This window comes from Adiantum capillus-veneris, chromosome 27 (assembly GCF_014529385.1).
Source record: "Adiantum capillus-veneris isolate H3 chromosome 27, ASM1452938v2, whole genome shotgun sequence".
Taxonomy (NCBI): Eukaryota; Viridiplantae; Streptophyta; class Polypodiopsida; order Polypodiales; family Pteridaceae; genus Adiantum; species Adiantum capillus-veneris.
The window spans coordinates 136,504,506-136,640,181 of record NC_140957.1 but is presented as its reverse complement, the minus strand read 5'-3'; the positions used below and the strand labels follow the sequence as shown (position 1 = coordinate 136,640,181).

General features: G+C 39.9%; 1 protein-coding gene across 2 annotated transcripts; it reads right to left on the bottom strand.

Moving 5' to 3' along the window:
* Nucleotides 1-40,071: 40,071 nt before the first annotated feature.
* Nucleotides 40,072-118,093, bottom strand: LOC147422807 (uncharacterized). Of its 2 annotated transcripts, XM_086503202.1 has the most exons (3): nt 117,789-118,093; nt 40,706-40,903; nt 40,072-40,625 (listed from the first exon to the last, which is right to left on the bottom strand). In XM_086503202.1, the coding sequence occupies exons 1-3, from the start codon at nt 118,046-118,048 to the stop codon at nt 40,205-40,207; spliced, it is 879 nt and encodes a 292-aa protein (XP_086359328.1). In that variant the 5' UTR covers nt 118,049-118,093; the 3' UTR covers nt 40,072-40,204. The 2 variants fall into 2 exon arrangements, 1 of the variants encoding a protein (XP_086359328.1); XR_015186802.1 differs by lacking the exons at nt 40,072-40,625; nt 40,706-40,903 and adding an exon at nt 74,073-74,439.
* Nucleotides 118,094-135,676: the final 17,583 nt, after the last annotated feature.

Sequence of the window (135,676 nt, the reverse complement as noted above, 5' to 3'; positions counted from 1 at the left end):
ACCCATGTGTGGCCTCCCTTGAGAAGACAATTCCTCCTTTGAAATCGGACCCAATGGCCATGACTTTGGCCACCAGCAACCGGCCATTGACTTCTGACCACCGTCCACCGGTCATTGACTACCGGCTAGGGACCAACCGGCCAAATGACGGGCCGTTTTTTGACCACTTTTTGAGGGTTGTTCGGCCATAATATTCCAGCAAAAAGGAATATTCCGGTGAAGCCAGTCTCGATGTATGTTCGAGACTGGCCATGAAAGTTTTGGTTTCTAGTGAGTGATTTTGTTTTTTGGCGAGTGATGTTTTTTCACGCACGATGACGATGACTTCTCCTCATAATGGGGGGCTTGCAAATGTGCATTTCTAATACAGAAAAATACAAGGGGTCAATCAAGATCCATACTTAACAATCTCCCACTTGGAGACTGATCTCCAAACCAAACCTATGACTACTTTCCTTCCTGGCTTCTTATCCTTGAATGCCAATTGAAGATGAGCAAAAGCTCAACTTCTCCTTGTTGACCACCTTTGTAAACATGTCTACAGAATTTTCACTTGTATGCACCTTTCCTAGCTTTGGTTATCGCTCTTCCAAAAGAGTGCGTATGAAGTGATATCTCACTTCAATGTGTTTTTTACTTGAATGAAAAGCTGAGTTCTTTGCAAGATGGATAGGCTTTGGCTATCATTGTACAAGACACAATTGTCTTGTCTGAATCCAAGCTCTTCTAAGAATATGTGAAGCCACAGAATTTCTTTGCTTGCCTCTGTCATTGCTACATACTCTGCTTCCGTGGTAGAAAGTGAGACCACTTTCTACAGCTTTGAATCCCAGCTTACTATTGTGCCCAAAGTCACCTTCTCCATAGCCAATGAAGAAACACTTTTTGGACTTTGCATCTAGCTTTGACCTTAGGCTTCTATCTATGTGCATGAAAGCCTCACACCCAAACACTTTGAGAAATGCCTAATTCACTAGTTTACCTGTCCATGCCTCTTCTGGAACTCCCCCATCCATACCGTTGAGGGTGACCAGTTGATTAAGTACACAGACGTACTTACAGCTTTTGCCCAAAGCGCAAGCGGTAGGCCTACATGTAGACGCATACTTCATGCTTGCTCCATGATTTTTTTGTTCATCATTTCAAAAATGCCATTTTGTTGAGGTGTCCTTGGGGTTGTCCTTTGCCTTCGAATGCCATTGCTAGCACAAAAGCTTTCAAAATCTTGGCTGCAATATTGGCCTCCATTGTCGGATCTGAGGCATTTAACCTTGGTACCTATTTCATTCTCCACAAAGTCTTTTCACCTTTGAAATATGGAAAACACATCGGAATTATTCTTCATGACATAAACCCATGTTTTTCTAGTTGCATCGTCTATGAATGTTACATATTACAATGAGCCACCAAGTGATGGTGTACTTGCAGGACCCCAAACATCAGAATGAACCAACTCAAGTTTTTTATTTTTTCTTTCATTTCTTGATTTTTGAAATTTTACCCTCTTTTGTTTACCATAAACACAATCTTCACAAAACTCTAACTCCACTTCTTTCAAACCTGGTAGAAGCTTATTTGTTTAAAGGGTTTGCATTCCTTTGGCATTCATATGCCCAAGCCGATAGTGCCACACCGCACTGTTGACTTCCATAGCTATTGCACAAGTTGAAGATTGCGTGCTAACAGTACACAAGTAAAGTGTACTGACCTTTTCTCCTTGGCAACCACCAAAGATCCCTTTGAGATCTTCCACCGTTTGCTTCCGAATGCAATGTTGTGAACTTCATCGTCCAATTGTCCTGTAGAGATCAAATTTTTCCGAAGAGAAGGAAAATGCCTAACATCTTTAAGCTTCCATTCATTTCTGTTAGCAGTTTTGACACAAGTTGTACGTTTGCCGACAATTTCACAAGCTTCATCATCTCCCAAGTATACATACCTAAAATTACCTTTGGTGTAATCTTGGAAATGTTGCTTGTGTGGTGTCGCATGGAATGAAGCCCCGGAATCGACTATCTAGGAATTACACACATTGTCCAATGAGAGAATTAGAGAATCTTGATCTACTTTACCTGCCACATTGGCCTCCGATGTTGGCTTGTTTTCTTGAAACTCTGACTCCTTCTTCTTCTTGGATTAGCAATCCTTCTTGACGTGGCCCTTCTTGACGTGGTTCCAACATTCAAGAACTGACTTTGTGCATGACTTGCTCCGCCCTGAGTGATCACAACCCTTTTGGTTTTTGAACCTCTCCTTAGGCCTTCCTCTTGTTTCCACTGACAATGCAGCACTTGATGATTCTCCTGTGCTTCTCCTTCGCATTTCCTCGCTTAGGAGAACACCCATACCATCATCAAACTTAAGAGTATTTGTGCCAGAAATAGAATCACTTACAGCCATCACAAGGCTGCCCCAACTATTTGGTAGAGATGATAGTATAAGGAGAGCTTGCACTTCGTCTCATCAAAATTGATTTTCACCGATCGAAGTTGACTTATGTTTGTGTTAAAGTCATTTAGGTGCTCAACAACTAAATCATTTTTTGCCATCTTTAGATTGAACCAGCGCTTCATAAGAAATACCTTATTGGATACCGATGGTTTCTTGTAGAAGGTGTCAAGTGACTTCATCAAGTCCTCCGTAGTCTTCATCTCCAAAACATTGAAGGGCACCGTTGATGCCAAGCTTAACCAGATTGTTTCCAGTGCCTTTCGATCAAGGACAATCCATGCTTCATCTGCCATCGTTGGGGGCTTCTTTGCAAGACATCCTAGTGACAAATAGAGATCCTTCTGGTAGACATAGTCTTCAATCTCCATCTTCCAATATTGGTAGTTTTTTCCATTGAACTTCTCAATCTTGCGCTTCCCTTCCTCCACCACCATTACTCCCACTCAATTCAAGGAATCCTTCCTTGAGATAATTTAGCTACGCGAAAACCTTGCTTGGATACCAGCTGTTAGGAAACATGACATAGCTAAGTAGATAATTGAGTAGATTACTTAATGGAGAGAGATAATTTTCACACATAAGAGATTATAGAGTAGAGAGAGAGAGAAAGAGAGAGAGAGAGAGTACACACGATATACGTGGTTCACCCAATGTGGGCTACGTTCACATTGGGTGAACGTAGAGAGAGATTATAGAGTAGAGAGAGAGAGAGAGAGAGAGTACACACGATATACGTGGTTCACCCAATGTGGGCTACGTCCACGAGAAAGCAGCCACTTAATGGCTTTAGTACTTCAAACAAGAAGTAGGTTACAAAGGGATTATACCCTTAATAGAGCTCCTACCTTACTTCACTCTCACCACCTCACACCCACCTGGTTGTATCAACTTCACACTATGAAATGTGTGTAGAAATGGCCTCCTTCTATAGGCCAAAAGAGCTGCCCTCTCTCATGAGAAGCAACCATGTGTAGCCGCCCTTGTGTAGATAAGTCCAAATCAGACCCTCCAATCTGCCCATGTGTGGCCGCCTTTGAGAAGACAAGTCCTCCTTTGAAATCGGCCACCGGCAACCGGCCATTGACTTCCAACCACCGGCAATCGGCCATTGACTTCCAACCACCGGCCATCGGCCATTGACTATCGGCCACCGACCAACCGGCCAAACGACCTGCCGATTTTCGACCACTTTTCGGCTGCTGTCCAGACATAATATTCCATCAAAAAGGAATATTCCGGCAAAGCTAGTCTCGATATTTGCTCGAGATTGGCCGCTGTGAAAACTTTGGTTTCCCGCGAGTGATTTTGTTTTCTGACGAGTGATTTTTCTTCATGCACAATGACTTTTCCTCATAATGGGGGCCTTACAAATGTGTGTTTTAAATGCAGAAAATTACAAGGGGTAAATCGGGCTCCCTACTTAACATTACATGCTTGATGATTTGATGCCGGCTGAGGAAATTCCACTATATCAAGCATCGGCCAACAAGGTGCTATCTCTCTTTCTGGTAGAGCAGTGGCATTATCACGTGTAATTACTTGGCCACACAATAGTTCTTCTCTGCATCAAGTCAATGCATAGCATAGCTTGTTATTGTCTGCAAACACACCACTTAGAGAATCAATAGAACAACAAAGGAAAAACTTCACACCATAGGAGAGGTGTAGTTTCTCGCCGAGAGCATTTGCAGTATTTCTTCCTTATGCCAGACTGCACAAGATGTGCTAAGTTATGACAATTCAGCCAAGAATGGGCATGTTCACAACTCTATATCATTAAGTGTCCCTCGGCCTCTCTTTGAAAGGCTCTGTAAAGTTCCCCAAAAAAATCAATCCCTTCAAACTAACATCTAGCACCCAAAAGTCAACCCCATACATGATGATTTTAGCCTTGAGAAACAAAACATTTTCTTTTTCCTGGTGAACTTTCTTTCTGGCCATAGTCATGCCTTCCACCCTCTACTTCTCATGCTCAATGTTCGTCTATTGTTCATGAGTTGCACCTCCAACCTACCCACCAAATAAATGATTTCTCGAAATGAGGGCTTGGGATCCTGCATCAAGTAACAACAAAGGACAAAAAAGTGAGCCTGTCACAACAAAGGCAATCTAAGTTCCCAATATTTCTTTAATGTATGGAAGTTGTTACTGTAGGAACTTAGTTTGGACCTTCCGAACATTTAGATGACACCTTAAACTCTAGAGATAGCCAGCTAACTCTTAGTGGATCTCTCATGCTCTAGAGTGGTAGCCTTCATTGGCTACATTGGAATATATGTTCGATAGCACTTTCAAATCCAAAGTTTTATCTCTGAGCAATATTGCATCTCTCATGTGTGAAAGTTATCAAACTCGGAAGGCTTTCACTTATGCTTAGATAACACTCTTAGATTCAACAGTTCAACAAAATCCACAATTTAAACAAGTTCAAAATTTTAGATCACTCAAACCACAATGAACAGATGTTAATTTGTACCGTCTTCAAAAGTTAGGGTTTTAGAGTATATTTCTTTTATGTGCCAACCCATCTTTGAGATATCCTAAATGTGAAGGTGCATTTATAGGAGACTTATATTAGGATTTGTCATGTCTTTGCCAAAGAACGGGTGATTTCATTAACGGTTGCATGCTCTTTGCACCCTTCCTTTGGTTTCCATTTCCTAATAAATGTTGGGGCCTATGCATCCCTTTGTGCATGTCTTATGAAAGGGCTTTCTTTGCTAACCATTTTATATTGATGAGTAAATCAATCGTTATAGAAAAAGAGAGCAACGTTGTTAGAGACACATAGGTATGTCTTTTGGACATGGTATCTTTTTCCAGCTCTATGGGTTAGGGTCGGCAGGCTCTTAAAGAAAGTTATACTGGACAATGGATGTATCATATGGGGAAATGTTGTCTTTTATGACGGTAGATTTTCTATATGATGTTGATGCTGCAAATTATGCTTTCTATGTCAGGATAGGTCTTGTGCATTAGGGCATGTTGATGGTACACCTCCGACGGCCTAGCTTGAGCAAAGAACGTAGCTAGAAAATAGAGGTGGGAATAACAAATTAAGAACTAGTCATGGATGTGTTCTGAATTCAAAAGGTGGTGCAATTGGCCACATTTACCTCAAATAGTTGGTATGTATTTTACTATCATCCAGATTCAAGGTGTGAAAGTTGTATGAGTCAGTATGACTAAGCTGTCTTTTATAGCATATGGCATAACATGCATCACTTCAACTTGTTTGATTGGAATCTAGAGGGTCTTTCTTTGTTTCTGAGGATGACCTGGGCTGTCGTTATTACAAGTTTTCATGCCCCACAAAAAAGGCTTGTTTTTTGGTTTAGGATTGCAACTACTTGCACAAATAGATGATGCCGATAGCTACATTTTTTTTCCCTTGCGCTTATCTTCTAATGTCATGTTGTTGTGGAGTTTTGGCTTCTATTTTAGTGTGGTTTTACATCTCACAGATTTCTTTTGCACATGATAGTGCTCACTTCACACATATAAAAGATTTTCACAAGAGATTGATATGATATGCACTTTGTTGTGTAAATCTCTTAGGTAGGTGACACGGAGTTGGCATCCAAGATGCAAACTGTGGAGCTACAAGTGATGGATCTTATCGCTTGGTCAAGCCTTATACTGCATAAAAATTTGGATTCTTCACATAATTTCTTGCCAAGTGGACTGCAAGGCACACAAAGCCTTGAAGTGCCCTTCAAGGATGAGATATCGAATTGTGCAGAGGTCTATGCCAACAACTTGCCCATGAAGGTTGTATGATAAAATGATGATGCCCAACCCCTTCTCTAAAGATGGGCTTTGTGTTGTTTCAAAAGCTTGCACGCAAACATCCGGAATGATGATGTGATCATGGTGGGTGGGACATGCTTTGCATGAATTGTGAATATGACTTGACCTGAAGAGGGCATACTACAGAAGCCAAGGCTGGAAGTCCTGATTGAGCCTCCATGAAGCTTTGTAACACCAACAATTGAGTTGCTTTAATACACCATTTATGAGCATGCGGCACTAAGGCATTGCAAGATATATATTCAACTTGATCGACATGATTTTTTTGATGAGCCTTGTATTTGTACAAAAGTTGTTTCTCCTCCTCATGAAGCCATATTAAGTAGAGCTTAGATGTGACAACATAAATGCCAAGTCTAATCGGATGCCAATGAGGTGAAAATTAGGCTATTATTTTTTCACGTGTTTCAAAACAAGATGGAACAATAATATTGAATGGTTCTTTCCTTTAAAAATTACTCTCCATTTGGTGCTCCTTAATGTGTACTTGAAAAAACTGTGTTGTGGTTCTTGAAGGGAGAGACTTGGCAATTCTAGATTGGGTGTATAAGAGTGTTAGCTGCAAATTTTGTAGATTTTTTCTACCTCATATTTTGTTCAACCACTGCAGATGATCCTTTTGCCCATCTTACACATTCTTCCATTTTTTTTGTGTTTTTGTGTTGTGGGAGGTAGTAAATAGGCTTCCGGCACGAGCATTGTGGTCCATCCACCTTCAGAGTCATCTAGCTTGAGCACTTGTTGCCATATTTTTCTTCTCTTCCTGCTTGATCATCCATATCTGCTCCTTGATAACTTTGAGTTCCTTTATCATTGATGGTTGGATTTCTCCTTCTTCAAGTCCACCGCATGCTGACTCTGAAGGTGGATGGACCACAATGCCCATGTCAAAAGCCTATTTACTACCTCTCACAACACAAAAACACACAGAAGAGAGAGAAAAGTATGGTAACACCTTGTTGGTGGATGCTTGGTATAGTGGAATTTCCTTACCCGGCATCAAATCATCCCAAGCGTGTAAAGAGTTAAAACAAGAAAGCTGATTTATGAACCCATTTTGTCCAAAGACTGTTGCAACCTCCATGAACATAGAAGAGATGATGAGTGCAAAAAGAATGACTTTGCATAATAAAAATCACCAAGAAGACAGTTGGCTTGCTGGTGAAATATGAAGGTCTTCAACATGAAAATAGAAGCACAAACTTCTATGATCTTACCAAATGTTCAATTAAGAAGAGACAAAAATGCATAAAGACTTGGAGGAAACTCAAACATTCCACCAAGAAGCCTTTGATATGGTCTTACCACATACAATTCATCTCACCTGGTGACCAAGGCCAAGTGGAACAACAACACCATTGAGAACAACGGTTTGGTTATTGTGTATGCTTTACAAAATTCCAACACTATTAAAATGCAATCCACTTTGCTTTTATCATAGATCATCATGCTCTCAAGTATTTACATAATAAACAACAATTGGTTGGTTGGGTTTATCGGTGGCTAGTACTTTTTCAAGGATTTGATTTTGAATCCTTTCTACGACCGGATAAGCATCATCTTATGGTTGACCATTTATCTTGAGTAGACCCACTACTAGTATCAAGGATGATATACTTAATAGCTCTCTCTTTATATTGACTGGTTTGCCACTCTTGATTGGTGCATGGATATTTAACATTTTCTCCCCCACAAGTTCCTATCCACCTGGTTAATCTCATTTGAGAAAGAGGTGGCCACTACTCCTCCTAAAGAGCACAACCTACACTCTAATAGGTGGAAGACTGTACCGAGCCTGCTCTAAGAATTGAGGGATTCTTTAGTTGAAAATGACAAAACTGAAATGATAGTACAAGACAGTGAGGATGGGCCAAAAGGAATCCCCTAAGTGGAGAAAGATTGGTCAAATCACTTATGGGAAAGAGTTAGAGAGGTAAACAATCAAAGCCGGACTCTAAAATCAGCTTCAATCGAAGAAATTTGGCTAGATTGACCACCCACGGAATTAGATGGGTCGCCACAAAGTGCTCAACATTCTTCAAGATGCTCATAGTGGTCCCTCAGGTTGACATTACCCCAAGCATATCACTGCACAGAGGGTTCTGCCCAGTGCTCTGTGGTGGACTTACATTTTAAATGACATACGTACCTATGACAAGAGCTGTGAGACATGCCAAAGGTGTGCACCCAAGTCCACCCTTCATGCTAACTGGCCAAAAATTCAGAAGAATTGCCAAAACTCTGGAAAAGAGCACTTTTGACTACTGACAAAGCTAGAGATAAAGCTTGCATGAGGACTTGCAATGGCTAGGAAGGGGGGAATGTTAATAGATGGACCCAACGAGCACCCTCCTAGCTGGCCACCTCTTCACAAAGCCATCATTTTTATACTCGTTTTTTTTTTTTTTGTGAAAGCCTTGTAACTAAGAGAAACTCACATTATTGAGCCGAATGATTACTAAGACATATCTGTGAAAAATTTGAGTTGTAATCTCCATCCTGAGTTTTGATCCTTGTAAGCCGGCCATTGGCCAAAAGAGCCCTAGGTATAAAGTTCAATTTTTTAAGTTTGAACAAACACATTGCATCATTATCTAAAGATTTGAGAGTTTTTGAGCGTATGACTGAGATTGTCTACTCTCTTGCACCTTCTAATTGATTTTTCTCAAGCTTTGGTAATCCAAATTTGGTTTTGAGAATTGCATTGTGTTTCTTGTCTTGTGCTCTTTAAGTGTAATCACTCTCAATTTCATTGTTGTTTGCAACTGCCTATTGGCAAGCTAATCCTATTATTTTGAGTGCAAAAATGGTTTTTTTTATGTTTTGATCATAGAAGAGTATTCCTAGACCATAGGGAGACCATTCTGGATAGCTCTATCGGAATTTTCATGACCTTGATCATGATGGATTGTAATTTTGGTACCTTGCTGGATTGCAACCACACTTGGTAGGATAGAGCCCCTAGACCTCTTAGAATTCCTCCTAAAGTTTAATAGCATTTTGACTTTGTTTGAGTGCCAAAATGGCTTGAGGATATAGAGAAGTGAGACAAGAAATAGGCAAATTTTCTGAATAGAGAGTGATAGAGTTTCTAGTTAGATAGATAGCTTCATTCCGTAGGTTCACTTCTTGAGGTTGACACTCTCAAAGAGTCTCCATGCCCCATCAAGGTCGCTTCACCTAAGTATTAAAATTAAGCTAGTGCCAGCAAACAACTATGTTGCAGACATCCTGATCATGGTGACCCGCTAACAAATTCCTTGTAGGTTAACTTGTGCCCTTGATGCTTGATGAAAGATTTGTCATTGTTGATGGCTTTCATCTTCAGCAATAGGTTGTGACTACCCACTAGTAAATGAAGTGTCTAGCATATCAGACCACTTGTAATCTTTACTCGCACTATCGCTCCATCTTTGTCTATTAAGATAGTGTATGTTGCTCATGAGTTCATGGGCTCTTTCGAAGTAAGTCCCCCATGGTGGTAATCTAAAAAGGCTGTATAACTGGAGATACATGGCACTATCTAGCATTTATGGTTTTTGATGTAATGTCTAGAGCTCGTTTGGAAAGATTATTGCTTTTACTTTCATACCATCAGCCACCTAAAATTTTTCTATGAAAATGTTAGGTGGAATTTTCTCCAATTTCTCATCTGTGACATGAGCTTTTTCATTTGATGAGATGTTGATAATCTCATAGGGGGCTACTTTTCACTCCTTTTGAGCATGTCTGTGAGGTATCTTTTTACCAAAATTATAGTTGACTAGTTCCTAGAAGTCGATCAAAATGTTGTTAAAGAAGTCGATACAATGCAAAGTTGACCATAAAATGAAAAATGAGCATAACTTTGGAAAATAAGTTCTTAATTTGACAAATCTTAACTAGTGTATCTAGGACAACTATGGCACAATGCAAACTGATTTAGGTCAATTTTGGGTCAGAGGTACATGGATCACGATCCATTTTGGAACACGTTTTGGAGTGATCTCTGCACCATCTGGTTTAGCATGCTTAAACAGATGCTATGGATGAAAACTTTTGTGATTTGGATCACTAGTTTGGACTCTAAGCCAAATTCTATAACTTTTTGGTAGACTTGGAGAATTTTGTATTCTCACAAGTATTTTGATGTTCAAATGTCTTGAAACTTCAAGGTTAATCTTTGAATAGCATGTCGGTCATGATGGATTGGTCTTCGTCCTGAAATTTGAAAACGGTACACGGATCAAATCCATATTTGGTAACATTTTGGGGTAAAACTTGGTAGGCTTGTTCCTATAGCCTATCCTAGCACGTTGGTCAAATATTTTTAAATTTAGAGATATATTTATTGAGTTACCCCAATTTCTCAATTTACGGACCTGTTTCCTCGACTTTGACCATATCTTTTTTTTGAATCCCTCTTTGGTTGATTCGTGTGGCTCGTAATTTGTGATTTTGATGATCAGAGACTAGCTATCACCCCCATGTATACTTGTCCACCAATTTCCACCGCCATCTGACTCTAATTGACCCTCTTGGCCTTGGTATCAAATTTTATACTTTTTGCATACATTTTTTGGCTTCTCTTTAACCTTTGAGCATTCAAAATTTTCCAACTTTACGACTTATAGTCTTTTTTTCCCAAAACTCTAAGTTTGGCATTCTAACTCTCTGAAGCTACTAATCTCTCAAAAGTTAAGCAAATGTGCATCAATTCATTCATCACTTGATGATTTTCACACTTGCATATACCTTGGACCCAAAACTCGAGGGATGCACTATGTAATCATGTTAACGTACCACATGAGTTCAACAGGAGGGATTTTGAAATGCAAAAACTTTAGGCAATTCAATAGAGATACATTACAGTAAGGGGGTTTTATATTCAATTTTAGAAAATTTCCTAAAATAGGGGGTCATTTTATTCATTGAAACATATTAAAAAAGGGTTTTTTTTAATTACCCCGCAAACGCGCATTATATAGGGACATACTAAATATTGCATCCCTTGAGACCCCTGGGGTACATGGATCCCAATCCATGTTTGGAGCATCTAGATATGTTTTCTATGCCCTTGGTCTCATAAACTTTTGGGATTTAGATCAATCTTTCCTAACTTGCATTAAGATGACATTTGCAGACAGAAATTTTATAAATTTAGGGTTTTTAGGTTTTGAGGTGGCCATTTTGGCTCAAACCTGAGGGGTGATTCTCCCACCTCTAATCTAACTATGTATTCTATGCACTCATATATACATACTCTCACTTTAGGCATCATGATTGTCAAAAATATGTCAATATGGCTCATTATTATGCATGATAGGAGATAAAAACCTAATAAAAGCAAATACAAGTGTGGGAATCAAGAAATACATGGCCAGTATGGCATTAAGCCCAAACACCATATTAAAAGGTGTCGTACCAATCGTTGTTTTGTAAGCAACTTGATATGCCTAAAGAGATGAGTGTAGCTTTTGGTATGGGTCTGATGGCCGGTTGGCGTGGGTGGAAGTATTTGGCTGATTGCCAAATTCAATGGCCGTCGGTCAATTTCTAGGCGGACTTGTCTTCTCAAGGACACATGGGTGCATGGGAGAATTCAACTCAGAATTTTCTACACAAGGGCGTCTACACACAGCTGCCACTCATGAGAGAAAGTATCCCTTTTGGCCTTTAAAATGATGCCTCTTCTACACACAAAAAGGAATTGTGAAGTTGATGAAACAAGGTGTATGTGAGGTGTTGATAGTGAAGCAAGGGTGGGAGATCCATTAAGGGTATGATCCCTTTGTAGCTTACTTCTAGTTTGAATCTCTCTCTCTCTCTCTCTCTCTCTCTCTCTCTCTCTCTCTCTCTCTCTCTCTACTCTATAATCTTTCATGTGTGAAAATCATCTCTCTCCATTAAGTAAACTACTATAATATCTACTTAGCTATGTCCTATTTCCTAACAATTGGTATCAAAGCAAGGTTTGCTTGTAGCTAAAGTATCTTAAGGAAAGGATTCTTTGAATTGAGTGGGAGTAATGGTGGAGGAAGTTAAGCTCAAGATCAAGAAGCTCAACAACAAAAACTACCAACATTGGAAGTTGCAGATTGAAGACTATCTCTACCAGAAGGACCTTTATTTGCCACTAGGCGGCCTTGCAAAGAATCCTGCAACAACGGTAGATGAAGCATGGATTGTCCTTGACTGAAAGGCATTAGGAGAAATCCGGCTAAGCTTGGTGTCAACGATGGCCTTCAATGTTTGTAAGATGAAGACCATGGAGGACTTGATGAAGTCACTTGATTGGCTCTACAAGAAACCATTGGCATCCAATAAGGTATTTCTCATGAAGCGCTTATTCAATCTAAAAATGGCACAAAGTGGTTCAGCTTTGGAACACCGAATGACTTTAAAACCAGCATAAGTCAACTTTGATCGGTAAAGGTCAATTTTGACGACAAAGTGCAAGCCCTCCTTATACTATCGTCTCTACCAGATAGTTGGGTCATCCTTCTGATGGTTGTAAGTAACTCTGTCTCTGACACAAAGACTCCTAAGTTTGATGATGTTGTGGGTATTCTCCTAAGCGAGAAAATGCAAAGGAGAAGCACTAGTGAATCATCAAGTGTTGCACTATAAGTGGAAACAAGGGGAAGATCAAAGGAGAGGTTCAAAAATCAAAAGGGTCATGATCGCTCAAGGTGGAGCAAGTCACACACAAAGTCAGTTCTCAAATGTTGGAACTGCAAAAAGAAGGGCCACATCAAGAAGAATTTTTGTCCAAGAACAAGAAGGAATATGAATCTCAAGACAACAAGCCAACATCAGAGGCCAATGTGACTGGTGAAGTAGAGCAAGATGTTGTAATTGTCTCATTAGACAATGTGTCTAATTCCTAGATAGTAGACTCCAGGGCTTCATTCCATGCAACACACACAAGCAGTATTTACAAGATTACCTTTTGAGTATGTATAATTGGGAGATGATGAAGCTTATGAAATTTTTGGCAAAGGTACACTTTGTGTCAAAACTTGTAATGGAAATGAATGGAAGCTTAAAGATGTTAGGCATGTTCCTTCTCTTCGCAAAAATTTGATCTCTATAGGATGAAGATCACAACAAATGTGCATTTGGAAACAAACGCTGGAAGATCTCAAAGGGATCTTTGGTGGTTTCCAAAGGAGAAAAGGTTGGTACACTTTACTTGTGTACTCTCAGCATGCAATCTTCAACTTGTGCAATAGCTACAGAGGTCAACAATGCGATATGGCACTATCGGCTCGGACATATGAGTGCCAAAGAAATGCAAATCCTTCAATCAAAGAAGCTTCTACCATATTTGAAAGAAGTGGACTTAGAGTTCTGTAAAGATTGTGTTTACGGTTTTTAAAAAAAGGGTAAAATTTCAAAAACAAGAAATGAAAGAAAAAATAGAAAACTTGAATTGGTTCATTCTGATATTTGGAGTCCTGCAAGTACACCATCCCTTGGTGGCTCATTGTATTGTGTAGCATTCATAAATGATGCAACTAGGAAAACATGGGTTTATGTAATGAACAATATTTCCGATGTGTTTTCCATATTTCAAAGGTGAAAAGACTCTGTGGAGAATGAAGCAGGTACCAAGCTCAAATGCCTTAGATCCAACAATGGAGGTGAATATTGCAGCCAAGCTTTTGAAAGCCTTTGTGCTAGCAATGGCATTTGGAGGCAAAGGACACCTCAACAAAATGGCATTTTGGAAAGGATGAACAAAATAGTCATGGAGCGAGCACGAAGCATGCGACTACATGCAGGCCTACCGCTTGAGCTTTGGACGGAAGCAGTAAGTATGTTTGTGTACTTAATCAACCGGTCACCCTCAACTTCATTGGATGGGGGAGTTCCAAAAGAGGCATGGACAGGTAAACCGGTGAATTATGCATTTCTCAAAGTGTTTAGATGTGAGGCTTTTATGCACATAGGTAGAAGTCTAAGGTCAAAGCTAGATACAAAGTCCAAAAATTGTTTCTTCATTGGCTATGGAGAAGCTGAATTTGGGTATTGCCTATCGAAACCTGAAGATGGTTAAATCTTTAGGAGTAGGGATTTAATTTTTAACAAAAAAATATGTACAAAGACTACTTGGAAAGATAACAAACAAAAGATACATGTGATGAGTACATGGAGGTTGAGGATGGTGAAGACTCAAGGAGTGCAAGCAATGACAATATGCAACAATGTCAACCAAATGAGGACCCTCAACCTATGCCCCCAAGATCTACAAGAGCAAGTAGACTTGAAGAATTGTTCGTTCCTTCCTTCAACCATATCTTGGTCTCAAATTCTCGAGAGTCGGAATAATACAAAGAAGCTATGCAACACAAATCCAAAGAAGAATGGATGAAGAACATGCAAGTGGAGATGGAGTCATTACATCACAACCAAACATAGGAGTTGGTTGAGTTACCTAAAGGTAAGCGGTCATTGCAAAAAAAATGGGTGTACAAGTTGAAGGAAGAAGAAGGTTGGAAGAAAAGGTACAAGTCCAAGCTTGTGGTAAAAGGATTTTCTCATAAGAAAGGTATTGACTTCAATGAAATATTTTCTCTTGTTGTAAAAATGAACTCAATTATGCTTGTCTTAAGCCTTGTGGCTTCTCATGACTTAAATCTTGATCAAATGGATGTGAATACGGCATTCTCTCATGGTGACTTAGAGGAGGAAATTTACATGCTTCACTCTTTTTATTGAAACACTCTTAACCCCATGGTAATTGGAGTCTACGAGACCTTGCATAGCATCAGCAATACTTTGACAAAATGTTCATCATTAATAAAGTCAAATGAACCCTTCCCACAAGTCTATGAAAATTCCCAGGTAGAGTAATAGGGAGAATTATCATCTACTATGTTAACACTCATCCATTTTAGCTTAAGTGGGAGCCGGTCAATGACCTCCTACAGCATACTCAAACCATAAAACAAGCGACCTGTTTCATTCAAATTTCCAAATAAAGCTGTCATTACTCATTGTGCCTATTTTGAGTAAGCCTTAACCAGTAAGTAGAACACCCACGAATTCAAAGAAACATGTTATGTACAGGAAGCAAAAAAATTAAAAACCAGTAGCATATCCGAACCTTGAAAAAGGCATGATGGCTTGCTTTAATTTACATACATCACCTGGTTATCTAGTCCCTTGCTGGTACATGCAAACCCAATTAATCTTGCCATCATTCAACAAATAAAGTATGTAAAACCAACCAAATTCCAACAAGATACACTTGGCCAAATGAGGCTCCACCCTACATTTGAACCCCTTAACTCAAGCAACCTTTTCCGATTAGAGAAGGCACCCATCTACTCAGGAACATACATGACATAAGCACTCAACCTCTTATATGAAAATAAAAACAACCATATCATCTCTTTAGAGTGTATTAAGTAACAACCTCATTGTTTTACTTCAAGCAAAAAATCCCACTTGAGAAGAAGACAGTGTTTGCACCTCCATAGTCGGTTGCTTATCCTTCCCCTTATCCATAATGTTACTTGGCACACAGATTATTTCCACCCACATTTCAAATTCAACACAATACCATAGCCCAACTAAAAATACACAAGCTTGCTAAGTGAGCGCTATGCCTCGCCTTTAAATAGTGTTGTTTAGGCAATCCATTTGAGTACAACAAGGACCAGCCATGCACAAACCCCTCATCGTATCACAAACCAGTCCCGTGCAGTCTCCCAAGTAGGTAGTCGTTCCTTGATTGGCTTTAATGAGGCCCATGTGATCTGCCTAATTCAATGTTTGCACCTCATCATTAGTTAGATCCACACATCCACTTGTAGCAAAATTACCAAAATTTAGTATGCAGGTAGAGTGTAAGTATGTAGATATATTAAGACTAAATCAAAAGTGAATCAGCTAAAAAAGGCTTTAAACATATTCATCCCAACCATAATGAAACTTCAAGTTTAAACCGAGGGTATGTCCCACTGCTTGATATCAAAGAAAAACTAAGAATATTAGTGTGCTATAATGAGGGCAATAAGGCTTAGGGCTAGGGTAGGCCGACATTTTTGGATTATTAGGCCAAGCATAGGTGTGTGCCAAGTGAGCTCGGTCTTGTGCTCATTATAATAAGTCAAGGATGAAGTTTCTTTTAAACCTATGTCTTGTGTATGTGTGTGTGTGTGTGTGTGTGTGTGTGTGTGTGTGTGTGTGTGTGTGTGTGTGTGTGTGTGACTAAGCATATTAGTGTGCTATAATGAGGGCAATAAGGCTTAGGGCTAGGGTAGGCCGACATTTTTGGATTATTAGGCCAAGCATAGGTGTGTGCCAAGCGAGCTCGGTTTTGTGCTCATTATAAGAAGTCAAGGATGAAGTTTCTTTTAAACCTATGTCTTGTGTGTGTGTGTGTGTGTGCGTGTGTGTGTGTGACCATCCATACCCAGGCACATACCTAATGAGGCAGTAGAACCATTAGGTATGGGCCTACTTCCTCAATAGATTGCAGGCACATTTTTGACAGGTTTGTTACTTTTCCTCTTAACAAACTCAACTAGATTAAGCACCAAATTATCGCGCTTCCAGAAGAATCATGTAGTGTATTGTCCAATAAAGGTTGAGAGAAGTAGAATTTCCATATTTAAAAAGAAGGTTTTTTTACAATTTTTTTCCGTCCAGTTCCAATTCCTCTAGTGATGTAGGTTCTATCATGAGGCATGGTGGTTAGATTTCTGCAAGGTAGTCTCTAGAGGCTGAATTGTTAACACTAAGTAAATCATCTATGATTCTAAACGTGTAATTGAAGACCGAAAGTTTTTTGGCCTCCTCATAGTGCGTCATTTTTTAAGACAACCATTTGTATTCAAAAATTAATTATAGATTACACATTATTGGTGAGCAGGTAATCCCATTGGTATGCCCAAATTTTGTCTATAACAGTTTTCCCCTAATTGTACAAAGCAATTTTGCAAAATCCACTTAATAAACACAACTAGACTCAATTTGTCAAATCATTGTGGTGACCTTTTAGCTGATGCTTTGACCCTACAAGGCTTTTTAATCAATGAGATCTTTCTCATATCCTTGTATCCTTTTGTTAACAGAATCCAAGTTGATGAGCTCATGGAGCACTCTCAGGAGGACATCTTTCCCTAAAAGGGGAATGTTTTCATAGCATTGCATAATATCTGCAGTGAAGATGCAGTAAATTTATGTAGGTAGGTTGATAAAAACCTCTAATAAATTCTTAGCTAGCCAAAACATACAACATTCAATTACATTGAATCTTTTAAGGTCTTCTCTTTGTTTAGAACAAAGATTACAAACCTCTATCATGACTATATTAAGGCAGCTAGTAACATCCTTTGTAACACAGACTACAGTTAAATATTCCGTTTGAGGCATCCAAAATCCATCCTTTTTTTGTGTTTTTTAAATGTTGGAAACAAAACTAGAGCCTTACTTGATGTTTCTTCATATCCTAGATTATTCAAATCCTTTAGTAATGCAATGTACCGCCCTGTTACCACATCCATTTAGCAATAGGAGGGTACCTGACAGGTCTCTAGGTCCTAATCGCTTGAGAAAACATAGTCAAGAAGGAATTGATTTTGTACGCTTTGCTGTACGTGTTGAAGGCTGGAAACTTGCTTGTGCACTGTGTGCGAGCCTTGAAAGGCTACAAACACACAGCTAGAGAATCCTAGCAAGCTCAAAGAACAATGGTGTGTCACTCACCTCTTAATGCTTCGGTCGTGAAGGATCCTATGCTGCCAAGAAGAAGGAGTTGCCACCAATGCCACGCTCTACCGCCTCACCACCGCCGATGTCCCTACAATGATCTCTCTCTCTCTCTCTCTCTCTCTCTCTCTCTCTCTCTCTCTCTCTCTCTCTCTCTCTCTCTCTCTCTCTCTCTCTCTCTCTCTCTATGTGTGTGTGTGTGTGTGTGTCTCTCTCTCTAGCATACACACACACATACACGAAGGAGAAGAAGATAGAGATGGAGCAAGAGCACTTCTTAGCTTAAGCCTCAGAAAATGAAGATTTTTAGGTCAAATGGACCTTTTATAAGAGCTTGGCCCGTTCACACATGGGCGCCCACAATGGCCGATCGTTTTGCAAAACTATTGTAAAAATAAGATAAGTGGTGCACCTCTCATTGGCAATCACCTACACGCCTATTGGACCGACAAGCTCGGTCCCCCCTCGGTCCATGACTCAATCAAATATATAATATGCATCCCTCGAAGGTGATAGGGTGTCCGTGAGGGTTCACATGCCCCCCTTCCTAACGTAGATTGGAAGCTATTGAGATGAAGCCGGTTCTTTTTTGTCGAGGTGGAAGAGCATCCGAGATTGAATGTCCTTAGCCTTCTTCAATCACTGCAAAATCAACCAAAATTGGCACAGTAACTGTATTTTCATATACAATTAAAAATCATATGCAGTTGTAGGCAGACAAATTGATTGGTAGCAGAATATGAAACAATTTATCAACAATAAACATTAAATTGTAATATAATTAAGCGCATAAACAATTGTAAAGGTAAAAAATTGAACAAGTCTGGGGTCGCTAATTTAATGGTCAAAAGGCACTAAAGGTCAACTATTAATACCATGGGCAAGCTTCTCGATTTTCTCTAGTCAATTAAGTTGTTTAATCGCGAGAGCCAAGTATTTCATGTGTGAGGGCTGACTAGAGGCTATACCTAGAAGACCTTGTAGTTAAGCTAGAATAAAAGGAATTGCTCATGAAATCGTCGCCTGACTTATTTCGTTTCCTTTGATCCCCCAAAGTCTTTTCACATTGATTCAATGTCGATGTGTGTGCTTATTTTGTATGCCTTGGGTTTTTTGCTTTTCAAGGAAAAGCGCCCACACTGAGAACCTCTAGGGCTCTAGTACGATAGGCGATACATGTGAGTGAAGTACCAAATCAATCTGGGATTTCTCTTCCAGCTTAAGATTTTATATTGTGGCACTTTTGATTTTTTTTGCTTGTTCATTTTTAGCATTTTTATTTTGTAACTTTGGGGGGTCATATAACACTGTTACCCTCCCCAGGCTCATCACACTAGTAAATTCCCTTTATAATACTTAAGCTAAAGGTCAATAGGGGGACTAAGCCCACTAAGAATTCCTAGTACATTGCACACAATGCTGCCTAAATCGGACTAAGAACCTAAAGTAGCAATGATTATTAGGAAGGCATTCCGCATGGTATTAATAGAAGATCTCTAACTCCTAACTTGGTGAAACTAGCTTAGTCAGGCTGCTTGATTCTGAAACCTAGACAAGGGATTATGATAGAAAATTATATAGAATCTAATGTTTAGTCTAAGCAAATGTGAGGAATATTGTGCTACCAATCACATTTAAAGCAGACAATCATAGATGCAAAAACAAAGACAAGGGGTGATGCTAATGGTCAAGAAACACCTGTTTGTGTTGATGATCGTGCTTGATTTGAAGAGTGAACAAGAGAAATATTCCATGAAGGTCCACATCCTAACAAAAACAACATGTTATTGTACACACTAGGAAACATAAAGAATATGTCTAGGAGGCATATCAATGGGAAGAGGCACCAACCCTTTTTGAACACAATCAAACAACATAAGGAACCCTAACCTAATTATTTTCACTCCACCGAGAGAGTTAAGGGAATAGGATATTGTAGAGATTCGGGGGGAGCCCTAAGGATAAACCCCTATCCTTGTCATTGTTGATAAAAACAAATTCATCATCCGTGAGACCATCCGTGTAATCATGTACATCGTCTTCATCATTAGAGGCACAAATGTTCACTAAGAACATCACTAGATGTCTATAGTCATCTTGGTCAAGAGGGTAACTTTGTGCAATCGGAGAGACGTCCTCTAATAAGTATGGATCCGTCGTGGTCAACAGACGTATCAACCATTCTAACTCCTCAAAATTCCTCTCACGTGCTAGCGTATCTACCAAATCCCATTCACATGCAAGCACTGGGTAGACTATGTGAAACACCTGTGCAAAGTAAAGAGGGTACCTCTCACCCAAGGTAGGATGGATGACTCTATCGTACTAGTCATATTGTACACACAGATAGAGGATGGTTAGAGTGCAAATATTTATAAGGGTCATGTCAAAAGGTCATGTCCTTGTGCATAATGTGTTTTTATGATTTTGGGTCATGTACTAGAACTTGTAGGTTTCTAGATTTTGTTTGGTGGCTCTTGCTCTTTTACTTTTTTATTTTTGTTTTTTGTGAGTATAAGGCTTTATATATACATTCCCTAAGATTGGGCGATTGAGAGGTCAGGGAGGAAGGTTGAGAGGGGAGTGAGTGAATGATGACTGTCAACAAACACTCCCCCCTTCCTTGGGTAGATCATACCTTTTGGAATGATGTAGTCTCTTTTGAAACCAATTGTTCCAAGTAGTTATGGGTGAAGGCTTTAACCAATAGTTTTTGACCGCCCTATGCATTTCATTTAGTTTCAAGGGTGGTAAGGTACTCTCCCATGATTTTATTTGCAACGTTGTTGTAGGTGGTGAGCTTACAACGGGAGGTGCAAACTCTTTTTTGTTTGTATGGATATGTACAATGGTAGATGGAGGTTGTGTTGAAGCTTCTATCTCCGTATAGGAACTACATGAAGAGCAAGAAGCTTCCTTTGACTTCTTTGTTCCCGAGCTAGGTGGAACAAATTGTTCTTTCTTCGGTACCCAAACTAGCTCTGGAGCGGGTATGTAGCATTCCGTGATTTCTTCCTTTCCGCGATCTTCAAATTGTTTTGGAGCTACAAGATTGGGCTCACATGGGTCAGGTGATAGGTAAGAGCACAATTTATGTTTTGGCACCCAGATTTGATCATTTCCTTCATAGTAGCCTTGGGATTCCAATAGTTTTTTAAGAATTCAATGCAACGTTTCTTTACATTTCTTGGGGCGGGTGGGACGTCTCTTACCGAGCTCTTGTTTTTTAACACTAGCAATGGTTGCTAAAGAAGCTTTAGGGACCCACTTGTATGTTTTCTTTGTTATAGTACGATGCATCTTGTGTGTCTCAAGCTTTATTTCAACTATAGAAGTTGAAGCTCTAGAGAGTTTGGATACGGGGACATATGGTTCAACCTCCTGGACATACACTATTTTGGGTTTTATATCCTCGGGAGGTAATAGCTCAGGGACTATGGCTTGAGTGGTAGGGCTAAGAGTTGGTTTCTTCGTTGTTGTAACACTCCTAGTCCCCCAATCAATAGTGCATTTGGTCGTTGTCATCCATGTGCGTCCTAGGTTTATATGACCTTCCATAGTTCCAACAAGCATGGCCAAAAAGTCTTGAGCTACAACCCCATCTTCATAGCTGACAGAAGTGTGTCAGATTCCAAAAACCGTGGTTTTTTTCTTGTTAACACCCTTGACTTGGATAGTACTCTCAGATAGGGATAGCTTTCCCAACTGACACCACACTCCGTGTGACAAAAGATTATATTTAGCACCCGTGTCTAACAAGGCGTTATATAGCACTTTTACATAGGTGCTTTTTAGTTCAATAGGTTATCTTAGAGGTGTGTCAGAGTTCAACCAATCATCCTCTGTTTCAATGTGGAATGCACATGTAACTCCAAGGTTGGCCTCTCGTTGGCGTCTTATGCTTTGTTGTCACTCCTTAGCCTCATCTTGAGGAGCTTGTATCTTCTTCAACTCTCCCTGTGCCTTGGATGTTTTCTTTAATGGATGGCGCATAGCTCCTCTTGGCTTAAAGGATTATAGTATCTTTTAAATTTTCTCCAATTGAGGAATCCAATGGTTTCAACTCCATCAAGAGTTTCTACTAGAATGATACCTTGTGGGGTTGATTTTGCATACTTTATATGGTCCTTTTCCCGCATATTTCAAAATTTTCTTCTCATTACGCACTCCATACATAAGGACTTTATCCCAACATTGATATCTTTGTCCTTTAGATGACGGTCAAACCATTTCTTCCTCCTATCTTTCTCCACAAGTGCGTTTTGCACAGCCAATTGTCTTTCTTCATCTAACCTCTCAAGGATATATAAACGCTCAACTAAAGGGTTACCATCCCAACCTTCTTGTGAAGCTACACGTAGACTAGGAATTACAAACTCCCATGGCATAACTGCTTCTTGGCCATATACCATTTTGAATGGTGTACAATTAATAGCCACTTTGTAAGAAGTACAGTAATCCAATAGAGCTGATGTCAGCTTCAAATCCCAATATGTGCGATGAGCTTTGACTGTTTAGGTCAAGATAGAAATTAAGGTCTTGTTAATGCTCTCAGCTTGGCCATTTTCTTGTGGGTAATACGGTGTAGACTTATGGTGAGCTATCATGAATTTTGTTGTAAGTTTCTTTATCACTCCATTTATAAATGAGTACCATTGTCACTCACAATTTCAAAGGGACAACCAAATCTTGTAGTAATGTTCTCAAAGAGACACTTGGCAGTTAACCTTGCATCAGCCTTACATGTCACCCTGGCTTCCACCCACTTTGTCACATAGTCAGTGGCAACAATAATATATCGAGATTGAGTGCTACAAGTTGCCAAACTAATTGGGCCTACAAAGTCTAAACCCCATTGTTCAAATGGTTGAGTCACTTTAACACGATGTAAGGGCATCTTATCCTTTCGTTGTGTGATCTTGTAACGTTGGCGTTCATCACATCCTTTTGCAAAAAGGATCGCATTCTTTTGCAAAAAGTGATGCATCTTTAAATAAGGTAGGCCACCAATATCCTGATTGCAACACCTTTCTAGAAGCTAGCTCCCTTGAGAAATGTCCTCCGGCTATACCCATGTGGGCTTCTTACAATATGTATAACTACTCATCCTCACATGCACAACATCTAAGAATATCGTCCTTCCCTAGCTTGTAGAGAGTTCCTGCAATGAGAGAATAAGGTTCACATTCTTTTAACAGTTTTTGAGCTATATCCTTACGAAGCTCTTTGGGTGGAAAACCATTAACTAGAGAGTTCACAATCTTCTCACTCCATTCAAGCATGGTCTTGACTAGAAATAAGGAAGTATCGAGCAATTCATCATCAACTCCAATAGGGGCTTCACCATTGGGTATGCGAAACAAATGATCCACCATGACATGTCTTTTACCAGGTCTCACCACAATGGTAAAATCAAACTCAATGAGAACTAACAATCATCGTGCGATTCTTCCCGTGGAACAAGGTTTATTTACTAGATACAACAAGGCTTGATGATCCACATAGAAAATAAACTTGTTGGCAAGAAGATAGTAGTGAAATTTCACTGCACAAATCATAGCTAAACCTTCCTGCTCTGTAGTGGTGTATTTTCTCTCAGCATTATTCAAATGATGACTTGCAAAGCTAATGGGTCAGTCCAATTTATGTTCTCGTGGTTGAGCTAGAACACACCCAATAGCAAAGTTTGATGCATCAATATGCACATGGAAAATTACACTCCAATCGGGCACTCGTACAATGGGAGTGCTTGTCAAGGTCTTTTTTAATGACTCATAAGCGTGATCACACTTGGCGGTCCAGTGGAACTCAATAAGAAGCTTGTACAAAGGACGAGCTATCTCAGCAAAGTTTAAAATAAACCGCCGGTAATAACCAACATGGCCCATGAATCTTTGAACTCCTTTAAAGTTCGTAAGCGGTGTCAAATCAGCAATGTCTTTAATTTTTCTCTCATCTATGGAAATCCCATTTTTGGACACTATATGCCCTAAAATGACTCCATGTTTAACCCAAAAATGACATTTGAAAGGGTTTAATGAGATGTGATACAATCTTCACTTCTCAAACACCTTTCGTAAGCGGGTGAAATCATGTTAATGTGTCACACTTTTTCATGTCCCGAAAAATGCTAACTAGCATAATTTTGACATATGCTAGCTAGTACAATAACATGAGATACATCTCCAAGATGTATGACGTATGCTTTATCAGTAGAAAGCTCTTGAAACAAGAAATCCAAACGTACAACCTCCGATAAATTTTGATATTATTTGTAAAAAATTTACCGAACGTCGAACTTTTTAAACATGTGCTTACTTGAAAATGCTAACTAGCACAAAAAGCACGACACGTTAACATGCTTTCACCCAAGCATGATAGATGTTCCTTCCAAGAGGAATAAAACAAAGGCCATCTAAGAAAGCTTCACAAAACTCCCTCAAATATTCTCGAAAAGCGGTGTTTATTAATCTTCGAAAGGTTGTAGGGGCATTGGTTAAGCCAAAAGCCATAACACGAAATGCAAACACTCCAAATTCGGTTATAAAAGCCGTTTTAGCTTGGTCCTCTAGTGCAATTGTGATTTGATTGTATCCAGAGTACCTATCTAAAAAGATATAAGCTTCCTTTCCTGCAACTCTTTCAAGTACATGTTCTGAATATGGCAAGGGGTAATGGTCCCTCCTAGTGGCGGCATTGATCTTCTTGAGATCCATGCACACTCTGAGTTTCCCATTCTTTTTTGGCACAATCACTATTGGAGACACCCATTGTGAGTGCTCAATAGGGTATATGGATCCGCATTTGACACTCAATAAGAAGCTTGTACAAAGGACGAGCTATCTCGGCAAAGTTTAAAATAAACCGCCGGTAATAACCAACATGGCCCATGAATCTTTGAACTCCTTTAAAGTTCGTAAGCGATGCCAAATCAGCAATGTCTTTAATTTTTCTCTCATCTATGGAAATCCCATTTTTGGACACTATATGCCCTAAAATGACTCCATGTTTAACCCAAAAATGACATTTGAAAGGGTTTAATGAGATGTGATACAATCTTCACTTCTCAAACACCTTTCGTAAGCGGGTGAAATCATGTTAAGGTGTCACACTTTTTCATGTCCCGAAAAATGCTAACTAGCATAATTTTGACATATGCTAGCTAGTACAATAACATGAGATACATCTCCAAGATGTATGACGTATGATTTATCAGTAGAAAGCTCTTGAAACAAGGAATCCAAACGTACAACCTCCGATAAATTTTGATATTATTTGTAAAAAATTTACCGGACGTCCAACTTTTTAAACATGTGCTTACTTGAAAATGCTAACTAGCACAAAAAGCACGACACGTTAACATGCTTTCACCCAAGCATGATAGATGTTCCTTCCAAGCGAAAAAAACACAAAGGCCATCTAAGAAAGCTTCACAAAACTCCCTCAAATATTCTCGAAAAGCGGTGTTTATTAATCTTTGAAAGGTAGTAGGGGCATTGGTTAAGCCAAAATCCATAACACGAAATGCAAACACTCCAAATTCGGTTATAAAAGCCGTTTTAGCTTGTTCCTCTAGTGCAATTGTGATTTGATTGTATCCAGAGTACCTATCTAAAAAGATATAAGCTTCCTTTCCTGCAACTCTTTCAAGCACATGTTCTGAATATGGCAAGGGGTAATGGTCCCTCCTAGTGGCGGCATTGATCTTCTTGAGATCCACGCACACTCTGAGTTTCCCATTCTTTTTTGGCACAATCACTATTGGAGACACCCATTGTGAGTGCTCAATAGGGTATATGGATCCGCATTTGACACTCAATAAGAAGCTTGTACAAAGGACGAGCTATCTCGGCAAAGTTTAAAATAAACCGCCGGTAATAACCAACATGGCCCATGAATCTTTGAACTCCTTTAAAGTTCGTAAGCGATGCCAAATCAGCAATGTCTTTAATTTTTCTCTCATCTATGGAAATCCCATTTTTGGACACTATATGCCCTAAAATGACTCCATGTTTAACCCAAAAATGGCATTTGAAAGGGTTTAATGAGATGTGATACAATCTTCACTTCTTAAACACCTTTCGTAAGCGGGTGAAATCATGTTAACGTGTCACACTTTTTCATGTCTCAAAAAATGCTAACTAGCATAATTTTGACATATGCTAGCTAGTACAATAACATGAGATACATCTCCAAGATGTATGACGTATGATTTATCAGTAGAAAGCTCTTGAAACAAGGAATCCAAACGTACAACCTCCGATAAATTTTGATATTATTTGTAAAAAATTTACCGGACGTCCAACTTTTTAAACATGTGCTTACTTGAAAATGCTAACTAGCACAAAAAGCACGACACGTTAACATGCTTTCACCCAAGCATGATAGATGTTCCTTCCAAGAGGAATAAACACAAAGGCCATCTAAGAAAGCTTCCCAAAACTCCCTCAAATATTCTCGAAAAGCGGTGTTTATTAATCTTCGAAAGGTAGTAGGGGCATTGGTTAAGCCAAAAGCCATAACACGAAATGCAAACACTCCAAATTCGGTTATAAAAGCCGTTTTAGCTTGGTCCTCTAGTGCAATTGTGATTTGATTGTATCCAGAGTACCTATCTAAAAAGATAAAATATATCCTTGAATTCCTTGGGAAGTTCTTTAAGTACATACTCCTCAGTCTCTGTCAGATCTTGGGCAATGAATACATGTTTGGACTCCTTACTTGGGTCTGCTAACTCTATTTTCTTAACTATTGTTGGACCATCATATACTCCATTGCTTCCATCGATAGTTTTTCTTTGAGCCTTTGTATACACAACCTTACACTCCTCCGTGGTGTAGTCCATTTGGAATGATCGGGTGCAGCGCGTAAGTATGTGGGGTCTTGTTGTTCTGTGGACTATGATTTCACTTCCGCTTCCTTTTGTTGTTGAGATAACTCTCGATTTTGTCATCTCCTTATGGTATGGCTCAATTTTGGCTTCTCTGTAGCCTCTATTTGTGTGATTTCAATGGGTTGTGGACTACACCACATAACGCTTTGAAGGTATTCACCCCAGTTATCTACCAACTTCCAATGAGCATCACATGCCCCTATATAATTAAGCCATTCTGCACTAGATTTCTTTTTGTTTATTCTAGCATGGACATTTGCACAATATTGTAACCTCTTATATCTCTTACTCTTTTTGTCTAATTTTTTATTACGACCGATCTCTAGTAAAGAGTCACTATATAAATTGCTACTCGTGTCTTCTACTCTCCTGGATAGATTGTCATCTAGGGTACCACTGGACCCTAAATGGTTTGTCCCCACTTTTGCATTAAGATTCAACTCTGATTCTTTGTCCTCAAAGTCAATTTCAATTGATGATTATGACTCCGAATCGAGTGGGCTATAGTCTTGTGAGACACTACTGGTTCCAATGTCAGTCAAGCCTTCAACTTGTAGGTCAACAGAAGCTATACACATTGCTTCTATCATATTTAAAGGTATGAGTGGTGGCATTTCATCCCCCTCATGTGTTACCGAGGTCATCCCCCTATTTCCCCAAGTGTCTATGGTTGCTGCTAGGTGGACCCAATCCACATTGTTAGACTCAGTCATTTCAAGTAGAACATCCATCTAAGGAGAATCCAGCATCAATGTCCATTTTACATGTGTAACAATATTGCAATGGGGCCGAGTAAACTATGGTGTGAGATCTATGATCAATTATAAATTTGTTTCCTAGAGGATGTGCTCAACCAGTTACAAGATCCACTTGAATGACAAAATCTTGGAACTGCAAGTAGACATGGTTTTTGGACCAGTCATGCACCATTTTTGCTTCCCTCATGAAAGGACGTTCTAAGATCATCTCAGATGTCATAGTGTGCTTGGAGAAATCCATAACAATAAAGTTTTATTATTTTGTGTCCAAAGACCTTGAACTTGAGATCTTCTAACATCCCAATAGGGTTAACAATAGACCCACTGGCCATCTTTACTACTATGGTTGTGGTCCCAAGGTTCCCATCAATTTTTAGTCATGATGCTAACCCTAGTGCCACCATCAAGGATTCCCTTCACAGTTAATCCCTTGGTAGTAATTGGTATGGTTGCATTGGATTCATTGCCCTCAAAGTATTATCCCAACTTGCTAACAGTTATTTCTACAATAGAGTTCTCATCTAGGTTGGGTTGTGGATCTAAGTGTTCCTCCTCTATTGGCATCTCCCTAGCTCCATCCATCTTTGCAAATTGTGGTAGCCCAACTTTCAGTTCTCCATTGAGGAAAGCTCGAAGAGCTAAGAATAGCTCAGGGTCTCCATATAGTTTGGACATGATGGTGGTTCTAACTTTTGAAGCCATGAAATCCATCAATTTGGCAATTTTAATGAAACCTTTTGGGCTTCAATCCCTTGACGTGGGGAAGATGGGATCTCCATTTTTTTTATAGTGTCAGGTAGTCCCTCCGTAAACATTCCTTCCAACAAGAAGTGAGTATGCCCACTTTCCCATGACTTTAAGTCACTTTCTTCTTGGATGACACTAGGTATGGCTAGGGGTCTATGGACTTTGTGAGGTTCTTGTTGCGTAGGGAACATTGTGTCTGTAATTTGGATCTGCCTAGGTGCTGGCTCTAGATCCCTTTGGGTATCTTCTACCAAACTCCTTAATTTCTTGACTCACTCGATCTCCTCTGTAGGGTTTGGGTAAGTTCCTATCATCTTCTTGGTCTTAGCCATTGTGGCTCATGACGATCTTTCCTAGTGGTCGTTTTGATCTCCATGGTTTCACCTGAATCAGAATCCTCTTCAGCGTGGGGATACTAAATTTCCTAGCTTTTAATTTAGAGCTTTTGGCATAAATTTGGTGCTTTTTCAATTGTGTGCTCATATAGGCTGGATGTACATGAAAATTCTCCCAAATGTACAAACTTTCAACATAATTTTATAGCTATTTTTTACGAGTTCAAAATATTCTTTGGATTCTTTAAGCTAATACATAACACATATCAGAAATTTATACTATGTACAACCATTCTATCCCACAAAAAAAACTATTTTAATACTTGTTATATATACATGTGTGTCTCTTCTCGTATTTATTAATGGTTAACTTTAAGGTTACTAAATACATAATGTAGCCTTTCTCATCACAAAGAAGGTGAGAGATAATTGCTTTGATGGTCTAGATCAAGCCATTTTTTAGTCTGAAAGGATATTTGAAAGTCTACAAGTGCTAGATGCATTGCATTGCATAATGCAAAATGCTTCTAAAACATAATAGTTTATCAGTATCTTGCATAGAAAGTTGATATATTATCCTCCAAGTGGTTCTTCCTTTCTCATAGATCAAGTTGGAGTAGCTACTGAAGTGGAGGAGAGGTAGCTCATGGATTGCTAGTTATGAACCATGTTAGAAGAATAATAGCCAATGCCATGGAGTCTGGCATGGTTGTATTTATTTTTTTCCTTCATATTGTAATGTTTGGATATCACATTATACTGCAATGTTTTCATATCACAACCAATCTTGGGATGAATCATAGCCATGAAATAGACATTGAACATCCAAAAAAACAATAAATGCCATGGAAAAACTGAGATAAATACACAACCATTGTCACATGCAACAATAAAAATGCATTTTAGTTGTCTAACAAACTAAACACCTATTGGAATTGAAACAAAGTTTTTGTGTGTCTCAATGAAATTTTGGAAATATCTTGTTAAGATAAGGAGTATTAAGTTCATGATCTTGTAGTTTAAAACATATTTATATACTTTATGTAAATGCTACATCCTAGCTTGCTTTGTATGTATACAATTATTCTCGCTATAACCTAGATACCATACTAGATATTACTCATTTAGAGACTTGATATGGTGAATAAGTACTATGGCACAATACACACTTAAAGGAAAACCTTTCTACCTCACAATTTCCAACTTCAACACAAGAACCCACAAGGAAAAACCAAGCAAGAATAGTGTTTTCAAAATACATTAAGCTTCCATCCATTAGGCATGAGTGACTACATGTTTATAGTCCAATCCCATACACTGTATCTAGAAAGAAACTTTAGACCCTTGTTGTGCTCCTGCAAAAAACAACCCAGAGGTTTTTGGCTTTGCCCTTTTTGGGTATATTTTTCCCTTTCACACTCTAAGGGATGTAATCCCAAACAGGGCACTCATCAAGAACTTGTTTTTATTTTAGAAGCATACTAGACTTGAAATCCATGTTAACCACAACACTGTTAAGGAAAATACTTTTTTCAATAGATCCAAGTCTCTCTTCATGAATTTGTTTTTTAACATGGATAGCTTACACAATGCCATGCCTTGAGATGCAATCAGGGATGGGCATATTGGGAAAAAATTGCGTGTTCCAATTTCTAGAATAAAACAAGAGCTTATAAGTGTCAAAGTTGACGATGGGGAAGTGTAGAGACCAAGGTGAGAAAGCATGAGAGAGAGAGAGAGAGAGAGAGAGAGAGAGAGAGAGAGAGAGAGAGAGAGAGAGAGAGAGAGAGAGAGAGAGAGAGAGAGAGAGAGAGAGACTCCTGAACCAATCAACCTTGGTGATGAGTAACTAATACAAATACAATGGGGGTTGAGGGTTTTTTATTTACCAACCTTGATAAAGTGCTCTATAAATACCTAAAAGCCAAAATAAATAATGGGATGCCCTACTTTCGGCACTTCACTTGAGATGCCAAAACTCTAACGTCCTCTCTGCAACTCATAGTGGACATAAATAGTGAGACCAAGTCGATCAAGAAGTTATTATGGACACCCCAAAAGAGGATCCTTTCCACTGGATACCCTCAACTTTGTACCTTAGAAGTATGGTATCTTAAGCATCAGTTGCCTGTTCAAAAATTGAACTATAGATCACACTACATCCAAGAATCCAAGTATTGACGGGGGGCTACTATTGCCTCCCCCCCTCAAACAAAAAAGGCCCCTCCTTCCCCTTTCAGCTATTGGAAAAACACAATGGACTTAGTAGACTTAGTATTTCCCTCTTTGAAGTGCACTTATAGCCGTTGTTGACATGTTGGTGAATGGCTAGCTACCTAGGAAAAAGCAATTAGATAGTCATTTTGGGGGTCCCATTCACCACTTTTAGCCATGGTTTCATGTTGCTCCATAATAGTGCTTTATTGAAATTTGAGCACATCGGTGCATGTGCTAGCATAGCAAGACACACCTCATTCGCATGGCGGTTCTAATATCACATCAACATGGCTACTTTGGCCACTATAAGATGTTCATTTTGAGAAAGGAAATAGAAGGGGAATTAAAAAAATCCTCGTTTGAAAACAAAGATACTTAGACTGCATGCACTGAACCTCTTTCTCACCCTTTCAAGAATGCAATGTAAAAGCATGTTTCTTACAATGGGATTCCAAGAGAACGCACCCTTACATTTCTGTCAAGATACCATGAGCCACCATGATCAAGATAAAAAAGAAGCAGAGCAAGCGAGATGAATCTCTCTCTCTCTCATAGGTCTTTTTGCAGCCTTCCTCGAGTCGAGAGGCACACACACACTCTGTGTGTGTGTGTGTGTGTGTGTGTGTGTGTGTGTGTGTGTGTGTGTGTGTGTGTGTGTGTGTGTGTGTGTGTGTACACTTGGTGGATGCAAAAGCCGGTGGTGTGGATGAGGAATTGAGTTGTAGCTGCAAGCACATCATAGTAGCAGCGCGTAAAGAGAGTCTACAGAGGTACACAGGTACCGTCCAACAGAACAATCGCTAAGGCAATATTATACAAAGGCGTTGTAGCATACTAAAGCTAGCTTGATGTGCTTGTTGATAAATCATAAGTCACTGCATGCCCCATGCCCACTTGCGCATCACCCCACAAACGGCTCCTCTCATGGCACGGTCGCTCCCAATGTGTTTTGCAGGTATGGAATAATTTGAGGTGAAGGTAGACAATTACAACTTGCATCTTCAATGTTGAGTTCACATCTAGTTAACACCACCTTAATGTAGTGCACATAGCTTGCAGATTTCACATGCAAGTTCACAACGGTTCACGTCCGCTCGGGTTCACACCTAGTTTACATCAAGTTCACATTTGAAATCGACGACTTTTATCTTTGCCAAAACATGACCTCGATTTTCAACCATAGATCCCCTCTAAAATTGCGGCGTCAATTAGTACTGGACCCGGGACTAAGTGACACAAGCGTGGGAGGGTGTGATCCACGGTGGGGGGATTGTGGGCCATAGATATGGAATGCGAGTACCCTAGATTACAAAAATTAATCTAGGGTACCCGCGTTTCAAAAGTAATTTAGGGCACCCTATTTTGCAGGCGTGGGGTTTGAACCCTTGACGTCACCCATGAGAGACACATGCCCTAGCCACTTCGTGTTGCATGCGTTTTTGAAATATGGGAGCCCTAATTTACTTAAAAGAAGTGTGCAAGGTGATCCACATCGTAGATCCCACCCTCCCATGCCTGTGTCACTTAGTCTCAAGAGAGGGAGCTGCAATGTAGGAAGCACATTATTACGAGTCGATTTCCCTCATTGACCTATCAGTTATGGGTGTGCTTTTGGATGCAGTAGAGGCGGCGATTCTTATGTGGTGGGACCAAATCAAAGCATGCAAACCACGACTCACAAGGCTGGGCTGCCACGTGTAGGTGAAGCAAATCCCATGATGGTCTCTCTTTCTCTCTCTCTCTCTCTCTCTCTCTCTCTCTCTCTCTCTCTCTCTCTCTCTCTCTCTCTCTCTCTCTCTCTCTCTCTCTCTCTCTCTCTCTCTCTCTCTCTCTCTCTCTCTCTCTCTCTCTCTCTCTCTACGTGTGTGTGTTTGTGTGTGACTGTGGGTGCCAATTATGGGTGGCTTGGGTCTTCACTGCATAGTTGTTATTCATGAGGGCAGGACAACCCACAACGCCCCCTCTGAGTGCACTCTCTCTCTCTCTCTCTCTCTCTCTCTCTCTCTCTCTCTCTCTCTCTCTCTCTCTCTCTCTCTCTCTCTCTCTCTCTCTCTCTCTCTCTCTCTCTCTCTCTCTCTCTCTCTCTCTCTCTCTCTCTCTCTCTCTCTTAATGCCCCCATCATCGTCTACTTTTCTTCCTACACGCACTTTCTTACAGTCTGTGTAAAACAATCGTACATACTGGGAGGATGTTAAAAAAAATCAATTAGGCCAAAGATGCTTTGGAATGTCCCCCCAATCCCATCTCTCCACAATACCTGGGCGTCGCCTCTTCCGTCGCCTGCATTCTAACAGAACCCGGCTGCACACCCCCACCCCACACTCCCCTAATGAGAGCCTACGCAAATATTGATTGATCGCTGAAACGGGAGAAGAGAGGAGGGTGCTGTTCCAAACAAGCTCCATCACTCGAGCGAAAGACCAAAGGGCAAGAACTGACAGCATCCCATCCTCGGACAGGTGCTCCAACCCCATCACAGGCCATGCACTCATATTGTTGCCACACCGCAAGCTGCCAAGCATCTTCTGGTGCATGCACACCTCTGACATACATGCGCAGAGTCAAAGTAGAGAGAGATAACAAACAAAGGAGTTCAAAGAGAAGTGAGAGAATTTCAAAACGTACATGCACAGAGCCAAAGTAACGAGAGAGAGAGAGAGAGAGAGAGAGAGTCGCTCAACAAACTGAGTATCGCATGCAGAGAGCGACATATGCAAACAAGATAGAGGAGATTATAGAGAGAAGCTCGTAAGATTCTGATCGATTTTGAATTAAAATAGCTACTATTCGTTGGATTCTGATTGATTTTGAATTAAAACAGCTATTATCCCTACTGCTGCAACATAAACCAGGCTTTCAAGGCCCTTCGTAGCGTGCGAGCAGCTCCTGCATGAAGCTTTCCGTGGCTCCACTCCAAGTAGGCTACTTTCTCAAGAGACACAACCGTAGCAGCTCCGCATCTCTCCTTGACCCACGTTCATGTCAGATCTGGAAATTCACATCCCTACAACCTTGCTTGTTGAGTGTTGCATGAGCGACTCTGACTCTGCATGAGTGGTGCGGGCTGTTGTGGAGGACACCCTCTTGCTTCGTAATCACCAACCAGCGACGAGCTTTTCATTCACTTGTGACGCAACACTGTACACTAGTGAACCTGAACATCGATACGGTGCTTGGTCATATGAACAATCATGAGCACACTGCTCGTCTGTGCGCGCGCGGACGGTCAGTGCGCTCATGCAGCACGTTCAATCAGCAGAGGTGGTGAGGGCAAAATCTTGTTACAAGTTGGCATAGTGAAAAATGGTTTCATCTTAGCCTTTGAAATTTTCGCTTTGATTTTGTAAGCCACGTTGGCGATTGAGCACGCAGTTCGTCTGCGCGCACACGGACGGATTGCGTGCTCAATCGGCAATGGGCAAAAAGAAAGTTTTCTCTTTGATTTTGCAACTCACGTTGGTGAATGAGAATGCCATTCGTCTGCGTGCATGCGGACATACTTCATGCTTTTTGCCAACATGGTTTTTGTCCCATCAAATATAAGCACTCCATTTTTTGCAAATTAAACTATATTTTTAGCATTTTTCATACTATTTTCTTGCAAAATCCAAGCAAAAATTTTCGTCAACATATGCACAAACAGATTGCGTGCTCGCTGCTTTATGTGCCTTATACAATCAAAACCATTGGAAGTCAATTAGAAGTGACACAAAACATTGAATGCATGAGAAACAAGTTGAGGTTAGGATCACCCACTGAGTGATTGCTAAGTTCGTGAGTTGGGAATGCCAAGCATCTTGCTAAAAATAACGGATTTGATAAAATATATGTGAAGGTCGTGCCCCCAAAAAATATTGGCCCTTCCACACTTTGTGACACATATAAACATGACACGTCATTTTCTGCTAGGGTAGAGAGAGAGAGAGAGAGAGAGAGAGAGAGAGAGAGAGAGAGGGCGAGCAACAAAGTGAACCAAACAAGATCACTTGAACATGATAAACTATAGGCTCTGTTTTTGGTAAAAAGGTAGGTTTACAAACCTTTTCCCTGCTGTGAAGGATCAAATTGTTTCACATAAAAGATTAGCTTGTTTAATAACATTTTTTTATCACAAGTTGATAATGTTTTTTTGTTTACTCAATATGATCTTGGAACCTACATTCATGTTTAATTTGCTGGTCACACTGGCCGCAATGTAGTAGGAATGTTTGAAGTGAAGAGATCAATCAAGCAAGGTCGCCAGCTTGTCTCGCTACTCTTTGCAATTGATTCATATCTACTTGTGTATTCACTCAAAGAAAATGTTATAAATGGGGAGATTCAAGGACTCTCGCTATCGGGGGTAAACAATTTCCTGTGAAATTGTTTGCTGACGGTTCTCTGCTCTTTATAAAAGCGAACTCCTAGATGCTAAGAAGAACACACAAGATCCTCCAAATTTTTGCAATTGCATTAGTCTCTAACTGCAACATCAAAAAAATAAGATTGATTTCACTCATTGAAAATGACTCCTTTAACCCCGCCAAATGGCTAAGGGTGATTATATCAAGAGCCACAACTGTTTAGAGTCTAGACACCTCAATGCATCACTAGGGGTGGACACCTCCGACAAACAAATATTTGACTAGGTCTTGAATAAGAACAAAATTAACATGAGAAGGTGGGAGTATACAATTCTCCCTTTTCATAGCAAAGTTTCTATGATTATCTCCTTAATAACCCCATACATTAAAAATGGCCAAATACAATTGGAAAGAATTTCTAAAGCCCATCAAATGATTCCTATGGAAAAAAACACAAAAGACGCAACTCAATGATAGTGTGGGAAATGACAATGGATGGCGAGATCGAAGGATTCGAGTGGCATTGGGAGAAGATTTCAACACCAAGTAGTTATTGTATTCACTCAAATAGCCGGATACTACTACCTAAAGTAGACTTGGAAAGCTTGAAACCTTTGTGTCTCTGGGAGAAAATTTATGGTACCTCAGCTCAATGAGATTGTACATGAAAGCACGGAGCTTGTATATCTAATATGGTCTAGGGAAATCATCATAAGCCAAAGAACAAAAACATGCACTAAGTCACATTTCCTCCTTGGGTGGTGCCCTCTAGGGAAAAAGCACACAAGTGACCCTTGGTTGAAGCTACTAGATATGGAAAGAGGGTCTTTTTCTATTAATCGTACATCGTCTTTTTGGAAATGTTCTCCCTGCATAGCATCTCCACTCACAATTGTTATTATGACTTAAAATAAACAAAAGTTCTTGGTTGCATTAATGGAAAAGACATTGCATGCCCTTGCAAAATCCATTGGTTTCAATTTCCTATTTCATCTCAATGAGAAATATAAAATAAAAACATTGAATACATACACAGTGGAATGGAACTCAAAGGACAAGATAAATTTGCCATGAGTTAACATCATTTCATACATAAGGAAAGATATGTATATCTGCTAGACATGGATTTAGGAGTTTAATTCAAAAAATTTAGGCTTTGAGTTTGTATCCTCTTTATGTACTATCCTACCAAGGAATCACAACACACCAACAAACAAGAAATGTCAAAAAATGTTGGAGTATTTGGAACTTATCCACCATAATATAGCTTTAATGGGTTAGTAGCACTCACAAAATTTATGTGATTTAATTGTTCCTTTGCACCTCAAGGAAGGAAGAATTTACATATTCATTGTCATTGAGTATCCTTAATAGTATCTACCACCATAAGTCATTTGCAATCAAGTCCAAGGGTCCCTCCAAAAGAGAAATAAATCTTTCTACAACTAGCTAGATAAGGCTTTTTCTCATGCCCTTGCCTTTCAAACTAGAGAGATGTGTAGAAAGACTCAAGTGACATCCACCCTATAGTGATTTTAGGTGGTAAATCTTGAAAATAGAATGCAAATCTTACACAATATCTATCTGTTCAAATGGCTTTTTGTGGACTTCTTCTTACCCCTTTCTACAACCTTGACACAATAGATATCTATTTTTTAGATGTTTTGCTTACTTACGTAAATAATTTATTCCTTTGGCAACTAAAAGTTGGTGTCTTTGGAAGTGAAAAAACTACTTTGTAACCAGCTAATGATGGTGACTCTAAGCTTAGTGATTATGTTTTTCCTTAAATAAGCAACATCTGAAGATATGGTTGTATTAGTAGATGAAGGTCAACATCCATGGACTCAACATACTCCTCACAATTTTACTGTTTTTAATCAAGGTTACTATTAAATATGGATTTTTTAGACATTTTTATTCAATGCCACACTACCAACTTCAATGTGTATGGTCCACTAAATCAACACTTGAGCTCAAATTCTTGAGGGATCCACCTTAGAATATGTAAGTGTAGCACGTGTCTTCACATAGAGGGGGGTTTTTTTTATATATCAAATAGTTACAAAATTATATGTACAATAGGGGTTTCAAAATAAAAAGTTGAAAAAAAGTTACAGTTATCTAAAGGAAAAGGGGTCTTTTAATTCATGGTAAAGTGTGTGTGTGTGTGTGTGTGTGTGTGTGTGTGTGTGTGTGTGTGTGTGTAGAGGGGTTTTATAAATACCTCTTGAATGCATGTGCTATAGGTACTTTTGAATGGTGGCTAAAATCTTTTATGTAGATTTTAAACACAATACACTTATTGTTGAGTTTGGGCCTTGACTTGAAAATCTATCTTATGAAATAAGAGGGTAGATTGTATGTTTAAAAAAGTTCATTAAGTCTCTACAATTTCAAAAAGAAAAAAGATTATAATTAATCTAAGCTAAAACATTGAGAGGTGGAATGGGAAATTAAACATTTTAAAGTGTGGAAATTGAAAAGTTTGAACGGGGAAAGTAAGTAAAGGTTGATAATAATAGAATAAAAGTCTCATGACATTAGAAAGTCAAAGAAATTTGTAATAACTGTAAATTTTTTTGAAATTCTACCCACAACTTGAAAAGACCGAAATCTTTTCAAAAAGATATAAATTAGAAGCTCCCAAAAATAAAGCACTCCTTCAGCATCATTCATATATACAGGGTCATCACCAGTCCCTATGTTGGTCTTTGAACTGGGGTCTAATTTTGCTGCTTTTTGCGATCTCTTCCTTCGTGTTTTCTTCTTCTTCTGAGATTGGGAAATTGATGTCGTGTCTCTTTTCTCAAGAATATAATTTTGTTTTTGGAGCATCGATCATGTGAGTACATTTACTAGTACCACAAGTGTACTTTGTGATGGCTCCTCGGTAACCTCAATCAAGTTTAATGGTGCGATCTTCGATGAATTTGGATTATTCGAACATTGGGCAATCAAATTATCTATGCCACATTGATTACACATGAGTACGGCATTGTATACGTGCTCGCTTGATTGGTTTGCATTAATGTATCATTCTTTTGTAGCCTAATAGGATACTAGGCTACACAATGTGGACCTCCACACTCATAGCATTGAAGAGGTGGTCTCTTGGCAGTGTAATTGATATTTTGGCCTATTGCAGCAAGAGCAGCTACTTGATAGATAGGTTTGACTTTTAGCATCAGATGGAAGCTATTTGCATTTGTTTAAACAATGCACAATTTTTCGTGCTTTATAGAGTCGTTTTCTAGAGCAAATATACATGTTCTAAAAAATGTCCAAAACCACCCGGTAAGTTTATACACAAAAGAACAACGGATTATCAACACAATAAGTGTCACACATAAGTTGTTGCATCATTAAACAAAATAAACATTACCATGCCAACAGTGTGTGATCAAAAACCTGAGATCGTACTACTTCACTAAATAGAGGCAGGGGCAAAATGGGGTTGCCTATTTTTTATGTAGAAAGTAAAAGGTTCATAGCATGGGGATTGAAATACGGGGTTGACTAAGTATGAAGGCAACATCCATCGCAGTTAGTGTGGGTTGATGTATTACCATGTGCTCCTTAGGTTGCAGACCCAAGACATACACATACACATAATACATGTGCTTACAAGCAATGAATGAATTTTGAGGTATCACCCTTTTCTGGAAATCTGGACATGTACAGCTTGGCTCGCCTTTGATATGAACATCATAACAGCTTTCAGTATGTATACGAAACACAACATGTTTCTTTTGAATTATAGAGACTTCCTCTAAGAAGGTTCTAGCCATCACTGCAGCTGCTGCAACCCTTTTTTGTGCTTCTTTTGAAATACCATGCCTCCACTTCCGTCGCCTACTACTTGAACCTCCTTCTCCACATAATGAAGAAACCCTATTTTCCTTGTACTTTGGTGTGCTAATACCATCCACTTGAAAACCTACCATTGTAAGACTAGCGAGCTTTTCTCTTGAGATTTTTGTCCCCCTTGCAATGGGCCAGATCATAGGGACTGTTGGTACCTCCTTCACCTGATTTTTAACTGACTTTGTGTGCTCCACATCATGATTGCAAAACCATAGCCATTGCTCTATGGTTTTGTCTTTGTAGCATCTTTCTGACCAAAAGCATGGCGCGACCAAACCTGTACCATGACTATTAAGAGTGTTACCATAATTTTTCCTACCCACAACACCAAAACACTTCCTATTACAATGAATGAGCATTCTGCGCAAGGTCCATTGTTCACGTGTAACATCATGTTCCTCTACATAGATTGACTTCTCTGTGTTGAATGTCAAATGTTCATTTTTAGGCATGTAGTTTTTTTCTATCTCTTCTTCTTCACTATTGCTTGACTCCATGGTTTCAAATCTGATATGACGTGGACGACCACGAACTTTGCATTTTTTTGACTCCATTACATATTTTGGACGATGAGAACTAATAGCTTTTCTTGTCTCTCTCTTCTTTTGTTGCATGGTTTCCTTGTCACCATACAGTTTGGGCTCTTCATACATTGGGGATGCCGGCAACAAGTCCTTGCACCACCCTTGCAATGACAGCTGGACTTGGACTTTGTTGTCTCTCAACTCTTGAGAGCATAGATCCAAGTGTGGGACCCGTGCCTATATAACGACCTGTCAAGAACCCCAAGCACTTTGCACATTGTATATACGAGTTTAAGACATCACTAACACACGCATCATATAATGAAATCTTTCTTCTTCCCCCTTTAGCAGCCAACGAGCTAGCATGAATTCTCTCAGACAATTTTATACTTGGAATTTGTGCCTGCTCCCATGGACTCTTATTAGCCTAACCAAAAAATTGTAGTTGAGTAATTGAACATGGTTTTTCTTGGATAACAAAGAAATAAAATATAAACTCACATTCTTGTTGATGTCTCCCCAATGCTCAATTTGTTGTTCCCACCATTTAAACCATCATTGAAGTGCTTCTAAGTTCTCTTTTGGAACATGAATCAACCACCAATCTTTGGTATGCCTTGCGTTAATTGTAGCCTCTTCTACAGTTGTTGAGAGTCTCCATGCTTCACACATTCCAATGTGCTCATTTTTCTTTGGTGCAAGCACAAATATTCTTGTGTACTTTTGCAAGCTCTGCTCCCAATGGAAAAGGCAAGAGCGCTCTCTACCTTCCATAATATTACGCGGGCCGCCATTGTACACTATCCTTATTGCCAACCAGTTTTCCCCTGCCTCATCTGGCATGAACCCTACAAAATTAGGCGGTTCTTGCCCACATTGAGCAATGGTACCATTCAAACTTTCCCAAAACAATACTTGAGACTCCTTGTCCTCCTCTTTTGCTTCAAAAATTGCAATAACCTGCAACGCTCGCATTCTGGATAAATATGATGCAAATGTTAGGACAAACCTTTTGAAGGATAAATATTTCATATTTCCAATTAGAAAAAAACTTACCCCGGATCATACATGGAACACGACATTGTTGCCCATCCATCTATCCTATGTGTATGATCAAAGTGAACCCAAGCATTCCTCAAGTCCCCTTGCCCAATTCGTCTCATTCGATTTACTAGGTCCACACCTGATGCAGGACCTTTTGTAGACATCTTGAAAATGTAACATTTTTCTCTTCCATTGCCTTGTCTTGGGAATCTACTGCCATGTAAAAAGGGAAACATACAATGTCGTTGTAGTTGCAAAATATTTTCATATCCTTCACCCATCTAAACAAATTGCTCCGCCTTTTCTTTGGTTATTAGACCTTTAAATCTACATGCAATATCCATATTCATGTGAATGACATAACATACCAAAAGAAGAAACATAAGACACATGAATCCATGCATACCCGTTGTTTTGCACTAGTGGCATCATCTCCTCCAGAAAACCAAGTAAATCTCGATCAGTTGTGACTTCTTCACCCTCTCTCGTTAAAGATTCAAAACAACATTTGTCGAGCTACTAGCATTAGTATTTTTCGTGGTCCACCTTTCTCTATTTTAAGAACAATGCTAACCAAGTTTTGCACTTTTGCTATATTGGCTCTTGATGTGCCTGGTTGAACACTATGCTCATGATTTCCAATATAAAGTACCATTCGAGTCATACTCTCATCCAAAGGGAAAACATAATAGATCATAGCCTTGCATACATCAATGCATGTCATGGTTTTTTTGGCAATAGTGACATTAAATTTTTGATTTACCCTCAACGGCAGGATATCCCTTGCTTACCTGCCTATCCAAGTGACCATGAAAACAGCTGTCATTGAAATTCTTCTCATTCATGTAAAATGGACAAGAGAGGTAGTGGCATTGTAGATTCCCAAGGCAATAACTTAGCCTCACTATACAAGCTATTTTCATATTTGTTGGGATGTCCGTGTCCAGAGATGACTATCGTGTTTTTGCTCCATTCCTTCCATTCTCTTCATTTCCCAAAAGTTGCCAAAAACTCAAAACACAAACAACCATTATAGGTGGTGGGAAGTTCAGCTACCTGTAGAGGATTCCCGCACATCTTTAACAGCTTCTTAAGTTGAGGTGCCCCTTCTCCATTTTGTATCCAATGAACAATTGACATAGATGGACTACCTTCCATTTCTTCAGATTCACCACCATCAAGTTGCAATACTTCCACACACGCTTCTCCATCTGCAGCTCTCATATCATCTAGCTTTGTTGTTGTGTCCTTTGTGCAGTTTATCTCCATGCTCTCGCTATCCAATACATAAACACACTCTGTGGTGTGTAATAACAGATATTTGGTTGACAAAGAACCATCAATCAGGTAGTGTTCATTGCCTTCATGGTCACAATGCGGAGTAATAGAAAGCTCAAACAAACTATCGTATTCTTGAAAAATTGCGTATAGTCCGTGAAAAACAAATGAAGGAGGTAACAAAATTTGAAGATAGTGAGAGATTAGCAATATGTTACCATTGTGCAATGGAATATCAAGTGTGACATTGTCATCAGCAATGTGCCAAGCGAGCAACACAGAGCTTGGAGCACTCATGAGAGCTATGGAGTAACACACTATAGATATGGAGCACCAAAGAGCTATGGAGCAACACAGAGCTCTGGAGCTAAGAGAGGAACAAAAATGAATGTAGTTCACATAATGCAATAAGTGGGAAGGTCTCACAGAATAAATTGAGTGATTGTGTGATCCCAAAGCAAGAGAAGGAGCTTCATGAGAGTAAGTTCTTAAAACCATGTGAAAGTTAATTTATGAATGGATGTGTGTACTTTAAATCCATGCATATGATGATAGAAACAATGATGCTTGTAGGATTCAAGCAAGAGACCCACAGTAATAAAGAATTGGATTCACGTACTACACCCTCTTCTATGGAGCATCAAGTAAGCGAAGGAACTGACGAGATTGAAGCTAGTAAGAATGCCACAAAAGCTGCCCAAGGTACACAGTCCAATGTGAGGACTACTCAAACAACCACAGGAGCTACTTCTTCTCCTTTTGTTGGCACCTCCTAGCACCTCAAGTGATCCAAAGTGGATGAATGAGGTTGAGGTCTCTTTAGAGTCTACTACCTCCTTTTTTGCAGAGTCCTCTCTAGGTCGAGAGAGTTGGGAGAGACGACCTATGACACGTTCTGTTGGTAAGTTGTCTCAAATGAATTTGAATCTAAAGTTACTTGCATGTAAATATTGTTAGAAAGTTACCACTATAAATAATGGTTGCAAGATTCCAGGACCAGACTTTTGTTGATGCTCTACTTGTTGATGTGGCCCAAATTGATAGATTTGCTCTAATTAGGTAAATGCAATGTCCATGAAACATTAAATTTAGTATGTTTTCCAATATATGACTATAATTTTTTTTTTAAATAGCATCAACAAGTTTTTTGCCACTCAAAAGACTCATCTTTATAGCAAAGATGGAGTGCCATGTCGCGAGGTAGCTCGATTGATATTTGCATATTTTCCTACGGGTTTATTGGTGGACACCCTTGGTCCTATCCCTTGGGGTAAGTAAAACTTTATTATTTTAAAGGGTGACAAGAAAGTAACTTGTCTTATTCACATTTTGATTTTTTAGAGGGCATGACTATTCCCAAGTGGAATACTTTCTCTTCGGGTTTGGTAAGGTGTTGCATGGATCTTGCTTGCGAGTATTTGGCCGACGAGGGCTTCTTGGTCACCATGTACTTAGCTGAGCACATAGTGGAGTTCCTTGTGGATGCATCAAGAGTGGGGCTTGTGCTTCATCCTACTTGGATGCTTATGTGTGACTCCAAGGCATATTGACATCCCTTCACTAGAGAGGTGGTAAGATCATTGATGTTTTAGTATAACTTGTTTTTATTTATTTTATGGTAAGCTTCTAAATTTAATAATATCATATTTACAATTTGTATATTCAAATACTTGATCTTATAATGTGTCTTTGGCATCGTGTTGGTTAAGCTGTGCCGAGCTACGACAGAGAGAGTGGAGAGAAGATTTTGGAGAGGTTGTTGTTTCCAGCATACCGTAGCTATGTATTAGATGATTGTATTTTCCCCACAGAAGTTGATGGTGAAATTTTTAGAGGTGGTGCGGAGAGAAGTAGTGCATTTTTTCGGTAAGTCACTTATCTTGTATGATGATGATTTGAATGGTCCTTGTATTAATTAAGTTTGACACATTGTTTCCACCACTTACAAGAGTAATGGTGTTTATTTCTATGTTGGTGACATGGTCAGGTGGTTGCTGGCAACATTCACAGAGCGTTGCGACTATGTCTTGGATGTGTTTGCAGGGTGTGGTGGTTTGGGGAAGGCAAGTGCAGAAGACCTGAGACATTGCATGTGTTTAGAGTTAGATGATGTACTCTATGAGCAATGTCTTTCTCCCATAGTTTGTGGACCCGTGCCAAGCTAAGAGGGAGGAGATTGTTGTGAGAATATCCATACATTTGATTTTGTTACTACTATGATCTACGGATTATGTACTTCTTTTACATTTTTTTGGGGTGGTAACAATGTGTGACTACATGATTGATGTCACTATGTTTGGAATGTCTCTATGTTTGGCATGCCTCTTTGTTGGTTTGAGAAATATTTAAGATCACCTTGTGAGACTACCTGTCATACTTTCAATTCCTTTTTAAAGAGCATACTTTTTCTCTAGGTGGTAGCTAACACAGGTTTTGTTTGAAGCATTTTTTGTTAGTCTTTTCGTCCTTAATCTCTTGTAGAGGCCTTTGTGATAAATGTGGAGAGATACTTTTTGGAATTCTTAGGCTAAAATGAAGGAAACTCTTGCAAAAAAAAAGTTCTATACTTGAAAAATTTGGTTTGGGATTCATATTGTTTACTTTTGGCCTATAGTTTGTGTGCAACTTTGTCTTCGACAAGCTCATTTAGGCCATGTTGCACTGCAAAAGAACAGAAAAGTAGTACAAACTTATATGAAGGGTTTTTTGTTAGTCTTATGTGTGTGAGAACGTTCCTAATCTCTTGCAAAGGCCTTTGTGATGAAGGTGGAGCGGTACTTCATAAATTTTTTAAAGCTAAAATGAAGGAAACTCTAGCATTTTTTTTTTTAACTTCAAACTTTGGTTTTAAATTTATATTTGTTAACATGTAGCCAATAGCTGTACGTAAATTTTATCTTGGACAAGCTCATTTAGGCCATGTTGCATTGCAAAAGAACAAAAAAAAAGTACTAATTGCAAAAGCACAAAACACGAAGCTCGCAAAAAATAAATCCCCTTTCCAATAGTCCTCCATGTAGTATTGTGGATTTCCTTCAAGCGCATCAATCCCATAGGCAATATTAGGGTCTATATCTTCCCAAGGGATGTGTCGTGCTTCACAGCCCCCGATTCAGTTACGTACAGCCCTTGGAATCCTAAAACTAGTCTTTTCTTAGGTGGGGAGAGAGCTAGAATTAGTAAGTCCAAAGGGTGAGTGTGAAGGGGATGGTGGAGGACTTGAGGAACTTGTCCCACATGCCCTCCCTTCACTTGAGATCCTAGTTTTTATGTATAAGGTAGTGTTAGTATTATATCATAAGACTCAGGACTAGGGCTTGGGCCTGGGCTCGGGGCTTGGGGGAATCATCTTGATCCCTTCTTTTTAGGATAAGGGATAAGGTTTTTTTTAATTTAATTTTCAAAATTCTTTTGGTCTCAATATTCCCGAGTATTTTTTTAATTATTTTTATTTTTATTTTTTTCAAAAAAAGTTTTTTCTGAGGATAATGTGGCCGCATGGACGTCGACCTCCCACGCCCACACAACACCTCCTAGGAGCTTTGTCTAACCTCCGTGTAGCTAATTAACTGTCTAACATAGAATTGCACACTCACATGCAGTCAACTCTACTGCTCACTATCTACTCTACTTCTCACTTTCTACACTCACTAACAGCTCTACTAACACCTGCACAATACAGATCTGGCAAAACTAACAAAAACAAGTACAATGTAGCACTAATAGAGCTTACAACCACTAACAAAATCTGACAAAAACCTCCTTAAACTGCCCATTGCAGCCACTTAACAATTCTCACAGAACTTTAAAAAAAGCAGAAAAACAGATGGAAGAAAGGCTTCCAGAGGTAGCACTGAGTGCTCCTCAAGCTTAATGCAAGGTTGTCCCCGACAGTGGCGCCAAAAATGTACGCTTTGCCGTACATATTGAAGGCTGGGAACTTGCATGTGAACTGTGTGCGATCCTCAAAAGGCTGCAAACACACAACTAGAGATTCCTAGCAAGCTCAAAGAACAATGGTGTGTCATTCACCTCTCAATTCTTCCATCATGAAGGATTCTATGCTACGAAGAAGAAGGAGCTGCAGCCGAGGCCGCGCTCTATCACCTCACCATCGCCGATGTTGCTGCAATGCTCTCTCTCTCTCTCTCTCTCTCTCTCTCTCTCTCTCTCTCTCTCTCTCTCTAGCATACACACACACATACACGAAGGAGAAGGAGACATAGATGAAGCAAGAGCACTTCTTAGTTTACACCTCAAAGAATGAGGATTTTTAGGTCAAATGGACCTTTTATAAGATTTTGGTCGATCGTTGCAAAACTACTGTAAAAATAAGATAAGTGGTGCGCCTCTCATCAGCAATCACTTACACACCTACTGGAACGACAAGACCGGTCCATGACTCAATTAAATAAATAATATGCGTCCATCGAAGGTGACAGGGTGTCCGTGCGGGTTAACATATTTCCAATGGACGATCTTTTGTCACCAAAAGTAACTTGAGTCTGAACCATTGAAGAGGGTTCCTAGACCTGTCTCTTTGGGAAAGCATGAACTAATACAAGAATTCTATACGTCCCTAATTCTCACCTTCCAATAGAGAGAAAATCCAAATACCTTTTTCCCCATAGCTTTCAGGGGCACGTATATTTGGGACTTCTGGACTCTTGGCACAATGAGTCTCTACTTTTGCTTCTCTTAATAAGAGGGAGTGGAGAGTTTCTTGACTGATCAAGACCACCCATCCTTGACTAGAAAAGTGAGCCAGCCCCCTCTTTCCACCCCACACTCACACTTTTTAGCTCTTTTTCTAATTACTACCACATGATTGTTCAAAAACAAAATTCCTTTTTAAGGTTCCCATCACAAGTTTATTTTAACAGTCCTTTAAGCATGACCAAAGCAGCACCAAAACAATATTTTCTAGAAGAAAACAACATAAGACCCTTCTTCAAGAGTTCACTCCTTTTGGTGAAAGTTTATAGCTCTCGGTGTCTTTAGTTGCCCATACATCTAAATTGTCATGCAATCTAGGCACAAACCCGTAGTGACTAACTTAAAACCTGGACACAAACCTGCAAGTAATATATTGCATTATGGGCACAAACCCGCAAGATTTGTGCACCCATAAGCACTGCTTTAGGGTTCACTCTGCTAAGCCCTCCTCCTTGGATATCAAAGGGATTTTTGACTATATTTGTATAGGATTTTGAATGAAGAAGGTTCAAGAGTTTTCCTACTAGGTAAATATTTCTTTTCAATTAAATCGGTATATCCTCAAACAGTCCTTCCATATTAATATAACTTAAAGGAATTTAACAAGTTCAACTGATACGGTGTCAAATTGGGACTGACCCAATGTTTAGGTAGTTTTCTCTTTCCTAATTACTCATGATGCATTGAACAAAAAGGAAGTTTCCTACATGTTCTTGAGCAATAGCATCACTTTGTGGGATAAGTGGCATATCCTCATTCATCAAGGCCTTTTGTTTGCCTTTACCATCATTGGTTTCGGCTTCGTGATTGTGTGATCCACCATAGCAAGTTCTCTTGGGTGTCATCCCCACTACTAGATACTTAACTCAATTTGATAAGTTTGTAAACTAAAGTATAAAGAACCCAATGGAAGTAAGGTAATTGATTTTGAGTCTCTCAATACGAACAATTTATGGTTAGATATATATTACTTCAACATATGCTTTGACTAATTCTATCATAGCCTTATGATACACATACACTATAACCCATGCAATATTCTCACTTACTTGCATTTGTGGATGACCATAATACAAATTTGGCAAGCTTTGTGCATACTAAGTTTAGGCTAAGCACCTCACTTACCACAAGTAAATGATGATTGATTTTTAACTTCCTTTCTCTCAATTTTTAGAGACTTGTGTAGGTCAATACAATTCAGAGAATAATGAGAATCATAATCATGAATTTGCAAGAAAAACACATGATTTGTTTTGTTTCCATCTTGCAACATCTTGAGGAATCATAGATTAGAGTATAATAAGTAGAGTTTCCATTATATCCAAGCGAGATTTAGATAGATAAGAATAAGAATATTAGTAATAGATTGGGAATTCTCAAGAAGAGAAGAGATTAGAGATGTAGAATTGAATTGATGCAACAAATTTACATTACCGGATTGTGCCTAGGAGTTTTTGATCTCTCAAATCCTTGTAGAAGCTTCATCAATGAGTACCCATAGCAACAGAGTCTCCCTATCTCCAATTTGTGTTCAAGTATGTGTAAAACTGAGTGGAATGACCTTTATATAGATTTTTGAGGTTCCTTGTTGCCCAAATCAGTCCCATACCTCCCCTACTCTCCCCCTCTTGCTAAAATCATGTGTAGAGGTGTCACAAGCTCCCACTTAGTCATTAGGGGTGTCTCTCTTTACCATTTTGGGTGATACACCTCATGTACTTACCCATGCTTATAGTCAAACCATACCATAAGAGATGGGTCCATGGCTATGGGTCATTTATGGGCATTCATGGACATACATTCACATGCACATACACTCACATGCACATGCCTACACATACATACCTTAGACTTTAGTAATTAATTTATTAACACTGCTTCAAAAATTGCTAAATATTGTAGGTGTGTGCATCTCACCTTAGCTTGTCATCTTCAAGCTTGTATTTTAATAGCAACTTTCAGAATTAAATTCTAATAAGCTAAGATTACTCTAGAAAATTAATTTTCATCCTAGGAAACTATTTTTATGGAAATTTAGGACGGGGTAGATTTAGACAAGACGGTCGCGTATAGGTGGGTGCAAGCACCTCAAAACTTACTATATTTGGACAAAGGTGAAAAAAAGTAAAATTTCATTTTTGAAAATCTTACATCAATATATTCATCATTAGTACATCAAAGGTCGAAAAACTTCCAAAAATAGAAGCTTTTTATTTATGGCCAAAATGGCATGATAATAATCCTTTACATGGGAATCCCCTCTGCAAGGGTGCCAGAGACCTTACAAATACCAAAACGACATTAGTTGGTGAGTCGCCCGCCTTTTCAAATTCATTAAGATTCAACCTGAACTGGGCAGTTTCATATGCAAGCTTCTTACAGATTATAGAGATAGTGTTGGCAACCTTGTTGAGGCCAACTATAAACATATCAGAAGTCAAATCATGGTAGTCTTGCATAATTTTTGGAGTGATCCAAGGTGTTTCCATGCTAAGCCATTTAACTAGCAAAAGACTAACCTTTTGTAAAAAGACTGCCTTAAGCCTTTCAATTAGATCTAGTAGGATCTGTTGCTCCACTTGGAGCTTTAACACTAGAATGGTAACCTAAGAGGACATAAAAGTGTCCTTTCAGGGTTTTGGGAAAAATTTCCAAAACCATATTAGATCCACTCATTTTGAAAAATCCTTTCATGAGCTTATAGTTCAATAACTACTACATATGGAAAAAATGAGAAACTTGTAATTTTTCTCATCCCTTGGTCACTACAAGCCTCCAAAGTTGATGGACCAGTGCATTTTGCCCAAAACAGCAATTTCTTGCGGTTGATTGCATATATAAGAGTGGGGATTTTTGTAGGACATGAGATAAAATGCCCCGTTAACTTCATTGGGTTGGTGACCAAAACATATGGTTGCTTTTACCTCACTAATTTTTTTTTGGGCAAAAAAATAGGTACAAAAAAGTTGCATTTTTGCCATTTTGCGGACCTATCATCAAAGTTTCTATAGTCACGCTCAATACAGATACTATATACATGTTTTCTTAGTTCCCTTTGGGCCTTTGGATTAAAAAGGAGCCATGGAGCATGTCAAAAGGATAATGGATCTCTTACAATTGGAACCTTGGGGGAAATGGTAAAGTGCTAAATACAGCAAACATGAAAAAATTGGGTTTAGCATTATGACCTCTAGAAACCCATAGAAACTACTCAATATCTAGCCAAGTTTGTAGTCTATGATTAGATATGGTTACTACCTACAAAATACACACAATTGGCCTAAGAAACTAGCAATATTGAGAAAGTTATACTTGCTACTCTAAAATGTATCGTATTCTTCAGCAAAATCAAAAAACTCAACCATCATCATATACTATGCTATATAGCATATTAGGTCCCCCAAAACTCAAGGAAGATTAGCTTTATGTTATATATTACACTTACACAATCAAAATTGAATTTGGATATCAAGAAAGCCCCCAAAAAAATCATAAAAGTGCTAATTTTGGCCAAAAAAACAGGATTATGCAATTCTTGTAAATTGGTCATAACATTCAATTTTAACACTTAGCTCTCCCTACAAGCATCAAAACATGTTGAGAACTATGAAGGCCTAAACTCTAGCCATCTAAACCTCACAAACATGAAGTTTAGAGTGGTATAGTTGCCAAAAATTGAAAAAAAGCCAAAAACAGGACCCGTTTTTTCACACAGTTTAGGTTCAAAAATGTTGTGCAAGAGTAAGGTTAATGGTGAGATCGATACTCCAAAAAAAATGCTAAGTTTTTTTCAGCTCATAAGGCATCTTTGTGGATATATAGCACCTAGAAATCCATTCTCATACTCTTCAAATAATTCAAGCAAAATGGTCGTTGAACACTACACAAAAGTGTCCAAGGACATAAAAGTGTCATGTTACCATTCTAGTGTTAAGGCCAAGTCGCTCCAAACAATCCAGTAGTGTGTTCAATGCCATCTGAGGATTTGAAGGCTCCATAGGTATGTGATTCAGACCCATTCCAAAAAAATCTCAAAGAGAAGATTCATGTATGATAGCTAGGTTTGTCATACAAACATGTGATCCCAAACTTCCAAATTCCTTGCAGTAGGTGGTGAAATTATCACATTTACACCCCATATTAGGTTCATGTCTCAAAAAATAATTAGAGAAAACAAACCCTTAATAGGATCAGAATACTTCCAACCAAACACAACATATATAATTACAGAGTGATTACCACAAACCAAACCAAAGCATTAAAAAGATATCAATCTAGGTGAGAAGAAATCCAAAATTTTATTAATGAAATGAAAATGAATGAAAACTCTAGTACAATCCCCTATTCTGCTTGGTAAAAAATGCCTCCCGATCTCATTGACAACTATCTGGAAGGTCACATTTTTAGGAGATGTTTAATAGGTAGCCCACAACCCCTTCCTTTCGTAAAGCTTCTAGATTTTCCTCTTCCAAAACTGGACTCAGCTGAAGATGAGGGGGTAAGAAAGGAAGTAAAAGAGGAGTTTGAGTTAAAAGTGTGTTGGGTCCCTTTTGTGAGGGGGACCCAACATCCTCAAAGTTAGGCTTCAGAAGACCCAAAATTGTTTTAATCCCTTTGTAACAACCATACATGGTAAGGAGCATCCCAGGTTCATTAGCCCCGAGCTCTTTGAGCATATCCACCATGAGAGTGCGGAATTGTATGAAAGAAATTTGTGCCAGCACCAACTCCTTGGCTTGTCCTCCTAACTAAGAGCAAATGAGAGTAAGATGAAAGGAGGCAGGCTTCTCTGGGAATATTGTTTCCAAATTGTTGAGAGCAACCCAAACAGCATGGTCGAACCATATAATGCTTGACGTGCAAGAAGCTTTTGGGTCGAGAAATTTGCAAGCACACTTGAAATACGGTCTATAAATGGTCCAGACCGATTCAACATAGTATTCAACATTGTTTCTTTATGAATTCCATGAGACCTTTGGTTCTCACATGTAGACATCATTAGAGCCACATTTCTTAGAGTCCAAAAAGTTCATGTTGAACGGGGCTTTAATCAGCTCACCATTGTCCAAACATTGCACTCCTTTAGCCGAGAGTCCTCCATTGTAACAACAAGTATATTTGCCAAAAATACCCATGTCTCAATTGAGATGGGTGCCAAAAAACCTTTATTTAAGGGAGGAACCAAGGCTTATGTTCTACCCCCAAAGATTCAACCTCCACATATCGTATAGGTAGAAAGGGAAATATTCTAGACACTTTAGGTACCATTTCCAAGAGTGACATCTCAAGAAGAGAACATAAGTCTTTTTTATTTACCAGCATTAGACATAACTCTAATCACAACTCCCACCGCATGTGCAATGTTAGGTCTTGTAGCCACCATGGCATACATGAGACTACCACAAGTTGAAGCATAAGAAACCGTAGCTATCGCGGCTTTTTCCTCAATAGATTTGGGACAGTTGTTCTTGTTAAGTTTCAAATATGCAAGCAATGGAATACTCAAAACTTTCCCCTTCTGCATGTTGAAATGATCAAGAACCTTGTGCACATACTCTTTTTGAGAAAGGTACAACAACCTCTTCTTACGGTCACGAGTAATGTGCATACCCGAGATGTGATTGGCTTCACACATTCTTCCATGTCAAAATGACTTTTTAGCTTGGTTTTCAAGCCAACAATGTCCTTCTTGGAATGACCAGCAATAAGCATGTCATCTACATAAAGGATAAGCATAATAATATGTCCATTGGGTTGTCTTTTCACATAAAGACAAGGATCCTCATTATTGTGCTTATAGCCTAGGGAATGCATAAATGCATCAAACTTTTGATACCATTGTTTGGATGATTGCTTCAAGCCATAGAGACTTTTCAGAAGCTTACAGACCAAATCTTCCTTGCCTTTTAGCACAAACCCTGTAGGTTGCTGCATATAAATCTCTTCCTTGAGATCACCATGTAAGAAATTTGTAATGACATCCATTTGATGAAGCGCCATATCTTTAGTGGCAACCAAAGAATGAATGTTCACTGGAGAAAATATTTTTTGGAAACCAACACCATATTCTTGCTTGAAACCTTTGGCCACTAAACAAACTTTGTAGTTGTCAATCGTTTTCTTGTAAACCCATTTACAGGCAAAGCTTTCCTACCTTTTGGCAACAGAACAAGTTCCCATGTTTTGTTCTTCGCAATACTGTAAAGCTCCCTCTTCATAGCATGTTCCCACTGAACCTTATCATTGGCTAGCATATCCTCTTTGTAATAAGAAGGCTCACCACTATCTGTCACCAAAACAAAATCCACGCCTCGAACAAAACGTTCTGGCGGATATGAGACTCTTATATGTGGAGCCATTCGTACCATCAGAGGCCTCATTTGAGCTACGGTTTAGGAGCTGCATTTTTCAGCTCTCTTTTGGTAGTTTGTACTGTAGAGCTTCCATAGCCATTACAAGTACCATTGTTGCAGTCTCTTCCATATACAAGAGCCCACGGCTCATTTGAGAGTGTGTAGCCTCTTTTAGAGTGGCCTCATACACACACATAAAGTGTGAGTTTGACGGCATTGTCTTCTTCAACTTCAAGTACAGATACAGGTATAAGTACAGGTACATAGAGTGGCTTGGTTAGCTTCCTCTGTGCTTCTTGGCCTCAATTTTAGCTTCGCCTACAAGATTGGCATCAACTCACAGGCTGCAAGTTTCAGTGCTTGCGATATTCTAGTTCCAATGGGAGCAGTTTTTTATGTGTACATCCATATGTTGGCTAGTGTTTCAGCTCTTTTGAGAGCAGTTTGACTCCCTGCAAGGATATTTCTTTGTATGCACATGCTTTTGATGCATGTTTGAGCGTCATGAACAGACTTGTATGTCTTTGTGGGTACTGCCATTGTACGCTTTTGTGGAGCCATCTTTTGGCTAGTACGGCAGTCCCAACCATTTTTGAGACTTGGTCCGGATGATAGCCATTTTTGAGACTTGGCTATACGTTTTGTTGCATAACCTACACTGTCGAGGGTTGATAACGTGAGGTTTTCATTCAGCTAGGGTATTCTCAAATGTGAAGATACCTTCGGTGATACAGGTAGCTGGAGCATCCCTTTATGAGGCCTCGCCATAGGACATGTATAGAGTGGTATAGGTGCTTTTCACACCGAGTTGGCGGTCCATAGTTAGTTTGACAATTTATGCACCTCAATTAGTCTCTATACAGTGTGTTTTTGAGAGGCATTGCCCTCTTTTATGCTTTGTGAGTGACATACTTGTGATAGGAACTAGGCTATGAGGGATGCCAACGAGGGCAAGCCATGGAGAGCGTGCAGCAGAAGGGATTGAATGAGATCAAGAGAGAGAGAAAAAAATTCGACTCAGAGAAAAAATAACACTATATGCTTGTATTAACTTCAAAAATCCTTTTACATATGTAGATTAAAACCTTCCATGCAAACTAAACTTGGACTACATGTTGTAGAAGAACCATTTCCCACGGGTTATGACCACAACTTGGGCTTGAAACCCAACAATCCCCCCCTCAAGCCCAAACCACTGACTATGGACTTGATACAGACCATGGTAGAGTCCAATCACCTGAAACCATGAGTAGAAGTCCCCCCCCCTTGACTATATAATAGGTGTGTGTGTGTGTGTGTGTGTGTGTGTGTGTGTGTGTGTGTGTGTGTGTACTTCCCTCAAACAACTATCAGTGTGAGACATACCAGAACTAACCAAACAACAAAGGGTGGTCTTACCTTTTTTTTTTCATGGTAGTGTCTATAGCCCGTACAAGACTGTCAAGACAACTAACTATAGAAAAATTGACATCGAACTGGGACAAAATAGGTAATGACATTGACAATCGGCTTTGGAAACCAAACATGCCGATGTAGACTCATCTCGAAGCAAATCTATCTTCGTTGTTGGGACCGTCACTATGTTGTAATCCTTGGCCAAAGATAAATGTTTGCATACATACCAAGATGTGTAGGCATAATACCGACATAGCCGCAATAAGCTGAGCATTTTAGCAAAGCCGCAAAAATATTAATATTGATCTCTAGAAAATTGCATGTTTTGATTGCCGATATTGTCAGGCTCTGGATGTGAGATTTTCCTCTTAATAGGAGGGGACGGACAAAAGCTTGGGTGGCCACTTGGTAAATTTAAACCTTATGTATGAAAAAGGCTTGGCAAGCTTTGATGGAAGCCCAAGAACCAGCATAAAACAACCTGCACCAGTACACAGAATCAACCTGCATCTTCTGGAAACCGTTTTGAGGCTTGACTAAGAATCAAGAAATCATATGGGCCCTAGGCGCTGATGATGAGCCTGCAAAACCGTGGATTTGGTGCAAGTCCAAATTTTGCAAAGTCTCCAGATTAGCAGCATACGCTTTTTTTTCTTCTTCTCTGCGGATATGGTAGCACACAAGGAAGGCTATGCAATGCTCTTGAAACAGTCTGTTGAAGATATCATTTTGTTTCAACCTCCTATGCCAGGCTGCGTTTCAAAACGCTATGAACCTGCCAAAGCCCGCCTACAACCACAAAACTTGTGCGCCAAAATCGTCAACTTCTTGAGATGGAGCAAAAAACGGGACCCGTCTGAGAGCCTGAAGCTCTGATACCAAGTGATAGGAACTAGGCTATGGGGGATGCCAATGAGGGCAAGCCATGGACACTTTGCAATAGAAGGGATTGAACAAGATCGAGACACACACACACACACACACACACACACACACAGAAGGGGGGGGGGGGGGGGGGGGGGGGGGAGAGAGAGAGAGAGAGAAATTTGAAACTCAGAGGAAAAATAACGCTATATGCTTGTATTAACTTCAAAAACCCTTTTACATATATAGATTAAAACCTTCCATGCAAACTGAACTTGGACTGCATGCTATAGAAGAACCGTTTCCCACGGGTTATGACCACAACTTGGGCTTGAAACCCAACAACTTGGTCATTTTGTCTCGTATTTTGGTTGACATAGTCCCAAATAGAAAGGGCACTCTATCGAAATTTTCCCAAAATCTTTTGGTAGTTTATCACCATGTCTACTAGCAAAGACCATGACATTTATGACATAAAGAAGTTTGATGGCACTAATTTTCAGCTTTGGAAGAACCAAATGCATGATATGCTTCTCCAAAAGAAGCAAAAGTTGCCTATTGCCTATGCAGCTAGAACTGAATTTATGCACATGACTCAGCTTCAGTGGGAGGAGTTTGATGAGCTATGCAGGTCTACAAATAAACTGCACCTTGGTGAGTCAGTGTACTTTTCATTGTTAGAATGCGAGACTGCTCATGCTTTATGGCAAAAATTATGCGACACTTACGAAAAGGATACGGCTAGAAATAAGGTTTTCATGACGTGAAAACTTTTCAACCTTCGTATGAAAGAGTCAGCTAGCGTTGCCAGCTATATCAATGATTTTGATTCTCTTTTTGCCCAAATTCGTGCACAGTGCATGACCATTGATAATGAGATGAAAGAAATATTTTTCCTTTGTTCATTGCCACCCTCTTGGGATATCTTTTGTAGATCTATTTTTAGTAACTCTACTCCTAATGGTACGTTGCATGTTTGGGTCTACGCCATGAAGTCTAAAGATGAGACCTTTTCTTGCTTCAAGAAGTTCTTATCTAGTGTTGAAACTCAGTCTGAACAGATTTGCGCTCAAACAATGGTGGATAATATGTCTCCAAAGAGTTTACAGACTTTTTTTGAAGTAGAGGAATTAAGCATGAGTTTACAGCTCCTTATACCCCTGCACAAAATGGTGTTGCAGAATGAATGAATATGACCATACAAGTACTTGATCAATAGATCACCACATGCTTCGTTACAATTTTGTGTACGTTTGGAGTTATGGTTAGGACGTAAAGTGTCTTATGAAAAACTCCGCACATTTGGTTGTGAAGCTTATGCACATGTACCCAAGGAGTTGCGTGCTAAGCTAGATCCTAAGTCCAGGAAATGCATCTTCATTGGCTATGGTGTAGATGGTCATTTTGGCTATCGTTTATGGGATCCGAAAAGTCGATCAGTGATTTGTGGTAGTGATTTTGTCTTTAATGACACTAAGATGCATAGCAACCAGTAAAAGAGGTTGAATTCTAGAAAGTGATGTTTTTCAATGTATCACCTCCTGTCCAGACAGCTCCCGTGCCACTTACTACACAAGCTAGTACGAGTTCTAATCAGCTGCTTTTTACCAGGGTTAGACATAAATCTGCTTATAACTCCCACTACATGTGCAATGTCAGGTCTTCTAGCCATCATGGCATACATGAGATTACCACAAGCTGAAGCATAAGGAAACTTAGCCATTGCAGCTTGTTCTCAGCAGATTTGGGACAGGCATTCTTGCTAAGTTTCTTGCTAAGTACTCAAAGCCTTCCCCTTCTGCATGTTGAAACGATCAAGAAACTTGTGCACATACTCTTTTTGAGAAAGGTACGACAACCTCTTGTTACGGTCATGAGTAATGCGCATACCCAAGATGTGATTGGCTTCAAACAAATCTTTCATGTCAAATTGACTTTTTAGCTCAGTTTTCAAGTCAGCAATGTCCTTCTTGGAATGACCAACAATAAGCATGTCATCTACATAAAGGATAAGCATAATAATCTATCCATTGGATTGTATTTTCACGTAAAGACATGGATCCTCATTACTACCTTATAGCCTAGGGAACGCATAAATGCATCAAACTTTTGACACCATTGTATGGATGATTGCTTCAAGCCATAGAGACTTTTTAGAAGCTTACAGACCAAATGTTCCTTGCCCTCTGGCACAAACCCTTCAAGTTGTTGTATATAAATCTCTTCCTCGAGGTCACCATGTAAGAAAGTTGTAATGACATCCATTTGATCAAGCTCCATATCTTCAATGGCAACCAGAGCAAGCAACATTCTCGGTGTGGTCATCTTGACCACACCACTGGAGAAAAGATTTTCTAGAAATCGACACTATATTCTTGCTTGAAACCTTTGGCCACTAAACGAGCTTTGTAATTGTCAATCTTCTTCTTGTAAACCCATTTACAAGGCAATGCTTTCCTACCTTTTGGCAATGGAACAAGTTCCCATGTTTTATTCTTTACAATACTGGACAACTCCCTCTTCATAGTAGCATGTTCCCACTGAACCTTATCATTGGCTAGCATAACCTCTTTGTAACAAAAAGGCTCACCACTATCTGTCAGCAAAACAAAATCCATGCCTGGAACAAAACATTCTGGCAGATGTGAGACTCTTGTATGCAGGCTGTGTTGACAGTCGTAAATCAACAATAGGTTGGATTTACACATTTGCTAGTTTTTCTATTTCTTGGAGATCCATTCTTCAAGCCTGTACATCCATTTCTACCACAGATGCAGAGTATGTTTCATTGAGTGAGGCATGCAAAGAACCTATTTGGCTTTCTCGCCTAGTGAAAGATCTTGGATTGGAGCAGTGTACACCAGTTCTTGATTGTGATAGTTAGAGTGGTATTGCCTTGGTTAACAAACCAGTGTTTCATTCCAAAATGAAACACAAATTTGACGTGCATAATCACTGTAGTCATGAATGCTTGGAAAATAGGAGCCTTGATTTAGTGAAGATTCCTACGTCGTCAGAGAACATAGTGGATGCACTCACTAAAAGTCTCTCCACCATCAGTTTTAGCACTGTCATGAGTTGATGGGCATTGGGTGAAGAGTGGTTCTCTTCCATTCTTATGGTCTCCCACATTGGCCATCAAGTGGGAGAATGCTAGGTTTAATGGCCATGTGGCCGACCGCCCATCACTAACTGCTACTAACCCTAAGTGTACAACTATACACTTGTGTGAGACATTAACACAAAGTAGAGTGTGTCTTGTGCCTAAGTTCATAAGATAGAGAAGAAAGAAAAGGGACACACAGTGTGTGTTGGCTCTCCCCCTCCAACCTGTGTGTGTGTCTATGGTGGTGTGTGTGTGAGTGTGTGCGTATTCATCTTCCGGCTCCTCTCCTTTTCATATCATACTAGCCACAAGATGGCTCCAAAAGAGCGTAAATGGTATTATCCACAAAGACGTACAAGTATGTCATGATGCTCAAACAGGCACCAAAAGCATGTGCATGCAAAGAATTATAACTAAGGGGAGTCAAACTGCTCTCAAAAGAGCTCAAACATGTCAAAATTGCCAACATATGCATGAACACATTAAATACTGCTCTCACTAGAACCAAAATATCACAAGCATTGAACATGTAGTCAAACTACCAAAAGAGAGCTGAAAAATGTAGCTCCAAAACCATAGCTCAAATAAGGTTTTTGATGGCATGAATGGATCTGGAAGCGGGGTAAAACTCCAGGACACGTACTAGAAATGCTCTTGAAATGCTGAATTTGTTGATGCCAAAGTCTGAACCCTGTTTGCACTCTTGAAAGTGCACACGCGCGCATAAGAAATTTTGGGAATGAAACAGCTATGATGCTAGATGAAGGAGAGGATCCGGGAACACAACGGAAGAGGAAGATGAATATGCACAGACACTCACACACATACCACCGTAGCTACACACACAGGTTGGAGAACGAGAGCCAACACACAATGTGTGCCCCCTTTCTTTCTTCTCTATCTTATACACTTAGGCACAATACACACTCTACTTTGTGTTAGTGACTCACACAAGTGTATAGCTGTACACTTAGGGTTAGTAGCAGTTAGTGATGGGCGATCAACCACATGACCATTAAACCTAACAACATGCAGAGGGGATCATCCCACTCCATGGTGTGTAACACTCAACCAAGACCAACAACAGTTTATACACAATGTGTCTTAAAGTGGTGTGAAATTAGGTAAACATGGACCAAACATGAAACAAATGAGTGTTTTTACAACAAGAATTATGTGAGAGAAAAGGTCATACAAACCAAAGGTCATACGGACCTCCGAGGGTGCAACCTTTGCCACCACCATCGAGATACCAAATAGGTCCAAATAACGCAGCCCAAGAAAGAGAAAAGCCTCAACTAGTGTTGGGACAACAACCTCCCTTACCTCTAGAGAACCAAGAAATTGTGAGATGCATGCAACTAATAGAAACACTTGTGAGTCAGAGAATGTTGCCTTGAACTTCTTACTACAGAGAACCAATACAATCTTATGAGAGAGAATCTGAGAGTAATGTATATGTTGACGAAGGTCATCCTTATTGGACTAGTATAGATGATGTTGTAGAGACATCATATGTTATGCAACCAACAAAAAATCATTATACAATGGACAAAAACACACTCATGTTCATAGAAAACTAGAATCATAAACCTAGAGGTTATCCTCCAATGTCAAGATAGCCAATGGGGACTCCACAAGCGTCCCAACAGGCAGTTCGGTGCTATGAATGTGGAGGTGATCATTGGGCAAGAGTTTGTCCACACAAGGATGAACATAAAAAGATATTTGGATTCTATGATGGATGTAATCGATCATGAAACTTTCCCAAAAATCTTGATAACAAAGGGAAAGCAACAATGAACTTCATTGGGATTTTTTTGTGCTTGAGTGGATTTGAAATTGAGCCTACACTTCCAATTGAAAGGTGGGCATGGGAAACTCCTCCATGTTACCATATACATGTGGTAGTGATGTGTGTGAACACACTAGGACCGCCGGGGCATTTTTTCCCTCTTTAGGAGGTTTTTTCCCCCGTGCATTGTATATACGCCCATCACTCTAGGTCTATCTATCTTTCCAATTGCACACTAAGTAACACACTCTCTATTGTGTGCCTTGAGCTTCCTTCGTCTTCTCCAAGCTGTGTGTGTTTCTCTGCAACCCTAATTCCAACAATTGATATCAGAGCAGGTCACGTCCTCCTGGGCTTAGTCGCCAGCTGCTCCAATACACGCCTGCTCACTTTCTCCAGTGAGCTTTGGCGAGTGTTCGTAGGTCGACAAATATTTTGGGACTCATTTTGGCCTCCGTTTCCACTACAGGGAGTACTGCACAGGCTATTTCGTCAATTTGTGTAGAATTTCTGCATAACAGGTGCCTTATAGTCTTCTACGATTTGTGCTATATAGCACAGGTTGTTCCCGCTCCTTTTCTCCTATTTTCGGGCAGTTTTCACATCAGGTGCAACATTTACCATGGCTGACAACAACAACATAGATGTGTTCAAGATGTTTGCTGCTGAGGACAGGTTGGATGGGGACAACTACCCTATGTGGGCTTATATGATGCAACATGTTCTTGTGTCAAAAGATGTCTGGAACATTGTGCAGGGCATTGATGTACGTCCTGGTTCTGAGGATGTAGGCGATGTTGAGGATGTTGCAGGTCTTGCTACAAGGATTGCAGCTGTTAGAGTTGTTTTGCCTACGGCAGAACAAGCTCGTTGGGATGTTAAGTATGCGCAGGCTCATGCATTGATTGCATTGTCTGTGAAGCGCACCATTGTTCCTCACATCCGTTCAGCAAAATCTACAAAACAAGCTTGGGATATTCTAGCAAGTCTTTATGCAAGCCGCAATGAGGCTAAAATTGCTTTGCTGCGTAAAGAGATGGAGTTGAAGATTATGCATGAGGAATATGATATGGACACTTTCCTTGCTAGTGTCAAGGATATCAATGAGCAGCTTATTTCTGCAGGTGAAGTCATTTCATGCAGTTCCCTTGTGCAGACTATTCTTGATGCCTTACCAGATTCCTACCAGACTTTTGCTAGTACTTAGAGACTGATGACCCAAGGAAATCCTGAAGTTGTCAAGTTTGATGCATTATGCACATTGCTGTTGCAAGAGTCACTTTCTAGAAAAAACAGGACTAGGCAGCGTGCAGTTGAACAGGCCTTTATTGCTTCTCAAAGAAAGGGTGGTAACAGTAATGCAGTCACTTCTTATGGTTCTGCTGCGAGTGGCAAAAATTATGTTCCTAATGCTTCTGCTGGCAGTACTTCGTCTGGAAATTCTGGTGATAAGGGCAAAAAGAAGATGCGTTGCCATTATTGTAAAGCCAATGATCACTTGATCAAGTCGTGTCCTAAGTTGAAGGCCAAAGAGGCTAAGAAGAAAGAGGGTGGTTCCACTGCAAATGCTGGTTCCACTACAAATGCAGCCATTGTTGAGTCTTCTGTGAAAGGATACTGTGTTGCTGATGTTGATGCAGAATGGGCTTTTAGCGCAGAGTGCACTTACAATCCTGCTGTCCATGATGCATGCTTGTCAGTTGTTGTAGATTCACATGTGTGGTATTTCGACAGTGGTGCTACAAAGCATATTACCTCACATCGTGAATTGTTTACCTCTCTCGAGTCTGTCCCTCATGGGAATTTAGTCACTTGTGCCAACAACGCCTCTTATCCAGTTCAAGGAGTTGGAAAGATTGTGCTCACTGCTGCTAATGGTAGTTCCTTCACACTTGTTGATGCACTTTATGTACCTGGGATCAAGAAGAATCTCTTGTCTGTATCCGCACTTGCTAGACTTGGACTTGTAGTCAAATTTGTGGATGACAGATGTACAGTTCATCATCTCAGTTTTGGTGATGAAATTGTTGCATCTGGGCTTTTGTGCCGTGGGCTGTATAATCTCACTTTGTATGACAAGTGTGGACAAAATTTTGCAAATGCTGTTGCAGATTCAAGGGCTATTTCAGATGCAAAACTTTGGCATGCACGTTTTGGTCATCTGAATTTTGCCAGTTTGCTGCATTTGCAGAAATCTGATATGGTTGCTTCTTGGCCGCCTCTTGAAGCACCTGTCAAACATGTTCGTGAAGGCTGTATTTTGGGTAAGATGCAGCGTTCTAAATTTCCAAAGGATGGTTTAGTTCGGGCCACATGCAAGTTGCAGCGTGTGCATAGTGATGTTTGTGGACCCATGCAAACTCCGTCCTTGGGAAATTACCTGTACTTCGTGACTTTCATTGATGATTACTCCAGGCATGCATGGGTATTTCCTCTTAAAGCGAAGTCCAAAGTTTTTATGTGCTTCAAACAATTTCTGGCTATGGCTGAAAATGTCTCGAAATGTACTATGGGCACCCTCCGTTCCGATCGAGGGGGGGAGTATATGTCTCATGAATTTAATGCATTTCTGGCTAGTCGTGGGATAAAACACCAATGTACAGTGCCTTATACGCCTCAGCAAAATGGTGTTGCTGAGAGGAAAAACAGGTCACTGATGGAAATGGCACGATGTATGGTCAAAAGTCAAGCTTTACCGCATTATTTTTGGCTTGAGGCCATCATGTGTGCCACTTATGTACTTAATAGGTGTCCTACGAAAGCTTTGCAGTCTAGTACTCCATATGAAGCATGGCATGATAGAAAACCTTCTATTGAGCACATGCGTGTTTTTGGCTGTTTGGCATATGCTTTGGTGCCACAAGTGCAGCGCAAAAAATTGGATGATAAGGCTGTCAAATGTATTTTTGTTGGTTATAGTGCTGAAAGCAAAGGTTACAGGTTGTATCATCCACAAACAAAACGTATTCTGGTTTCTCGGGATGTAGTGTTTGTGGAAGATTCTGTTCAGCCCTTGCTGTCATGTACTAGAGACAATAATGTAAGCTCACAGGACATTTATGACACTTTGTTGCCTCTTTTCAGTGGTGGAAATACGAATGTAAGTTCCAATGAGGCAAATGTACAGCCTATGGGGGTTTCTAAAAATGTTTTAGATCAGCCTATTACTGATGCAGATGTACATGATGTACTTGATGAGGAAAGGGCTGAAAATGAGCAGGCTAGAGGTATGCCAAAATGGCTGGTGCACACTTTGCGTGACAGTAAATTGGATGCACCTTTGTCTAGTCGTACTCGTTCAGGCTCTCGCCATGCATCTTATGCATCAGATTGTTATGCTTTGGCTGTGTCTAGTTTACATGATGTTGAGGAGCCTCTCTCTTTTCATGAAGCACAGAATTCAGAAAATTGGATGGCTGCCATGCAATCAGAATATGATGCACTTATAGAAAATGACACATGGACTTTATGTGATTTGCCTCCTGGCAAAAAGGCCGTTGGTACGAAGTGGGTTTACAAGTTGAAACGCAAGCCGGATGGTGAGATTGATCGCCATAAGGCTCGACTTGTTGCAAAGGGTTATGCACAGCAAAAAGGCATAGATTTTGAAGAAACTTTTGCTCCCACTTGTTGTATGACTACTGTGCGTTTTCTATGTGCATTGGCAGCTCATTTTGGTTGGGATGTACATCAATCAGACATTGTTACTGCTTTCTTGAATGGTGACATATTTGAGGAAGTTTATGTAACGCAACCTCGCGGTTTTGTCATAAAAGGACAAGAGGACAAAGTGTGCAAATGTAACAAGGCTTTGTATGGGTTGAAGCAATCTCCTCGTGCTTGGTATGAGAAAGCTGACACTCATTTGGTCAAACAAGGCTTTCGTAACAGTCCAACAGAAAGCACATTGTATGTAAAGCGTGAGGGTGATGTATTTCTCATCGTGGTTCTTTATGTTGATGATTTGTTGATCACTGGACCAAATGAGAGACATATTGCTGACTTTAAGGCTGATTTGAATGCTACTTTCAAGATGAAAGATTTTGGGCTGTTGCATCATTACTTGGGTATACAGTTTAAGCAGTGTGATGGTGGTATTGCCTTGTGTCAGAAAAGTTACATAGAGACATTGCTATGTAAGTTTGGACTTGAGGATTGCAAACCTATTGCCACTCCCATGGAAACAGGTTTGAAGTTGAGTCTACATGATGCTGGCGATCCTGCTGATGTCACTCTTTACCAAACTGCTATTGGCTACCTCATTTATGTATGCAACACGAGGCCAGATATTCAGTTTGCAGTCTCACAGGTCAGCAGATTTATGCATAGCCCAGGGTCTAAGCATTGGCAGGCTGTCAAGAGTATTTTCCGCTACCTTAGTAGCACTTTACATCTTGGCTTGTTTTATCCCAAGGGGGGCGCCAGACTTACATGCTTTTTCGGACTCAAATTGGGCTGGTTGTTTTGACACGCGAGTGTCCACAAGTGGTTTTTGTTTCATGATTGGCAATTCATGTATATCATGGTTGAGCAAGAAGAAACCTACTGTGGCCACTTCGATTTGTGAGGCTGAGTACAGGGCAGTCTTCACAGCTACGGTTGAGAGGGTATGGCTCAGATGCCTTATGGCTGATTTGGGTGTTGGACAGGACACTGCCAACACTATCTACATTGACAGTCAGAGCGCATTGGCAATTGCGAGGAATCTAGTTTTTCATGCTCGCACAAAGCACATTGAGGTGCATTACGACTATGTCAGGGAGAGGCTCTCAGCAGGAGAGATCAGCTTGGCTTATGTGCCAACACAGGACAACCTTGCAGATCTTTTCACAAAGGCATTGTCTCGTGAGAAGCTTGAAGCTTTCCGCAAAGCTTTGGGCTTACTCCCCTTTGTGGAATGATCCTGTCCTCAGGGCATGGCACTTCCCTTTACTCATGTGCCAGCTCTTGTTCACCGCATCACTCCAGGGGGGATTTGTTACCATATACATGTGGTAGTGATGTGTGTGAACACACTAGGACCGCCGGGGCATTTTTCCCTCTTTAGGAGTTTTTTTCCCCCGTGCATTGTATATACGCCCATCACTCTAGGGCTATCTATCTTTCCAATTGCACACTAAGTAACACACTCTCTATTGTGTGCCTTGAGCTTCCTTCGTCTTCTCCAAGTTGTGTGTGTTTCTCTGCAACCCTAATTCCAACACTCTACACATGTATAGCTTAGTATTTGGCATTTGTCCTATGAGATATTAGGTTTCCTATATAGCTATGTATAACCCAAGTAGAGAAGGAGTGCGAACCGGATATCTAATCAAGCCTTATAAAATAAAGACCTCCATGTACATATCTTATGCCATGTTGTAAAGATATTGAATTGTACATTATTGTATATTGAGTTTGAAACTCTCTCTCTCTCTCTCTCTCTCTCTCTCTCTCTCTCTCTCTCTCTCTCTCTCTCTCTCTCTCTCTCTCTCTCTCTCTCTCACTCTCTCTCTCTCTCTCTCTCTCTCTCTCTCTCTCTCTCTCTCTCTCTCTCTCTCTCTCTCTCTCTCTCTCTCTCTCTCTCTCTCTCTCTCTCTCTCTCTCTCTATTGTGTGTATCTATGGATGCTCTAGCCTTCAAACCTCCTTGAGCTTCATTGCATCCTCCACTATGATCCCCAAACAACTGGTATCAGAGCATAGGCTTGCCGCTCCCACTTCCCCATTGCATGCAGCTCCCTTTGAAACCTTGAAGCTCTTGAGATTGAAGCTGCATGTCCAAGGGAGCTAGAGTAGATCTTGGCCAAGTAGTGCCGGATGGAGAAAATTAAAATTCAGAGCAGGTGAAAGTGGTGTGGTGAGCACAATCAAAGTTGAGAGAAGCTAGTGAATAAGTTCAAAGAAATTGGGGCAGCAACGTGAGCATAATGGGGAATTTGTAGGCAAATTGGGCAAGCTCAAAAATCCAAACAAGTCAATTAATTTTGAGTAGTAAGCATTAGCCGGCTATTGAAGGCAGTGAGTTGAATAAGGCCACAAAAGGTAGCACTAAGAGAGTCCGAGTAGTGAGCAAATTTGGCCACTTATCAAACTGATGACAAAGCAGGTCGAGAGAGCAGGAGAAAAGCAAGGTTGTAGTATTGTAGGAGATCAAGGTAGGGCTACAGAAAGAGCTCATAGCCAAATTGCATAGCAAAGAGCAAATCAGCCTGTAGCGAGACAGAGAAAAGCGAGCAAAAATCAATTGAAATTGAGTCTAGTGCAGGAGAAGTGAATTTACACACACACACACACACACACACACACACACACACACACTCAGTCTTGTGGCACAAGGCTTTTGCAATCTCCCATTCTGATAGATCATATCCATGATCAGGACTCATGGATGTAAGTACAAGAGTGGGGAAATTCCAGTTACAGCCTTAGATCACTCAAAAGCCCTATAATGTCATCGCCCCTTCCTGGACAATATCTCCTTGCCCTCGACAATTGCTCTTCATCAACTTCTTGTGAGATTTACAAATCAATTTTTGTTTTAAATTGGCCACCCATCCCTTGGCTCACATAGCCCCCTAAGCGCCTTGTCTCATGTGCATTGAGTATCCCAAAGTCCTAAAAGCCATCCCTTCTAAGGACTGCTTCCCACAACGCAATAGGAGAAAAGTCTTTTTGTAAATAAAGAAAAAACAAGAAAAACTTCAAGGCCGACCTTAAGTGACATTTTTGTTAATCTCCAAAAGTTTCAAGAAGGTCAAAAACATGTCAAGACGTGAATGACAAAAGTTTCAACTTCGAACTTCAAAGTCTCATGGTAAATGCACCAAGGGCATGAGGTGCTCCATGATTCTTATTCATGAAGAGTAACTTCACAATGGGGATTGCTAAGCTCGCACTTGAACTATTTTCTTTGTAAAATTGGGCAAGACACTGCCATAGAGAGAGTCTCTCTATCGGTAAGACCAAATTCCTGGCATTTTGCCACAAGCACTTGCATCATGGAAGAGAAAGGAATTATAAAATTTAATGGTGAGGAATTTCATACATGAAAACTAATCTAAGCGGTTATTTAATGAAGAAAACATTATGGTAAATAGTAAAACCAACTCTCAGTGATAACGTAGGCACACAAACGAGGGCATCTACTGCACTCAATCAAGAAAAAGATGAACAGGTACTTGGCATCATAATTACTGCACTCCCTGATAATTATGTACATTTTATATATGAGTGTACACATGCATATGAGGCTTGGCAAGTTCTGGAGAAGAATATTGGAGCTAGAGCCAAACGCAGTAAAGTTAGCCTAAAAAGAAAATTTAACAAACTCACTATGCTCAAGGGGAAGACATAGCTAATTTGGTCAACAAGCTCAAAATCATGATCACACAATTGACCTACATCCAATGAGGAGTAGAAGGAAGACGACAAAGTTGCACTCCTTCTTAGTACACTTCCTTCCAAATATGACCTTATAGTCACTATTCTTGAAGAAAAGAAGCCAACTCTAGCACTTCAAGATGTGGTAAGCTCACTTCAGGCAGAGGAAAAGAAACAAAAAAATTCATCTACACCAAAAAATGGAGCTTTTTTGGCAAGGGGAGGCAAACCGTCCATAGATTTTACATCATCTTCCAACATTCAAAAGTGCTACCACTGTGGTAAAATGGGACATATAGCTAAAGATTGTTATAATAAGAAACTATGTAGCAATTGTGGTAAGAAGGGGCATCCTCCTTCTAGGTGTTATTTAAAGGATCAAGGTAACAACAAATTCAACAACAACAACAATAAAGTTAATAAGCCAATGAAAGGAGCAGTTCATGTAGTCAAAGACAAAGAATATTTGTCTTTCATTTGTCAGCCTATTTGGATAGTTCTTGTCAGCCTATGTGGATAGTTCTTGTCATCCTTAGCTAAAGATTGTTATAATAAGAAATTATGTAGCAATTGTGGTAAGAAGGGGCATCCTCCTTCTAGGTGCTATTCAAAGGATCAAGGTAACAACAAATTCAACAACAACAACAATAAAGTTAATAAGCCAATGAAAGGAGCATTTCATGTAGTCAAAGACAAAGAAGATTTGAAGATCCATTTCTACCTTCTCTAGTTCAAGGGGAGGTAATATTTGTCAGCCTGTGTGGATAGTTCTTGTCATCCTTGGTGGATAGCGTCATCCTGTGTGGTTAATGGGTCTTCATTATGTATTACATGCCCAAGGGGAGGATTGAAAGGTGGGCATGGGAAACTCCTCTACACATGTATAGCTTAGTATTTGGCATTTGACCTATGAGATGTTAGGTTTTCTATATAGCTATGTGTAAGCCAAGTAGAGAAGAAGTGCTAGTCAGATATCTAATCAAGGATTATAAAATAAAGCCCTCCATGTACATATTTTATTCTATGTTGTATAGATATTTAATTGTACGTTATTTTATATTGGATTTGAAACTCTCTCTCTCTCTCTCTCTCTCTCTCTCTCTCTCTCTCTCTCTCTCTCTCTCTCTCTCTCTCTCTCTCTCTCTCTCTCTCTCTCTCTCTCTCTCTCTCTTCCTTTCTCTGTCTACTATGTGTCTCTATGGATGCCTTCAAACTTCCTTGAGCTTCATTTCTCCCTCCACTACGATCTCAACACCAATACATGCAGTGACAAGAGATCAAGCTCAAGAAGCTTCTAGAAACACACATGTCAATGACAAACACAATTGCCTATTCAAACGGAATTTGAGAGCTTATCAGTGAGAACTCAAAGAAATTCATGGAATGTGAAATGAGATAAAGTAAAAGCCAAGAGGCTAAAAGAGAAAGTTGCCTTAGAAAGCAAGCTAGAGTAAGCCAAAGAGAAGCTAAAACATTAAAGAAAAACAAGAATCAAATAGAAGGAGCGGTGTCATCAGGAGGTTCAATCTTGGTTGACAAAGTTATAAAGACCTTAGAGGCTCTATTACAAGCTTAGGAGGCCACACTCAAAACCAATTAGACACTAGAACAAAGATGGTTGGAATATCCGCATCGTGAGATTGAGAACAAAGAGTAGAAATGTGCAAGAGGCTCATAGAGATAGCTCGAGCTCTAATGAAGCTAGATAAAAATGAAGCTAGCTCAAGCTCTAATGAAGCTAGATAAAAATACATCCCCATACCAAAAGTATTAATCCACAAAAAGGACGGGTTAATTGAGCCAAAAGGAATGATCAAATGAAGACTGAGACAAAAATACCATTGGATAATAGGGTAGTGGCTAATACCATAGATGACTCCAAGTCACAAGTGATGATGTCAATTTCTAAAGTGGAAGAGCCATGGCCACAAGCCTTATGGGAGATGATATGGAATAAGAAGGATGGTAGTGCAACTTTCAAGTTTGTACCTACCACTAACATCAACCTGGATCACAAGATCTATCCAAGAGATACACAATCTCTATATGGTGATGCTAGAATAGAATCATCTGAGGAGAGTAAACCTTAAATGTTGAAAACATTAATATCTTTCATAGGAGAGCATGAAACAAAATCGAAGGTCAAGGTAGTTCCCTCACAATGGAAGCCAATTCCAAAGATGAAGGACATTAAGAGCCAGCAAATATTAATGTCAAATACTATACAATGCACGATAACACACTCTCTCTCAGTTGTTATAAATTAGACCACATTGATAAGGTGAAGTGGGAAAAAACTTAAAGAAAATTATATGGACTAAAGCACATCTTTGTATGTCTGGATCATTTGAATGTGAGAGTTTACTGAGAGAAGATTGCATCTTAGAGAGACCAGTAGAAGACAAAGATAATATCCTAGAGACATTTTCAAAGGAATTGCTTGAGCCTTGTGGTTGGAATCATATATTCACTACTCTAGACATATATGTGAATGAAGTTACCCCAACAAGATTTTGTGACAAAGAGGGCTATGATATAGTACGCGTCCAAATGGTGAGTGTTATCTTGGAATCAAGGTCAAAGACCAAGTTCTAGGATTCATAGGACAATGCTCTTCTAGAGATAGATATAGAGGATGTACAAATTTTATCCCATTTTGTCTTTGGAGAATGTGGTCAATTTTCAATTAATGCTATCAACCTCCAAAAGTTTAATTAAGTTATCACCACATTCAAATTCTTTCTTGCAATTATGCAATGCAAGTAACCAAATTAATTACCAAAATTAAAAAGATAGAGTGTCCTAATTTAGATTTAAGTAGGAGATTATAATAGGTGAACACAAGTGCACCTACTACTCTTAATCTCATGTACATGTTAGAATGTGTCAAGTAACAAAGTGTATGCCTCATTCGGTATATAGCTGAACATGATAGCGAAAAACAAGTCCATTTACTATCTCTAATACAAAAAAATGAATTCATTTTTTCAAAGTAATTTTTTGAGCTATGCACAAAGGAGGAGATGTAAACAATGTGAACAATTATCGCACTATAATGGTTGGTTCTTTGATGTCAAAGTTATTTGGATGTATTATGGAGACAAAGATAAGTGAATGGGCTGAAAAGAATGGCAAACATGTGCTTGCCCAAGCAAGTTTTCAAAAGCATCATAGGACTATTGATCACCTTGTCACTCTTCGAGCTCTTATGGAAGCATCTCAATTAAAAGGAAAAAAGTTGTATTGTTGCTTTGTGGATTTCAAGAAAGCTTTTGACATGGTAGCGTGAGTAAATCTTTGGAGACATATGAAAAGCCTTCAAGTGCCGAGAGAATTTATGCACTTTCGCATCTACCAAAAAGTGATATGTTGACTACATATGGGAGATGGAATTTTAGAATTCTTTGCAAGCACCATTGGTGTCAAACAAGGATGCCCACTTTCCCCAACCCTCTTTGGGCTACTCATTGATGAATTGGAATGCATGGTTCTTGATCTTATGCAACAAGAAGGCATAGAAGAGGTGAAGATCAAAAATGCGGTGATCATGCTTTTGCTTTATGCCAATGATGTAGTGCTCTTGGCACATACTTTAGAAGATGCACAAAAGCTTATGAGTGTCTTGGAATGATTTTGCCTACATAGCGGGCTGATCATGAATGGATCCAAAACCAAGGTTATGCTTATAAAGACCCTCAATGACAAAAATCCATGCAATGTATACAACAATGAGCAACTTGAAGTGGTAGATAGCTTCAAGTACCTTGGCCTTGAGGTTCCATCCAATCATAAATGGAAGGATTGCGCGATGCGTCACTTGAAAGCTGGAAAGAGGGCTTATTATGCATTTGAGAACATGTGCAATGCTGGAGAGATCAAGTGTTGGTCTCTCAAAAAGTACCCCTTTGACACATTGGTGACACCAGTGCTTCTTTATGGAGTTGAGGTGTGAGGTGGTAGCATTTGGAAGTCTACTTGGAAAGAGTTGAAGAATGTCCAAAAGCGTTTTCTCACCAACTTTCTCCAAGTCAAGACACAAACACCCTACATGCTCTTACATCTTGAGTCTGGATTTCTTCCCATTGAGGTCTTGGGCATGCAAAGGGTTGTGGAGTACATTCTTAAGACACAACGTAGCCCTTTGTATTGACTTCCTAGAATCGCATATGAAGCAAGTCAAAAGGTCCAAAAGACATGCAAGAGAAAAATACTAAGTTCAGGGTGGATGCTTGACATCAAGAAATGGTTTGGAAAATGGGATGCATGTCACTTGGTCAAGGATGCGTCGATCGACTCCCAAGTTAATGAGGCCTTCTTACAATGCCAATGTATCATGGATTGGGAGAAATCTGGAGGTTCTCGTTTCCATTACACCACACACATTGCCCCAAACTACAAAATCTCTATTCTTCTCCGAACGAGGTAACTGAACCCATCCCTACATCCTTGAGCCCATCCCGTTGAGTGCGATCCGCACCATTGCCTCCATTTTTCTTAGCTCCCATTCTCTATGTTGCGAGATAGTGAGTTGGGGCACTAGCGAGGAGTATCATCGACTTTGCACCTTATGCCCTCATCAAGTGTGAGAGCGTGAGTACCACACACTACTTGAGTGCTCAGCTTTTGACCACATTAGGTTCTCTTTTCCCCATATATTCAGCCATGAGCTCTCCCTACATACCTTCCTCTCCCAACCACAATGTGGACTCTCTACTGCGATGCTCATTTCAGCCAGTGAGCATCAAGAGTCACTTATGACCTCCACTCACACCACATCACATATTCATTTGGTCCCATAGGTCATATTTGACATTCGAGGACAATAATAGAACTATCTCTCTCTCTCTCTCTCTCTCTCTCTCTCTCTCTCTCTCTCTCTCTCTCTCTCTCTCTCTCTCTCTCTCTCTAATCATTATCTTTTCATTTCACTTGATCCAACAAACATACCTTCAATATACAAGAATTAAAATTTTCTTGACTCAAATGTAAAAAGATTAGTCAATAATATTATGATATATTTGAACTTGTTACATAGTTCCATAATAAGTCTTATTTCTCTTATGCACTCAAATCAAAATGCCTACTTAACCCATATTTGAACTCCTTCGCTCATATACTTGTAACTTTGGCTGTCATAAGTTGGACATATGTCTTCAATTGGAGGGTAGGGGATCTAATAACTAGCTTGAGTTTGTCCATTACATATTCATGGTGGGTCCTCTCTCTCTCTCTCTCTCTCTCTCTCTCTCTCTCTCTCTCTCTCTCTCTCTCTCTCTCTCTCTCTCTCTCTCTGTGTGTGTGTGTGTGTGTGTGTGTGTGTGTGTGTGTGTGTGTGTGCGCGCCTAATCATTATCTTTTCATTTCACTTGATCCAACAAACATTACCTTCAATATACAAGAATTAAAATTTTCCTGACTCAAATGTAAAAAGATTAGTCAATAATATTCTGATATGTTTGACTTGCTACATAGTTCCATAATAAGTCTTATTTCTCTTATGCACTCAAATCAAAGTTCCTACTTAACCCATATTTGAACTCCTTTGCTCATATACTTGTAACTTTGGCTGTCATAAGTTAGACATATGTCTTCAATTGGAGGGTAGGGGATCTAACCACTAGCCTGAGTCTCTTGTCCAATACATATTCATGGTGGGTGTGCGCACACACACACACACACACACACACACACACACACACACATATATATATATATATATATATATATATATATATATATATATATATATATATATATATATATATATATATATATATATATATATATATATATATATATATATATATGTATGTATGTATGTATATACATATATATGTATAAGTATGTGTGTGTATGTATATATATATATATATGTGTGTATGTATAAGTATGTGTGTGTATGTATATTATATATATATATATATATATATATATATATATATATATATATATATATATATACATAGATATATATATATATATACATATATACATACTATTTCTCTTATGCACTCAAACCAAAGTGCCTATTTAACCTATATTTGCACTCCTTTTCTCTTATACTTGTAGTTTTGGTTGTTATAAGTTCAGCATATGGCTCCAGGCTTTGGGGGGAGATGGAGTCAAGAAATTAGTATTGGAGCTAATCTCTAGCTCAAGCCTCTTGTCCACTACATATTCATGGTGGGTCTTCTCTCTCTCTCTCTCTCTCTCTCTCTCTCTCTCTCTCTCTCTCTCTCTCTCTCTCTCTCTCTCTAGCTCTAGCTCTAGCTCTAGCTTTAGCTCTCACCAATGGACCATTTAAATTCATGACTAATGATAGACATTTGCAAAGCTAGCAACCAATGACAAGAAGGCTAGAATAGTTTAGTATTCAAATATATGCTATAGAAACATACCTTTCTTATGTATGATAATAAGAACATTTCACTTTGTTGACTTAAATTACTTTATGCAATATGGAGCCATCTCCAAAAAGATAGAAAATAGGGCTATGATTATAAAAGCACAAAATGACAAGCTCCCAAATAAAATGCACTCGAACAAGAGTACAAAATGGCATCAGAGTGAGATACCACTCATTCAAATCCAAAGAAGCATCCAAGAGGCTTAGTAAAGCACATCAGAGTGAGATATCATTCATCCTTATCAGAAGAAGCATCCAAGAGTCTTAGTAAATCCCTAGAGATGAAGGAAAGAGTGAGTGAGGAGGCGTTCTAAGTGGACAAAGTCCACAATACCACAGGGGGTCATATCTACGGTGTGTATTTTCAAAGAGAACCCTCTTATAGTTGCCCTAACTTTGTAGAAGGAGAAGACCAAGGAAGTCCTATCTTGCTTGCAAGCACTTTTACTTTTTGTTTTTCTTCATTTTAAACCTGAGAAAAAATGAGCACATGTTAATTCACCAACAAATCCTTTTGTGTGAGGAGGTTCACAATGCTCTTAGTTATATTCAAACCTACCTTTGCATAGAGTAGCATAGAATATGCTACCTAGGCTTGTACTACGTATTTTTAGAGCTAGTTTAGTGTAGCTTCTAAGATTTACATCTATATATCTCACACTTTTGAATGGATTGTCAAGAACATGCCATTGGATAGCTTATATGCTCGTGTAAAAGTGCCCCTTTTAAAGCTACCTCATTTTGTATGTTGAGACATTCACTCTCCACCAATCAATGATTTGACATTATGTTATACATTAACTCTATTTTACTTGTGCTTTTCTTGTGATTAATGGGAATATAATTAATAATGAAATTGAGCATTCTATTTGAATATTTTGCCTTTTGCATATTCCATTGTGATTTTTGTAGAAAGGGACTAAAAAAGCTACACAGCTACACAACTAAAAAAACCACTAGAACTCTCTCTCTCTCTCTCTCTCTCTCTCTCTCTCTCTCTCTCTCTCTCACACACACACACACACACACACACACACAACCCATTATGTCAAACATAGATATGACGTTCTACAATCAAGAGATGGTATTACTTGCAATGCATGAGATCGTCTCACCTATTCCCAAAGAGCCACATGAAGATTTTGAGGGGTGAGGCGAGGAAGGGTCAATGGCTAAGTGTAGGGTTTTGTTTTTGTAGCTTCTTGATAGAATCTACTCTTGAGTATCATGGAATTGTCATTTGTCAGCTCAAAAGATCTACAACACAAGATTGGTGATTAAATTGAAGCTCTCTTTTAAAAAAGCATTGTTGACCATCTAGTCAGATGGGTCATCTGAGGTAGTTGAATTGTAGTCTAGTCATTTTGGATGAAGGCATAATGGATGAAGTCATCTTGCTAGCTAGAGGTGCTTTCATTGAAATCTTCTCACAAGAGGAGCTTACCTCAAGCGTCACTGATTGCACTCCTCTCGCTTTTGGAGATAGATTGATCTTTCTACATGTGTGGTATGAGGATTTTCAATAGTACACATGCCAGGTCCTAAATTACCCCATAGAGAAACTTTTATTGAGCTACATGCATAGTTTTGGTTCCCAAAGATTTTGAGGCATATGGGCTCTATTTTTGGCATACCATTCATGTGTTCAATATAGACCCACACATCTATGCTACCTATAAAGGTAGTTGCCACCCCTTCCACAAAGTTTCTATAGATATCATCATCTCGAGTGGAAAGGGTGTTACACTCACAAAGGGTTGTTGTTATTGACATGACAAACCAATGCCATAGATTTCATGAGATGGAACATCTAATGAGGGATTTCCCTAGAGGGTGACACAGGCTAGTCACACGAGAGGACGACCCTTGCTAAAATAGCAAACCTAATAGAGTTTTTCACAGCAATATGGTCCTGCATGAAAACACGATAGAGATCAAAGGATAAACGTGAGTAGTAGGTTTCAATTAAATACAGAGATAGAGACATGCAAGTAGAAAAAGAGAGATACAATTGGTCCTTGTTTATATACCATTTATACATGGGTAGTGAGACAGAGGTTGGATGAGGTAAAGTAGCTCCCAAACAGACCGCATGAGAAGAGGTTACCCAGATTGAGCATGAGGACCAAAAATTTGGGATAGTTCATGATCACAACTTAAGGTGCCCCAAGATACAATCTATCCTTGTTTATATATTTTTTATATATGGGTAGTGAGACAAAGGTTGGATGACGCAAAGTAGACCCCAAATACACCTTCTGAGGAGAGGTTACCCATATTGAGCATGAGGACCAACAATTGGAGATAGTTCATGATCACAGCCTAAGGTATCCCAAGATAGGCTAGTTCAGCAGACCTTGGATTCCTTTGAGATCTAGTCATAGGTGCCTCTGTTGGGGGTGAGAAGAAGTAGAGCAAGTTTTATTAATTTCTAGAGGACTTTGATTTGACTATCAAAAGGTTTTGCATCACCAATAGATGTTCATGTATCTAAGATTTTTTCTACTCAATTCTTCATGGTTGGCATGAAGATTTCTAGGATGTCTCTTTGAGGAGGGGGAACTATGTGATGACATGTTTTTTCTGCAGTCGCTAGGATGACATTATATTTTCCTTGATTTAGAGAAAACACCCATAAGAAGATTTAGAGTGCAAATAGTGGTTGGGAGGACGTCATATTGTCCTTGATCTAGAGAGATCACCCATAAGCACATTCCTTTGGACAAGGGAGCCTATCTATGATATCGTATAGGAGCACACAATGGTTGATGCCAACTACTTCATGAATATCATACTGTTTGGAGGTTTGTTTGAGAGTCAGCTTAATGAGGCAAATAGATGTGCATCTCGGTACATTCCCTTGGATTTTGTGGTGGATGATGATTGGTCCTTTCCACCTTTCTTATAGTATGGATGTGATGTGGATCTCCATCCTTTATTGAGGTACAATATCAAGATATGCTAGAGTGGATCCAAATGATTTGGGAGGCACAATTATGAAAGACCGGGTTCCTCACAATGTCTATACAACTTTGATTGTCAAAAATAGATTGTGTCCATCTATTGTGGCAAGCCAGTCTTTGAAAGTAGCCCCTGTAACCACACCGCTTGCATGCAGCAATGAAAATAGCCCTATACTTGGCCTATGTGGATGATAAGATAGCTATAAGATGCTTCTTACTGCTCCATGAAATTTCTATTGAGCAAATGAGAAGGTGTAACTTATAGTCAAATGTCATCCATCTAAACCTCCCCCCCCCCCCCCCCCCCCCCCACTCCCGCAATCTGAATCACTCCATCCTTGAAGAATGATCTTGGAGTCAATGCCTATAGTACATACCAAATGCTTAATGAATTTGACTACTTCAAATACCGCAAGCTTAGAGGAGCCCACTCCATGCGTGACGTGGTGGTTCTTTGTAGAAATGAATTAAGAACTTCCATTGGGAAATCAACACCATCAAATAGGGTGTTGAGTACCCAAATAAGAGAACTGGCCATCTTTTGATACTTTGTAGCAACTAGTACATCTAAGGCATCATATTGTGATAGTTTCTGGTTGGAATCCATAGGAGATGAGATAGTTTTGCAATTGGTCATACCAAATGCTTCCAAAAACTCTTGGACATAACGTTGTTAAGAAAGAAACATGCCCCCCCCCCCCCCCCCCCTTATCTGCCATACCTCCAATCCAAGAAGGCAGTGAAGCAAGCCAAGACCTATCATCTCAAGCTTGTTAGCCAAAGTGATCATGGTATTTCAAATGTGTTGCTCATGGTGGCTACCTGGTATTGCAGATGTTTTTCTCATGGATACCTGGTATTGCAGATGTTTTGCTCATGGCTATCTATAATCAGAAGATAATCCACATACAGGATAATAAGAGTCACCAATCCTCTCTCATTGAAAATATGCAAATCTAGGTCTGCAAAAGAATTAAAAAAGGAGTGTTTTTGAAAGAAATCCATCCACAACCTGCAAGCCATGTCATTGAAATTTGGATCAAAGTACCCTCGATGTTTCTCCACATACACCTCCTCCTCTAAGTCGCCATCCTTACAATTGGTGAAAAGGTCTCATCATATTCCGATTAATGCTCAACTCTTTTGATGTGAGTGGTGGCCCACGGACATGATCACAATTAAAAAGTAAAGTTCTAATTAGAGGCTTATTCTAAAAGAGGAGAGTAAAATTGGATGACAACCAAGTGTGTGAGTGTATACACACAAATTCTAGCATAGCGAGAGGATAGGTTACGATCAAGATAAGTGCTTAGGAGGTGCTAATCACCAGTATGACTCTGATATCAGTTCATGGAGATCTTGGTGGTAAGGTGCATAGTTTTCAATACGTACTATATGTAATATTGTACTACTGAATTGTTTGAGTTATTGTAGGTGTGTAGGCTTCATAGTTTTTTAAAAAAAACTTAAAATCTAAAATATATACATAAGTATCGCTATATATATGATAAAACTACAAATCAAGAGTGGCATAAACCATAAAGTTTTTAGGCTTTTAAATGATTGTTGATATCATGGACCACTTAGGACATCCAATACTAAATAGGTAGAATTGAACAACACACCCAAACCTTCAATTACCTCTCGAATGTTATAGTATGCATAAAACAACAACAAACTCTAAAAACTTTAGATTATGCAATGCACGATAGATGATATTCTCATCAAAATAATAAAATGATAATCTCTTTGTATTGAGTTTAATAAGGATCTACAACTATCTGAAAGCCCCAAATAAGAGCACTCAACAAATCGATGTACTACCACAAGCACACCCTTACGAAAAAAAACTAGAAAGAAAAATGTACGGATCAATCTATAAGTACGTTCAGATCCTACCTTGAGGGAGCTAGGGTGGATTAATGAGAGTAGAATTAATTGTGTGTGTGTGTGTGTGTGTGTGTGTGTAATCAAAAAGAGATGGAGACTCAATTCAAAGGCAAAGTAAACACCAATTTTACATTAGAAAAGAGAGACTACAATTGTGTTGTACTGGCACTCATAGATGGTGACATCATGGATATTTCATGGAGTGTGACTTCACCTTATACATCATTATACTAGGTAGAAGATAACCACATGCTATCCGCTGACTTATGCCACATAAGCTTCCACATAGATAGAGGGTGTTCACACCACACACAAGCTACAACAAAGCTTGCAATAAGAATTTACTTGATTGTATCTCTTGTCAATTGATTGCATTGTCATTTACACAATAGGAAGCATATCACCCTTCCTTGGTGTAAGAATTGTCTTTGTTTCCCAAAACCCCTCCTTGTGTGACTTGATCAGTGTCATCTACACATTGGTATCTTGACATTTGTCACAGAGTCAATGAGGGGACTCTAAGCTTTAGTTATGGAGAGCGGCTCTTAAAGTGTGTGGCTAAGGATACATGCAAGAAGGAGAGTTTTTTTTTAACAGTGAGAACAAGACAAAGTCTCAAGAGTCAAACTTAGGGAACTCACATGAAGTTTAACGCTACCAGAGTCCACTAGTACTCTTTGCAGTCATGAGAGAGAGAGAGAGGCTAGTAGCGGGCTGTAGACTTTGATGAGAGAGAGAGAGGGGGGGAGGGAGAGAGAGAGAGGGATGGAGATGGGTGGAGTGAGTGTGTAGAGCGAGGTAAAAGGAGTGGGATGGTGGTGGTTGTTGGGGGTTGGCATCTCATTTGCAGCATACTTGTTATCCTTCATGCTCAGAGACTTCAACCTCTACAAGAATCTCACCATTAGTGCTCTGGCTGGCCGCTTTGACATTGCCGGCCTTCATATTGTTGACCATTTGGGTCTGATGCCATTTTACAGCCATAACTCTTAGAAAATTTTTCTCGGTAGGTTAATGCGCATGATTTAACACTAGAATGGTAACATGACACTTTTATGTCCTTGGAATTTTTTGTGTCTTGTTAAGTGACCATTTTGCTTGAATTATTTGAAGAGAATGAAAATGAATTTCTAGGTGCTATATATCCACAAAGTTGTCTTATGAGTTGAAAAAAACTTTAGAAGATTCACAAAAGCTTATTGGTGTCATAATAATCAATATCTAATTCTCTTAAATGATTTTCTCATGTTAAATTGATCATTTAATATGGGGAAGTGCCAGGGGAGAAAAAGCTAGAATATTGGTTAAGCTAGTAGACGCCACAGTAGGGATACAAAGGAGGGAAAATAGGGATCCAAAGGGGGGGGCCATCTGCAAAAGAGCTATGTGCAACAATGGGCTCAAAAGACCCTAAGGTTCAACCCATTAAGACTTCCAAAATGCTAAGGTTCCAAAATTCAAAGGTTGTGTCCAAAGGTCAAACATTAGGGGAATTGGATGCTTTGACAAAGTGTGTCCCAAAAAATCTTTGTCAAGCCTTACATAGGAGGGGGCGAGCCCATGAAGTAGGGGATGAGAGAGAAACACTCACACACACTCACAAGCTTCATTTTTACACAAGGGGAAAGAGGGACACATGTAAGCTCCCTAGGCCAGATGCCCACAAGGTGTACTCAAATCCTATTGGATGGCCATGAAGGTGGACCAATGACAATAAGGCTAGAGTAAATCTACTTTAATTAATTTAAAAACACTTAATAAAAGAACCAATAAGAATTAAGCTCTCTAGAAGACTATTGGACAGTCTCCCAAGGGGACCAATGAGCATTCAGCAGCCTGATGACTTGCTTGATTCCTATTGGCCAGGAGGCAAAGGGGTCCAATGAGAGTCTAGTTGCATTTATTAATTACCTAAAGCTCTCACAAAAGGTGAAAGGGGACACATGTCATAAGGCTATCACTTATGCTGCTTAATTTCCATTGGCTAGGCCTAGGGAGGTCCAATCGGGATGTAGCATGAGCATTTAGCAAGGGGGGTCGACCAAGAGAGAGAGGGGGGTGATTTTTGCAAGGCATTATCACACGCACACACTCACACAATATCATGTGTGAAGAAAAGAATACTCTCTCTCCTTCTCAAGCTTTAATGGAAAGCTTACCACCTACTCCAAGTTTGTGAGAAGGGAGGCCTACACCAACAACTCTTGGCGTTGTGATGAAAATCCAACCAAGAGCCAAGCTTCAATGCATGCTCATCTCCTCTACCATGCTAATTACTAAGCTAAGCTATGCTAATATGAGTGATTATGTCAGGAGATGTACATCTGTCTCGTAAGAATACTCCTTCTTCCTCTCAATCTACTCTCCTACCCCGCTAGCTCTCACCATCTTCGAAGGTGAGTGAGGTCTTGGGTCTGAGACCGTGAGGGAATTGATGTTGTGTTTGATAAGTGTTTTGCTTAGTGCATGAAGTTTCCATCTTCATTGCACTAGCTAGTATTGAAGGAACATAAAGGATTGTATTGTAAAATGTCTCTCTTGATGGGAGAAACCATAATACAAAGCCTTTTGGAGGGGGGACCCGCTCCATGAAAATCCGGTCCTCAATTGTTGTCAATTGCTTAATTTCTCTCTCTTTAGAGGTATTGTTCATCCTATCTAACTAGGTGTTATGCTTTTTGTTGCTCTCTCCACCCTAGCACTCTTGTTATTCTCATTAGGAAGCTATTCTAATGAAATGCTCACTATGTTCATGCTATTTTCCGCTACACACAAGTTACTAGACCATTAAATGTTACATTGGTATTAGAGCACAAGATTTCTCTTTTCTTGCTCAAGAAGGGAGGTCCTCAAGCTAGCTATAAATGGTTGGTACTATTAATTTCATGTGAGAAAGTAGAATAGGGATTTTTTAGCCTTGTAGTGCGCCTGCCTTTGTGCAGTTAACGGGGCATCACCGTCGAGAGCTATGGTCTTAATAGTGAAGTCCTACGGGGCTTGCCTATGGCTTAACCACTATTGAGCTATTCGAATCTTGACAGGAGCCGGTGCTATTTTGGTGTTGAACAACCCTCTCTTCTATTCCTTGCAATTAATGGTATTCAAGCCACGGGTACAGTAGCTTGAGTGCTTTTTCTAAAGGGTTAAAGAGGAGTAGCAACTAGGGCTTAAAGTGCCAAAGTACACCTCAAAAGTTTACACCTAAAAGTTGTTACAATGGCTGACAATAGTAAAGAGAGTGAAATTAATGTTGATAACTTTGATTTTGCTAATGAGCAAGCTACTAATGATGCCCCGATGCTTGTTAACAATCTTGTTTCTAGGCTTTAACAAGCCATGGGGAATCCATCCCTCCAAAGTGAAGTGCAATGGCAGCTTTGTGCTCATGGGATTCTCCAAGCTCCCCACCATGACAAGAGAACACCTAGGAAGCCTCCTTGTGAGACTTCCAAAAGAGGTATCTCTCCGATTCGGGAAGAAGAATAGGATCCATATGAAGGGCTCAAAAATTTGCTCCTTGATGACGCATCTCCTTCTCAAAGGAGAATTCAAGAGCCTCCACCAAAGGAACAAGAAAGAAGTGAGTCTCCCGCCACCTCGATGGAGATGGCTCCACGAAGACAGCGGGCTAAACGCTCTCCATCACCTCCAAGATGGAGAAGACCATCGCATACTTCTCCACACCATACTTCAAAGAGGGATGACAAAAGGCAAGAGAAGAAAAAGGTGAGAAAGAGGACACCCTCTTCTCCATCTTCTTCATCCTCTTCCTCTTATGAAAGTGATGGTGAAGACAAAGAAGATCAAGGAAAGAAAAAGGCAAGAAAGAGGTCACCCTCTTCTCCATCTTCCTCAAATTCTTCATCTTTTGAAGAAAGTGATGGTGCGACTTTTGAACCATCAAAAATAAGTGGCCATAGGAAATCCTATGCCGCGTGGAAGAGGTCATCCAAGCTCAAGAAGTTCAAAGAGGGAGAGAAGAGCATTTCTTTCCTTACCTACAATGGCACTTTTGGTGCAACCGACAAAGTCTTGGCCTTTATCCAACAATTTGATGCGGCGTTTGGAGATGAGGGCTTCCCGGAGTCCTCTAAGCTACGCCATGTAGCTATGCACTTTCAAAAGTCCGCCATGCAATGGTGGTCTAGCCTACGGGCCAACGTGAAGCTCCACGAACATGGAAAGCTTTAAGAGCTTCCATTATGAAGCAGTATTTGGCCACCGATGCCAAAGACAAAGTACTCACCGAATGGCGAAGCTTGAAGCTCTCTTCCTTTGAATCCATCCACAAATATGTAGACAAGTTTTGGGACCTACAACTCAAAGCCACTATCTTCAAAAAGTTGGATTTTGGAGAGCAAAATCAACAATTTTGTGCGGGCTTAACTAAAGAAATGGTAGAGTATGTCAACTCCCAAAGGCCACGCACCATATCGGCGGTTATACACCATACTATGGTGGCCTCTCAAATGAGTTTCCAAACGAGGGCTACCCACAGAAAACAAGGGTTCCAATGAGCCTAAGGGCAAGTACAATGTCCAAAAGTCTCCTAAGGGCAACTCCAACAAAGCTAAAGGGAAGGGAGTTTATAAAGGCAAAAAATAAACTCTCTCCTAAAGAGCTTGACTGTTATCTCAAGGATAACCACTGTTTCAAGTGCGGCGAGCAAGGGCATGCGTATCATGCTTGTCCCCAAAAGAACACTCGCCATGAACCTCCTCGAGCGAAGAAGAAAGCCAAAAGACGAAGTTTTATAAATGTGTGTGGTATGTTTCTAAATGTTTGGTATGCCAAAAGACGAAGTTTTATAGAGGGAAGCAGCCTGGATTTCTTCAACCTTTGCAAATCCCTAATTCACCATGGGAGAGCATATCCATGACTTTTATCTTTGGATTGCCTAAGTCTATCCATGGGAATATGGGAATATGGGAATATGGACGATAGTGGACACGTTCAGTAAACAAGCTCATTTTATACCTGTCAAAAAGACTATCAAAGCCCATCAAATGGCAACCCTCTTCATTTCACAAATCTTCAAGTACCATGGCTTGCCAATGTCCATAGTGTTGGATAGAGATCCTAGAATAACTAGTAATTTTTGGAAGGGTCTCTTTGACAATTTAGGAACAAGGTTAAACTTCTCTTCGGCCTATCACCCACAAACGGATGGCCAAAGTGAAAATAGCTAACCTGACAAATCTCAATCTACTAAAAGAATATGTAATGGAAGTAGATCAAAGATCCCAATGGGAGAAGTACTTACCCTTAGTGGAGTATGCCTACAATAACATTTTACATACTTCCACGGGAAAAGCACCTTTTGAGGTAATTGAGGGAAGATCAAAAAGTCCCTTGCTACTTAAGGTACACGGGAAGATCTTCGTTGCAGATGAGTATAGCCGAGACCTACAAGAATCTTTCCAAAAGATTAAGGAGGCTATTTCTATCTCACAGCAAAGGCAAAAAGCTGCTGCTGACAAGCACAGAAGAGCCAAGCCTTTAAAGAAAATGATTGGGTCTTATTAAAATTTCCCAAGGCTTGATTAAGGCACACGACAGGAAAGAATCCTACGGGACACCAAAAGTACTATGCTAAGTTAGCAAAAAGGTACTATGGTCCTTTCCAAATTTTTAGCCCAATCAATGAGATGGCCTATCAACTCAAGTTGCCCAATCATTGGCTCATACACAATTCTTTCCATGTGAGCCTACTAAAGCCTTACAAAGGAGAGTCACCTCAAGAACCAACTATTGAAGACCCACCGGAGATCAAGGACCAAGAAGACGTGCTGCAGCCCGAGTCCATTCTCTGACATGAAGACAAGGTACTAAGAGGCGGTAAGACTATCTGACGATATCTTATTAAGTTTAAGAATTGTCCTTTTGAAGATGCTAGATGGATGCAAGGCATACAATTAAAGGATAACTTAAACCTTATCAATGCTTACAATGCTTCCCTAGAGTAAGCAAATGTACAAATGAACAAACTTTTTTTCTTATAAGACTCTCTTTTTCGGAGTTTGCGGAGACGACGTCTCCCGAACACCAAGTAGAGCTTGTCACTCTACTATGGAAGACTGATAGGACTAATGTGCAGACATGCTTGCGGCAGCTTAGGCTCTCAAGCACCAAATGGACTAGTCATCCATTTTGGAACAATGTCATAGGGTAACATAGGGATCCTCTACCCGCTACGTACAGGACTAATGAATATGTTTTATCTTCTCTACCCCATAGTCGAGGATGACTATGATTTCAAGAGAGAGGTAATTTCATAATAATCAATATCTAATTCTCTTAAATTATTTTCTCATGTTAAACTGATCATTTAATATGGGGAAGTGCCAAGGGAGAAAAAGCCATCAACCACGGCTATGCATAGACACAATTGTTCAACCCATGTGCACAGTCGTCCCGGAGTACGCCATCTAGGAGGGGTGGAAGGGCACTAAGTACTAAGCATTAAGTAATTCAGGCCAATGTTTGAAGAGGGAGGATAACATGTGATTTTTTATAAAATTATCTAATAATGCCCTTATAATTCATCATCAAGGAAAAATTCACTGATAATATCTTCCCGATGAGTGTAAATAGTGTATATACTATCAGAAAATCATCAAAAATAGTCTTTTTTGGATATTTTTCACCATTTTTATTGATAATGAGGCTTAAAAATAGAAAAATCCAACAAAAAACAATAAAGCTTTGTTTTTCAATGGATTTTATTAATTATTGGATTTTTACTTTACTTTTTTAGAGCATTTTGCTATTTTCTTTGATTTATTCAAATAAACAGATCAAAAATTAACAATAAATAGTAGGGAAGCTCAGATGGAAAAACGGAAGACACCATGGTGATCAGAAAGGAGAGATGGACAAGCACAAAAAATTTCAATGAAATCAGAAGATGGAAGAGGGAAGCCTAAATTAGGCGGCCAGACCTACTTTTGCAAAATTCTTGCAGAATGAGCTACATGAATCGATCAGGGAAATTTTTGAGTCTAACATAGATTTCACGGCCTAGTAGGACTAACAGGGGAATCTGGGGAAATTTGGTTCGGGAAGTCCGGGTATAGATATCCAAGGTAGGCTACAACCACCTCATTTTCACTTGGACCCTTGGCAGAGAGAGATTTCGACCTCTTTCGCGCGACTTTTCCGGAGCCCACAATTGACCATTTTCAACGCCGTCTCACACAATACATGAGCGGTAAGTTCTTTACTCGTCAATAATCCATTTTGTATAGCCGGTAGCTAGTCTAAAGCCCTAGGAAAAACCCTAGAAATCGAGCAATACACGAAGACCTACAACCTAAAACTGACCATAGCGGCCTGCTAACTTGACCAAATATTATGAAATTTGAACCATAGCATGCCCTAACATAATAGAAAATTTCTATATCATCAGATGACCATTCGACAGGGTCGAGGGGGTCCCCAGTAGAAAAGTTAGGTTTTTGGCAAATGCCAGAATTCCTACCTGACTCCACAAATGGCTTGCTTATGAGGTCCATATACAATGTATATGATGGGTTTGGTGAAATCCATCAAGCAAAGCCCTCAAAAAACAGAAAACGGCTCGAAGGTTACAAAGCGTAAAATTTGACATACGGGGTCAAACTGACTCAAATGAGCTAGAATTGGACAGGTTGCTTCACGACTATGTTGCAGACAAGTCCAAAGCCTCAAAATTGACCGACCAACCCAACAGGTAGTGTAGTCACAAAAAATGGTGATTTCAATTTTGACAAAGCACAAAGTGATGCCGCCATGGCCAAACTTGATCAAATTCAATTTAGGACTTGTATTAGGTGTATGGAATATGTCTAGGTCAAAATTTTTGAGTTTTGCAAAGAAATTGTCACTGTTGTAAATAATCGCGATTATTTACTTTTCATCAATTTTGCTTGGAAATTGTTACCTCACCTCACCTATCATGCGTATACACCTATTACATGCCAAAAATCAAGTATGAGCCAAAATGATCACCCATTACTTGGAAAATTGTCAAAAAACGCAAAGAAGTCCTTGCAAGCCAAATTTACGTTATGGACCACATTTCTTGATCCAAATCACCTTATATCTTATGTACGGGGTGTATACAATACCTAAAACCAGTTTGTACCAAAAAATGTCAATTTTGGAAGAAAAGTTAATAATCGCGATTATTTACTTTCTGATCAAAATTGGGGAGTTTTGATATTTTGCCATCATACATCCAAAGTACATGATGTGTTAAGCCCACTAGCCAAGTTTGAACCAATTTGGAGCCTAAAGCCAAAATCTGGTACCATTTTCACCCTATGCATCCAAATGAGCCCATATTTCACTCAGAGCATGTATTTGGTATATACTTCAAGCCTATGAAGCCAAGTTTGCAAAAAGTTGAAAATTTTCCTCAGCTGTTAATAATCGCGATTATTTACTTTGGTTGAAATATTTGTTTTGACTTTACAATTTTGTTCCTTGCATGTTTTTATGCATCTTTGCTTGTTCAAAAATTGATTTGAAGCAAATTGGACCAAATTGTCAGCATTCAGCCTAAAGGACATTTCAGAGAAAATTCTGACAAATCTGCTAACTTTGCACTCTATTCACTGAACAGGAGCCATGCAAGCAATGGAGAGGGCTAAAAAGAAGCTCAACCAAAAGGAAAAGCTACAAGAACTACCCACATATCAGTTGGATCTAGAATCAGTCAAAGCCGCGAAGGCATCATACCTTTCCAGAGATCAACTAGAAGAGCATCACACTACTGTCTTCATCGGCAGATTCATGAGTGAAGAGGGGCATCTAGTGGAGTTGAAACTCCTGTCCAAGGAAGTCTATGATGTAGCCGCCAAGCCAAAAACCAAAGAAGCTAACCGCAGGCTGGGACTCAGGGATTTCTACGAACAAGAGCCTTGCGGAGTGGATTTTCAGAAAGCTTACGAGCTTCTATCCACAACTAAAGAAGATGGAACCGCACAGATATCTGACACCCAAGGGAACAAGGTCAAAGTAGTCATCCCTAAAGAGATAGTGGCAGAGGCACTCAGACTGCCCACAGAAGGAATGACCATGCGAGCAAGGGACAGGAAAACAGCTAGAACCTTTACCAAAGAGACAGCCGCGGATACCTTCGCCGATTTAATTCACAAACAAGTGGAAGAGCCAGCCCGTTTGTACCACTAGCACTTCCATTTTTTGGCAAAAAGTCCACCAAGATACACTACGCCAAATCACGCTGTGGCCACCAAATTCACTCAAGCTCTTAAATCAACAACAAGGCAACCAGTGGACCGCGCGCAGTATGTCTTCGAAGGGCACCAAGAAAGAAGGAAAAAACACTTACTTGGGTGCACCAGAGGTCTTGACGAGGATAGCATACAATGTCATTGGCATGGCTGACAACCTACCGCCTGCTCTTGACCAAAACACCTGGATATTGGCAGCACAACCCTCTCCAAGAGCTACAAGGTCAGGAAAAAGATCATATAAATCCGATGAAGAGTCAGCTGACAGCTCGCCAAAAAGGCACAGCAGCAAGAGCTTTGACAACGAGGAAAATAGAGCTCGTAGAGAAGAAGTGAAAAGAAAAGTTCTGGCCACACGCGCAAAAGCAAGCATGCTTTGAAACAGAGAAACGGGCCTACCAGCGCAGTAGCCAAGCACAAGGGAAGGACCCAGAGAAATGGGTGCACATTGTACTTAAAGGCCCTAGAACAAAGCATCACACAAGAAAAGAGGCCGAAGATCCTACAGAAAGATTGGAAAGAATATACCAAGAAGCTGAAGCTCTAAAGCTGAAGAAGACAGAAGAAGCTGCTAAGAAAGCCAAGGAGGCGGAAGAACAAAGACAAGCCTAGGAGACGGCTAGAGTAGAAACCCAAGAACAAAGCTACGGATCTCCTAGACCAACCTCACCGCCTACGAAACAAAAAGAACACCCCCTCCCAAGCCCACCACCATCACTTGAGGGCAAAGACACCAATGAAGAAGCGGAGCCAGAGAAAACCAATGAATCTAAATCCAACAAAGAAAGAAAATCTGCACAAGAGGCGGACCAGCAAGAGAAAGAGAAATATCAAGAAGAAGAGTCAAAAAAAGAGGCTACCACTACATAAGAGAAAGAACTCGAGCCAAAGAAGGAAGAAAGGCCGGCACCAGAAGAGACAACAAGGTCTGAGCCATCACCCTCTACTTCCACTCAGCCAATAACCATTGAGGCATCAAAGCCTAAGGATGACACAGAAGAAGATCGACCCTCTACCTCCACACAGGAGGAACCAGTAGCTACGACGCAACAGAAAGACACACATGAGGCTGCAGGTACATCTTAGCTGGCAAGACAGGAGGAGTGGCAGTCAAACAACAAGGTAATAGTACAAGTCAATGAATATGCACGGTTGATGCAAGAAATGATGGAAAGACTACGTTCAGCAGCACTATTCCGCAACACAAAGGCCAAAGAACTTGAGATGGTGATCAACGCTCTCCAAGGAGAGTTAGAAGACAGGATGACTGTCATCACCGATCTTCAGAGGCAAATGCAGGAGATAAAGGGAGAAGCTGAACAACACCAGCTAGCTAGGGATAGGCAATAAAAAGAAATGGAGGAATTAGGTGATTTGCTCACCAAATTATCTGATGCCTGCAAAGCAAAAGAGGAGCAGTTGACAGAAGTTACAAATAAACTTCTTACGACATCTCTGTCAGCTCAAAAAATTCAGGTGCAATTAGATGTTGTCAATGCTTCTCTGCAATACTTTGAACAGCGGATCAATTATCAGGCAAATTTCTTACGGCAAATAAGAGAAAATCCAGCCGTGGCCTCGATCAAAGGGACTAACGAAGTATGCAAGGCACTTGAAAAGAAGAACAAAGATCTTGAGTTGGAATTAAAGCTGGAACAATCACAGCGCAGGGCCCTGGCACTAATGCGGGTTCAGAGAGAGGAGGAGCTCCTAAAGGAAATAGTAGAGCTCGAGCGAGTTAACCAACTCCTCAGAGATGGAAAACCAAACACGTAGAAAGAGGCAGGCACTTCAGAGCCGCCATAGATAGACATACCCTCGGTCTCATTTGCTGAGTTTGAGACACAGTCCGCAGCAGAGCTGAGTGGTGATAAGGATTTTCAAATCAACATTACAGATGCAGACAGAGTGCCAATGGTCCAGCTGTCAAAAGCTGAAAAAGACCCACTGAAGGAGAACATCACCCTAGAGGTGGATGAGCAATGAAAAACCGCAATGGATTGGGAGTTGAGAGTTCTACACGCTGTCAATGTCACTCAACTCACTCCCAATCATATCAATGCGCAATGGCATCAACAATCCCTGCCATACCCTCTCATTAAAGTGGAATTACTACAGGTGAAAGAGAGGTTGTACAAAGATATGCAAGAATATGGCGTTGATAAAGACCACCCAAAGTGGAGGTTAAGCTGGTTGAACAAGAATCCAAGATACCCGATTCTGTTCACAAGAGCACCTACAGCCCTTCAAAGAGATCCCACATTTTGTCACGTACCCAGAGTAAGGACATGGCAAGTGCATGAAGCATTGACAAAGAAGAGGCCAACTTGGCTTAACTACCCCAGACTACCAGCTCTAGAGAGAGGGCAAGCGACAGAGGAATACATGGTGAAAACCCTAACAGGCGCCATGTCTTTCTTCAAGAGTCTACCAGATCTCTCATGTGCCATGTTATATAAAATCTGCAGAATGTTGCTCACATGCATCCAAGTTTTTAATGAGCCTGAGCAAATAGGAGCCCCATGGATATCATTTTTGGAAGGTAACAAAGGCTTATGCTACAATCTCAGTGTGCAACCTTCGGAAGAAGTCCTTTACGGCTTTTATGCCAGATGTATGTTATTGCCATTGAACAATATGTTGGCCTTTGAAGAAGCTTTCTACACTGGATTCTTCACCTGGTGAACAAAGATATTTGCACCGGTGATTAGTAACCTTACATCCAGGTTTGTAGGCTACTCTGTGGTGGAGCTGAAGGATAAAGTGACAATGCAATTTCTGCAAGTGCCCGACAAAGAGAGAAGAATCAGATACCAGAAGGCACTGGATGTCCTTAAAGACCGCCTCGCCAGTCGTCAACCCGAAGACTATTTCAGTCCATAAAGCTGTGTCAAGGGATGACACAGGCAAGGAGGGAGGGAATGTTAGCAGCAAGCTAACACGGACATCATTTTTTGGAGTTCTCTTTGTAAAGCATTTATTATTTTGATAAATCGAGAATATTGTAACTCCTATTTTCTCGGATAAACTCTGTAATTAATGAGCCGGGGCTACAAGCTTCCAAGTTGTATGAGCCAGTCATTTCTCAGTTTTGGTAGAACTCTAGATTATTAGTTTTGACCACCCAAAAACCTTGGCTAAGGCATAAAAGCCAATTTATGTAAGTTTTTTATAAGTTTTTGGAGAATAAATACACAGCATGAGCTAACGACGCTCACTTCTCTCCGTCTCACGCTTCCTACTCCCTCTCCGATTGTCACATTGCGATTGCATTTGTTGCATTGCAACCGTAGGTAAGAGCTCTCCGCATTGACGCAAGCAGTTCACAATATTTTGTAGCTTTTGGCGTCGCCAACTCACAGCCTAATTTCATCATAACTAGGAATTTACATGTTCAAATCAAAAACTAAGCATAGGGGAGGTATTGGGGCATCATTGCTAAGCATTTAGATGCATTCTGGGTCGAAAACGACTAGGTCAAAAATCCACTACTGTTAATAATTGCGACTTTGGAACTTGACCTAAAGTGGGGTTTGAGACCATAAACATGTGTGCTTATGTCTTATAAACTTGTCCTAGAAGTTTCGTACGGTTGGATGTCATTTGATGTTGTAACGGATGTGATTTGTTTGTCAATGAGCGATTGGCTTTTGGTGATTTCCGTCACTTGAGTGTAGCCTAAGTTAGATGCGAGTTGTTAGTTGTTTTCCAAGAGATTGACAACCTCTTGTAGTCTCTATGCACTAGTCGAGTCAGTTTCATCCCATGGTTTGACAAATTAATCGTTGTTCTCGCTAATACTGCAATAAGATAAGATGGTGAGGTTAGACATGCGTCCCATATTTGGCGCCATTGCCGGGGATTGAAGAGACCTAAACTAGGGAAAAATACGAGCATCTTGTGTAGTTGTCTTTTAACTTCCTCTATGCTCGCCTAGAGTTCAAAACTTTCTTTTAGAAACCGCATAGCTTAAGATTGTCGTCTTTTGTTGTGTAGAGGTAGCTTGGAAGTAATCGTACTTAGCTGAGTGCCTTTAGGATTGTAGGATTGTAGAATTAGATTAGGATTTTGAGAATGATTGGCAGACAAGACAAGTCTTAAGATCAGTGCTCAGAAAAACATAAAACACAAGAAAACGAGTGTTTATAGACACTTTCCACAAGCCCATTGCATGAGAATCTAGGAGTAGGGTAAGTAGGATCCGAGGTGGATTTCAAAACATTGCTCTCTCTAAAAGAATCAAGTGTGAGTTGTTATTGGAAGTTGCAGAATTTCAAATCTACGGGTAGAAATAGCTCGAAAAGACTCAAAACCAATCAATCTGACTGGAGAGTAAGCTTGAGAGTGTCTGAACCAGTTGGTAAGCTCAAAGACACTTCGAGGTAAAAAATTTCAAGAATTGGCCAAAACTCATATTATTACTTTTTCTTGACATTTTAGAACAAATTAAGTTTTGACTTGATTCATAGGCTTAAAATAGCTCATGTAAAGACTGTCTTTGAAAAAATTGCAAAAAAGTGTTCATTTCAAGCCTAAAGTTAATAATCGCGATTATTAACTTTCAGCTCATATTTGACCAAGGTTCATACCAGTGACTCATTGCATGTGTACAAACAACTTTTGTAAAGGCACAAAAGTTTTGGATCACCAAACTGACAAAAAATTGGGTAAAAACTAAAGTTTGTACTGACTTTTTGAATCTTGAGTGTGAATCAGGAAAATTTTGTCCAAACTTGTTGAAAATTGATTCATAGGCTTATGTTGATATGATAAACATGTGTACATGCGTTGACCAAAAAATTGTAAAAATTTGTCATAAGTAAATAATCGCGATTATTTACATCTACCCACTTTTTTAACTTTTTTGACCAAGTCAGAATACCACTAGTTTACTATGTTGTAATAAGACCACAAACCAAATTTGGTAAGAATTGGATCACTGGATTAAAAATTGTGACTAAAATTGCAAAGTTAGTCTACGGACAGATAATTGATCACCATTTGACCAAAAATTGTCTAAAATTGATGAAACTTGGCTAGTGACCTTAACTTAAGGTACTCAACAGATCTGTGTCAAAGTTGGGGCAAAAACTTGCAAAAATATAGCTGAAGTAAATAATTGCAATTATTTACATATGCTTCAAGACTTGATGATTTTGCAAATTTGAGTATACCACAAGGTCAAGCGTATCAAATAGACCTCACAAATCAATTTTGGTGAAATTTGGACCCCAAAAGTGAGACTTAAGCCAGACTCTCGAAATCAGAGACTACGGACACAAAACAGTTGATAAACTTGATCAAAATTTGTCCAAACTTGTTGAAACTTGTCCAAAGACTTTAACAATTTGTATACTTACCAAACCAATCAAAAGAGTGCAAAACATTGACAAAAGTAAATAATCACGATTATTTACTTCTGCTATCCATCGATATCAATTTTGACTTTTGAGCTTATACAGTGTTAGACCAACATAATATAAAGCCATAGGGCAATTTTGGGTTCAATCGGATCAAAATTGGTACAGGTACACTCACTTTACAAGTTGCAGATCCAACCTTTGAATTTCTGCTAAAGTCGAATCTGAAAGTCAAATTTTGACTCCCATAACTCGATTTGAAGTGATACACAGAGACCAATCACGATAGTTCTCAAGAGCTCTACTGTCTTTATAGAAGAATAGCTAACTCAATCAAATTTGTACAAGAATCAGGTTGCAGACGAGGAATTAGTGGCTTGACAGAAAGTTGCAATTGAATCAAGTAGAAATTGACAACAAGTCAATCCAAGGTGAGTACTCTATCCAGAGCTTCATAAGTCTATATGAACCTTAGATCTGGTTGTGTACTAGGAAATCGGGGCAGAATCGGAGAAACCTCCAGTAGAGTATCCATCGAAGAAAGCGTGAATCAAGAAACTTCCTTGCACACAATTCCTGAAGAAGTCTCAAACACTTTTTCAGATTCTACATCCGAATTGTCTTCTTACTCGACTCACTCGAAAACCGGAACGACAGTTTGCTTTAAGCATATACTATCTTTTTATAAGACTAATCGTCATGGATCCCAGGTTTACTTGGACCCTAATGAGAAGTATGCTATTCGCATTGATGACCATGGTATTGAGTTTGAAGAAGAGATTAGGACAAACAAACAAGGAAAAATGTACATGGATCGAAATGGAACTCAGTATTTACAAGTCAAAAACCCTGACATGATAGAAAAATGGGGGTTAGGAGTACCCAGATATGTCAGCAAAATAAGGACCACCAACTTTAGAATTCGAGGGATATGATCAAGTAGACTTGAAGCCTTTGAAACCGCTTAGTACGGATAATCCTAGGATCGGAGTCTATTGTTGGGAAGATAGAAACATAAAAGATCTTTTGTGGACTTCTCATGCCAAACCAGGACAACTAACGGCCATGAAGATCATCTATATCTTCAAGATCAAAGATAAGGGATCAACGGACCTACCAACCTACCTGTTTAGGGATTGTTATAACAACAACTTTGTTATGATCACTTCTGAAGAGGTAGAACAAACCAAATACCAAGGGTATTCCATACAGGAATGGATATTAGAACAAGGACCAGAAACAATTCCAAGAGATGAATACCGTGAGAGATCATCTAAGAGTAATGTGAAGAAACTAGAAACCACCTCATCACGTAGAAAACCAGGTGGCACTAAGGCCAGTCCTGCGCTACATGAGTCACTATTTCCAACAGATTGGTTTGAAGGACTTGGAACGGGACCAACTGCAAGAAGACCGGGATTTGAATCAAACACACGCGTCAAACTAGCTGATTTTCAGAAATGGGTCAAAAAATACAGTGGACCAGGGGATCCATACGACCACTTAGCAAGCTTTAAGCAAGTGCTAAGAGCAAAGCATATGTTCGATTTCCATACTCAATTCGAGGGGTTTGGAATGACAATAGAAGAAAAAGCATTGACATGGTTCCAAAACATTCCACCAAGGTCAATCATGGACTTGAACACATTAGCTCAAGGATTTGTAGCTGCTTGTTCCAAAACAGGGATCAAACATAATAAGGTAGCTCAAATTTACAGCTTTCAACGGAAACATGGTGAGTCTGTTAGGGATTGTGCAACTCAAATGAAACAATACATTGCCAGATGCCCAAAACTGGAGATACCTGCAGAAGAACAACTTGTATCTTTGTGTCCGGAGGAATTGCTAAACAAAGAACTTCATGCTATACTCTATAGTAAAAAGCATACAACCCTAGAAGCGTGTGTGTCGGATGCTACTGACCCAGGAGACAATTGCGAAATTTTCAACAAAGAAGATGTCCCTAAGGATAACCAAAGCGAGAAAACAGCATCCACTAAACCAACACAAGTGCGAACGATTGCTGCAGCACCACTCTCAGCCATAGAAGATATGCTAAAAAGTATGAACGACATGATGAACAACATGCAAAAAGAACCTATGAGGGGACCAGGACAAGGGATACCTGCATAGGGACAACCAATTAGGCCACAAAAATGGTGTGCAATTGAGGGTAAATGGACCAACCATGAGACCCACGATTGCTACTTCAGACCAAAGTATGATGGGAATGTTCAGTATGTGCCCATGCAGCCACAATGACAACGCATGTACAAATATCAGCCTAATATGGCCCAAATTCAAATACCACCAATGGGTATGGAAAGACCTCAACCTGTGTTGGGACAACAACCTCCGTAGCCAGGACATAATGCAGTGCCTATAAAGTACATGCACTCTGAAGGAGTCATAGAGGAACAAGAATTAGTGCCTGTTACACCCTATGCAGAGAGCCTAGTCCATCTACAGTAATGGTCGAAGGAGATTCGTATAATCCACATCCACCATCAATGGAAGAAACATTGACTTACGCTCCACCAAAGCTCGTACCAATGTATTATGTAGCTAATCAAGGTGTCAGACCTCCCATGGCAAGACCCATGATGAAGCCAAGAACAGGAAACTGTCATAACTGTGGTGCTGATGATCATTGGAAAAATGAATGTCCAGAGCCTGACAAAAACCTCAAACCGATTGAAGCCTATTGCATACAATGTTGCAAAAAGGGAGGACTCTTTCCGAAATATTTTCCAAAAAATCCTTTGAACAAGGGTAAAACGCTAGTAAACGTAGTCCAAGTGATACCTAGTATCTCATCAGAGAGTGAACCGATTGTTCCAATCAAGATAATCACTAGAGCCTAGGAAAAGAAAAAGAAACACAACTCCTCATTACAAAAGTTTCTTCTCAAAGAATCAAAAGGATCAGAAGCAAAATATATGAAATGAGAAAACAAAACGGGTAGAAATCGAGGAGAAAGCAAAGAAGCTATTCTAGGAAAAGTTGAAAGAAACTGGAAGAGAATTCAAAGAAACAATAGCGAAATCTGGAGGATCCATTTTGGTTGATAAAATTTTTGAGCCTATTAATGCCGCCTTGGAAGCCTACCAAGTAGGACTTAAAGCGAGCCAAAACATGAAAAAAAAAAAGAAACAACTATCCATCTCCAGACATGGAAGCAGCTAAGCTGGAAGCTTATCAAAATTTGGTAAGAATCACGCAAGAAATGCTAGAAAAACAAAAACCCAAGCTTGAAAGTATTGCAAAACCTAAAGAGCTTGTGGTAAACAAAACGAAAGCAAAATCCGATGTGGTGGCAGAACCCCACCTTGAAACAAACGAACCAGAGCTTATAGTGCCTAACAGTGAAGATGCCTTAGACGGAATTCCATTCGTGGAGGAAGACTCGCCAGGACACTTATGGGAAAAAGTGAGAAAGATTAATGATGGGAGCCTAACTCTGAAGTCAGCTCCTATAGAGGAAGTCTGGTTGGATAACCTACCTTCTAATATGAACATGGATTTACAATCCTTGTATGCGGATTGCGGATCGAAAGCTTCAGGAATGTCGAAACCATTGACATTAAAAACATTACCTTCTTACTTGGGAGATAACGAAGATGAATCCATCATGTGCAAGACCACTCAAGTAAAAAGAGCTGAACAGACCCTAGAAGTAGATAACGTTCATTCAATCATGTCTACACCCATCCAATGCACTATTACCTTGGGAGAACTGTTAAAACTCATACCATACTTATGGAATGATTTACAAAAAACCTAGAGAAGGTGGGGATAATGGGGTTAATCTCAAAGAATTTGGGAAATTTGAAAAATGAATTGGAAAACAAAGAGATTCGATCAGTTCCCATGAACAAAGTCGGAGAATATTATGAAGTGGAAGAAGGAAACACCACCCTCCCAGTGAAATATAATGACATTGAAACCATGGCAATAGTGGATTGTGGATCTTGCATACCCATAGCCACTAAAGCAGTATGGAAATCCTGGGGACAACCAGCCATTAGAAAAACTCGAATGAAATTTCAATTGGCTAACGGACACATTGAGAGACCATTAGGGCTTCTTGAAAAAGTGATAGTCAATTCCTGTGGAATTGAATATCAACACACTTTTGCCATAGTAGACTTTGGGAAAAAACTCAACTATGAAATCATATTGGGAAGGCCTTTCATGCGCCAGGTACAGCATATCCAGGATTGGGGAAACAATTATCTGTACTTGAAGCAAGTGGGATCTATAACAAGAATAAATCTAAAAGATCACACTTATAGAGATGTCTTGAAAACACCCATCCAAGAGTTTGATTCAGTCTCTTCGGCTGAAACTAAACTCACATCTTGGTTAAACAACGACACTCCTATTTGGATGTATGGAGCTTCAAAAAACGGAATCTTAAGACGAGAAGGATGTATCCTAGAAATGGATTGCGCAGATGAAGCCTATGTACCTGAACCCTTTCCAGAGCATTTCTTTGAACCATTCGAGTGGACTCAAATTTTAGCGGCAATGGATGTATGTATGAATACATCTATGCCTACTCAATTTTGCAATGAGGATGGCTATGACATAATTCCCATCCAAATGATTTCAATCCTCAACATTGAAAACAAAGATGAGGAACCCAAGGACTTAATGAAAGCTCAACAAGTCTTTTCATACCTCTATTGTGGTGCAACTGAGGAGTTAGATGTACACTCAGCTACCTCAGAAGATTCGGGGTCAGAAAAAGAGCATACGAGAGCTAAGCTACTTTTAAAAGGAGGGGAGGAAAAGTTTTTTGACTTTCCAAACCAGAAATCAAAAAGACAAGAATGGTATAGACAAAAAAGAGACACCAGAATTGTGAAAACACGACCTATGCCATCAGTCTCCAGTAAAACACAATTCTTGATGCAGATAGATGCTAATGATTGTGTCAAGGACAAAATAACTGGCAGATATCCTTCAAACAAAAAAAATCAAAAATGTCTTAGACATTGAGAAAAACAAGGGCACTCAAGCAAAACCACAGGATAAGAAACCACTCATGACCAGAGTCGAGCCAAAAAAGAAATATCAAGAGTTGAAAAAAGCTCTAAAGGAGATATACACAACTAAAATGGAAACCACGGAAGAAGATGGTAAGGATGTAATGCATGTTCCATCCCATTACAAAAAGTATACTCTCCAAGATCAGAAAATCATAGTTGAACAACCTGTTAGGGAACTACAAAAACAGGGCGAGTCTTACGAAGGGCCTGAAAACGCTAAAAAGATAGACTCGGCTGAACTAGGAGAAGAGCCTTGACCTACTTACATTGCGAATGACCTAACAGAAGAAGAAGAAGAAAAGCTTTTTTTGAGCTTGTTAAAGGAATACTGAGATATCTTCGCTTGGTCTTACAAGGATCTCAAGGGTGTTGATCCAGAAATCTGTCAACATACCATACCCATGATAGAAAGCAAAACCAAGTAGATAGAGACCATACACATATAATGAAACATTTGCTAGGAAGATAAAAGAAGAGATTGAAAAATTAAAGGAAGCCGAATTCATTTACGAAATTGAATACACAGATTGGGTGTCTCTAATTGTGGTAGTACCCAAGAAGACTGGAAAAGTACGAGTGTGTGTTAATCTCAAAAAGGTGAATGCAGCTACCATTATAGACAACTTTCCTCTTCCAATAACTGAGCATGTCTTACAACGAGTTGCAAGAAAAGAAGCTTACAGCTTCTTAGACGGCTTTTCGGAATACAATCAACTTTTAGTTGACCCAAAAGATCAGCATAAAACTGCTTTTGCAACAAAATGGGGTATATTTGCCTATCGGGTTATGCCGTTTGGGTTAACTAATGCTCCAGCCACGTTTCAAGGGTTGATGAGCCATGCTTTTAAAGAATATCTTAGGAAAGAAGTATATATGGATGATCTATGCGTAGATTCATTAATCCGGTTGAACACCTCAAAAAGGTATTCGAAAAATGTAGACTTTATAGGATTTTCTTAAATCCTGAAAAGTCCACATTCATGGGAAGACAAGGAAAAATTCTTAGACATATAGTGTCTAAAAATGGCATAGCTAATGATATTGAGAAGATTCATGTCATTGCTAATTTTCCTAGACCAACAACAGTAAAGGGGGTTCAAGCTTTCATGGGGTATTGTGGATATTACCGACGGTTCATCTCCATGTACGCTATAATTGCAAAACCCATGTATAGCTTGATTACGCAATTTGAATGGACCGAGGCATGTGAAGAATCCTTCATGAAGCTTAAGCAAGCTGTCACCTCAGCTCAATAATGAAAGCACCAGATTGGAATAAGGTATTCCACGTACATGTAGATGCTTCCAATTTTACTATAGGTTGTATATTAGCTCCATCAGGAGATGGAAAATTTGACTTTCCTAATTCTAATGCTAGCCGACAATTGAACATGGTGGAAAAGAATTACACCACAACCGAAAGGTAAGGATTAGGAATGATTTATGCCGTTAAAAAGTATAGACATTACCTATTAGCCTACAAGTTTGTGTTCTTTGTGGACCACCAAGCTTTGTTGTATTTGGTCAACAAGCCATGCAGCACAGGGAGAATAGTGAAATGGTTTATCATTCTTTCAGAATTTGATTTCATTGTGGTTGTAAAAATAGGCACTACACATCAACAAGCAGATCATTTGTCAAGGATTGTTTCAGGGGAATCACCTAAAGGGGTAGACGATGATCTACCAGATGCCTATTTGTTCTCCATGGAAATGATACCTAGATGGTTAGAAAACATTGTGTCATTGATAACAATAGCTCAAGTGGATTCACAAATACCACTTCCTATCACGGTCAGATTGATTGAGCAATCGGCTATGTATCAGTTACTAGCTGGTAGACTATACAAAAGAAATCGGGATGGGATATTGCTCTTATGCATTAATCTTGAAGAAAAAGAACACTACCTGAGTCAAGCACATGTTACCATAGTAGGACTTCACTTTGCAAAAGACCAAACTATGCAATGAATCTTGAGACTTGGAGTATTTTGGCCTACTATGAGTAGAGATGTTAGATCTTTTGTAAAGGATTTCCCTCAATGTCCAAAACAAACACCCATACCTCATGTAACATTGTTTCAAATGTCACTTGTTCCTAAGTGGAGTAATTATCTGGTTACGAGCCGAACATTTCGTGAGGATATGAGTAAACGCCGTCAAAGAGCAATTGAAACTGAAGCAAGAGACTATGCTCTTATTGGGAACCAATTGTATCGGAGGTAAAGATCAACATTTGCATCTCTGTGCAAATGAAAACGAGTATATTTTGATTATAGAACAAGCACATGCTGGATTAGCTGGAGGTCACACCTTTCTAGTGAGACCATCGCAAGAGCAATCTTGATGGCAGGCATATGGTGGCCAACACTTTTTGCAGATGCCAAAGAATATGTTCGAAGATGTGATGCTTGTCAACAAGCAAAAATGCCAACACGAGTAGATAGCATGCCCTTAAGACCAATGATGGAGGTTAGAGCTTTCGCAAAATGGGTTATACATTTTGTTGAACCGATACAGCCACCTGCTTATAGAACCCAAGCTCACTATATCATTGTAGCTACAGACTATTTGACCAAGTGGGTCGAAGCTAAAGCAACTCAAAAAAATGATGCCAGAACCAGTGTTGCATTCTTATATGATTATGTATTCACGAGATATGGATTGCCAATAGAGATCGTCAGTAATCGAGGAACTCATTTTTTTAATGAGGTAATCGAGTATTTGCTTAATGAGTTTATGGTCATCCATAACAAATCAGCTCCCTATCACCCACAAGCAAACGGACAAGCTGAGCATACGAATAAAATTCTTAGCTTGGTGCTGACTAAAGTGGTTAGTTCATGAAGGACAGACTGGGAAATGAATCTCCATGCTGCTCTATGGGCTTATCGAGTTTCATTCAAAACAGGTTTAAATGCTATACCTTTTAACCTTGTTTATGGTCTTGATGCCATACTTCCAATAGAATTTCTATTGACAACATTAAGGGTAGCACAGAATCTTGAGTGGACTAGACATGAATTATCGAAAAGACTTGAAGATTTGGAGAAGCTAGATGAGCAAAGGCTAATTGCTGTAGCTCATATCTATGCACAAAAGCGAAAACAAAAACAGTTTTTTGATTCCCACTTAATCACAAAAATCTTCAAGAAAGGGGACTTAGTTTTAGTTTATTCCCTTAAGAAACACATTCTCAAGTTTAAGAAAAAAGAAAATGAATTGTTTATCATTGAAGATGTGTCTCCAAGTGGAGCAGTAAAGTTGTCCACCTTAGATGGTGAACCAATGGCTAATTGGATTAGTGGATGTCGTTTAAAAAATAATAATTTTCCACTAACCAATGAATTGCTAGAAAGAATGGATGCAGCCAAACAAAGGAAGATCAAACGATAGCAGGTTATTGATGAAGCCCAAGAGAAATCTCGGCTTCGGGTACTCATGCAAAAAGCTGCTCTCAAGAATCAACAAATACCGATTCCCATCAACACTCTGGAAATAGATGATTGACAATGGGAATTACCTAAGGACGCAGTTTCAATAGATGATGACTGGTTAGATGGAATGGACCTGCACAACAAAGTAGAGCTCAACAAGCATAGCACCAATGCTTTGGTCAACCGAGGAACTAGAGTAAATGCAGTCAGTTATTCCACATACAAGAAGGCAACAAGTCAAGCATTGATGGTAGTAATAGCGACAATCAAAGGATGCAACAAGAACCCAACCCCAACATTTGGAGTAGTCAACTTGAACGTGATAGTACATGGATGTTCATTTCCTCATCAGTTTGTATGCTTACCAGATGAACACATGAATGAAATGATGATTCTTGGAATTCCCTGGATACGAACATACAAAGAAGTACCAGATTGGGATACAAATCAGCTCAAGCTATCACCTAAAGGAGGGCAAGTCATTGTTCCAATTGCACCAAGCAAGGAGGAATGGAAAAGAAGCAATCAGCAGACCAAACCACGAAGCAGTCAATCGTTTCCATCCCCTCGACAATCAAATGCTACAAGTAGCATGCAAGGAGTCAGGCAAATTTGGGTACCAAAAGCACAGCTTAAGGATAAACCGATTCAGATCTGGGTGCCTAAAACTTCACCGACAAAACAAAAGAAGGTTCCAAGGGTTAAAACACAAAGACGAGCATCTCCGAGCACGAAACCTAACATGGAAATGGTTTGGAAGACAAAGGAGCACTTATCTTCTCCACAAACCGTAAAACCAATCAAGCAATGGTGTCTCAAAAGACTCCACCACACCATGCCGCACCAAGCAGACCAAGCTATCAATGGCGAGAAAAAGCTCGACAACCGTCAAAAGTGCCACCAACATCTCAAACAATCAGTGTGTTGAAGCATCCTGATGGTACAATCAAACAGAGAGCACACAAGCTACAAGAATTGCTTTTTGGAAGACATCAACAGCAAACCTCGACATCATCGGAAACCCTTGAGTCAATGACTCAAGACCCAGCTCTTGCACAGCATATTGATTTGAAATGCATTGATCTTCATAGCATGGTAGAGTCAAGCACGGCTATTCATAGACACAATTGTTCAACCCATACACACAGTCGTCCCGAAGTACGCCATCTAGGAGGGATGGAAGGGCACTAAGTACTAAGCATTAAGCAATTCACGGCAATGTTTGAAGAGGGAGGAAAAATTTTGATGTTAACATGTGATTTTTTGCAAAATTATCTAATAATGCCCTTATCACTCATCATCAAGGGAAAATTCACTGATAATATCTTCCCAATCAGTGTAAATAGTGTATATACTATCAAAAAATCATCAAAAATAGTCCTTTTTTGGGTATTTTTTATCATTTTTATTGATAATGAGGCTTTAAAATAGAAAAATCCAACAAAAAGCAATAAAGCTGTGTTTTTCAATGGATTTTCTTAATTATTGGATTTTTACTTTACTGTTTTAGAGCATTTTGCTATTCTCTTTTATTTATTCAAATAAACAGGTCAAAAATTAACAATAAATAGCAAGGAAGCTCAGATGAAAAAACGGAAGACACGATGGTGATCAAAAAGACGAGACAGACAAGCACAAAAATTTACAATGAAATCAGAAGATGGAAGCGAAAAGCCTAAATTAGGCGGCGAGGCCTACTTTTCCAAAATTCTCGCAGAATGAGCTACAAGAATCCGATCAGGGAAATTTTTGAGTCTAACATAGGTTTCACGGCCTAGTAGGACTAACGGGGGAATCTGGGGAAATTTGGTTCGGGAAGTCCGAGTATAGATATCCAAGGTAAGCTAAAACCACCTCATTTTCACTTGGAGCCTTGGCAGAGAGAGATTTCGGCCTCTTTCGCGCGACTTTTTCGGAGCCCACAGTTGACCATTTTCAGCGTCGTCTCACACAACACATGCGGGGTAAGTTCTTTACTCGTCAATGATCCATTTTGTACGGCCGGTAGCTAGTCTAAATCCCTAGAAATCAAGCAGTGCACGAAGACCTATGACCTAAAACTGACCATAGTGGCCTGCCAGCTTGACCAAATTAGATGGGATTTGAACCATAGCATGCCCTAACATAATAGAACCTTTCTCTAACATCGCATGACCATTCGGCAGGGATCGAGGGGGTCCCTAGTAGAAAAGTTAGGTTTTTGGTAAATGTCAGAATTTCGACCTGACTCCACAAATGGCTTGCTTATGAGGTCCATATACAATGTATATGATGGGTTTGGTGAAATCCATCAAGCAAAGCCCTCAAAAATCAATAAACGGCTCGAAAGTTACAAAGCGTCAAATTCGACATACGGGGTCAAACTGACTCCAAATGAGCCAGAATTGGACAAGTTGCTTCACGACTATGTTGCAGACAAATCCAAAGCCTCAAAGTTGACCGACCAACCCAACAGGCAGTGTAGTCACAAAAAACGGTGATTTCAATTTGACAAAGCATAAAGTGATTCCGGCATGACCAAACTTAATCAAATTCAATTTAGGACTTGTATTAGGTGTATGGAATATGTCTAGGTCAAAATTTGTGAGTTTTGCAAAGAAATTGTCATTGTCGTAAATAATCGCAATTATTTACTTTTGCATCATTTTTCCTTGGAAATTGTCACTTCACCTCACCTATCATGTGTACACACCTATTACATGCCAAAAATCAAGTATGAGCCAAAATGACCACCCATTACTTGGAAAATTGTCAAAAAATGCAAAGAAGTCTTTGCAAACCAATTTTTGGGTTATGGACCACATTTCTTGATCCAAATCACTTTATATCTCATGTATAGTCTATACAATGCCTAAAACCATTTTGTACCAAAAAATGTCAATTTTGGAAGAAAAGTTAATAATCGCAATTATTTACTTTCTGATCAAAATTGGGGAGTTTTGATATTTTGCCATCATACATCCAAAGTACATGATGTGTTAAGCCCACTAGCCAAGTTTGAACCAATTTGGAGCCTAAAGCCAAAATCTGGTACCATTTTCACTCTATGTATCCAAATGAGCCCATATTTCACTCAGAGCATGTATTTGGTATATACTTCAAGCCTATGAAGCCAAGTTTGCAAAAAGTTAAAAAATTTCCTCAGTTGTGAATAATCGTGATTATTTACTTTGGTTGAAATATTTGTTTTGACTTTACAGTTTTGTTCCTTGCATGTTTTTATGCATCTTTACTTGTTCAAAAATTGATTTGAAGCAAATTGGACCAAATTGTCAGCATTTCAACCTAAAGGACATTTCAGAGAAAATTCTGACAAATCTGCTAACTTTGCACTCTATTCACTGAACAAGAGCCATGCAAGCAGCGGAGAGGGCCAAAAAGAAGCTCAACCAAAAGGAAAAGCTACAAGAACTACCCGCATATCAGTTGGATCTAGAATCAGTCAAAACCGCCAAGGCATCATACCTCTCCAGAGATGAGCTAGAAGAGCATCACACTACTGTCTTCACCGACAGATTCAAGAGTGAAGAGGGGCATCAAGTGGAGTTGCAACTCCTGCCCAAGGAAGTCTATGATGTAGCCGCCAAGCCAGAAACCTAATAAGCTAACCGCAGGCTGGGACTCAAGGATTTCTATGAACAAGAGCCTTGCGGAGTAGATTTTCAGAAAGCTTACGAGCTTCTATCCACAATTAAAGAACATGGAACCACACAGATATCTGACACCCAAGGGAACTAGGTCGAAGTAGTGATCACTAAAGAGATAGTGGTAGAGGCACTCAAACTGCCCACAGAAGGAATGACCATGCGAGCAAGGGACAGGAAAACAGCTAGAACCTTTGCCAAAGAGACAGCCGCGGCTACCTTCGCCGATTTTGATTCACAAACAAGTGGAAGAGCCAGTCCATTTGTACAACCAGCACTTCCATTTTCTGGCAAAAAGGCCACCAAGGTACACTAAGCCAAATCACGTCGTGCCCACCAAATTCACTCAAGTTCTTAAGTCGACAACAAGGCAACCAATGGACCACGTGCAGTATGTCCGGACCACTTTGAAGGCACCAAGAAAGAAGGCAAAATCACTTACTTGGTGCACCAAAGGTCTTGACGAGGATAGCATATCATGCCATTGGCATGGCCGACAACCTACCGCCTATTCCTGATCAAAACACATGGATATTGGCAGCACAATCCTCTCCAAGAGCTACAAGATCAGGAAAAAGATCATATAAATCCGATGAAGAGTCAGCTGATAGCTCGACGGAAAGGCACAGGAGTGAGAGCTCTGACAACGAGGAAAAGAGAGCTTGTACAGAAGAAATGAAAAGAAAAGTTACGGCCGAACACCAAGAAGCGCCCTCACAAAATCAAGCAAGCTTTGAAAGAGAGAAACATGCCTACCAGCGCAAAAGACAAGCACAAGGGAAGGACCCAAAGAAATGGGTGCATGTTGGACTTAAAGGCCCTAGAACAAAGCATCACACAAGAAAAGAGGCCGAAGCTCCGATAAAAACATTGGAAAGAATGTACCAAGAAGCTAAAGCTCTAAAGCTGAAGGAGGCAGAAGAAGCTTCTAAGAAAGGCAAGGAGGCGGAAGAACAAAGACAAGCCGAGGAGACGGCTAGAGCAGAAGCTCAAGAACGAAGCTACGGATCTCCTAGACCAACCTCACCGCCTACTAAACAACAGGAACATCCCATGCCAAGCCCACCACCATCACCTGAGGGAAAAGACACCAATATAGAAGTGGAGCCAAAGAAAATCAATGAATCTGAATCCAACAAAGAAACAAAATCTGCAGAAGAGGCGGACCAGCAAGAGAAAGAGAAAGATCAAGAAGCAGAGTCAGAAAAAGAGGCTACCACCGCGCAAGAGAAAGAACCGGAGCCAGAGAAGGAAGAAAAGCCGGCACCAAAAGAGAAAACAAGGTCTGAGCCATCACCCTCTACTTCCACTCAGCCAGAAACTGTCGAGGCATCAAAGCATCAAGATGACATAGAAGAAGACAGACCCTCTACCTCCACACAAGAGGAACCAGCAGCTACAACGCAGCAGAAAGACACACATGAGGCTGCAGGCACATCTCATCTGGAAAGACAAGAGGAGTGGCAGTCAAACGACGAGGTAATAGTACAAGTCAATGAATATGCACGGCAGATGCAAGAAATGACGGAGAGATTCCATTCAGCAGCACTAAACCGCAGCACAAAGGCCAAAGAACTTGAGATGGTGATAGACGCTCTCCAAGGAGAGTTAGAAGACAGGATGATTATCATCATCGATCTTCAGAGGCAAGTGCAGGAGATGAAGGCAGAAGCTGAATAGCACCAGCTAGCTAGGGATAGGCAGCATAAAGAAATGGAGGAATTAGGTGTAGGCAGCATAAAGAAATGGAGGAATTAGGTGATTTGCTCACCAAATTATCTGACGCCTGCAAAGCAAAAGGACAGAAGTTACGAATGAACTTCTTACAACATCTTTGTCAGCTCAAAAAATTCAGGTGCAATTAGATGTTGCCAATGCTTCTCTGCAATACTGTGAACAATGAATCAATGATTAGGCAATTTTCTTACGGCAAATAAGAGAAAATCAAGCCGTGGTCTCGATCAAAGGGACTGACGAAGTATACAAGGCACTTGAAAAGAAGAACAAAGATCTTGAGTTGGAATTAAAGATGGAACAATCACAGCGCAAGGATCCGGCACTGATGCGGGTTTAGAGAGAAGAGGAGCTCCTAAAGGAAATAGTACAGCTCAAGCGAGTTAACCAACTCCTCAGAGATGGAAAACCAGACACGCAGGAAGAGGTAGGCACTTCAGAGCCGCCACAGATAGACATACCCTCGGTCTCATTTGCTGAGTTTGAGACACAGTCCGTTGTAGAGCCGAGTAGTGATGAGGATTTTTAGATCAACATCACAAATGCAAACAGAGTGCCAATGGTCCAAAAGGTGAAGAAGACCACTGAAGGAGAAGATCACCCTAGAGGTGGATGACCAGTGGAAAGCCGCAATGGATTGGGAGTTGAGAGTTCTACACTCTGTCAACGTCACTCAACTCACTCCCAATCAAATCAATGCGCAATGGCATCAACAATCCCTGCCATACCCTCTCATTAAAGTGGAATTACTACAGGTGAAAGAGAGGTTGTACAAAGATATGCAAGAAGATGGCGCAGATAAACACCACCCAAAGTGGAGGTTAAGCTGGTTGAACAAGAATCCGAGATACCTGATTCTGCTCACAAGAGCACCTACAAACCTTCAAAGAGATCCCACATTTTGTCCTATACCCAAAGTAAGGACATGGCAAGCTCATCAAGCATTGACAAAGAAGAGGCCAACTTGGCTTAACTACCCCAAACTGCCAGCTCCAGAGAGAGGACAAGTGACAGAGGAATACATGGTCAAGAGTCTACCGGATCTCTCATGTGCCATGTTATATAAAATCTGCAGAATGTTTCTCACATGCATCCAAGTTTTTAATGAGCTTGAGACAATAGGAGCCCCATGGATATCATTTTTGGAAGGTAACAAAGGCTTATTCTACGATCTAAGTGGGCAACCTTCGGAAGAAGTCCTTTACGGCTTCTATGCCAGATGTATGTTCTTGCCATCGAACAATATGTTGGCCTTTGAAGAAGCTTTCTATAGTGGATTCTTCACATGGCGAACGAAGATATTTGCGCTGGTGATCAGCAACCTTACATCCAGGTTTGTAGGCTACACAACGGTGGAGCTAAAGAATAAAGTGACAATGCAATTTCTGCAAGTGCCCGACAAAGAGAGAAGAATCAGATACCAGAAGGCATTGAATGCACTTAAAGACCGCCTCACAAGTCGTCAATCCAAAGACTAATTCAGCCCATAAAGCTGTGTCAAGGGACGACACAGGCAAGGAGGGGGGAATGTTAGCAGCAAGCTAACACGGACACCATTTTTGGGAGTTCTCTTTGTAAAACATTTATTATTTTGATAAATCGAGAATATGTAACTCCTATTTTCTCGGATAAACGTTGTAATTAATGAGCCGAGGCTACAAACTTCTAGGTTGTATCAGCCATTCATTTCTTAGTTTTGGTAGAACTCCAGATTATTAGTTTTGACCACCCAAAAACCTTGGCTAAGGCATAAAAGCCAATTTTTGTAAGTTTTTATAAGTTTTTGGATAAGAAATACAGAGCGTGAGCTAACGATGCTCACTTCTCTCCTTCTCGCGCTTCCTACTCCCTCTCCAATTGTCACATTGCGATTGCATTTGTTGCATTGTAATCGCAGGTAAGACTCTACGCATTGACGTAAGCAGTTCACAGTATTTCGTAGCTTTTGGCGTCACCGACCTGCAGCCTAATTTCATCATAACTAGAAATTTACATGTTCAAATCAAAAACTAAGCATAGGCGGGGTATTGGGGCATCATTTTTAAGCATTTAAATGCATTTTGGGTCGAAAACGACTAGGTCAAATATTCACTGGCTGTTAATAATTGTGATTTTGGAACTTGACTTAAAGTGGGGTTTGAGACCATAAGCATGTGTGCTTAGATTTTATAAACTTTTCCTAGAAGTTTCCTTACGGTTGGATGTCATTTGATGCTGTAACGGATGTGATTTGTTTGCCGATGAGTGATTGGCTTTTGTTGATTTCAGTCACTTGAATGTAGCCTGAGTTAGATGCGAGTTGTAAGTTGTTTTCCAAGAGATTGACAACCTCTTGTAGCCTCTATGCAATAGTCGAGTCGTCTTTGTCCCATGGTTTGACAAATTAATTGTGGTTCTCGCTAATATTGCAATAAGATAGGATGGTGAGGTTAGACATGCGTCCCACAATGGCCCTTGAGAATCAAGAAGAAGGGAGTGTCCTCACTTGCAGGTAGTTGAGAGAGATTGCGAGAGGGAGAAGAACCCGCTTTGTTGAGAATTTTGTGTGAGAGAGAATTATATATTGCACGTCCTCAAGAGGAAGGAGATTTAAATAAAATACAAGTAGAAAAGCTTGTATTTAACCCACTCTAGGGGGGCTCCCCATAGGTGAAGAAGAGTTAGAGAGAGATTCTCTCTAAGTGGGGGCGAGAAAGAGAGAGATGCTGCCTTGGAGTAGATTCTTAGAGAGAGAGAGAGAGAGAGAGAGAGAGAGAGAGACGAGGCTTTATTGTGAGAGAGAGAGCCACAGTTTGGTGCTACTGGATATGACAAGTGTGTTTCCCTATAGGGTGTAAGCCAAATCAATTCACTGCCCTATAGGGTGCAAGCCAAAAGCTTGGGCTCTCAATGCCAATTCTTGGAGCTCTAAAGATGCAAAGCGTGCATGAAGACAAAGACAAGTTTTGCTAGGCTTTTGTAAAAACAACTTCAATAACTATAATTACACATTAATTTCACACAAAATCTCGTGCTCTTCTTGCCTTTCTATTGAATTAAACACAATATTCAATCTCTCTCTCTCTCTCTCTCTCTCTCTCTCTCTCTCTCTCTCTCTCTCTCTCTCTCTCTCTCTCTCTCTGCTTGTCAAGGCTGAAATGATTAAATGGACAAGCAAGAAAACACGATATTGGATATGCGATATGTTTAACCTTGCACTTCAGTATGGCATGCCTCATGATTGGAGTGCAAATTGGATCAAACCTTTGCACAAAGGAGGAGATGTAAACAATGTGAACAACTATCGCACTATAATGGTTGGTTCTTTGATGGCAAAGTTATTTGGATGTATCATGGAGATGAAGATAAGTGAATGGGCTGAAAAGAATGGCAAACGTGCGCTTGGCCAAGCAGGTTTTCGAAAGCATCATAGCACTATTGATCACCTTGTCACTCTTCGAGTTCTTATGGAAGCGTCTCGATTGAAAGGAAAAAAGTTGTATTGTTGCTTTGTGGATTTCAAGAAAGCTTTTGACATGGTACCGCGAGGAAATCTTTGGAGACGTATGCAAAGCCTTCAAGTGCCGAGAGAATTTATGCATGCAGTCTTTCGCATCTACCAAAAAGTGATATGTCAATTACGTATGGGAGATGGAATTTCAGAATTTTTTGCAAGCACTATTGGTGTCAAACAAGGATGCCCACTTTCCCCAACCCTCTTTGGGCTACTCATTGATGAATTGGAATACATGGTTCTTGATTTTATGCAGCAAGAAGGCATAGAAGAGGTTAAGATTGGAAATGCGGTGATCATGCTTTTGCTTTATGCCGATGATGTAGTGCTCTTGGCACATACCTTAGAAGATGCACAAAAGCTTATGAGTGTCTTGGAACGCTTTTGCCTACATAGCGGGCTGATCGTGAATGGATCCAAAACCAAGGTTATGCTTGTAAAGACCCTCAATGACGAAAATCCATGCATTGTATACAACAATGAGAAACTTGAAGTGGTAGATCACTTCAAGTACCTTGGCCTTGAGGTTCCATCCAATCATAAATGGAAGGATTGTGCAATGCGTCGCTTGGAAGCCGGAAAGAGGGCTTATTATGCATTTGAGAACATGTGCAATGCAGGAGAGATCAAGTGTTGGGCTCTCAAAAAGTACCTCTTTGACACATTGGTGACACCGGTGCTTCTTTATGGAGTGGAGGTGTGGGGTGGAAGCATCGGGAAGTCTACTTGGAAAGAGTTTGAGAATGTCCAAAAGCGTTTTCTCACCAACTTTCTCCAAGTCAAGACACAAACACCCTACATGCTCTTACTTCTTGAGTCCGGATCGCTTCCCATTGAGGTCTTGGGCATGGAAAGGGTTGTGGAGTACATGCGTAAGACACAACGTAGCCCTTTGCATCGACTTCCTAGAATCGCATATGAAGCAAGTCAAAAGGTTCAAAAGACATGCAAGAGCAAAATACTAAGTTCGGGGTGGATGCTTGATATCACGAAATGGTTTGGAAGATGGGATGCATGTCACTTGGTCAAGGATGCGTCGATCGACTCCCAAGTTAATGAGGCCTTCTTACAACGCCAATGTATCATGGCTTGGGAGAAATCCGGAGGTTCTCGCTTCAGCCATTACACCACACACGTTGCCCCAAACTACAAATCTCTCTTCTTCTCGGAACGAGGTAACCGAACCCATTCCTACATCCTTGAGCCCATCCCGTTGAGTGCGATCCGCACCATTGCCTCCATTCGTCTTAGCTCCCATTCTCTACGCTGCGAGACAGGACGTTGGGGCACTGGCGAGGAGTGTCATCGACTTTGCACCTTATGCCCTCGTCAAGTGCGAGAGAGTGAGTACCACACACTACTTGAGTGCTCAGCTTTTGACCACATTAGGTCCTCTTTTCCCCATATATTCAGCCATGAGCTCTCCTTACATACCTTCCTCTCCCAACCACGATGTGGACTCTCTATTGCGACGCTCATTTCAGCCATTTTTGAGCATCGAGAGTCACTTATGAACTCCACTCACACCACGTGACATGTTCATTTGGTCCCATAGGTCATATTTGACCTCCCAGGACGATAATAGAACTATCTATCTATCTATCTATCTCTCTCTCTCTCTCTCTCTCTCTCTATTCTTTCCTGCCTTTTTGACTGGTGTAGCTATGCAATGGTATCTTAGTATGCTGCAACATTCTCCACATTTGATGCAAACATGGGATAGAATAGGTTGAGCTTTTGTTGATAGATTTTCTCCTTTTCTAATTTAGCCTTTGGGAACCTATTAGACTTCTTCCAAGGGGAGGGTGAATCAATTGTTGAGAGTATATTAGTCATTTTCAAGAATTCAAAAGGAAGCATTATGACCCCTAATGTCACATTAGGCAAAATTTGGACTCACAAAGGGGCCCTTTAAGGAGTTTGACTTTACCTCTCTCTATCAAAACGGGCGCATGGAAAAAAATTTGCAAACAAACTCCAAAGTTGACGGAGGTTTGACAGTTAGAATGTCCTCTTCAAGCTCTATCTACTGATATATAGCACGCCATGAGATTCCTCATATTTTAGAATATTCTTTTTTTGATTCACCTAGATTTCGACAGAGTTGTCACATCATAGGTGAATCAAAAAAAGAATCTTCTAAAATATAAGGAATCTCATGGCGTGCTATATATCAGTAGATAGAGCTTGAAGAGGACATTCTAACTGTCAAACCTCCGCCAACTTTGGAGTTTGTTTGCAAAAATTTATCCATGCGCCCGTTTTGGTAGAGAGAGGTAAAGTCAAACTCCTTAAAGGGCCCCTTTGTGAGTCCAAATTTTGCCTAATAAGTTTGATGAAAAGGTTGTATTGGAATGTTTTCTTAAGGATACTTTGAGGGATATTCAACTCCACGTGAGGTTGTCAGATTCAAAGACACTTGAGGATGAATATGCATGAGCTAAGGTCATGGGGGAGGCCTTTACAACCACCACACTAGCAACCCAATCCAAACGTACCTTTGAAACTGTGAGATACAAGTGAGTCACTTATCCAATTTCTACGGCATGTGCTCTTGTGGTTCCTATTCCACCATTCCTTACCCCAACATTAGCTGGTCCTTTTGGAGTTTTGCAGCTAAAGAGTCGCCTTCTTTTAGAGATAACACTTTGCCTATACCACATAGGATAGCGCATGTGCCAAAAAGTGAGTTCGTTTCCCATCCAAGGGGGTTATGGCAAGATAAAGGGAAGAGAGAAACTAATAGAAAAGGGTAAAATTTAAATGAAAAGAGAAAGAAAAGCCCAATGGATAAGGGACTGGTCTAACTAGATATTCTAGGTTCACACTAGCAGGCTAGTTTTCCCCATAGGATGCCATTGTTGGAGTTATTTTTTAGCCTTGGGGAGGGCTGATGCATGAGAATGTTGCACTAAAAATGAATAACTTTATGATTTTATCTGCTATTTGCCGATGATACTTGCACTTGATTAGCCAATTGGACCTGTTTTGGAGGAATACAGAGGGGACGAACACCTGGTGACAAGCCAAGAAAACAAATGTTAAGAGCATGCCATTATGGCTACATGGAGGTTGAAGACCAAGGAAATGGAATCTCAAAGATGTGTTTTGGGTGATAAAATTACTTAGAATTTATTTTTGGTATGCCCACGTGCATATTTGGTTTGGCGAGAGCTCGCATGAAGTGCCATCATGTATATAGGGAGTTGTCAATATGAGCAAGAGAGGGGAATGATCCCTAAGAAGGCGGCCGTGAAGTTGCTTGTGTATGAGGTGGTGCACAAGACAATGTGCATGAGAGAATTACGAGTGTGTGTATGTGTGTGGGCATGGTCGCTAGAGCAGAGGTAGACCTCGGCTATTGCCATGTTGATTTTTTGAGATCTCAATAAAATGCTCTACGATGTTAAAGTCAATCTTTTAAGAGATTGTGTGGGATAGAAACCTTTAAAGACCATAGCAAAAAAGTAAATGAAACTGCATCTGAGTTGTCGCCATGAGGAGGTGGAGCAAGCAAGAGTCGCACTGGAGTCAAGGGGGGTGTGAATGGGAACTTAAGGAGGGTTTTCTTAAACAATAATAAAAAAAGTGTTTTGGGGGGGTTTTTTAGCGAGGTGACAAAGGGGTGGCGAGCCAGGCAGAGTGTCAATTGGTGTGGGAGGGAAACGTCGTTTGCTGGCCAAGCAGACCGTGAAAGGTGGCCATGCCAACTTCACGCTATTGACTATGGGATAAGCCCATTGTACCTTGCTCGCTCTTTTCTTGCATTGCCTATTCTCACTCTGCATATGCCATGTTGCCACCACGATAGCTCCTGTCTAGATTTGCAAATTGGCTCCAACTTGGTTGGCCGCTGCAGTCCCTATCTATAGCTTAACATGAAATAATTCACATACCTCTACTTTTTCACCTTATCGTACACCTAGTCTACAAAGAGAGGTATATTGGATGTATACATGCAATCTCTATCATATATACACACACTCATGTGGATACATAGATACAAGAAAACTTAGTGCTTATATACATGTATATACACACTTGCATAGATACATACATGCGCACTCACTCACATAGATATGTATCTACATGCATACACATATAAGACCTAAGTAGGGGCTAGTAGTGCCAATATTGCCCCCTCTTTCTACCTCTCTATCTTCCCCCCTCTTTCCTTATCTCTCTCCCTCTTTCCTCTCTATCTCTAGCTCTTTCTATCTCTCTCTTTCTCTTTCTCTTTCCCTATCTCTCTCCCTCTTTTCACTCTCGCTCTCCCCCTCTTTCCTCTCTCTCTACACATCTTTCTATCTCTCTTTTTGTTTCCCTCTTTTGTACCTCTCTAACTCTTTCTATCTCTTTGTCTCCCTCTTTCTCTTTCCTTAGCTCTCTACTACTTTCCTCTCTATCTCTCCCCCTCTTTGTCTCCCTCTTTCTCTTTCCTTATCTCCCCCCCTCTTTCTATCCATATCTCTCTCCTCTTTCCTCTCTATCGCCCCCTCTTTCTATCTCTCCCTCTCTTTACCTATCTCTATCTCTCCCCCCCCCCCCCCCCCCCCTCTCTCTCTCTCTCTCTCTCTCTCTCTCTCTCTCTCTCTCTCTCTCTCTCTCTCTCTCTCTCTCTCTCTAAGACAACAGTTCACACTTTTGATCATATTTTCTTCATTTGAGCTCCTATTTGGGTGATATATAGCCTCAATCAAAGATCATGTTTCCCTCTATGAACTGATGTAAAGACAACAATTTTCAGAGTTATGAAAGGCATTTATACAATAGCATTTCTGAAGCGAACAAGTTCGGGGAAGTTGACTCCAATCTCTTATTTTACATACAATGTCTTTCGCACTTACAAGGGTTCTAGAGAATGATTCAAAATCTCCTAAGTGTGGATATAGCAACATAACCACTCAACCAACGACATCAAAACCCATGATCATGGCATACTTGGTATCATTGCAAGAGACATAAACAAACAAGGTGAAGACTTACGGGCACCTGCAATGAAGAATGGCATACTAAGGGTTCTTGTGGTTGAGACTGACAATCTCAAGAGGACAGTTGAGATGGAAACAACATGTTTGATGTAACTTGAAGAGGAATTCAAGGAATGTAAACGCTCTCATCTGGACTTGAATTCTCTAAAGGAGCACATGAGCAAGGTAGAGCATGACCATGTATTGAAAGAGGATAAATTTGACATCATATGCCATGATATATGCAACATGAAAAATGTATGCACAAACAAGTATTTGGCTGATGAATGTGGTAGCAATGTGGTTCCTAATTCTTCCCTCATGCAAGCTATGGCCCAAACAAAGAATGTTGAGAATGTGGATGTAGAGGAGTTGAAGGAACGGGAGTGACGTTCCAAGAACATTGGTATTCATGGAATTCCCAAAAAGAAGTTAGAGACACTTCATTCTCTTTCCATTGTTATTGAATATTTATTCAAAATCCACTTTGGCATGTAAAGAGTTATGGTTTACGGAGCACATAGAGTGGGTAATCAAGGAGCTCCTCCCTTGGGAGAATGGCCAATTATATGTACCATTCCAGATCAGACCAAACTAAAAAATTTTCTTGATAATAGTTGGATCTATTTGAGGGATACAAAATATTTTGTATGTAAAGATTGCACTATTAAGCAACAAAATAGAGGAATCAAAAAAACAAGGAGATCTCTCATGAAGAAATTGTGTCCAAGGAAGAGGCAAGTCCCTCGAGCAAATAGGAATGCGCAACCTATGAGGCTAAGTTACTATTGAAAGTATCATTTTGGAATTGCAATGGATACCCATGGAATACGGGAGTTGGCATTAATGAACTAACAAACAAAGACGATATTGTACTTCTTGTTGAAACTTGGAGCATGATACACAAAGGATTAATGGATTGGAGGATTACAACGTACATTCATTGATATGGTCAAAGAATCTCAAGCAACAAAGAGGGCAAAGAGGGGTAGTATGTATGGTGTAAGGAATGGAAGATTTTGTATCAATTGTGAAAGATGACAAGCACAAACGTTATGTATGGCTGAAAATTATGACACCAAAAAGAGCACACATTTTTTGTAGCCAATTGCTACGTTCATCATCTGAATTCTCCCTTTTATGCTTGCATGGATAGAGATCGGCAATTTTGTTATTTAGAGGAGGACATTGCTTATTTTAAAGGTGAATGTGATGTTATTGCCTTGGGGATATGAATGCTCTCACAAAAACATTGGAACATGATACTCAGCAATTTGATTTGCATACATTTCAAGGAAGTTGGAGGAAGCCACTTGTATGATCGTACTTCAATGGATAAGAAAGAGCCGCATCACTATGGAAAGTTACTTTTACACATGTGTAATAGCACGGGTATGCTCATTTCCAATGGTGTATCTTTGTGGAGTGGAACCTATGGCTTTACATGTAGAAAATAATGGGGATAGTGTGATTGACTATATGCTACTCTCCGAAGCCATCATGTAATGCGCATAAAGAGTTTTACGCTTGGCCAATGGACCCCATAAGTAGACCATCGGACCTTATGTATTGACCTTGCATGTGAAGAAGCAACTAATCATGATAATCTCAGCCAAAAGGAAGAGAAGTTATCACTATGTATGGATTTCAAACAGGCACCTATGTACATTGAAATGGTTGAGCAAAAGTTATGGATGACAAATCCTTGGTTTCACACTTGGATACATCCATGCATAGATTTTTAGGGTAGGTCTTACCACCTTTTATGTGCAGCAATGTCTAAACATGCACAAAGAGACATAGTACCCGTGACATAATTTTGATATTGCGTGTCGTACTATTAAATAGATGTGTGTAGACAGTGGTAATGATGCATATGGCATTTTCCTTCATTGATAAAGTTTTCATGTTCATATGCCTCTTCATCTTTAATAGAAATCTGTCAGCTCCAGACATTTTCTGCTTGGCTAAGGAGCGATGGAAATGGAGCCTTAAGGCCTTTTCAAAAAATAGCTTCTTAGGAAATAAAGCTAAAAAATAACCTCAAAAAACGTGCAGTTGCATCATGGGCCACATATGTCGCGAGGTAAAACCACCACATGGGGAACGTGAGCAGAGGAAGAGCCACCATGTTAGAGTCGGGTGAAGGCGAGCAACCGAGAGAGCTGCGAGCATCACACAGAGTTGTTGGAAGAGCGCTAAGTGCCGAGGAGGCCGTAGAAAAGGAAATTGGTGTGGAAGGAAATGCATGGACACTGGTGTTGAGCCTAGGATGTTTGGAGCTGGCCAGAGCAGGGGTCATGTGTGTGTGTGTGTGTGTGTGAAGTTGTTGTGGTTGATGAACCCAGTGGAGCCTGCGTTGGTGAAAACTCAATTTGAAGAACACGCCAAGAGGCTTCGGATGCTTACGTTGCAGGTAGGTGAGCTTAATAGATTAAGGGTGGTGGCGCATGGGTGGGCATATAGAGACTGTTGACAGCAACGTGGGTAGCTTTCAGCACTGAGCGAGAAAATTTTAGAGAGTAGTGGTGGTTCAAGTACTCGTGGACTCTTGCATACTCTGACACAAGAGGAGGCCTTTGATTGCAATGGGCTAGCTTGAACAAGAAGCACAGAAATATAGCCGTGCTATCTTTGTTGAGTTCCTCTATTATTTTTGCAAAATGAACTCTAGATCACATTAGCATATGATTAAATCAAAACATTCCTGACCCTATTCTAGCCTCTCTATCTACACAAGCCGTGCTTGTTGGAAACTTCCTACAGATTCATACTCCATAGACATCGTAGGTAGCCGCATATGGAATTATATTCCATAATCTAAACATGATTGATTTACCTTGCTCATACGAATCGATATTCTGAGCTGATGACTCGTGCAATGCCAATACATCCTAACATTGTGGAGTTGTTTGCAAGATTCAACAAGTTAAAACTTTAAATTGAACTTGCTCACCTGTTAAATTATGTGGTCCTTAGTGAGCCAGGACTAACATAGAAACCCTGCTTCCTTACTTTGCAAACCTCTTCTCAATAGGCCTTGCCTTGTCAATATTTGTGCATGTTGAAACTAGGCTAGAGTCAACAACCCTTGCTGCATCTATCGACTCAGGCTATGTATGCCATCGATGATATGGTGAATCTCCCAAGGTATCAATGCTAAACCTGCCAACCCCGCTGCAGATCATGTATGCTACCACCCTTGTTTGGAGAGGGTGCCCAATTTAGGGCAACCCTTGTGCTCAAAATATGAAATAAACGCATGTATCGATGGCGATTCTGGTTGTGGCAGCACAAAGTTGAAGAATCCACTCGCAGCGGAAATGCTCCATTGCATGCATGGCCATGGTGAAGAGACAAAGATTGTCAAGCTTTCCATGGCGCTCTTCTTTGGAGCAAACTCAAGTTAACTGTGCAGGGCAACCTTGCCTCATTGTGTGAGCAAGGGAAGGTTCTCACCATCACTGTTTCATCATGTCGACAGTCCTCCTCAGGGGACAATTCCTGTGTGACCCTCAAATATTTCTTGACCTGCTCTCTATGACGCGAGAGAGAGAGAGAGAGAGAGAGAGAGAGAGAGAGAGAGAGAGAGACTAGAGAACAAGTGATCATGCAGCCATGCAAAATCTTTCTCCCTCCTCCATAGCTTCCCCCTCCCTTGCGCTTTGATACCAGTAGAAGACTGAGGGAACTGCCATGAAGGATTCTCCACCCTACCCCCCATAATATAGGTCCTTGGCCATCCACACTTAGAATCCCCTGTCCACAACTAGCAACCGGCCCTTGGCCTGGGTCCGTGACCCCTCTTGGGTTTTCCCTTGGCATTACATTCAACTCCATTTTTTCCAAGTTTTGCCCATTTGGCCCCATATGTGTGATCTAAATTTTAGCAACTCTAAGAGACTAATCTTGCATTGTATAGGAGAAGACATCAACTCGTGCAAGCTTTTGGTATCCATAACTTTTGGTGTGGATTTCCATTGAGAAGGTACCACTCTAATCCCAATTTTGTTTCGTATTTTCTTATAAAGGATTACAAAGTTTGTAGAGAGTATGGTCTTCTCTCTTCAAATGTGATAGACCCTGCATCTCCATATAGAGATCATATATCTCTAGGATAGGACTCGTGATCCATGTTGACCTCTGGGACAGGTGATGACTGTAAAGTAGCACTACCATCTTTTTGGTTTTTGGTCGTCTCCCATAAGGATTGTGACCACGACTCGTTTACTTCAAGAATTGGTTGCATCTCATGAGACTTCACCTCATCCGTAGTGTTTGCCACTACTCTCATATCCACCAATAGATTTTCACTCCCTGGTTTAGTTAATTCACCCGTTTTGTTTTCTTTAGTACGCTTTTGTCCTCTTTTTTTGGCACAAGCAATTTCTGGCTACATTAGAGCTTGAGGTGTCTCAATGAGCCTTCTACACATTCCATTCATTTGGCTTCAATTTCAAGATGCGGATAGGTAAACAATCTCTATTCCAATGTTTGATTGGATTTCAGTCTAGCCTTGTAAGCTTGCAGCATGGTATCTAATTCCTCATTAACTTTTTCTACCAGCACCAAACCTCTCGATGAAATTTTGGATGATTTCTCTTTTTTCGTTCATTCCTTGTTTTCCTTTTCTTGTCACTAGCTGCTTTTTGGTTTGTTAAGATCAATTTCTAGAGCCATTTTCTCTTTTAGCCTTTTTGCTTTTATTTTGTTTCGTTTGGCTTTCCATGATTTTCTTCCAGTCCTCACAAATATGTTCTTGATTTTTGTTTGAATAGGCAGTATATTTTCCTTCTCAACGGGTGTGTTTTTGGTAGCGTCTTAAGCTTGAGCTCTTGTCACTGCATGTACAGGAACTGTTGGTTCTATCTCATATCCGCTTGAAAAAGGTATCACTCCAACAACATTCATTGATGCTTTCTCCTTATTGTTTGGGTGGTTTAGAAAATCATAAATCAGGTGTGTAAGAGCACATTCAAGACAACATCCCAATATCTTTACATTTTGTACATGATGGGGACAATTTTTTGGCCAATGGTTGCCTTCACACTCGTAGAATGATTCTACTTTTCTAGTAGTTGGTGGTGTAGCTACTGGTTGTTCTTGTCTAGTAAGAATGGTTTTTGATCCATACTCTTGATTGTCTATGAACATGAGCATATTCTTGTCCATGGAGTAATGATTGTTCGTGGGTTATGGCATATATGTTTCTAGTTGAGTGTAGTTGACTATTACTCTATTATCATTCAAAAGAGACGATTGTCCTAGCACACTTTGTGGCTTTGGCTGAGCGTTACACCATGGGGTAGGATGATCCCCTCCGCAAGTATCACACCTTGTCATGGGTTGTTTTTGTTTCTATTTGTAGCGTTGGTTTATTCTTCTAATCACCTCCCAAACCACTTGACTAGTGCTTTGCATCGTAGGAGTTTGAACATCTTGCTTTGTTGAAGATTAGAAGAGGCACCATTAGTTGCATTGTTTGCATCATCTGTCACCTCTTTGTAGGCCTTGCAATTGTACACTAGATAAGAGCTTCTCTAGTGATTTGTTCAAACATTGTGCATGCTTATGGCAGCTCTCGTGTTGGACATCTCTTTACGTATTGTTTGAAGTGAAGCAAAGCTTCTTTCACCTTTTGTTTGCTCTTTGTTTGCAAGCATAGATTTGTGATATCGTGTTGTGCTTGATCCCCCTTTTGACGTACTCCTCTATGAATTCACACAAGAGTTGTTCTATGTGTCGAAAATCATCTCTGTGCAATAATTGGAACCGAATCAAGGGTCTTCTTTCCAATGCTAGTCCAAATCTCTCGTATTGTGTATGGAAATCTGTAATTTTTTCAGCTCTCAAAACTTTCTTGAAGAGTGAGACAGGAGCATATGGATCTCCTGACCCATTGTACTTTGTTTTAACACATTGGGCCACTTGAAATTGTCTCATTTGTTTTGGTTCAGTCACCCATCTTACCAATTTTTGGTCAATTACAAAGAAAAATCTCGCTCTCTCTTCTCATCTTGGAGAAAATCCGGGAGCTATGGCATCATTTTTGGCTGAAAGTAAGTAGAGATCAGAGTACCCTTGTATGTGTATATTTCTACATCAATTGGATCAACAAGTTTGTACTCTTGTCCATACTTATCTACCGTCAAAACTTGCACTCCTTTGACATTTGTATACGTGAATGCATAGAGGTTCTTATGAAATATCAAGTCTCCAACATAGGATTCTACACACTTGTAGAAGGTATATTGGTCCCCGTTTGTGAACCTATACAAGCCTCATGAGCGTAATATGTTAGAACTCTCATAGCTTCATTGGTTTTGATGAATCTCACGTTCGATTTGTAGATTAGAGTATACCTCTCCTCAAGGCCTCCTTCCAATCCCACTGTCGAAGTTATTGTAGTGTTTCGTGCGGTTTGCATGTCTCATAGAGCTGAGTAGAAAACCCTGGTGCTGGATGATTTGTCATGCTTAAGTCTCACTCAATACTCTCAAGATAGTTTTTTCCGAGCCCACTTTGGCCTAGTGCAACTTATCTCTTTTTGTCCCTAGTCAGGTCTCTCAAAAGTCAGGTCTTTGTTACCCTTTGGTCTCTGGAAGCTAGTTTTTGGGTACCATCTAGGTGCATCCTATTTCTCACAAGCTTTATTCTCGGCTCAATTTGGAGTTGTGTATCAAAAGTTAGAGCAATTTTGATGGACTACACTTTAAATAGCACTCAAAACAGTCTCAGGACTAGGCCACAGGAAATTTGGCTTGTATCTTGGTCTCTAGAAGGTATTTTTAGCTCAAACTTGAGATTTGAGATGTACTCAAGTATGTCTACATGCTCATCAAGTCAGATACCCCCACTATGAAGGGGTACACAGATCGTGATCCGTGACCCCCTGTCAAGTTTTGACTTCAAATTTTGATAGTAGTTAGACAAGGTCATGGACAAGCTCTTTATCAATTTTCATCAAATTTTGCGGGTGGTAGACATGGATTGCGATCCATGTTCAACCACATCTGGACTTGATCTTTGAGAAACTTGTTGCAATCTATGTCCACAAGCTAAATTTCAAATCTTTTTGAATTTGGAGTTTTTTTGACAGGTCAAATAGCCAACACTAGGTCTGCACTGCGATTTTCAGTTTGTCACCTCTTTTGATGGTTTTTGACCCAAATTTGCTCAATTTTTTCCAAAATTGGACTTGGGTTTATGTTTCCTTATGTGTGCACTACTAATCTGGAAAATTTTCATTCAAGTTGTCACCATGGGTATATGGATCGTGATCCATGTTTGGAGGCCAAATTGACTTTTCTTGGTACCATTAGGATTAGCATGATTGGTAGATACTATGGTTTAATAAAAGTTGGGATTTGGACCTCTGGGTTCAAAATTAGGTCAATTCTTGTGCTTTGTCAAATTACTTGGAAATTCTGGTATTTTGACTTGGGTTTTGATATCCAAATTCAGATTTGAAAAGACCACTAGACTCCTTGTGACCTACTCTAGCTATGGTGCAAATCTAGTCTCAATCTGGCAGGGGGATATGTATCGTGATCCATGTACCCTTGTATCAGAATGCAATGAAACTTGGTAAACAACTTTCCTTTAGTCCACTGATGCCTGCTATATGCTTTTTATGTCATTTGGAGTTCATTAGTTCAGTCAGAAGTCAATCCCTATGTCTGTTTGACGAGTTTTAGTCTTGAAGTGTTTTTTGTCTTTTTGACCCTCTTTTTGAACTATTTTGGCAACCCTCCTTTTGGATGTTTTGTTCACAATGGTCTCTGCTATAGGTTGGTATAGTTTTTGTCTAAAAATTCACATGAGTTACATGGATCGCAATCCATGTTTGGTCACCTCTGGACTTGGGATTTAGTGAGCTGATAGCTTATGATGTTTCCCCAAAAAACTTTTTAATTTGGATAAGTTTTGACCATTCAAAGATGAAATCTTGAGTCTGTTGTGGCAATTTTTGACGATGTTCTATTTTTTGCTCTTTTGATCACTTTTTTCAACTTTTTGGCAATGTTTCTATTGAGAAAAGTATTTGCCTACGTCTCAGCTACCTACTGCTCAAATCCCAATCAAAAATCTTAATGAGATACATGGATCGCGATTCATGTTCCATCAGAGCTAGACACCAAATTTAGCCTGTTGATTACTTGTAGTGTCAATTGTCTGCTCCACCACTTATTTTGGATTTGGAAATTCTTTCGTCAATCAAAAGCAAATTTTTATGTCTGTCTTACAGTTTTTGACTAGTTTTTGTATTTGGCTATTTTGACCAACTTTTTTTAGGTCTTTTTTGATGTGCCTTTGTTTGACCACATCCGAACATGAAATTTGGTTAGCTATATGCTTGCACTCTGTGGATGTCAATTTTTCATTTATTTTTAGATTTGGATCTCAAAAAGTCAAAAAGACCCAAAATTTGATCAACTTCCAAGGTTTTTGTGTCTTTGAATCAATTTCTTAATTTGAGTGAGTTTTCTGTGTCAATTTCTCACCTAAATTGTATATCCAGTGAGGTGGAGCCACAATGGACCCAGTGGTATCAGCTTTTGCTCAAACTGTCACAGGGGGACATGAATCACGACCCATTTTCCCACACCAAATTGCATGAGACTTTCCAGAGTGACTCTTTGTGGTTTTACTATACCCTTTTTGCACTTATTTTTGGATTTAGATCAGCTTTTGAGTTATGACCATCAAATTTTTAATTTTTCAGAGTTTATGGTTGTTTTGCCTAAAATATGGTTTTCAACAATTTTGTATCCTTTCAGCCCAAATTTGATGGCGGTAGTTTCAACTTACCCTACTCCTAAGTACTAAAATGAAACTAGGAAGAAAAACAAACAAAATGGTATAAATTATAATACAAAAAACAGTACAACACTTTGAAAGTAACAAGAAAATTAAAGAACAAAATGATTTTGGCTATCCCACTTACAACTCTCTTTACCTCTTGATTATAGATCTAGCAAGTCCCCAACTTCTAGCATCTACCAAGCAATAAACCCCGTGTAGCTGCTTCACTACTAAGGCTTAAATGGAATGGAAAGACAAATGTTTAGAAAAGAATGCTCTAATAAATACGCACTAGATTAGTCACCATCTAAGGATCATTCCCCGACAGCGTCGCCAATGTTAATAGGTTGCCACGATGAACATCTATGCATAGCTATCTGGGAGTAACATAATGTCAATACTCAGACAAGTGACTCATATGGGGCACAGAGACTCTTTGAGGTTATCAATCTCAAGAAGTGAACCTATCAAGCAAACACACCAACTCAACAAGAAAACCACCACTCAATGATTGGAAAATCTGCCTATGTCCTTTCTGAGCGCTCTAGGTCATCATGCCATTTTGGCACTAAAATGAAGTCAAAATGCAATGACACTTTAGAAGGAGGTCTAAAACACCTATGGACACTATTCCACCAAGTCGGGTCACAGTATGACAAGGTACCAAAATAATGATACGTCATGATCAAGGTCTTGAAAACTATCCCAAAAGGTCGCCATATGGTCTAGGAATACTCTCCTATGGTCGAAACGTCAAAAAATAGTGATTTAAGCACTCAAATCAGAAAATTAGGCTCACTAACACGTAGTCTTGAACCTCAACAAAACTGGCAATGCTTACATGTAGCTGAAAGAGCATGGAAAAAGGAACACAATGCAAGTTTTAGAATCAAAAACAAATTACCCAATCATTAGAAAATTCGATTATAAGTTGTAGTTGAGAAGTCACTTGAGCGTACGTATAGCAAAGCTCTCTCTCTCGTTCAAAAGATAAGCCTCCTTTCACATTAAGGTTATTAACTTTTATACATAGGTCTTTCTAAATGGCTGGCTCACATAGGTCTTTACACATATCATGATAGAATTACAACTCAGGGAATCGACTTGCTACTTTGAAATCAAGATCTACATACATTGTAGCTAGACTAGCTTGAAAAAAATAATAGAGTACAAATGTGGTGTCCAGCGTGTTCGATTAGGTGGACGTCCATTCAATGAAACTACCAACAAGGCACAACCTTGTTGTAATTGAATGCAAGCCATGATTGCCTTTATGTTATGCAAATTTCAAGCATACTGCAGATGCATAATTAAAATCCATGTGCCCTTGTAGAACTAACAACCATTCATGTTTGCAAATCCATGTAGAGTTCGATAACAACCTTATTGTAACAACCATCAAATTATGCTTGATAGGGTCATATATGCCCCTTGGGAAGTAATCACTGCACAAGTTTGAATTGAGATTCATATTATAAGATGATTGCCTAGCAATTTTGAAAGTGAAATTGAGCTTGAAAACGAGTACCTAGAATCACGTTGTGTGCACAAATATGCAAACAAAATGTTGATAGATATCTTATATGTAGGTGAAAAGAATATTAGATTGTTATGTCTTACACAACCATTGAGCTGAAATCTTGTCTGACGTAGGTGAAAAGAAATCCGCCATATTGGGTCATACACAATTTTTTATAAAAAATCAAATCCATCCTCTTTGGTGTTGATGATCTCCATCATCCTTGAAAACTTTTTGCGCTCCACTATATTCACTAGGAGAGGAGATATGAAGGGGTGTGCCCATGTGGGCATTCTCCCTTATGTAATTTTAACACCAAATGGACCTCCTATTGGGTGGTTGCATTTGAACAAGGTAAGGATAAGCCATGGCGGGGATAGGCAGCAACGCAAGGAGGAAGGGGAGAGCTTGCAGCACTCAGCACAATGCTTACCCAAGGTCTCCATTGAGAGGCAAAACACGCATGTTGCTAGCATGGGAAAGAGTGCTCTGATCCATGCTAGTCAATTGTGCCCCCCCCCCCCCCCCGAAAGGGCAAGGGAACTGACATGCTCATCACCACCCAGCCGTGCCCTATATAGGCCCTTGGCCTTCTAAATATAGGGACCCCCTTGACTGCATGTCCGTCCTGGCCCTTGGCCCGGACTGGTCCTACCCTTGTCCTGACATTACTCCCCCCTTGGAGAAGCATTTTTGTCCTCGAAAACACAAGTGGTAGCATCTTCATAAGAACACTAATGTTTTCCAACGTGGCATCCCTCATGGATCCAACGGCTCGTTGAATCGAAACCCGGTTCAGTAGGAGGTTCAATGAAACCAAGAGTAACATCTTGATTTTCTACATTGTTGTCCATTTGTAACCATCTGATGGTACCGGTCCCTATTCAAACGTAGTGTGTAGACTCCATTTAGAACACTCATGAGCATGGTAAACGAGTTTATCACAACACAGGTGTACCAAAAAGAGTACTTCTTGTCACTTTCCATGAAAGTATCATGCTGATATAACTCATCAGCCAATTTTAAGTCCTTGACTTTGTCCCAATTTTCATCATCAGTAAACAACCCCACCCTAACGAGTGTTCAAGGTTGAGAACCTGAGTTATACATGAAGAGACTACCTAGTCGCAACATGCATTAACTGATAGTAAGTAAACTCCAAACCAGAAAGGTAACCGATCCAGTTGTTTCACTTCTTGCTAACGTATGCACTTAGCATATCCTTTAGCGTGGTTTACTAACGTATGCACTTTGCATATCCTTTAGTACTAAATAGAATGCTTGTAAATTGCCCATCCTACGCGGGATGAATAGCAGCAGTAAGAGTGAGGTGCTTTCCCCCTACCACTTACAGACAGTCGCCCACGACTGACGACAACTATGACTCAATCATTGAGTATCCAGCCATATACTCGATATGGAATGGAGACAACCAACTAGGTTGAAAGCAGATTGGAGTTTCAAGCAGCCAATCACAAACACCCATACTCAGCCATCACCTTGTATGGCAGGGTGTAAACTCATACTAAGGTTGCAAGAGAGATTGCACTGGCAGTGCAAAAAATTGCATAAACAATAATGTCCAGGAATTTGCATGCCGCTCCGAATAAATTTGAGGTAAACACTAGGGCCCATAACACCTAGTGTGCATGCATTTAACACAAACATATCCGAACCGCAATTCCATGATAATACTTTCCACGGTTTGTACGTGAAAGTTTTGCAACAAATTTGGACCATAATAGAATGTGACAGCCCGATCACACCTAGGTACCAACCATGAGACATTCTCTTGTACATAGCATACTTAGCTATATGTAGAAACGACCCTCCGTTAAGGTGGTTTCATAGCACTTGGAATCGTAACAAGTTTGTACTTAGTACCCGACAATTTCCGGCCACTGAAATTGCTCCTGATACTATGTGCGTAAAATGGTCAAACCAACGGATGCGACCAGCACCTAGGGACTTCGTCGTGACACATTGGTAAAAGGTGGTGCCAGTGTCAGTCCAAGAGACTCATATTCTCCACATGTGGAATATGTCCCAAACAAGGATATCAAGAAAAGCGACATCCATCAAGTACGAGCTGGTACTTGTGTGTGGAGGTAACTGCAAACACTCCGCGACAAGAGTGGGAGGGACCCTCATTATCATGCTCCACACTGGCTAAACTGAACTCCATGAGTTCCTAGACCATGTTGAATCCCATGTGACAACATGTGCCAAATCGAACCCTACAACTAGGTTCGTAATAGCATAAGGTATAGTGGACGCTACGGTCCAAAATACTCCGTTCCAACATGCCCTTGGCATGGCTATGAAACATTCAAGCCTATGTATACGACTTGTAGTGGAAACCGTGGGTGTTGCCTGCGCAATCCGACCCCGTTGGTTAACATCTACGTAGTCAAACCTCATGGTAAGACCCGCTGTAGAAACTGCTCAACTAGCAGGCAACGGTAACCAACATAGTTAACCGTGTACATAATGATTGGAATCAAATCGAAAAGTTGAATTCGTCCGCTACCGTGTGGTAGATTGCGGAATTCTTTCCTTGAAAGTTTAACTGGGAGAGATCAAACTGTGATCCTCAATGCCTATGGGGTGATTTAGCAGTCACCCTCCAGGGCGTACCCCAGACAATATGTCCATAGACACTCTGTAGTGCTATAGAGAGAGAGCAGGGAATCCACACAAGTGAACTGCCTAGCTCTGGTGGACAGCCATGTTGTCGCAACTGATTGCTGCATCCATACTTCCTTGTAGAGATCAGCGGATGTGAGTTGAAGATTATCAAAAACTCAACTTGAGTGTCGCACTGAAAACATGTAGTGCAAAAATGACACCTTAATCATCCGTAATGACAAGACTCTTGCTTGCCCATTAACATTGATGTGTACTTCCTTGGGTAAATCTGTTTGATCGTGAAAACAATCACCCTAAGAATGCCAATAGTTGGGTCTTACCCTTGGCCTAAAAATGGCTCTTAGCTTGTGTGGCTCATAGCCCTTATGCAAATTAGTGTTCAATGGACGGACCGATGAAGACTAATTTGAGTAGCATCTTAGCCACGTGCTAGCTCTGATACCAGTGAAAGGGCAAGGGAACTGACATGCTCATCACCACCCAGCCATGCCCTATATAGGCCCTTGGCCTTCTAAATATAGGGACCCCCTTGACTGCATGTCCGTCCTGGCCCTTGGCCCGGACTGGTCCTACCGTTGTCCTGACACCCCCCCCCCCAAATCCATCATTCCCCCCATGCATCCTCCTCGACTGAGAGATCCACAACTTCTCTCTCCATTTCTCTTTGTTTTCAAGGACACCATGGCAACTTGAAAGAGAGAGAGAGAGAGAGAGAGAGAGAGAGAGAGAGAGAGAGAGAGATCCACGGCTTCTCTCTTCGTTTCTCTTTATTTTCAAGGACACCATGGCAACTTGAAAACAAGAGAGAGAGAGAGAGAGAGAGAGAGAGAGAGAGATCATGCAACCTTGTTGACTGCTTCTCCATGCCACTTCTCCTTCTCCTGCATGGTTGGCTCTAATACCAATCTAAGAGACTCGGGACTAGCACATGAAACTCTCCAACCAACCATGCCTAATATAGTTCCTTGGCCTACTAAATATAGGCTTCCCTATACCGCATGTGTATCTTGGACCTTGGCCCTTGCCCATACTACCCCTATGCTTGACATTACTCAATGTTAGGCCTAGGGTCATACATGCTAGGGCCAAAAGTCCAGTATTAAATTGACCTAGTACAGTCACACACACACACACACACACACACACACACACACAAGGTAGGGGGTCAAGATGTGTTTGCTACATCTCCATGACAAAGAATTGTATATGTTTTTGCAAGCACTCATGCGAGCCAAGAAGTTGCTCATTGACTTGGGATCAAGGCCAATGGTAGAAATGTTTGCGACATAGGAATATAAGGATATAAGCTCACATTTTATGTCTGGCAACATTGCATTGTGATGTATCTATGCCAATATAAATTGTGCAAGGCATTTATAGTATCATCTCAAATTGTTGCAACCATCATTGAAGCCAAGGACTTATCACCTTATTTTTCTTCTTTGCATGCATGGTGTGCCAAAAAGGTGGAATGCATTCTACCTCATCATTGTTTATGTTTTTTCTATATTATTAGCTACTCTTTTGTTCATAGAGAGGTGATTATTTCAAGATCTAGTTGTGAATAAGATTCCAACTTGAGAGGATCTATTGTTTACTTATAGCAAAGATGGTGGCTATAGAAATGGTATTTATAAGGGTATGACCCATCTAATGCCAAATTACTCCATGAGTGTTGATGGTCATTGCTTAATCTCTTCACAGATGTACTCTCAAGGAAAAATCTACCAAGGGATAGTGGATAAGTCAACTTTAAAAGTTGATTACCATCATTATTGGTACGGTAGACTATCTTGGTCATCGTTAACTACTAGTTTCAGCAGTTTCCATGCAAAATCTAACCAAGGGGTTTAGAATTGTAGAATTCAACCAAGGGGTTTAGAATTGCAAAAGCTAACCAAGGGGTTTGGATTGCCAAGGCAACACCTAAGATTACCAATTATATATTTATTTATTTTCACTAATCTCTCATTTAGTGTATAACAGGTCAATGACATACTAGCTCTTTGAGGCTAGCATTTTGGTAAGGTGCCTTTCAAGTTGTATCTTTTAGGTTTGCATAGTGCAATTGAATTCACGCAAGTGAACGCTACTTTCAACCTCCAGGTATACCTATGATTTAGTTTCATTTCAGTTTTGCATATGCTTTGGTTTACTTTTCCAAGTCAAATGTATATGCTGGAATTTCATCCATTTCGCTCTTCAAACACATGACAAGGTCATAATGGAGCAAAGAATTTTGGGACAGTAGTGTACCAGCTACATTTCTCCACCCTGCAAATGTATACCTACATGGTAGGGTTTAGTTTGGCACATGTTGTCATAAGGGGAGCAACATAGTCTAGAAACTCATGGAGTTTGGTTTAGCCAGTGTGGAGGAAGAGTTATGATGGTTTCTCTCACTCATGTCACTGAGTGTTTACAGTTACCTCTACACACAAGTACCTCTCATAATTCTTGGATGTTTTTATGAGACATATTCCACATAAGGATGTCATTTTTCTTGACGTTATTATACAAGAAATATTCCACATGTGAAAAATATGAGTCCTTGGGACTAACGTTGGTGCCTATTTACTTAATTATGTGTCACAACAAAGTCCCTAGGTGATATACAAATCAGTTTCACTAACCATTTTAAGCATGTAGTATCAAGAACCATTTAAGTGGGCAAAAATTGTCGAGTACTTATAAAGACTTACTAAGGTTACAAGTGATGTTTGAACAACATTAACGGATGGTTGTTTACACATATAGCAAGCTATGTATTGTTAATGAAACAGTTTCATTGTTTGTGATTTTTGTTGCACATTCTATTGTGGAACAAACATTTTTGCAAGGCTTGCAAGTGTTGCAATAGAAAGTATTTAGTTTCTTTTCAAAACTATTTACCTTCCTCTTTTATGTGTGCTATGAGCATCATATCCACCATAAGAAACGGCAATTATAGTCATAAAAATCTAGGTTCGGATCAGTGTTAGCTAAATGCATGCACGGTAGGTGTTGTCGGCAATAGTGTTTAGCAAAAGTTGATGCAAATTAATGAAGTTGGTAGCTTACGAAGCATTTTTCACTCTATGTACAATATATCTCTTGGATCAGTTATAGATAAGTGACTAAACTTTGCACAGTTTATTCATTCTAATATTCAATTACTCCAAGTTAATCAAGTTGGTTATTCATAACATTGTTGATTAGTCAGCAATGTTGCAAGGAATTGTGATCCCAATTTACCAGTCATTTGGGGGATTGTCTATAAATGGTTACGAAACACGCCTCAGTACTGCTAGTCATCCAAAGGCAAATAGGCAGTTTACAAGTGTTAATCTTATGGTAAAGGATGTGCTAAGCATGTATGCTAGCATAAAGCAATCCAATTAGAAAGGTTATCTCTCTAGCTGGAGTTTGCCTACCATGAGGAAAAGTATGTTGCGACTAGGTTTAGTCCCTTCGTGTTTAGGTCACGTTCTCAACCACCTTGATCATTTGTTATGGTGGGATTGTTTACTGATGAGAAATGATAACAAGTGAAGGGCTTAGTCTGTGTCGATACATTATGTCACCATGTTACTTTCATGGAAAGTAAGAAGAGGTATTCTTGTAGACACCTCTTAGTTGTTTTAGCTCATTTAAAATACTCTATTGAGTTATAAATAGAGTCTACACACTATTTTGGATATTGATCTGTTATACAATATGGTTTCAAAGGGACAACAATGTGAAAAATCAAGATGTTCTTTTTTATTTCATGAACCTCCTACTCAACCATGTTCTAGTCAAATGGATAGTTGGATCCATGAGAAATTCCACCGTTGAAAACATTAGTATTCTTACAAAGATATCACCACTTTTATTTTTGAGGACGAAGACACTTCTCCAAGGGGGAGTAATGTCAGGCCTAGGGTATTACGGGCCAATGCTAAGGATCAAGAAACACATGCGGTACAAGGGAACCTATAGTTAGCATGCCAAGGGCCTATATTAGGCATGGTTAGGTGGAGAGTTACATGTGCTAGTCCCCAGTCTCTTAGAAGTGAAGCATATTCTAAGATACCCTAAGGTTATAACAAGCAAGTTCTTATGCTTTGGAAATAGTGATGCATCCATAGTGGGTTACACAGATGCGGACTATGTGGGTTATGCGAATAGTAAAAGATCCATGTCTAGCTATGTACTCTTATTTGCTAGAGAAACTCTGTCATGGATATCATATCTCTAGGATTGCACTTTTCTTCCACCACAAAAGCAAAGTATATTTCACTTTCTAGTTCTAGCAAGGAAGCTTTATGGTTAGCTCATCTAGTAGGAGACCTTGGAATTTATCAGACTCCATTGTTGCATGTGATAGTACTATTGTGTTGGCAAAGAACCCTGTGTTTCACTCCAAGTCAAAACACATAGAGGTCAGGTATCATGTGATACAAGACATCCTAACTAGAAAACACATTTATTCAAGGTTTATACGGATGACAACCCTAGATATTCTCTCATGAAGAGCCTAGTCTCAAAGTGGTTTACACATTGCTTTGAGATTATAGGTGTAGAGTGAAGCCATTGAATGCTTCACAGCTGTACGTGTTGTGGGCCACTTGGGCCACATTGTCCTTCAAGTGGGAGATTGTTGGGGTTCATGCCAGCTTGCCGGACCATTACTAACTCGTCAACTAGCATCTAACCTTATTAATTGATAAATAAAAAGAATAAGGAGCTATGAGGGATTGGTTATTCTCACTTTGTACTCCGCCAAGGCTTTGTGATCTTGCTTCTCCCCCTTCTTGGCATGCATGCACATACACACACATGCATCCACACCTCTAACATGAGCATAAGGACTTTAGAAAATTAGAGGCATGCACACATACATTAGAGCACCATATTTCAACACCAAATGAAAATCCTACACGGTTAACATATCTCATAATTTTATGGCTCAACAAGTTATAAATAGGACACAACTTACAACCAAGAGTATTACTCACTACTAGAGGTTCCAAAGGTTAGTGATGCTTCTTATTAGATGCTTCTTTTTGGTGGCATTGATACTAACATCAATATCACAATCAGTATATGTTGAGTATGATACCATTGCAGTTCTATGGGAAAAAATTTTACAAAACCTACCATGCACTCATTTGAGCACTTGGAGGCGAGAGAGAGAGAGAGAGAGAGAGAGAGAGAGAGAGAGAGAGAGAGAGAGAGAGAGAGAGAGAGAGAGAGACCTTAGGCAAACCCCTGAGGTCTACATATAAACCTAGTAACCCCCCCCCCCCCGCCCCCCCCCCCCCCCCCCCTCATGTGGCTAAGAGTCAATAGGAGTCTACGGGGGGTTTTATTCTAGGAGTGCACATTAGTGTATGTAGAAAATATATACTACAATGGGGGTTGATTGCTACATAAGGGTGGTTGGGAGGAGTAATGGGTGTGGTATTTCAAAGAGCAAGAGGTCTTGGCCATGGACCATCTACCTCACATTGGTATCAAAGCTCAATGACTCTTTCTTTAGATGTAGGAAGGGTTGTCAATGTTATTTTTAGCACCGGTGCCACACTTTGTGGAGAAAATGTGGGGAGTGAAGGAATTGTTGTGAGGAGATATGGAAATGCATTCTCAAATTTGAATAAGTGTTTATACATGAATGGTGTTCCTATGTTGCCAGGACTGAATACTTTGTTATGGCAAGGACTGACAACCTGCCAAAAGCTCATAAACAAGATGACTAGCTCAAAATGTGCAAAGATGACTAGCTTTCTCATCTCAATAGTTTCAAAATCACAACTACGAGCAATCTATTTTGTAGAAAACAATGCAAACAATTGAAGAAAAGCAACAAAGATAATTCATGCATCGTTTACACTCTCAAGGAACAATCACAAAGTGTGAAAAATCAGTCTCAAAGTCGATCAAAGTGTCTATAATCATCAACAAAACAAGAAGACGCTCTCTCAACCACTTCTATCCACCTCTTTGGATTGCTCAAAGGCTTTGCATATTCACTGAAGGTCTTCTTTGAATTTTTTTTGTTCGTTCAACATACACAGATTTCATCTTATTTGTTTTCTTACTCATTTTTCTTTTGCAATTTAACTCTTGCATATATTTTTGAGTTTCACTTCTATTTTCTTTTTTCTTTTTCTTGAGTAAACTAACTATGACCACCCAAGATTCTCTTGTTATGGATCAAAAGATTGATGTTTTTTTTGAAAAGCTTGAAAAGGAACGTGTTGCACATACTCTCCTTCAAGAAAAGCTTGAAACGTTACAAAAGTGAAGTTTCCACAAACACAATCATGAAGATGACAGTGAAGATAAGCGGATTATCAAAGTGAATAAGCATACTTTGGATGCTGAAGCCAAAACAAAACAAAACAAAATCTCTAAAAAGGTGTTTACTTTTGTAAAGTATGATGGAAGAAAGAATACTCATGTGCTTTTCTCTTTGTTATCATCTTTGAGTGACTATTTTCAAGGAAAAAAGTTTAGTGAGTGAGACAAAATCAAGTGTGCAACAAACCAAAGGACGTAATGTGCTTCTCTTTTGGTGGAATGTGACTCGTAAATGACACAAATGACCACGAACTTGGAAGAAATTTCAAAGAATGGTAATAAAGTACTTTCTCCCTTCCCAATACAAAGAGAAAGCTAGACATACTTGGGATACTCTTCAATTTAGGATATGGGAAACTATTACACAATACACAGCAGATAGATTTTGAGAAATTCTACTTGCTCTTCAAAATGTAGAAAAAGTTTCTTGCTCTACTTTCAAATGCAAATATATTGCCGGTTTTGAGTATATTTTACGTGTGCGAAGGACAATAAATTTTGTCGTCATACATTGGAAAGAGCTATTTCTTTAGCTCATGATGTTGAAGTTATGAAAGGTAAAGATCCAACTCTAAAAGGATAGCCAATCAGAAGGATTTATCATTCTCTTCCACCACCACCACATACAAAGCC

Bases quoted from the DNA above. Each gene is read 5' to 3' on its own strand.
- LOC147422807 (XM_086503202.1), bottom strand. From the start codon at position 118,048: ATGACCCCTGCTCTGGCCAGCTCCAAACATCCTAGGCTCAACACCAGT. The intron at 40,904-117,788 runs GTTATTTTTTAG...ACATGGCAGTAG, and splicing joins GCAACTGCACGTTTTTTGAG to ATTCCCAAGACAAGGCAATG. The intron at 40,626-40,705 runs GTAAGTTTTTTT...ATATTTATCCAG, and splicing joins TGTTCCATGTATGATCCGGG to AATGCGAGCGTTGCAGGTTA.